The sequence below is a fragment of the Idiotropiscis lumnitzeri genome, chromosome 16 (genome assembly GCF_059441095.1).
Source record: "Idiotropiscis lumnitzeri isolate Australia: NSW breed Sydney's pygmy pipehorse chromosome 16, RoL_Ilum_1.0, whole genome shotgun sequence".
Lineage (NCBI taxonomy): Eukaryota > Metazoa > Chordata > Actinopteri > Syngnathiformes > Syngnathidae > Idiotropiscis > Idiotropiscis lumnitzeri.
The window spans coordinates 5402854-5547032 of record NC_142406.1 but is presented as its reverse complement, the minus strand read 5'-3'; the positions used below and the strand labels follow the sequence as shown (position 1 = coordinate 5547032).

Here is a 144179-nt window from a genome sequence, read left to right as displayed (position 1 = left end):
CTTATGCTGATGTAGTTATTGTTTTGGTCGTTTTGCATTTATTCCTTGTTCATGCTCTCTTGTTTCAATAAAGTTATGTATTTGCTCACAATTATTTTTGGCGTTTGAAATTCTGTGCACATGATCATGACAGTTGGTATTTTTTATTTATTTTTTTAAGTAGGGCTGATTCAGACAGGACTGTGTGTCTGACGTGCTCCTCTGCAGCACGGGAGCACCGCAGGGAACTGTTCTGGCTCCCTTCCTGTTCACCCTCTACACCTCGGACTACAAATACAATTCCTTCACATGTCACCTGCAGAAGTTCTCTGATGACTCTGCGATTGTCGGCCTCATCACTGATGGAGACGATCGGGAGTACAGAGAGTTAACTCAGGGTTTTGTGGACAGGTGTCAGCAGAACCGCCTCCAAATCAACGCTGGAAATCCAAACAGCTGTTGTTGGATTTCTGCAAGCGACGGGACACCTGTGCCAGTGAATATCCAGGGAACAGACGTTGAGAGGGTCTCAACTTACAAGTACCTGGCTGTTCATCTGAACAATAAACTGGACTGGAGCGACAACATAGACGCTCTCCAATGGAAGGGTCAGAGCAGACTCTCCCAACTCAGGAGGCTGTGGTCCTTTGGCGTTCGGGGGACACTCCTCAGGAACTTCTATGACTCTGTGGTTTCACCAGTCATTTTCTATGGAATGGTCTTGCTTACTTGCTTATGGTAATCCGTCGACACGACGACGACGCGCCTCATCACATCTTTGGTGGGCCCTCAGATGGCTGAGGAGGCCTGGTCTGGTCCGGAATCTGCGGTCGCACTGATCGCAGTTGAGTGGGCCGCCTATAGGCGGCCTGTCTCTGAGCTCGTGGCGTCTACGACGCTGCTCTTCTCTTCGATGTACTCCGCTTTGTTCCAGAATGTCAATTCCCCTAGCCACAGCATTTTGCCATTCGCTTCTGTCTCTGGCTGTCTGTTCAAATAGCCCCGGATTTATCTGACAGCACTTCATGGCATACTTCAGGTAATCTTTGTATCTTTTCTTCTGTCCTCCGACAGATCTTGCCCCGTCAGACAGCTCGCTGTAGAACACTACCTTTGGCAGGCGGTCCTCTGTCATGCGTACCAAGTGGCCAGCCCACCTGAGTGTGCGGCGCACAGCGTAAGCCTCAATGCTGCAGCATCCTGACCTTGACAAAACTTCATTATTGGTGATGCGGTCCCTCCACGTTATGCCAAGGATTCTTCTCAAGGATGTCAAATGGAAACTCTGCAGAGTGCTCATGTGCTTCCTGTACACGGTCCACGTCTCACAGCCATATAGGAGCGTTGACACGCACACCGCCACATACACAGACACCTTCGTCTCCACCCTCAGACTTCTGTTCTCAAAAACCCTCACCCGTAGTCATCCAAAGGCAGCACTTGCGAGCTGAATCCTCTTAGTTATCTCCTTGTCAATATTCCCTGTGTCAGATATAATGTTACCCAGGTATTTAAAGCTGTCCGTGTTTTTGAGGTCTTCGCCGTTGATCTGGAAGACTGTTTCATCAGGTGCACCCACACGGCGCAGCACCTCGGTTTTTCCCGCATTTATCTTCAGTCCGACTCTTCCATAGGATTCCTCGTAGGTTGCTAACAGCGACTGCAGTGCCTGCGGAGTGTGTGCTACCACGGCAACATCGTCAGCATATTGAAGGTCGCATATTGTTACATTGTGAGTCAGTGTTTTCGCTCTGAGTCTACTTAGGCGAAAAGCCCCACCGTCTGTGCGGTATCGGATTTTTACACCATGCTCATCCCTGGTTCTCTGGGTCAGCATTGTTACAGCAACCAAGTAGGAGTTGAAAAGTATTGGCGCTAAAACACATCCCTGTTTTACGCCGAAAGAGACCTGAAACGGTTCAGAAATATTCCCCCCGTGTATGACGCTTGTAGAGGTCTCTGTATGCAGCAACCTCACCATGTTAACAAATGTGGGCGGACAGCCGAAGCGGCTCAATACCACATACAGCAAATCACGGGGCACTGTATCAAAGGCTTTCTCCAGATCAATGAATGCTGCGTAGAAGTCCTTGTGCTGCTCTCAGCACTTTTCAAGGAGTTGCCTGCACACAAAGATCATGTCCAGGGTGCTCCGATCAGCTCTAAATCCACACTGCGTCTCTGGCAGGACACGCTCCGTGAAGTGGTACATCAATCTGGAGAGCAGGATTCTTCCAAACATCTTCCCTGCTACATCAAGCAGTGATGTACCGCGGCTGTTGCTGCATACAGACTTATCTCCTTTTCTCTTGTAGATAGTGACAATATGGGCAAGCCTCCATTTGTCTGGTATTCTCCCTCTGTTCCAGCACAACAGAAAGAACTCGTGTATGAAATGAGTCATTGCCTGCCCACCGTGTTTATAGATCTCAGCTGGGAGACCATCCGGGCCCGGGGACTTCATGTTCTTAAGACCTTCTATTGCTTCTTGCACCTCCTCAATCGTTGGTGCTTCATCCATTTCTTCTATCGCTGGGTAGACTGGCAGCTCCTCCAGAAAACCAGGGTCTGCTGGGTTTACAGTATTCAGGACCTGGCTAAAGTGCTCCGCCCACCTCTCCAGGATCTCTCCGCTGGACTTCAGCAGCGTTTTACCATCCGCAGTGCGTATGGGAACAGTAGTATTTTTTAGGGGTCCGCACACGCTTCTGACAGATTGATAAAACTCATGCATTTGATTGTTGTCTGCCATGCGCTGAATAGCCTGCGCTCTCTGGATCCACCAGTCATTCTGGATCGTACGTAGTCTGGACTGTGTCTCTTGCCTCAGATATCTCCATCTCTCAAGATGAGCCACTGACGAGGGGTTGGCCAATGCTGCATCATGTGCGTTGTTTTTCCTGTGAAGAAGATCGACTATGACTCTGTCATTTTCGTCAAACCAATCCCTGTGTCGTCTGCGCGCCACCTCGAGATACTGAACCGCGCGATCGTAGATATTGCAACTGAAGGTGTCCCATATGTTGTTTAGGTCACTGTTGACATCCAGGCTCCAGTCTTCTATAGTTCCCACCAGCACAGATACCTCCTGCTGCCATCCATTTCTCCTTTCTTCATTGTTTAAGGCGGCTACATTAATGCGCTTGCAGCCTCGGTCCTGCCTACGCCGCATTGGAGGTCGTATATTCATTCTCATCTTAGAGATTAGCAGTTTGTGGTCTGTCCAGCAATCTGCGCCTCTCATCACTCGAGTGAGTGTGATGTCTCTGCGGTCTCTCTGCCTCACTGCTACATAGTCAATCATGTGCCAGTGTTTTGAACGTGGGTGTTGCCAGGTTCCTTTATATTTGTTCTTGAGTTGAAACGTCGTATTTAATAGGACCATCTCGTGCTCAGCGCAGAACGACAGCAACCTGAGCCCATTGCTGTTCATGTTGCCCAGCCCGTGATTACCAATCGCTCCTGGCCACAGTTCGCTGTCCCTGCCAACTCTTGCGTTGAAGTCCCCCAGTACCACCATTTTATCAGTTGTGGGGGTGCTTCCAACTAGTCTATTTAGATCTTCATAGAACTTTTCCTTTGCTTCATCGGTGTCTCCCAGCGTGGGAGCGTATGCACTGATCACCGTCACAAATGCACCCTTAGCCAGTGGCACTCTTAATGACATCAGTCTTTCACTGTGTCCAATAGGCACATTATCAGTCTTCTCCAGGATATTGTCACGGATGGCAAACCCCACACCATGAATGCGCCTATCGTCCTCTGCCAGTCCCTTCCAAAAGAAGGTGTATTTCTGCCCTACCTCTCTAACAGAGTCTTCACCTGGAAGTCTTGTTTCCTGAAGAGCAGCAATTCCAATGTTGTACCTATTCAGCTCCGATGCAATAAGCGCCGTTCTTCTTTCAGGTCTATCACTGTTGGTGACGTCCATCATGGTCCTAATGTTCCATGTGGCAAAAGTTATTCCTCTAGTTTTCATATTTCGCTCGTTTCGACCGCAATGTGGGGACAGCCCACCGCGCGCGGTTACGCGGCCAGGCTGTGGTTGGGGCAAGCAATGTTTGAGTCACATTTCTTGACTCTTCCCCATGTGGGGTGGGCAGTGCTGCCCTTAAATAAGGCTGCCCAGTCACAGAGGCAGGACCGAATGCCACGTTTGCCCCGAGTCCGTGACAGATGACCATCTAACCCCAGTCGCCCATCGTGCAGAATTTCTCCTAGAGACTTCCAGCCCTGTCTAGCTTGTCCCCGTCAGAGATCTTCCATCGCCGAGGGACTTTTGAGCATCAGTGAAGGACGTGATGAGACGGACCTGCACCAGAATCGATTTAGGTGAAGAAGGGTGTGTGCCGTACCCAACCGCACCAGCTTCAGCTCAGTCGGATGGTTGCTGATGGCGGGAGGAAATCTCCAGATGACCAGCATCCAACTGAGCTTGCAGTGGACTGCCGGAATCAGAGTTTATGACCCGCCTTTAGTAGCCAGTCCACCTGGCATAGCCCTCGCCGTCAGACTGCGTTTCAGGGTCAACATCAGCAAGGGATGTTGCTTTGTCGGGTATTGTTTTTCGTCCCGCGGGGTGCCTGATCACCCTCCCCAAGAGCTGAGAGTTCAAGGGGGTTGCCGGTTTAGTCGCCGATGGCCCGACCATGAGCTGGCAGTACTGGGTTACATGATTACCAGTAGCGAGAAAGCATCTTCCCGGCCAGACAGGCATCTCGGGCCGGGACAAAAAGAGACTGGACAAACTAGTGAGGAGGGCCAGCTCTGTCCTGGGCTGCTCCCTGGACTCTGTGGACTCAGTGGGGGGCAGGAGGATGACGGCAAAACTGTCATCAATGCTGGACAACCCAGCCCACCCACTCAAAGACACTCTTAGAACACTCCACAGCTCCCTCAGTGATAGACTGTTACACCCTCGCTGAACGAAAGAGATATTTCGCCGCTCCTTCCTGCCGGCTGCTGTCAGACTTTTTAACGAGAACATTAGGTCAGGCCTACAAACAGGCGGGCATCCGTGCAATTGTGCAGTCCAAGAATGTAATACTCGTGTGTGCTTTATCCAATGCTGTACTTAAATATTGACCAATGCTGTATTTCGTTTACCATTACAGTATTCTTATTGTTACAGCACTTTTATCATTGCAGTACGTTTACCACTAGAGTACCTTTATCATTGCAGTACTTCTACTATTACAGTACTTTTATCATTGCAGTATTTTCTATCATTGTAGTACTTTTACCACTACAGTACTTTTATCATTGCAGTATTTTTGTCATTGCAGTATTTTCTATCATTGCAGTATTTTTCTATAATTTCAGTACTCTTACCATTACAGTACTTTTATCATTGCTGTATTTTTGTCATTGCAGTATTTTCTATCATTCGGTATATTTTCTTGTATCATTGCAGCATTTTCATTTATTTTCCTTCTGTACCCTGGACAGACATTAGGAGTGTTTCCTTATACTTGTTTATGTTGTGGGATGTAAGTGTGTATATACATGGGGATCTGTGTATATACTGTGTATATTTGCATGCTTTTTATAAATGTCTGCTGCTAATGTTATACATTAACGGCTACATTACGCCGCCGCCTCTGTGTGATCTATATCTTTGCTGCTGTAACACTGCAAATTTCCCCATTGTGGGACTATTAAAGGACATCTTTATCTTATCTTTATCTTTTAAATCGCCGCCCATGCTGGCCCATACGAGGCCACTGGATTGTTTTATACATGTTATTTTGTTGCATTTTATTGTTTTGTTTTGACTTAGTGTGGTGTGGGTTTGTTCTGTTCGTGGTATGAGGGCTGTCTCAATTGTGTGCATCTATTGTTTCTTTTTGGTTGTTTGACAGGCGCTGAGGTTACCGGTGCAGCAGCGGTCCCCTGATGGTGGACCTTTTGCTCACTTATTTTGTTCTGTAGTTCACGGGTGCTGTGTAGGTTTGTATCCCCCACTTTTTGTTGACCGCTGTTGTGGTAAGTCCCCAATCCTATCTGTGTTTTTTTTGTGGCAGGTCTCATACCACTCCTTCTTAGTTAGTTTTTAATGATTTGTATTTTAATAAAAATATTATTTTGTCATCACTTCTGTCCTGTGGGAAATTGAACCACGTGCCTTTAATTTTATTTGCAAGTCCCCAGGTGGCGTTGTCTGTTAGTTTTTTGTTTAAAACATCACATTGCTAACAATCAGTTTGAAGAGTACTCAAACATTTCTTGATCTTAAGTCCAAAACAATCAATAAGCAAAATAAAGTAGGTTGAATTTGTGCAAGTACATGTTTTTAATCCTCCTATAGCACATCTCAATATTCACTATCAAAGATGTTTGAAGGTTTCCTGTTTTTTGGTTGTTGTTAATTTTTTTTAACGGTTTTAAGCCAATCTTTGTGGTGTATGCCAGGAGGGTGTGTGGAGACAGAGTATAATTTTACTTAATTTGAACGTGATTTAACTGTATAAACCTAACATTTTATTTGATTATTTCCCATGAAATTAGGGGATAATTATGTGAGTTTTGAGTTCACTACATTTCAATCATGTGCAGTTCAAAATGAAGTAGTGTACTTTATTTTAAGGTGACAATATAAAGACGGGTTGAAAATGACATCACAACTTCGGGTGGCTCAGGTAATGGCCAATCACAGCTCAGCTGTTTTTATTTTTTTGCGTTTGGTCTAGGGCAAGGCTTCTCAAATAGTGGGGTGATGAGGGGGCGCGTGTTAATCTGGGGAACATGCTTTTTTTCCGCCGTAGTATGGCTGAACGATGTATGGTTTTGGGATCGAAATTGCAATCTCAGACAAGGTGATTTTGAGATCGCCAAAGCTGCTGTTTGTGCCCCTATTTCACGCAGCAGGTCAGGCAGTACTGATTTAAAAAAAAGAAAAAGAAAAGAAAAAGCGTCGCCCTGTCGCTCGTTGTCTCAGCTACTTGAATGCTAGGTGCCAAGCTATCTTGCGCCGCAGCAGTATGAGCTTTATTTGTACTGTATCCAAGTCCGTGCACAGCAGCAGCAACGAGCTGCGTGATGACAAATAAACAACACCTCTAACCAGTAGTGTTCTAAACAAGGAGGCGCAAAGTGTGCTAATCGCTAAAATGAATTACAGAGTAATAGGCGCTTCGATGTACGCTCGACTTTTAAGAGAAGTCTGACTCGAACCGCATTAGGGCGGTGCGCAAGCAGCTATGAACATAAAATCTTGTATTGCAACCATTACGTATCGAAACTTAAAATAAGATGATGGCTACGTGAACAATTTAGCAGACGCTCTCAGACCGGAACACAGAAACGGATGGCGTCATCACAACAAAGAGGTTCAATGTGAAACGTATAGTAAATGTCATGATCCGCGTCGGGCATGGCAGGGTTTTAGTGATTATGTTTACGTTCCATGCTTTTATGTTATTGTTTTGCTTTGTTTTCGGGGCGTTTCCCCTCAGCACTCGTCCGCGCCAGCCACACACCTGCTCCCCGTTAATCATCACACACCTGATCCCCATCTGCTCCCCTGATTACTTGACTATTTAAGTTTCCCAGACCTTCAACCCAGTGTCGGGTCATTACCCCGCTTGGCTCCCTGTTGCTGCTCTGTTTTGGACTGTTACGACTGCTCCCCGATCTCGCTCACGCTCAGGTTCCCGCCCCCGCCCTCGCCCCCGCCCTCGCCCCCGCCCTCGCCCCCGCCCTCGCTCCCGCTCTGGCTCCCGCTCTTGTCCCTAGTTTTGTCACGGTCTTCTTTCCTCGGTTTTGGTTCTGTATAGTCACGTTAGTTCGACGAGTACCTTGTTTGCCTTTTTGGTTTTGATTTGTCAAATAAATTCCCTTTAAGCTACCCTTATCCCTGCTTCCTCGCATCTTGGGTCCATTCCCCCTCCTCGCCGACCGGATCACCTGACAGTAAATATTTATCATCTAATCAATATTTGCACCACTGAGTACTGGGTTTTGAGATCCTCACAATAATAGTTCTCAAAATTATATTTCTTACCAATTTAGCTGTGCTAAGGGACATTTTATAGATATTAATCTAACATCAATATAAAAAGAAAATGTACATAGTACGAAATGTAAATAAATTGGTGGCAAGGAGGGGGCGAATTTTTTTCTTCTTGGTGGGGGGGGGCATGACATAAAGTAATTGAGAAGCACTGCATAACGGTAACAGGTCGCCAAAGAGCAGCGAAAGCCCCTGTCGTGTATTTTCACAAGGTCTAACATATACAACTCATTTTATGGCCATGACGAGATTGTTGCTTTGAGGAATACCTAGTCTTGTGTTGGACCTCCCTAGTACATAAGTTACTGTCCTGAGAGGCATCAGGCCTCAACATTGTTTACGACAGGTCAGGGATTCCGACAGGGGTCCTTGACATCCCAAGGTACTTGCATGCAGTAAGGGGATCTGGCGCAGAGGAGTTGCATATGGGAGGGGGTCCGTACCTGGTACCCATAGGAGGCTGTTGAAAAGGTCAGTTTATGGGCTAGCAGAATAAGAATGCATATGCAATAAGGGAGAATATGATATTTATGTCTTTTGTTTGCCTTCCCTATAAGAAGAAGAGGCCGGAGAGAGGGGGGACCTTTTTCCCATTTTCTTTTTGGGGAGACTTCTTTGGACATCAGCATGTGGTGAGAATAAAATCTCTTTCTAACCAAAATGGCTGTGTCAGAGAAGTTTTTTCCATCACCAATTCTGCCATACCGTTCAGAGGGAAGCTGAGCCAGACCCACACATCAACCACAAAATATACCACACCCCCTTCAGAATAAAAACTCACCATTATGCTGAACCGGACTTCAATGCTTCAGGTTAGAAATAATTATATTAAATGTGCTCTCTGTAATAGCGCAGCTAGCCCACTTCTGGGAGAGAGTAGAAAGGTTAATTTGAAAAAAATAAAGATGAAATATTGATAAATGTACGCAAGTATACTTTTTAAAAATCATTATTATTTGGTATTGCAACACCAGACCAGTCCTGAAGGACCACACCAAAATCGGTCCCATCCAAATCTGATGTTGCCTGTCAAAATAAAAGTACCCTGAAATATGCATTTACTGTCATCAGGCCTGACTTAAAAAAATCATTTAAAAAATATCCTTTATCGATTGTGATAAAAGTTCGAGTTCTGGGGGACAGTGAACCAGCCCGGCTGTCAACCAAAAGTGTTCCCATCAAAATCTGATGTGGCATTTCAAAATAAAAGTCACCTGAAATCTGCACATTTCACTGCCATCGCCTCTGATTAAAAAAAATCACCCCTGATTTAAAAGAAATTCATTAAAAAATATCCTATAGCTATCGTGATACCATTCCAGTTTTGGGGGACACAGGACCGCTTTTGGTGGACAGCTCAGAAAGTCCAATCTAAATCTGATGTGGCATTACAAAATAAAAGTAGCCTGAAATTTGCACATTCCACTGTCATCAGGCCTTACTTTAAAAAAAATCAAATATCCTCTAGCTGTCATGATACCAGACCAGTACAAGGGGACACTAGAACACTAGACCACCTCAGCTGTCCACCAAAAGGAGTCCCATAAAAATCTGATATGGCATTTCAAAATAAAATTGGCCTCAAATTTGCTTTTTTTCACTGTCATCACCGCAGATTTAAAAAATAAATTGGGGGACACCAAAATGGTCTCATCAAAATCTGATGTGGCATTTCAAAATAAAAGTCAACTGAAATTTTCACATTTTATTGTCACCAGGCCTTACTTTCATTAAAAAATATAGTCTAGCTAACGTGATACCAGACCTGTTTTAGTGGGAACACTAGCCTACCCCAGCAAAATCTGATGTGGCATTTCAAAATAAAAGTCACCTGAAATATGCTTAGTTTACCAACATCACCACTGATTTTAAAAAAATCATTAAATATCCTCTAGCTATTGTGATACCAGACCAGTTTTGGGGGACACTAGATCTGTCCGCCAAAAGCGGTCCTATCGAAATCTGAAGTGGCATTTCAAAATAAAAGTACCCTGAAATTTTCACATTTTACTGTCATCAGGCCTTACGTTCATTAAAAAATAGTCTCGCTATCATGATATCAGACCAGTTTTGGGACACTAGCCTATCCCAGCTGTCCATCAAAAATGGTCCCGTCAAAATCAGCAGTAAGCGATCAAAGTAATTTTTAGCCGTCTACTACAATGTCGTCAGAGAACGGTAAGTGACACTTTGGTATCTATGAAAATATGTTGTTGTTTATGACATTTAAACTAAGCAAATTATAAAGATGACTGTTTATGATTTTAACTTAGCAAAATTAACTTTCTTTTCCTCTCCGTGAGCTGTCACCTTAGCGTGGTGGAGGAGTTCGTGTGTCCCAATAATCCTAGGAGCTAAATTGTCTGGGGCTTTTTGTCCCCGGTAGGGTCACCCATGGCAAATGGGTCCGAGGTGAGGGTCCAGACAAAGCACCCCATAAGACCCCTTATGATTACTCCGATATATGGACCTTGTTTTCCTTTGCCCGGACGCGGGTCACCAGGGCCCCACTCTGGAGCCAGGGCGGTAGGGCTCTTGGCGAGCGCCTGGTGGCCGGGCCTGCACCCATGGGGCTCAGCAGTGCTCAGCCTGAAAAGGCAACATGGGTCCCCCTTCCCATGGACTCACCACCTGTGGGAGCGGCCAAAGGGGTTTGGTGCAATGCGAGCTGGGCAGCGGCAAGAGGCAGAGACCTTGGCGCTCCCATCCCCAGCTACAGAAACTAGCTCTTGGAACATGGAATGTCATCTCTCTGTCAGGGAAGGAGCCTAAATTGGTGTGTGAGGCAGAGAAGTTCCGATTTGACATAGTTGGACACACCTCCACACACAGCTTGAGCTCTGGTACCAGCCCTCTTGAGAGAGGTGAGACACTTTTCCACTCTGGAGTTGCCCAAGGTGAGAGTCGCCGAGCAGTGTGGGCATACTTATTGCTCCCCGGCTGGGCACCTGTACATTGGGGTTAATCCCGGTGGATGAGATTATATCCACCCTCCGCCTTAAGGTGGGGGAAACGGGTACTGACAGTTGTTTGTGCTTACGAACCAAACAGCAGTTCAGTGTGCCCACCCTTTTAGGAGTCACTGGAGGGTGTGCTGGGGAGCGCTCCCCATGGAGACTCCCTCGTTTTGCTGGGGGACTTCAATGCTCACGTGGGTAATGGCAGTGAGACCTGGAAGGGTGTGATTGTGAGGAACGCCCCCACCCCCTTCCCAATCTGAACCAGAGTGGTGTTCTGTTACTGGACTTCTGTGCTCATCATGGATTGTCCATAACAAAAACCATGTTCAAACATAAGGGTGTACTTAAGTGCACTTGGCACCAGGGCACCCTAGGCCGCAGTTCATGATCGACTTTCTAGTCGTGTCATTGAATTTGCTGCCGCATGTTTTGGACACTCGGGTGAAGAGAGGGGCAGAGCTGTCAACTGATCATCACCTGGTGGTGAGTTGGCTTCGATGGTGGGGGAAGATGTCGGTTCAATCCGGCAGACCCAAATGTATTGTGAGGGTCTGCTGGGAACGTTTGGCAGAATCGCCTGTCAGAAAAAGTTTCAACTCCCACCTCTGGCAGAACTTTGCCCACGTGCAGGGGAGGCAGGGGACATTGAGTCTGAGTGGACCATGATTTGTGCCTCCATTGTTGAGGCAGCCGACCGAAGCTGTGGACGTAAGGTGGTTGGTGCCTGTCGTGGCGGCAACCCAAACCCACTGGTGGACACCGGCGCTAAGGGATGCTGTCAGGCTGAAGAAGGAGTCCTATCAGGCCTTTCTGGCCTGTGGGATCTCCGGAGGCAGATGACAGGTACAGACTGGCCAAGCGGAATACGGCTTCGGTGGTTGCTGAAGCAAAAACACGGGTGTGGGAGGAGTTCTGTGAGGCCATGGAAATCAACTTCCAGACTGCTTTGAGGAAAAATTCTGGTCCACCATCCGGCGTCTCAGGAGAGGGAAGCAGTGCACCATTTATACTGTTTATATTGGAGATGGGGTGCTGCTGACCTCGACTCGGGATGTTGTGAGTCGGTGACAAGAATACTTTGAAGACCTCCTCAATTGCATTGACACGCCTTCCATTGAGGAAGCAGAGCCTGAAGACTCAGTGGTGGACTCGCCTATTTCTGGGGCTGAAGTAGCCGAGATGGCTAACAACCTCCTCGGTGGCGAGGCCCCAGGGGTGGATGAGAACCGCCCGGAGTTCCTAAAGGTTCTGGATGTTGTGGGGTTGGCCGGGGTGGTCGTCCCCCTCTTCAAGAAGGGGGACTGAAGCGTGTGTTCCAATTACAGAGGAATTACACTCCTGGATTTTGGGGAAACATAAAAAAACATTCAGTGATGGGGAAGTTGTGAAGGAGTGCTTAAATACGGTTGCACAAACATTATCTAAAGGAAAACACAAAGGCCAGATGTGTGAAATAATCTACCAAATCCCAATGGCCCTGACTCCGTTCCAACCGAGAATTAAGTCACTGGCAGGGCAGTCACAAACTCATTTTTCTCATTAAGAGAAGTTAAAATATTCAAAAGAAAAGTTGTTGTCAAAGCTCATTTTGAATTAGTTTTTCATGAGGACAGCCATTTTTATTGATTATGTACTGAACATGTTGACCTGTTTTACTTGGATAATTAGGCTTTCCGTTTTTTTAGGCTGATAACTCTTTGATTTGAGAAAAAAAGGTAAAAGATGTGAACTCAATGCTTCGCACTTGATATATTTCTGCAGGAGATATTTTACGTTTTTTTTCTGGAAGTGGCAAACTTAAGTTCCTGGAGCCACATTTTCTTGAATGTGAAATAAACGCCTTATATTTGTTTGACTGGCAAAGGTGTTTCATGGGAACATTGCTAAATATTTAATATATAAGTGCGCTCTGTTGAAAATGACTAAATACTGAAACTAAAAATGTAAACATAGGCTAGACATTAAGGGAAGTTGGACTTTGGTTCGGACCTTTTAATTGGAAGACATTTTAGTCGTGGACCTCTGTGACTTTTAATTGGGTCCTCGAGGGTGCATGGGAGTTCATCCAACCAGTTTACATGTGTTTTGTGGACTTAGAGAAGGCGTTCGACCTTGACCCTCTGGGATTTCTGTGGAGCGTGCATTGGGAGTACAGGGTACCAAGCCCACTAATACGGGCTGTTCGGTCCGAGAGTGTGGTCCGCATTGCCGGCAGTAAGTCGGATTTGTTTCCAGTGAGGGTTGGACTCCGCCAAGGCTGCCCTTTGTCACCGATTCTGTTCATAATTTTTATGGACAGAATTTCTAGGCGCAGTTGAGGCAGTGAGGGGGTCCGGTTTGGAGGCCTCAGTATTGCATCTCTGCTTTTTGCAGATGCTGTGGTACTGTTGGCATCTTCAAGCCGCAATCTCCAACTCTCATTGGAGCGGTTCGCAGCTAAGTGTGAAGCGGTCGGAATGATTATCAGCACTTACAAATCTGAGACCATGGTCCTCTGTCGGAAAAGGGTGGAGTGCCCACTCCGGGTCGGGGACGAGATCCTTCCCCAAGTGGAGGATTTCAAATATCTTGGGTCTTGTTCAGAAGTGAGGGGAAGATGGAGCCCGAGATCGACAGGCGGATCGGTGCAGCGTCTGCTGTGATGCGGACACTGTATCGGTCTGTCGTGGTGAAGAGGGATCTGAGCCAAAAGGTGAAGCTTTCGTTTTACCGGTAGATTCTTTGTTCCTACCCTCACCTATGGTCACGGGCTATGTGTTGTGACCGAAAGAACAAGATCTCGGCTACAAGCGGCCAAAATGAGTTTCCTCTACAGGGTATCCGGGCTCTCCCTCCGAGATAGGGTGAGAAACTCGGCCATCCGGGAGGGACTCAGAATCGAGCCGCTGTTCCTCCACGTTGAGAGGAGCCAGATGAGGTGGCTCGGGCATATCCGCCTCCTGGACGCCTCACTGGTGAGGTGTTTCGGGCATGTCCCACCGGCAGGAGGCCCAGAGGATGACCCAGGACATGCTGGAGAGACTATGTCTCCCGGCTGGCCTGGGTACGCCTGGGGATCCCTCCGGAAGAGCTGGAAGACGTGGCTGGGGAGAGGAAAGTCTGGGTTTCTCTGCTGAAGCTGCTGCCTCCGCAACCCGACCCCGGATGAGCGGCAGAAAATGGATGGATGGATATATTATGATCTATGGTGTCAAAGGTTTTTTTTAAGTCAATAAAAATCCCAAGAGTAAATTCTTTTTTATCTATACTAATATCAAAGTCTTCCACAATTTCCATTACTGCCGTAGAGGTGGATCTTTTTTCTCTGAATCCACATTGATTCTCACTTAAAAGATTATGCTTTTAAATACATTTGTAGAGACTGCTTGAGAAGGTTTTTTTTTAGAATTTTTGAGAACTGTGGCAGCAGTGATATTGGTCTGTAGTTTGTGAGTATGATGTTTATCTCCACTTTTATATATATCAGTGTAAATTTTGCGTTTTTCATTTTTGATGGGAATACACCCCTTTTGTTGCAAACGTGGCGGCACGGTGGCCCGACTGGTTAGCACGATGGCCTCCCAGTGAGAGACAGCATCGGGCGTGGGTTCAATCCCGCCTCTGGCCATCCTGTGTGGAGTTTGCATGTTCTCACCGTGCTTGCGTGGGTTTCCTCCGGGTACTCCGGTTTCCTCCACATTCCAAAAACATGCATGGCAGGCCGATTGAACACTGTTATAGTTTCTAACAGTTTTCATACATCCAGACATTAAAAAAACATCAGAGTCTTCTCGTGTACATCGAAGATAAACAATAGAGCCTCTTGTGTGACAGCAACTTGTAAGCGAATTTGAAAAAAAACAAAAAGCAGATGGGGTTTCTCCCGTGCGAAGCTCCAGCAGTTAGACGTAGCCCATCTCTCGTATCGCCAATTTGCGAGCAGCAGCAATTAGAGACAGCCTTGTTTCCGTTTTGTTTTTTCATTTTTTGTATTTTGTCCGGATCCGCAAGGAGTGGATTTGCAAGATCTGTACCTTTGTTGCCCCAGAATCCACTGCACTTTTTAGGCATTACAGGTTGAGGCATAATCACAGTGAATGTCTCCCCTGTTTATATGCCAATTGCCCCTGCTCCTTCAAAACCTGGACTACCCTCAAAACACATTTGTCAAGAAAACATCCAGCTAATAAGTCAACACCAGAATTGATTTCTTTCAATTGCGAACTTTGCAGTTCCTGCTTCACCACAGAAAAGGATTACTTCCAACATCTTGGAGTTCATCTTAATATAAGACTGTACTGTATCTTTAAAGATTGTGATTTCTACACAAATGTTTATGGAACATTTGCTTCACATAGATCCTGAAAACACACAGGACATTCTTCAAGTCATTTCCGACCGGAAATAATTATTGCGCATCATAATATTGCTCAGACAAATATTACAGATAATGCTGAACTGCATTGTTCTAAGGCCTGTTCAGAAACTTGTTATCATACTGGAGGGTATGACACTGAAGATTTGAAAGAAGATTAAATTGAACTGAACTTAGGCCACCTTTTATTGAAATTAGAAAGTATTTATAATGTGCCAAGCAAGTGCATTTCTGAGGTAGTCGCAGCGCTCCAGTTTATGTCCTCCTCTGTGTCAGCTCCTGGCATAAGAAAGACTGTAAACTTCTGTTTAAAGAAACATAACTGTTTGCTTGATGACCTAGTCGTCTCTGATTTAGTCAAACAGCTGAGTGGATCAAACCCAATTACTACAGCTTTAAGAGCTGATGGTTCTCTCTCAACATCTTACAAAAGAAAGGAGTTTTATCAGAAGACTTTTAATGTTGTTGAGCCAGTTGATTACATTCTTCAGTCATTGTCTCAGATATTAAGCCTGAAGGAAATACAGGAGACAGCTTTCAACACTTCAAACGCTACTCAAGAGGGTAGATATGAGTCATTTCGTGATGGGACACATTTTAAAGAAAATCCATTGTTATCCACTGAAAGCATAAATGGTTCTCTCTTTCTCTACATTTATGATCTTGAGATCTGCAATCCGCTTGGGACATCCCGTAAAAAACACAAGATTACTGCAGTGTATTGGTTATTGGCAAACGTTCCACCAAAGTTTTGTTCTACACTAACGTCAATTTATTTGGCTGTACTTTGTAAGGCTGTGGATGTAAAGAAGTACGGGCATGAGGCAGTGCTCCAGCCACTGATAAACGACCTAGTCCCGTTGGAAGAGGAAGGGGTCTTTATCCCTGCATATGAAAAGAGAATCAAAGGCACAGTAGTTAGTGTAATAGCTGATAATTTAGGTGCCCATTCAATCGGTGGCTTTTTGGAAAGCTTTTCTGGATCTCATGTCTGCAGGTTTTGTTTGGGACAGCTCTCCGAATTTCAGGAAAAAGAAGTAAGAACTGGATCCTTCCAAGCAAGAACAAAACAGGAACCTTCACGTCATCTACAAACCGCTACAGAAAGCCACTCTCACTGCTTCGGGGTGAAGAGCCAGTGTCCATTGACAAATAAATTGAAATATTTCCATGTTGTGTCAGGGTATCCACCAGATCTGCTACATGACTTGTTCGAGGGAATAGTACCTCTGGAGTTGGCTATGTGCCTTACTGTTCTGATAAAGAAAAAATACTTTAATTTATCTGAACTCAATGACTTAACCAGACGGTTCCCCTACAAGTATGCTGATCAAATGGACAGCCCGCAGCCTCTGCCATTGAACTTTGCCAGCCGGAACAGCATCGGTGGAAATGCTCATGAAAATTGGAGCATCTTGCGTTTTCTCCCTCTTATCATTGGTTCCAAAGTACCAGAGAGTGAACCAGCATGGCATCTTCTTATGGATCTGAAAGACATTGTGGAGCTAGTGGTTTCTTCGTTACAGACAGACGACACAATCAGATTTTTGGACACAAAGATTTCTGAACACAGGCATAGATACCTGCAAGTTTTCCCAGAGGCAAAGCTTCGGCCGAAGCATCATTTGGACCCCTTGTAGCACTATGGACCATGCGGTTTGAAGCGAAACATAGATTCTTTAAGCGAGTTGTTCGACATACTGGCTGTTTTCGCAACATTTTACTATCACTTGTTTTCAAGCATCAGTTGATGCTGGCTTACCATCTGCATGGCACAGAGATACTCAAAGCTGCCCTCAATGTGTCACATTTATCCACAATACCTTTGGATGTACTCAAGGGAAACCTACAGGAAGTAATCCAAAATCTTTTTCCAGGAGAGACCTGTCTTCAGGTGGCAAATACAGTGACCTGTTATGGCACCACTTACTCAGTGGAAATGATCTTGCCCTATGGATCCACTGGAGGGCTTCCAGATTTTGTAGAACTAAGTATGATCATCATTGTGCAAGCCCAACCCACATTTGTTGTCAAGTGTTTACAGTCATGGTACAGCGAGCACCTTAGGTCTTTTGAGCTGGAATCCACAACCCAAGTGACAATCCCCCAGCTGCAGCAATTAGCAGACTCTTATCCTCTTGTAGCATACACTGTTGGACAAAAGCGATATGTCACCTTGAAGCGTCACATTCCTCTGCAAGACTTAGTAATTAAATAGGGTATACATGTTTACAATTGCTCCTGATTCCTCAATTCTATTAGTGTTTCACATTTCCCAGGATGTGAGGAAATTTACAAAAAAAATAAAAAATGTCACTCAGACATTTGAACAGTTTACTACATGGTCAAACTTAAAAAATGCAGCTCATTTTTCCTTTTATGGCTTTTAAAACTTTTGTTTAGTTCCATCAATTTTTTGATGATTTAAATTCAATTAATTTTAAACAGTCCAGATATTTTAGTTTCATCCCAATTGTGGTCAGATTATGCACCAAACTGTTATTGGCTTGTACGAGATGAAACTGAAAAGCATAATTTCAGCAACACACTAACACAATTTATGATTTTAATGAGATAGAAAATAGGATATAAAACATCTTTAAAAAATATTGAGATATTGTTGTTGAACCATGTGCTGTGAATTGTATTTGTATTAACTTTTACTCGCATTGAAATACTACTCCCGTTGCATACGCAGGACAACCACAACGCTAAAATCACGTTTGATTTTAATTACTTACATGAAAAATTCTCATGTTTTTAAAATATTGTCCTTAACCTAACTATTTAATGGGATTTATCTGTGTGCATGGCAAAATTCTATTTAACTAAAATAGCTTGTCTTTTTTCCTACTACAGAATGAACATGACTGCCACACTAAGAGTCCTACTACGTGATGACATCTGCAAGCTTTCCTTGCCCTCAGGAATCCCTCAGACAGTGGGGGAATTGAAGAACATCATAAAAGTGACATTTGCACTTGATCAAGATTTTAATATTCACTTTCAGGACCAAGATTTTGGTGGTCAGTTTTTTTCCCTTTTTGAAACCAAAGAAATTAAAGACAAAGACACTATCAAGGTGGTTCTTCCTGAACCCGTCATAACACTTACACTTGAGGACTCTTTGAATGCCAAAGGACTCCAAGAGAGCATGCATGATTGCAGTTATACTGAGTCATTGGAAGACGCTTGTTCCACAGCATCCACCATACCTCTGTCTTCTTCTGAAAGCACCTCCTCCTCTCTTCGTTCTGAGTCCTGGCCAACTCAGTTTGAGATACCAACCTTCTCATTTGACACGGAACTCATTCTAAAAGCTACAAATGAAGCTTATAGTAAAGAGGGGACCTTACTCTACCCTTCAGTCAAGTCCAACATTCTGGAAAAGCTAGCAAGTTGCATCTTTGTTTACACTATCCCTCAAAAGCCCAAAGGGAGCAAGTTGCTGAGGTCCTAGTTGCTGTCATGACCCGTGTCGGTCATGTCAGGTGTTTTTGTTATTGTTTTTGTCACGTTCCTTTTCCCATGCCATGTGTGTTTGTTTTGTCAGCTGAGTGGGGCGTTTCCCCTCAGCACTCGTTCCTCACCAGCCACGCACCTGTTCCCCGTTACCGTCACACACCTGATCCCCATCTGCTCACTTAATGACTGGACTATTTGAACACCTCATCCTGACAGCTCTGCGTCGGAACATTACTCCATACCAGGACTGTCACGGCCCCCCCCCGATCTCGTTTTCGCTCCCGCTACTCCGTTTCGGACTGTCACGACCGCTCTCTGATCTCGTTCATGCTCTTGTTCGCGCCCCCGCTCTCGCTCCCGCTCTCGTCCCCTAGCATTTGTCCCTGTCCTTGTTCCTCACTCTTTCCATCCGGTTTAGCCACGTTAAGTTTGCCTTTGTTATTTTGCACCCTGCCACGTTGTTTGTCATTATTTTGGTTCCTTAATAAATTCCCTTAAGTTACACCTTTTCCTGCTTCCTCGCATTTTGGGTCCTCCTCCTCCTCGCCGACCGCCGACCCTGACAGAATGTTCCGACCAACTACGGACCCTGCGGGAAGCTCTCGGCGACGTCATCGCCGATCAGACAATTGCCCTCATCAGCCTGCCGTCCAATCCCGCGTCCATCACGTTGGTGCATTTTTTCGTTCCCCGTCTATTTCCTCCCCTGCGTTTCATGATAGTGTTAAGGATTACCCACTTGTCATACCCACTCACCGGATTATAGACTCTGATTACGAAGAAGATTTTGAGCACAATGCTATTACACCCCCTCACATTTTTGTAGACTCAGAAAATGAGGATGATTTTGAATACATTTACGACCTGTTGTATGCTCAGCATGACACAGATGCAGTTAGGACCCGTCACTTTCATCCCCCCGAACAATTTCCGTCACCTTTTTCTTTTGACCGCTCTGAGACCACCTCCCACGTTACCTCGCGTCATCCACCTCGTCCCAAGTCACGTAAATCACGGCCACGTCGTTCACCACGTCCACCGTCTGTTTCCGCACCTAGTCACGTTCCCCTTGCGTTTCATAGCTCACGTTCACCAGCAACAGTAGTCACGGTCCCTCATGTCTCCCGTTCCCCTGACTCCCTATGGCGGCAGGCTGATAGGGGTCAGGCCCGCCCGTCTCGGCTGCGCCCGGCTCGACTGCTGTGCTCGGCCCGCAGCCGCCTCCCCGTCAGCGGCTGAGCCCCGTTTCGCTTCCGCGTCAGCTGCACAGACCATCCCGCCTCCACATCAGCTGCAGCCTCCGGAGCTGGTCCCTCGCGAGCTGCAGCCTCCCGTCCCGGCTCCTCGCCAGCTGCAGCGTCCCGTCCCGGCTCCCCGCCAGCTGCTGAGCCCCGTCCCGGGTCCCCGCGAGCTGCTGAGCCCCGTCACGGCTCTCCGCCAGCTGCTGAGCCCCGTCACGGCTCCCCGCCAGCTGCTGAGCCCCGTCCCGGCTCCCCGCCAGCTGCTGAGTCCCGTCCCGGCTCCCCGCCAGCTGCTGAGCCCCGTCCCGGCTCCCCGCCAGCTGCTGAGCCCCGTCCCGGCTCCCCGCCAGCTGCTGAGCCCCGTCCCGGCTCCCCGCCAGCTGCTGAGCCCCGTCCCGGCTCCCCGCCAGCTGCTGAGCCCCGTCCCGGCTCCCCGCCAGCTGCTGAGCCCCGTCCCGGCTCCCCGCCAGCTGCTGAGTCCCGTTCCGGCTCCTCGCCAGCTGGTGAGCCCCGTTCCGGCGCTTCAAGTCCCTGTTCCGGCGGCGCACGTCCCGCGTCCGTCCCAAGTTCACGTTCCGGCGGCGCACGCCCTGCGTCCGCCTCAAGCTCTTGTCCCGGCGGAGCACGCCCTGCGTCCGCCCCAAGTTCACGTCCCGGCGGAGCACGTCCTGCGTCCGTCTCAAGCTCATGTCCCGGCGGAGCACGTCCTGCGGCCACCTCAAGTCCATGTTCAGGCGGGGCACGTCGTGCGTTCGCCCCAAGTCCAGGTTCCGGTGGTGCACGTCCTGCGTCCGCCCCAAGTCCATGTTGCGGCGGAGCACGTCCCGCGTCCGCCCAAGTCCATGTTCCGGCGGAGCACGCCCCGCGTCCGCCCCAAGTCCACGTTCCGGCGGAGCACGCCCCGCGTCCGTTCCAAGTTCACGTTCAGGCGGAGCACGCCCTGCGTCCGTCCCAAGTTCACGATCAGGTGGAGCACATCCTGCGTCCGTCCCAAGTTCACGTTCAGACGGAGCACATCCTGCGTCCGTCCCAAGTTCACGTTCAGGCGGAGCACGCCCTGCGTCCGTCCCAAGTTGTCGATCCAGCGGAGCACGTTCTGCGTCCGTCCCAAGTTCACGTTCCAGCGGAGCACGTCTTGCGTCCGCCCCAAGTTCACGTTCCAGCGGAGCACGTCTTCCGTCCACCCCAAGTTGTCGATCCAGCGGAGCACGTTCTGCGTCCGTCCCAAGTTCACGTTCCAGCGGAGCACGTCTTGCGTCCACCCCAAGTTGTCGATCCAGCGGAGCACGTTCTGCGTCCGTCCCAAGTTCACGTTCCAGCGGAGCACGTCTTGCATCCGCCCCAAGTTCACGTTCCAGCGGAGCACGCCCTGCGTCCGTCCCAAGTTCACGATCAGGCGGAGCACGTCGTGTGTCCGCCCCAAGTCCATGTTGCGGCGAAGCAAGCCCTGCGGTCCATGACCTGACGACGCCTGTCCTGCGCCCGTCGCAAGTTCCTGCCTCGACGGCGGATGACAATTCCCCGCCGTCCCAAGCCACGTTCGCGACGGCGTCCGACGAAGCACCGCCGCCCCCGGTTCCGGTGCCCGCGATGGACGACGGTCCGCCGCAGCGTCACGCCTCAGCCTCTGCGACGCACGACGACCCAACATCGCGCCCCGCTCTTGCCTCGGCAGCATCCGACGACCCGTCGCCACGGCTCGCCTTGGTCCCGGTAGCGCACGACGACCCACCATCGCGCCCCGCTCTTGCCTCGGCAGCATCCGACGACCCGTCGCCACTGCTCGCCTTGGTCCCGGCAGCGCTCGACGACCCACGGTCGCTCCTGGTTCCTGCCTCGGCGGGGGACGACGACCAGCCGCCGCTCCACGTTCCTGTCTCGGCGGGGTTCGACGGCCAGCCGCCGCTCCACGTTCCTGTCTCGGCGGGGTTCGACGACCAGCCGCCGCTCCACGTTCCTGTCTCGGCGGGGTTCGACGACCAGCCGCCGCTCCGCGTTCCTGTATCGGCGGGGTTCGACGACCAGCCGCCGCTCCGCGTCCCTGTCTTGGCGGGGTTTGACGACTAGCCGCCGCTCCACGTTCCTGTCTCGGCGGGGCTCGACGACCAGCCGCCGCTCCACGTTCCTGTCTCGGGTGCGCCCGGACGTCCGTCTGAATGGCCACGGGTGGACTTACTGATCTGGCCTCCCGGACGTCCGCCCGAATGGCCCCGACGGGACTGGCTGGTCTGGCCTCCCAGACATCCGCCAGACCGGTCTTGTTCGCGGGCCTTGGTCCCACCTCCCTACCCCTTTCCGCCCACCCTCGTTCTTGGACTTTGTTTTCGCCTTTTTTTTTGGGGACGTCTGGAGTCCGTCCCTTAAGGGGGGGGGGGGGGGGGGGTACTGTCATGACCCGTGTCGGTCATGTCAGGTGTTTTTGTTATTGTTTTTGTCACGTTCCTTTTCCCATGCCATGTGTGTTGCGAAGCATCCATGTTTGAAGGACCCAGTATCCTTCAATGGTTTATATAGTTGGCACTACAGCTTAAAATATAAAATTGGAAATTACAAGGCTAAAGTGAGGCACTTGGGACTTCCAGAGCTAAATATAAACTCCCGAAAGAGAAAATTGACTGCAGATTCCAGCACTCCATGTGGATACTTGAAGAAGGCGAAGAAATCTGAGGTCAATTACCTTACACCTCATCCTACAGGTGAAACTGATGGAACACTTGAAAAGGAGCGAGTGGAGCTTCTCTCTGAGTGTAAAAAGAGAGATAATAACAAACTCATAAATGAGAAGATGGCAAAAACCTTCTCATTGTGTCAAAATGAAATAATCCTCAACAAACCACTTGTGATTGACTTCAAAGCTCGATGGCCTGCATTGTTTGAGTTTTCCCAGGTATGTTGGACATTTTAATCAGATGTTCTCCAATACAGGGTGTTAGTAATTAAGTTTTTAAATCCTTCTATTTTGAATTCACATTTCCTTGTTTGTGATCCTTAGTTTGTATCACTATTATCATTATTGTGTAACCTTTGTGAGACTTTCTGAAGTGAAAATTGCACATCTTCCTTTTTTGTTCTTTATAAATCAAGATTGTTTTGGATGTGCATTTTCATTCGCAAGTGAATTACTATTACTATGCAAGTGTCATTGCTGTAGGAAATGACTTTGTTTTAGCATATACCAGACTGAATAGTGAAGGCTCCTTCCATACAATTCAATCCATCTTGATTTATGTAGCGCATTTCACAACAGCTGGAGCTGTAACAAAGCGCTTTCCACACGCTGTCCTAGAAATTAGCGTGAAATTAGAACACAAATTAACACACAAACACATAAAATAGATACCAGAAGAACAGCAGAACAGCAACAGTCTCATGTTGAGTCGGAAGCTAAAGAATAAAACTGTCTTCAAATGTTTTTTGTAAGTGGACATAGTGGGGGCTTGCCTTTCATTTAAGAGGAGGACATTCGATAGGGAAGGAGAGCCATGTCAGAGAGAGCACTCGAATGCCAAAATTATGCCACAAACAAAAACTTAACTGACTCCATGATCTGTGATAATAAAGGAGCACAATGTTTAGCTCGCAAAACTCTGACGATTAAAGATGAATTTAACTGATTAACTGTGGAATGAGCAAAAATAATTGCCTGATTAGGCTGTCAGAATAAAAGCTAGTCTTACCCGATTACCTGTGTGGAAAAGAATAGCAGTATCGTTCCATGTCTGTTGAAGCATACCTTGCCACTTATGTAAATTTTGATTTTAGTATACTTTTAGGATTCTTTTATTTCTTATGCTGTTTCTTTTGCCCATGTGTCTTGACATATTTTTTTCTGGATTTCATTAAGTTTTTCCATTATGTTTCTTTCACTCTCTGATTGAGGACGAATTCCTGAGAATCACATTGAAGCCACTGCAGTCCACATTCTTGGGCAAGTTGGACCAATACACACCCAAGCTTTTGGCCCTGTACAGGAGGAAGGGTGGAGCCACTGGAAAAAAAACTTAATGAGACCATGTTGAATGAGGCATGTATTCATGTTGTAGTCAGTTTTAGTAGATGTTGCGTTCTGATGATGTCTGTAATCTAATTTGCATATTAATATCACATTTCTCAAGTTACTGAGTGTTTATTTCTTATTTTATATTGTTGTTTTTTTAAAATATTTTTATATACCCTATTCAGTATTATTTTCCATTGCACTAACTATTCTCTTATTTATCTAATTTATATATTTATCTGAATTATTGTTGTATTGCACTGGAGAGGGGAGCCCAGTAATCTCGTTGCACACTTGAGTACAATGACAATAAAGGGATTTCTGATTCTGATTCTGATTGTAGGACAGCAACATTGAGTCCAGAAGAGAAGCTGCAATCAGAGGACTCATTCTCTCTCATTCTTTGGCAGACCTACTTTCAAAATTAAGTTGACTTCACTGCTGTCACTCTTACAAGAGCGTCTCTTAGTAGATTTTGCAGCGCCGTGGGTTTTTTGTTGTAACTTTATTTTTACACGTAATGCTAAAGTTGTTTAATGGATTATTTGCATGCCTAAGAGCTCTCATTTATGTTCATTGTTTTATGCTGTAGCTCTTACGGTGAGCAACATTGGAAACAAGGCAACTAAAGGAATACAATCTTTTGTGAAACATGAGTACGCTTCACCGTTGTCTGACTGGGTTCGCTACAACTCTACATCACATTTTCCGATGATTGGCCCACGAGGCAACGTGCAATTGTATGTGTATACAAGGGCACCAAGCAAAATTAAAATAGTATTTCCACTGGGTGTGTAAAACGAACGAAAAAAAAAGAAAAAGCGAAGACGACAAACACCAATCTCGAGGGAAGTACGGAGGATGTTTAAATTGAGAATAGCAATTTATGTTAAAAGGCCAAGTTTGTTTGTATTATGCTGCCGTAGCACCCTCTGGTGGTTAGCCTGTTAATACAATTGAATTCTAGTTCGGCATGTTTTTAGCCACCTATTTTAGGACCCACGATAACTACCAGAGGGAAGTCATCGTAACAGTTACTTTCTCTCGGAAGTCAATCCAACCGCAAGGTGTGCGTGCATTAGCATGTAAGTGACTCAATACAAAATATCCTTTTGTGGGATCGCGATTTGTTTGTGGACATTACAGATAATAGATAATGTTGTTCGTGCTGTTTTTCAATTTTGATATGGTTAAGATCACAGCATATTTATGTTGCTGTGACGGGGCATTTCATTGCATCTGCTCATGGTTTCTTTTTTATTTGTGTTCGACCAAACTGGTCCGGCGGGGGAGCCGGAACGGAGCTCAGCAGCCGGCGGGGAGCCGGAGCGGGGCTCAGCAGCTGGCGAGGAGCCGGTACGGGGCTCAGCAGCTGGCAGGGAGCCGGAACGGAGCTCAGCAGCCGGCGGGGAGCCGGAACGGAGCTCAGCAGCCGGCGGGGAGCCGGAGCGGGGCTCAGCAGCTGGCGAGGAGCCGGAACGGGGCTCAGCAGCGGGCGAAGAGCCGGGACGGGGCTCAGCAGCGGGCGGGGAGCCGGAACGGGGCTCAGCAGCGGGCGAGGAGCCGGAACAGGGCTCAGCAGCGGGCGGGGAGCCGGAACGGGGCTCGGCAGCGGGCGAGGAGCCGGAACAGGGCTCAGCAGCGGGCGAGGAGCCGGAACGGGGCTCAGCAGCTGGCGAGGAGCCGTAACGGGGCTCAGCAGCTGGCGGGGAGCCGGGACGGGGCTCAGCAGCTGGCGAGGAGCCGGAACGGGGCTCAGCAGCTGGCGAGGAGCCGGAACGGGGCTCAGCAGCTGGCGAGGAGCCGGAACGGGACTCAGCAGCTGGCGGAGAGCCGGGACGGGGCTCAGCAGCTGGCGGGGAGCCAGAACGGGACTCAGCAGCTGGCGAGGAGCCGGAACGGGACTCAGCAGCTGGCGAGGAGCCGGAACGGGGCTCAGCAGCGGGCGAGGAGCCGGAACGGGGCTCAGCAGCTGGCGAGGAGCCGGAATGGGGCTCAGCAGCTGGCGGGGAGCCGGAACGGGGCTCAGCAGCTGGCGGGGAGCCAGAACGGGACTCAGCAGCTGGCGAGGAGCCGGAACTGAGCTCAGCTGCTAGCGGGGAGCCGGAGCGGGACTCAGCAGCTGGCGGGGAGCCGGCGGCGGAACGGGACTCAGCAGCTGGCGGGGAGCCGGCGGCGGACCGGGCGCAGCTGGCGGGGAGCCGGCGGCAGCCGAGACGGGGGGCCTGATCCCTATCAACCTGCCGCCATGGGGATTCAGGGGAACGGGAGACACGAGGAACCGGGACTACGGGTGCTGGTAAGCATGGACTATCGAACGCCGGGGGAACGTGACCAGGTGCAGAAACCGACGGTGGACGAGGTGAACGAGGTGACCGTGATTTACGTGACGTGGAGCGTGAAGCGCGTGTGGTAGAGTGGGAGGTGGTCTAAAAAAACTCAAACGAAAAAGGTGTCAGGAATTGTTCGGGGGGAGGAAGGTGACTGGTCCTGAATGAGTCCGGGTTGCGCTGGGCGTCTAACAGGTTGTATATGTACTCGAAGTCGTCCTCGTGATCCGAGTCGACCAAAACGTGCGGGGTAGAGTGCTAAAAATTATGTGCTGCATTGGGGACTACCAAAACGTGAGGGGGTGCATGGGCATGGTGCTCAAAATCGTTGTCGTAATCAGAGTCTATAATAATGTGAGGGGGTATGACAGGTGGGTAGTCGTTAACATTACCATGAGATGAAGGGGAAGAAACACATGAGGTACGAAGGGCTGACCCTACGGGAAGGGCACGGGGTTGGTCGGCAGGCTGGTGAGGGTGGTAGTCCGAGGACGCCGCCGTGAGTTTCTCGGCGGGTCCTTTTTTGGTCGGTGCATTCTGTCAGGGTTCGCTGGAAGGCGAGGTGGAGGAGGACCCAAAGGTTGCGGAGAAGCCGGAGAGGGTAGATTGTAAGGGGAATTTATTGAACACAATCAACTAAAAAGCAAACGAGGCAACGGACAAACAAAACGTGGCAGGGTGCGAAAATATCACGGAGAACAGAACGTGACTTAACCTAAACGTGACGGGGAACAAACACAGCGACAAACTAACATGAACGCGAACAGGAACGAGCAATCGGGACAAGCGCATATAGAGGGTGTATAGGGAGCAATGCACCGACGCTCAGCAGTCGGCACGGGGTGCTTAAATAGTCAGTTCGTTAGGGGAGCAAATGGGAGTCAGGTGTGAAGGCTAATGGGGAACCGGTGTGTGGCTGGTGGGGAACGAGCGCAGAAGGAAACGCCCCACTCAGCTGACAAAAACAAACAAAAACAAGGACATGGCATGGAATGTGAAAAATAATAACAAAAAACCCTGACATGACCGACACGGGTCATGACATATCTGCCGGGAGGATTGTGATGTCTTTATTTTTTCTTATTGTGTTTTAATGGCTATTGCTTCCTGTTTGGTAATATTGCTGGGTGGTTTGGCCGTTTTTTAATATACCTGCTACTTCGTTGCATAGTGCTGCTTTTTGCACAGGGTTTTGTATTTTTTCACATGCTATTTCTGTTGCTAAAATGAAATTCTCATGTGGTATTTTTCTGGGTGTGATCACGAAGTTGAGTCCCCTTTTGTCTGTATGCTGCGTTCTGCTTGCATGAGGTTGTGGCGTGACATGTTGTGCACCCATTTTTTATTTACGTGTAAGTGGTTCGATTCTGTCTTCTTTTCCTGTGAAATGAGTCGGTCTAATTTCCGGCTGTGTAGGCTTTTGGTGGCGGTGAATTCCTGTGCTTGAATGTTGTCTAAGTGTCTGTGAAGCGTTGTTACCGTGTTCTCCAGGGGAAACCGGAGTTTGAACTGCTCCGTTTCCCGCTGTAGCTCACTGCTGATGTTGTTGAGTTTATTCGCTGTGCACCTTATTTGCCCATTGACCAGGGTCATCCGCACCTTTCTGATAATCCGTTCCGCGTTCCTGGTTGGGATCGAGTTCTTGATTTTCAGACTGGCCGGCATAACTTCTTCATCCCAGCAACGCAGATTGAACCTCAGGTGGTTTCGGTAGCGAGCCTGTTTCTTTGACAGCTTTTCCAGGAGGCAAAACTCCTTGATGCATAGGGAGACAGCAATAAGACAAACAAGAGCAATAAAAGAACAAGCACAACAGTAACATCACAAATCAGCCTATCATTTTTTGACAGGTAAGTCACGCCCTCATGGAACATCAGCTGATAAAGACAAGTCACAAGACACCATTATGTGACTCTCTGAAGAAGGCGAAGGACTCGCAGAAACATGTAATAAAACAACCTAAAACGATATTGTCTGCTCTAAATAAATCAGTGAAAATATAAATAATAACAAGACAAAATGAACTTAATGCAAATAGAACATAATGGGTTTACGATGGGTGGGTGGGGGGAGGCGTGCGTGGCGTGTCATGCATTCACGTGTAGAAAACGTGGCATGATATAAAGTCAGTGGCTGTGTCCGTTTGTGTCTAATAAGAACCAGCACATTTGAACAAGGTTCTGCCGGGGGGGTGGGCTTTTATGTCTGCATACCCCCGGAAAGTAGGTAGTTGCGCCCCTGTAGCTGAGTCTGTGTGCGTGTGTGCGTGCGCGGCGCGCAGGAGGGGGGGGGCAGTCACGGAGCTGAGGGGCGCCTATCAGCGACGTGCCTTTTTTGGGGATCCTGCTCAATTAGGGATGAAGAGAGGGTGCTCTTCAAGTGTCAAAGGGTGATAATTCCACGATCAATGCGGCCAGAAATGCCCAAACGCATTCACATAACCCACACTGGGGGCGAGGCATGCTACAAACAGGCGAAGGAAACTTTGTACTGGCCCAACATGCAGGGTTAGATAAAATACTTTGTCAATAAGTGTTCGGCATGCAATGAATATTCGCACAATTACCCACACGAAACGATGTTTCTGCAGGAAAGTGTAAGAGCGCAACTGCAAAGGATGCTGGGAAGTGCGCTACTTTCCGGAGTGACAGTTTGTTCAAATGGAGTTGCCGTAGTTATTACGCTGAGCTTTCTTTATTTTTACCGAAACGCACGGAGCTCTCAATTTTTCCCCTAATCTGTATCACATGTGGGCAAGAGATTGAACGCAGACCTCCATCGCTACTTTTGTAGACTTCGACATCTTATGTTTAACATTCTTCCTCGCTTTAAGTCGTCTTGATGCACGTTGGAGCTTCTGGGCCAAGCTTATTTTAGCTTGCTAGCCACTAACAAAGAGACGCGTTACACATCGCTCAGCAGAGCTCAAGTGTGAGCGGCAAGTGTTGTGATTTTCTTGTGAAAATGTGCGCAAGAAATACAACAGAATACGAAGAGCAACTTGATGGAGCAAAAGAGCACAACGACGCTGTTTTCAAGAAGTCGGCTATTTGCTCACGCGGAGAAGGTTTGTTGTTCACCTCTTGTTCTAACTCTCTATTATAATCTCTATTGTCGCGCATCCACATACTATCGACTATCTTTGATCGCTATCAACAGTAACCACAGTCGGGCCCATACCCAATGCCCACGCTACACTTAACAGTGCAATGTACACTTTGTAGAAGTGTAGGTAGTGTTCGAGAGCGCAGGTTCCAAACGTCTAAAAATTGCATAATTACGACCGTGAGTTTGACGTCATCAATTTGCGCTACTGTTTTGGGACTGCGTCGTCAAACACAACAATACAACACGGTGTTGTTTTGGCAGTTTTGTTGCTTGGAATGATTTGTAAATATTGAATTAGTTTTAAAGTTAACTTTTAAAAGCTTTATTTCGATGGCAACTTTTGGCTCCATTATTCGTACGATTTGCGGCGCATACCCAGAAAGTCACTAAGTTTTTTTTTTTATTTTGATTTCAGCAAAGAAAAAGGGCTCAACAGAATATGGTTTCTAAACTCCCATATTCGAAATATGAGACAACAGTATATTAGTGTAAAATAGAGAGGAAAAAATAATGCCAGGGGTTTCTCGTACAGTCAAATAAATCAAAGGTTTTACAATTATTTATAGTTTTCAGAGCCTTTAGGTTACCAGTCATTTAACAGCGTAATATGTAAGGACTGTATAAATGTGCAAGTGTGAAAAGGTCGGTTTCTGATTGCCATACTTTTATGGTAAAAAATATTTAACCCTAAGTATTAGCAGATCAGTTATGAAAAAAACATCTTCAACAACACACTTCCAATTAAAACAGAAAACAATATTTCCCCACTTTAAAGAAAAGTCTTTATAAAGAAACAAACTGACATATTTACTGAAATCCTTCCAAAATGTCAGAGAGTATGAGCAGATCCAAAAAAGGTGTTGAACTGTCTCTGAATGGGTTTCACAAAAAGAGAAACTCGCATCAATATCCCTTTTAAATTTAGTCATGCAATGGTTGGCCGGATAATATTTATGCAGTATTTTAATACAATACAACTTTAGGGCATTTCACAACAGCTGTAGCTGTAACAAAGCGCTTTCCATGTGGTGAAATCATTTCCTTCACCTTATTAGTGAGCAGATATATTTATTTGGGATGGACCAGACCCTTTTCTGACTGATATAAATAACAAAGGGGTTCCAATATGACACAACATGCAAAATGAAGCCTTTTTTTTTTAATTGAGCGTTTAAAACCGTGACTGTAAGGTGTGTGGAGACTAGTGATATCCCCCTGACATTGTTGTTACAAAAGCATGCATAGCTAGTGATGGTGATATGAAGCTTCTCAACCAATTGCATTGAGGCTTTCCATGCAGTTGGTTTCATGGACTCATGTGTCTAAGTCACAATACAATACAACTTTATTTATATTGCGCATTTCATAACAGCTGGAGCTGTAACAAGGTGCTTTCCATATGGTGTAATATAAATTAGCGGGACCAATGACCACTTGTACGGTGTACTTGGTGTATTTGATGGAACTATCTTTGTATTTCAACAATACAATACAATGCAACTTTATTTAAGTAGCATATTTCACAACAGCTAGAGCTGTAACAAACAAACAAAAACTTTACACCTTCAAGTGCTGATGGATTTGATACTTACAAAAGCTTTTTGGGAAGTCCATTAGGTTAGCTACGTCTCTGGGGGTAAAATAACGAAGCTTCAGTCTCAGAAAGTTTTCCTTTTTCACAGAATTGGTCCAGATTTTTAAACACACTTTCAATCTGCAGTGCACTACCAAGTGATCATAAAGTATATCGACATGCAAGGAAGAGGTTTCTTGTGCAAAGTTTTGATCGGGATTGCACTCATTATGACATGAAATTGACATGGAAAGGGTAGAGGAAAATGCAGTAATTGAGTTTTTGTTGTTGTGGATAAGAAATGTACTCACAAAAAGTTTTATCTCGTTTATTTTTATTCCAGAACTGTGGCTCAGTCTTTCTTTTTTTTTCATATCCATACATACACTCCTGTCTGGTAGGGAGAATATAGGTAGTGTTCAAAGTAGGAGTGTGACAATATCTCAATATGGTGATACAATAATTTGTTTTATTTCAGTGTAACACATTGTATTTTTTAAACGCATGACACCACCAAAGCAAGGAGGGACAATTAAGTCATCATCTTTAACAGGCAAGTTTATAAAATCTCAATTGGGCTAATACAATATAATACAACTTCATTTATATCGCGCATTTCACAACAACTGTCAGCACAAATAACATTTTACATCCAGGATTCGAGGACAACCCCTAAACACTGCACAACTTTCATGTAGTAACCGCCAATCAACTTCGGGTCACTACTTGTTGTATAATACATTATTGTCATAAAAAAAACATCAATAGCCCAATTGATGCAAAGTCCAAAGTAGCTTTTCATCGCATTTTTTTTTCATGTTTAAGTAGCTTTTCATCGCATTTTTTTTTCGTGTTTTGTTTGTTGCAGCTTTACGTACTTGGCCAATAAAGATGTGTCTGATTGAAGGTTGCCTATTAACTAATAAAATTCGGCGCTTTAGAGAAGTAGCTTTGTCATCTCTGACGTTTTGCCTGCCTTAAGGACACTCCTCTCGGGTCCAACTCTTTCAGTACCAGACAAACATCCGAAGTCCATGTTTTCTGCATTTACTGTACATCCATCGGTACCCGTGTAACTGTCCGGAGTGCTGTGATTGACCACTAATAAAGTCAACCAGGACTGCCAAATCAGTGAACGTTTTACGATGAAATAGTCTTTTTTGTTTAGCACTTGCTTCATATGTCTTTCACGGATTTGAAAACCGTGCTTACCTCATTCACTGCCATTGACGGAAATATAAGCCAAAAAGTTCATTAATCTCACCTGGGTTGGCAGTGAAAAACTGCTTCTATGTCTTTGTATTTCAAGCCAATTTCAAAGAAATTCAATTAAACTCGCCCAAAGGTGAACACGATCCATCTTTGTTGCTTTTGTTTACACTGAAGATGACCCAGAAGTACATAAACGCACATTAATAAAACAAATCCCTTAAAAAAAACTATTTTGCGTTATCTCGCAATCTTTGCGAGGGAACCCCCCCCCCCTTTGAATGGATTTGCATGTTTGTTTTATTTAAAACCTTGCATTCCTTCAAGTTCCCCCATTTGAGAACCGCTGCTCTAGATGACCTAATACTTTCTAATAACTGAAATATAGTAGCTGGACACTTTTGCAGACCAAATGAACGGTAATTTGCGGTTCACGTTAATTTTGCGTAGGGAGGTCAGGGGGTCGATGGTGATGTCCCTATAAATTAAAAAAGTATAATATCTCTAAAACCGTAGTGCAACTCACATTGCTGTCTTTTTAGACTGATTACTCGTGGTTATGTCAGGATGAAGACAATAAATACAAAATAACTAAAACTCACTGCATTATTGACCAGTTTCAATGTTTGCAAACAATGGTAATGTCATTGAGATGTGCACGCATCACGGAGGCAAAAGCGCCCCTCCACTCTGTTTAGAATGGCCGCGGCACGCTTACGGACAAAACCTTTAAAAACTCGATACAGAAGCTTATTCAAATATATTAATACTTACAACCGGAGTTCAGCTACCTGATCCTTACTTCCTTACCCAGTGAGTGGCTGAATGATACGTCGCGCTGGCCTAATTTGGAGTTTCATTAGTCACTAGTTGGCAGTATTGCCTGATATGTGTTTGGTTATCAGACGAACAAGAATGCGAGTCAGTAAATAAATAGACACAAGCTTGCAGCATCACTGTACCTGCGTGACTTCTTGTAGAAGGCAGAACATTACACCCATGGGTCTTAAAAACGCCCCTCCAACATTTCAGAGGCTGATGGAACTTGTTCTGAGAGGACTTCACTAGACGACGTCTCATTTATCTACACGACGTTATTTATATGGGGAAGAGTTTTGACGATCATTTACATAATCTGACAGCCATCCTTGGCCGTTTTAGAGAAGCAGCTTTGAAACTTAAGCCGAAGAAGTGTGATTTTTGCGAGACGACTGTGAAGTATATGGGACACGTCCCGTGACGGACTGACGTTGGACCCAGTTAACAGCGAACGCATTCGTGACTGGCCTGTTCCACGCTCACCGACAGACGTACGCACATTTATGGGTCTGTGCTCCTACTATAGACGTTTCTTACATAAATATGACTTTGTAGCACAGCCTCTTCACAGACTTACGCAAAAACAAGTACCTTTTGAGTGGACAGATGACTGTTTTTTGGCTTTTCAGACACTAAAAGATGCACTGACTTCATCACCCATCATGGCCTTCCCTGATTTCAAATTACCCTTTAGACAAACGTTCTCTTATTTTGCTGGATATCATAGTTGTACCTCGTGAGCTTTGCATGTCCACTTGTAGCAGCTGCTGTATATGAAAATTACGAAACAAAGTCTGGATTCTCATGTTCCAGTGATGCTTTTCCTATTGAAAGTAAAATAAAGGATCTTGTAAGGGGGGGTATTTTTTTAATCATTGTTTGCGATTGTTTTAAATGTGCAGGGAGAGTGCCGACTGCACGCACAAAACACTTTTGACTGTATATATTAATTGCTTCACTCATGCTATATCTACCATTTTCAGTTGTTTATTTCACGAATTGAACATCATGCTGGTCTTTTTTCACAGAATGTTACACGGTGGATTCTCAAGCACTTAGCAGATAGGAAGTGAGCACCGCAAAGGCGAGCATTTTTTAGTTCCTCCTCAGTCCAATTCTCATGTAACGCTTGCAGACATAAATTGCGCCGTTTTTGTCTGAAAGGGGTGTTTTCCAGCAGCAATCCTACAAAACTTTAATTTTCTGTCTGTACTCTTTCTGTTCTGACAACTCATGGCACAACATGAGGATGGCATTGTTTCGTAATAGCGTAGCCTTCTGCCTCTGCGCTGCGCACACAGTCTCATGGCTACGTCACCCTGAAACTGGTCTATGCCATGAATGTAAGAGGCCAGTACCGCTTTGGACTGGGCCCCCATTCTAAAGGTACAACAGGTCTGACCATGTGCAAGTCTTTCCACAACTAACTAAGAATAGGCTCCCCTCAAAAATGTATCAGTGAGTGCATTTGCTGATGCGAAATATTAAGTAGTAATCTTAACTAATCTGGCTCTCCTCATATCCTTCATTATAAATATAATCACTAACATGTGTTTGTCTTCTTGTGTCTTCCAGACATGAGTGAATATGTTCGTCCTCACATTAAAGAGGAAGAGGAGGACAAAGAGATCACCCACTTTAAAGAGGAAGAGGAGCAGCAGTCCAATTATGTTAAAAAAGAGGAGGTGCAAGAGCACCCCTGCATGAAAGAGGAGGGAGAAGATCCCTCCTACATCAAAGTTGAGGTGGAACAGGATATCTACAAGTTGCCATCAACTATTTTGTATTGTAAAGATGGTCAAAGTGAGGCGAACAGCGGGGAGGAGCCTCCAAGCAGCAGCTCATGTCAACACATGACAACAGGTGATAGTGACCACGGGAGGGGATCACAAGGAGGCTGCCTCCTACCTCCACTATCAGATAGTGATGACACGTTATCACATGCTGCTGCTGCTGATGATGATGATGATGATGATGAGGAGGAGGAGGAGTCTGAAGGTGATGGTGGCCAAAGATTCTTTCAGAAGGTAGACTTAATATGTCACACAAGAACACACACTGGTGAGAAACCTTTTACATGCTCAGTTTGTGGCCAAAGGTTCTCTTTTAAGGGAAACTTAAAAAAACACAACAGAACACACACTGGTGAGAAACCTTTTACCTGTTCCTATTGCGGCAAAAGATTCTCTTGTACGAAAGGCTTAAAAATACACACAAGAACACACACTGGTGAGAAACCTTTTGCCTGTTCACATTGTGGCCAAAGATTTTCCCAGAAGGCAAACTTAAATTATCACAGAAAAACTCACACGGGTGAGAAACCTTTTGGCTGTTCCGATTGTGGCCAAAGGTTCTCTAAAAAGGAACACTTAATATGTCACACCCGAACCCACACTGGTGAGAAACCCTTTGCCTGTTTGTATTGCGGCCGAAGGTTTTCTAAAAAGGAACACTTAGTTCGTCACACCAGAACCCACACTGGTGAGAAACCCTTTGCCTGTTCAGTTTGTGGCCAAAGGTTCTCTAAAAAGGAACACTTAATTCGTCACACCAGAAAACATACTGCTGAGAAATCTTTTGCCTGTTCCTATTGTGGCCACAGGTTCTCTTGTAAGAACATCCTAACGATACACATGAAAACACACACTGGTGAGAAACCTTTTGCCTGCTCGGTTTGTGGACAAATGTTCTCTTGTAAGAAAAACTTAACAATACACACAAGAACACACACTGGTGAGAAACCTTTTGCCTGTTCAGATTGTGGCCAAAGATTCTCTCAGAAGGGAAGCTTAACAAGACACACCAGAACACACACTGGTGAGAAACCTTTTCCCTGCTCAGTCTGTGGCCAACGCTTCTCACGTAAGGAAATGGTCAAGAGACACAAGTGTGGTCGTGAGAATTGCAATAATCAAGATGCATGAAAATGATCATGTTTAACAGCTCAGGTGTTTAGCATGAGAATTAATTACAAAATGTGCATTCTTTTATTCTATGGAACATATTTTATTTTAACTTCTTGGATTTGTATCTAAAATCCTCCTGTGTACAAGTGTTGAGAAGTAGCACAGGTCCTGAATTTTTTCAGCACCATAAGCCCCTTGTACACTGTTTTTGTGAAGTCCATATGAATTAAGTTCATGATTGATTAGATGGACTGTGAAGAAACTTTGGCTTTTAATGTGAAGGTAGGAAAGTGTCCATGTGATTTTGAATAAAATACTAATCATCAAACAATGTGTCTTCTTTGTCCATGAAATAGCCTGATTATGTTGACTTTGGAGGTTTGTTTAAGCCAAGGGTGCCCACTCTTTTTCAACATGCGAGTGCTCTTTATTACTTTTTATTTACGTTTGCTCGGTCTTATTAACACCAACTGCGGCACAGTATCGATATACCCGTCAGGACATCGTGGACGTTGGATATCGATACAAACTTACCATCTCAGAGGAATTTTGCTCTGATAGCAAAATTCCCGACGAACTAGTGAGACCGCCCGGCTCACCGTGGATTGTCATCGGGACCGGGAGGCGACGCAGACGACGGAGAGAGAGGAAGCAGAAGCGGGGCTGCAGGTCCGGTGTCCTACTAAAGCTACGACAGCAGCCCCACAAGCAACCACTGCCGAGTCTCGACCTCACCAACGCCAGATCCGTAGTCCATAAAACAGACTATCTGGAATTACAAATCCTGGGAAACCGCTATGTGCGAGACAGCTGTGTGATCATCATCACGGAATCCTGGCTGCACGCCAACGTTCCTGACGCTAGCATCCAGCTATCTGGGCGATCGAACGAGAGACACCGGTAAGAGCAGGGGTGGGGGGCTCTGTGTTTACGTGCATGAGAACTGGTGCAAACAGCATGATCGTTGAGAAGCACTCTTCCCCCGACATCGAGTACATGTCCGTTAATTGCCGGCCTTATTTCCTCCCGAGGGAGCTAACAGTAGTGCTCGTCACTGCTGTTTACATTCCCCCTGATGCTAACACTAGCACGGCGCTCTTACTACTCGCGTGAGTCATCGATAAACAACAGCGGGCCCACCCTGATGGCGTTCACTTAGTAGCGGGTGAGTTTAATCAGGCCAATTTAAAGACTGTACTCCCAAAGTTCCACCAGCATGTCAAATGCCCAACGAGGGGAGGCAACACTCTTGACCATGTGTACTCAAACATCAAGCACGGATACAGAGCCTTCCCACTCGCCCCCCTTGGCCAGTCAGACCACCTGTCCTTGCTGCTCACACCTGCGTACACCCCTCTCAGACTCAGATCCAGGCCCACTACAAAGACTGTGAAAACCTGGCAGGGGACCGCCATGAGTGAATTACAGGACTGCTTTTCAAGACACCATCAGGACCTTGATGTTTACACACAGTGTGTACTGGACTACATCAAGTTCTGCATGAAAACTGTGTCCCTGAACAAGACCATACGGACCTTCCCAAACGCGAAACCTTGCATGTCCAGCCAGGTTCGCTCACTCCTCAAGGCCTGCGACACTGCCTTCAGGTCAGGTGACAGAGCCCTGTACCGTGGGGCTCATGCTGACATGAAAAAAGGCATTGAACTAGCCAAGACGGACTACAAGAGGAGGCTGGAGTCCCACCTTGCCAGCAACAGACCACGTGAGGCTTGGAAGGGTCTAACAGAGCATCACCAACTACTGAGGCGGCAGCATGACATCTGTAGAACCGAGTGCGGCGCTAGCAAAGGAGCTAAACTGCTTCTTTGCTCGCTTTGACTCACCCCAACCGTCACACCCCCGCACTCCATGCTTCAACTCCTCCTCACTCACCATAGAGGAACACGATGTGAGGGGTGTGCTCCTCGCTATTAAGCCCAGGAAAGCTACTGGACCCGACGGAATACCAGGCAAGGTCCTCAGAGCATGTGCCCACCAACTATCACATGTTTTTTGCAGAATCTTCAACCGCTCCCTGGCTCAAGCAGTCATCCCCTCCCGCTTGAAGACTTCCACCATTATTCCTGTCCCCAAGAAGTCACCCGCAGTCCTCCTGAACGACTACCATCCTGTTGCTCTAACGCCAGTCATCATGAAGTGCTTCGAGAGGCTGGTTCTCCAGCACATCAGGGACTGCCTTCCTCCCACTCTGGACCCCTACCAGTTTGCATACCGGGCTAACAGATGCACTGAGGACGCCATCGACACTGCTCTGCATGTTGTGCTGGGCCATCTGGAACAACAGCAGAGCTATGCCAGGATGCTCTTTGTGGACTACAGCTCGGCATTCAACACAATCATACCAGACATCCTCATCTCCAAACTAGACATTCTCGGCCTCCCTGCCCTCGCACGCATCTGAATTAAGGACTTTGTGACCAACAGACCCCAGACTGTGTTGCTCGGCCCCTACACGCCCTCCACCCGAAGGCTGAGCACCGGTTCCCCTCAAGGATGCGTGCTGAGCCCTCTCCTATACGCCCTCTACACCTATGACTGCAGCCCGGCCCACGGTAACAACACCGTCATCAAATTTGCAGACGACACGACAGTGGTTGGTCTGATCTCAAAAGGTGACGAGGCAGCCTACAGGGAGGAGGTCCAGAGACTAACGGCTTGGTGTGAGGACAACAGACTGCAACTCAACATTGCAAAAACAAAGGAAATCGTCATCGACTTTAGGAGGAACAAGACTGTGCCACCTCCCCTCTACATCAGAGGTGAATGTGTGGAAAGGGTCCACACATTCAGGTTCCTGGGAGTACAGATCTCCGATGACCTCACCTGGACACACAACACCACAGCAGTGGTAAAGATGGTCCACCAGCGTCTGCACTTCCTGAGGGTCCTCAGGAAATTCAACCTGGACAAGAAGCTGCTGCTGGCCTTCTACCACTCGTCCATCGAGAGCCTGCTGACCTACTGTGTCTCCACCTGGTACATCAGCTGCACTGAGGCAGACCGAGTGAGGCTCCAGAGGACAGTCAAAACGGCGCAGAGGATTATAGGCTGCCCTCTCCCCTCCCTGTCGGACATCTACACCACCCTCAGCAGAGCTCTCGATATCCGCAAAGACAATACTCACCCGAACTCACACCTGTTTGACCTGTTGCCCTCTGGCAGGCGCTACAGGTGCATCAAATCAAAGACTAATAGACTGAAAAACAGTTTCTTTCCGAGAGCCATCACCATTCTGAACTCTCACACACACACACACACACGACCATCCTAACCTTGCAGAACAGCGACATAATGTGTTTTATTTATTTATCCATCTCATTATTTATTCTCTTATTTATCTAATTTATATATTTGATTAACTTATTGTTGTATTGCACTGGAGAGGGGAGCTCTCTAATCTCGTTGCACACTGTACAATGACAATAAAGGGATTTCTGATTTCTGAGCTACAAATCCAAGTTATCTACTTTATTTCCATATTTATTTGAAAATAGACTCAAAATTCTTTAAAGGTACAGTATTTATTGATGTGCCTTGCATAACTGCATGAAACCATATCACACAATACAACTAGTGCACATTTTCTGTTCATTACATTACTGTAGACTTGCGCTGAATGGAATGAGTCAAGCATCGAGTCCGGACAGGAGCTGCTGATAGCGAGCCTTGTGCACACCTCCCAATAAATATTGTAACCCTCTAGTTCCTGGGGTGGTGAGTGCTATTCCGAAATCAGAGTTTGTGGGCGAAAGAACAGCATACGGAGAGGGAATAGCTCCACATAAGACTTTTTATTCGGCAGTCGGCTCACTCTCTGATGCGCTCCTCGCGTCCCACTCTCTCGCTCGTTCGTCTTTACACTCCATATCCCTCCACCAATGCAACACAACAATAGTTCCCCTAAATAAGAAATAAAATAGATCTATCCAAATATAGAAATCCTCGTGAAAACAAATCATCTTACATACCTTCCTTCCTTCAAATGAAATGTCCCCATTTCAACTTAACCAATTAGATACATTTGTCCAGAAAAATTAGTAATCAGTGGCGAAAACATGCAACCCATAACAAAGGATCTGTGGTAAATTTCAAGTCATACATAGAAACACATAAGCGAAACAAAGGCATGTGTTGCCCATTGACGTTTTTTTCTCTTAACGTTACAGAACAGCCTGGCCCTTTACACAAGAAGCCGCTGAGGCTTGCGAACAACACGACCACTCCTAGTCGTAGTGGGCAGTGAAGGGTAACTGTGGGTGTGCAAAGATGGCTTATGGGAGACTCGTCCCGTTGGCCCCCTCTGTAAAGGCACAGAAGGCCTAATAGGCTCTGATATCTGAGTCGACCCACTGCCACCAAAACCACAAGGAAGACAACCAGATAACGCTGTGTACCGAAAACTAGCGTCTGACTGAGGCAAAATCCTAGTTGCCGGAAATACTATTTCAGTGCCACTGTACGGTTTCAAACGATCAAAGTGAATGACTTTTTGTGCAGCTTGAGGATCCCTAACATCCAACAGTTTTAAACAAGTCCGTCATCATTCACAGAAACCACCCTAAAAGGTCCAGTCCAGTTTGGACAAAGTTTTTGTCGTTGTGTGGTAGCGGTGGGAAAAAAAATCGATATTGCAATAAATTGATGCTAACTCTGTCGCAATAAATAATCGAAAGCCTGGCGCCAAGTATCGATATTTTAAAACAAATAATGGATTTACCGCATCGTCACTGTCCGTATTTAATCTCTCCTGTCTGTCTGTGAGGGCGTTAATGCCGCAAACAGTTCTAAACTTGCCGGGATCAGCAGCCGGTGAAGAGTGTGAAGAATTTACCATAGAAGAAGAACTAATGCAAGAATGGCGGAAAACCCCCCAAAAAAAATCAGAGACCCACAGGCAAGTTTCCACTCGAAAGTGTGGAGATGCTTCGGCTTTTTACGGGACAGGTGACGGGCGAACACTAGATAAAGAGTATGCAATCTGCAAGAACTGCTTTGCAAAAGTAAAATATAACATCAACACGACGAATCTGCAAAGCCACCTCGTTCACTATAACGAACTACTCGCAGGTGATAAAAAAGGTGAACCATGACAGCGGGCAATCACGACTGCTTTTAAAGCAAAGTTTCCCTTCAGTGTGCTCTTACGTCTGAGCATGTTGATCAGTTAGTGTTCCTCAAGAAGAATATGCCTTGATGTGTCCTCTGTGCAGTTTAACATAAAGCACTTTATTGACAGTTGCTACTGACATTTTAGGTTCAGAAAGCAGTGCAGTGTCTTGGTTTACATAAAACATGTTATTAATGTTTGTGCACTTTAATGTGTTCAGCTGTACAGGGAACTGTTATTAATGTCCATGCACTTTACTTTGTCCAGACGTAGCTACAAGTGTTAAGACACGTATTAGCATTGAATAAATGCATAATTAAAGATGTTTTCATTTTTATGGGCATTTTTTTCTTTTTCAGTCACATATCTCGTGATATATTGTTGAAGAATTTTCCAACAATATATTGAATATCATAGACATTGTGTATTGTGATATGATCGTTATCGTGGGCCACATATTGTCACAGTATCAAATCGTGAGTTACCCGTATTGTGCCACCCCCACTATGAATAGACATGAACTGCAACAAATGATTAATCAATTAATTGGTAACAAATTATCAACTATTTTTATAAAGTATTTTTCATCGCGAAACATGCCAAGTTATCTGATTTTAATATTTTCTGGTTTGAAATTGTGGACTGTTGATCAAGACAAACAAACGATCATTGGTTGCAGCCCCAACACTGAACATATTAACAACACCTTTGTCATGATCCGTGTCTGTCATGCCATGTGTCTTTTGTTTTGACAGCTGTGTGGGCGTTCCTCCAGCGATCGTCTCGGGCCGGGCCATCAGCAGCTGCGAGACACGCCACCAGCTCCACACCGGACTCCTATTCACTCACTGATTGCACGCACTATTTAAGACACTTACACTGACTCCCCAGCGTCGGATCGTTATCCCACATAGCTCATGTTCATGTTCCACGTTCTAGTTCGCTCTATAGTTAATGTGTATCTTGTTACTGCGTTTTTGTGTTTTCGTCTCCGCCAGCTATTGCTCGGTGCGCTTTCTGTTTATCACTTACCTGATTGGATTCCTCTTACCCTTGTGCGGTAAGCTATTTGAGTTGTTTCTTTCTCTTGCCTTTTGCAAGCGCTTTTCGTTCCTCCGTATTGCCTTTTGCGTCCTGGTGTGAATCCCCACCAGCGCTTTCTGTTTTCCCTCGTCGATAGTTATTTTTCATAGTTGCTATAGCCGATAGCCCCGGCTAGTTCACGATTGTATATTGGAGATTGCCTATTCTAATTATTAATAAATATCTTTGTATCACCTATTTTCTCGTGTCTGCGCTTGGAGAGTCCTGCTCCATCCACCAGCGTTGCTGGTGGATCATAACAACCTTGCACATGTGTCAAATAATGTATAATTATGTAGCTTAATCCAACACAAGACTTGGAAATTCTTCAGTTCAAATAAGCGTATTTATTTGACAATAGAAGATTTTTAGTCATGAACACTGAATGTAAGACATGCTATCAGAACTCCAGTCTTTCCTGCAAAGTTTAAGCAAGTGAACACTGAAAGGATATGCAATTCCAGCTGTCAAAATGGCAAAGGTATAATCAACTGCGGCGGCACGGTGGCCCAACTGTTTAGCACGATGGCCTCACAGTGAGAAACACCATCGGTCGTGGGTTCAATGCCGGCTCCGGCCCTCCTGTGTGGAGGTTGCATGTTCTCCCCGTGCCTGCGTGGGTTTCCTCCCACATTCCAAAAGCATGCATGGCAGGTTGATTGAACATTCCAAATTGCCCCAAGGTATGAGTGTGAGTGCGAATGGTTGTTCATCTCCGTGTGCCCTGCAATTAGCTGGCAACCAGTTCAGGGTGTACCCCGCCTACTGCCCGAAGATAGCTGGGATAGGCTCCAGCACCCCCCGCGACCCTAATGAGGAGAAGCGGAACGGAAAACGGATGGATGGATAATCAACTTCATTTCAAGGTCATGTTCAGTCATAATCAATGTTTGTCTCAAAAATTAACTCACCGAATATCAGTTCATCTAACACCATCCAAATATCCAGCCTCAGCACGTGGACGTTTTTATTCAATTCTGTTAAAAAAACTGATCATTTTGTCAATGTTAACATATAGGCACCAAACATTTTAAATGATCCTGTTGTTGACGGTTTTATAATGCAGTCCTTCATTTTTATATGAAAACTTTAAACGAATTTGAATGTGCCACCTTCCGCATTTCCCAGATTCGGCAGGGGAGAGATGTGTCACTGCAAATGCTCATTCCTGTAATAAAACAAGAAACAGGCTGTAAATTGCCATCTATTGTTGTTACAGTACAACCTGGAACAAAGATAGAGAATCTAATGTTGCCCCATATTTTGTTCGACAATTAAGTGTCTGTACCGACCAACCGACCGACCTACCTACCTTCCTACCGACCTACCTACCTTAATTCATCATAGACATGTACTCACCTGGAGAAAAAAATTCAAAGTGAGTAATCCACCCTGGCAAATACACGAATCTACACTATATTTTAAAAACAGTCGAAATGCATAAAATCTAGCTACTCAACTTTTCAAGTTGAATCAAACTTCTTTAATTTCCATTGTGCACATTATCATGTATCTAATACCCATTTTAGCGCTTCTTTTTGACGGATTTATTTTAATGTTGCATTGCATTTACATCTTGTCTGATGCACATTGTACATTTATTGAGCTGTTTCTTCACCAGTAGTTGTCAAAATAAATATGCTTTATAATGGGAGAAAAATGTCAGCAGTTATAAAAAAAAAAAAAAAACACATTTAAAAGGAAACAAAAGACCAATCCTCAAGTTTTAAACATTTATGAACTTGAATGTGATGGTTGAATGTTACTTACTGAACATTAGTCTATGAAATCTGCTACAAAATACTAAAAAAAAAAAAAAACAAGAAGAAAAAAAAGTAAAAAGAAAAGAGAAGACGGGCTCTATCGCAAACTGGTGTCACACTCAGACGGACTCCGTCTAACACTTTTGGACGTTCGCACGAGAAAAAAACATCTGTTTTGTTTTTTTAAATTCGCTTACAAGTTATCGTCACACAAGAGGCTTCGAATACAGCCACTTGCAAATGTTTATCTTCGATGAACACTAAAAGACTCTGGTTATTTTTTTTTATATATTTATGAAAACTGTTAGAAACTAGCATAGTGGCGCCGTCTAATTTCTGGCGGTCCTGTAGTCGCTCCGAGCCAGTGTTGAAAAACAGGTACAGTTTGTATATAGTGAAGCCAGTATAGTAGAAACAAAAACCAATAAAACTCTCTTACTATGAGCAAACTTTAGTCTTACCTTAAAGCGCAGTTCACCCGAAATGAGAGTTGGTAGGTGAAGTCCGCTGAAAATGTCAGTTGCCGCTACCCATAATGCAATACGTACATTAAGTTACTGGAAGACCGTAACTGTGACAAGCCTCTTGTTTGTCGCGCGATTGTACTTGAAAAGATGAGTTGGTGCTATTGGATAGTGTTTCTAAAAGAAAAAAGACAGAAAGTTTACAAATTTAACTTATTTAAAGTATACATATTCTTTGAATGACTTTTTTCAATGTGTGCTCCTGAGCCCTTTCTATTTTGCTCCTCCATCTTTACCATCTTCAGACGTTTGAATTGTAAACACTCGCCGCTCGCGTTCTCGAGGGCGCGCGCGGGGCGCAGGAGAGAGGGTGCCGGTGACAGTCACGGAGCAGAGGGGCACCGATCAGTGACATATACCTCTATTAGTATTAGTGATTAGATCAAACCATACCCGTGAACAAACCTCTGTTTAATACATAAAATGCCCATTCAAAAATGATTTTGCGCCCATCGCTTTGGCGCCCCCGCTAGGCGCATACATACTTTTTGCGCCACGGGTGCCCTTGTATGTACATGTGCGGTGAGATCTATGATTGGCTGTTCTGTGTGTCATCGCGATCGACCGACATCCCCTTTGCAAGCTCCACGTCAATAGCAATCGACGCAAATCCGATGACAAGTTATGGATATTGAAAATTTGTTTTAGTTAGCATTTATAACATATAAAATAATATAGTTATTCAATTATTAATATAACCAAGTAAATATTGTCCATTGTTTTATTCCGCTTCAATGGACGTGAGTATAAACTTTCAAATACATTTTTAACAATGACTCCATCCTACATCACATCATTCACTGACTTTTAACGGTTAAAAACTTGAGAGATCCATTTTTTTACTGAGCTGGCTGTGAATAAGTCAGGGCCCCCATTCGGTTTCCTGGAGAGGGGCGGCTTGGCACATTGCATACAGTGTATACAAAAGTCAATGCAAACAAAGGGCAATGTATTTAAGCCTCTCTTCTACCTGCCTTTATATCCATCCATCCATTATTTGAACCGCTTCTCCTCACTAGGTTTGTGGGAGTGCTGGAGCCTATCCCTGCTGTCTTCGGGCAGTAGGCGGGGTACACCCTGAACTGGTTGCCAGCCAATCGCAGGGCACACAAAGATAACCATCCGCGCTCACACTCACACTTCGGAACAATTTCAAGTGTTCAATCAACCTACCATGCATGTTTTTTGGAATGTAGGAGGACACCAGAGTACCTGGAGAAAACCCACGCAGGCACGGGGAGAACAGGCAAAGTGCTAAGCAATTCCACCGTGCCACCTGACGCATCACTAAACAATACAAGGGGATCTGGTTGGAGGAGGGGCACTGTCAGGCACGAAGTGGCGGTGGTATAATTTAAAAATAAAAGCAAATACACTGTCTGACCAAATTCCAAGACGCACATTAACGGCGCTTACGAAAGTTTTTTCTTCCCTTTTCATGATGTAAGATAAGCTGAAGACCATAATAACCTCAAGTAACCTTATGTAATCTTTTTGTGTATTTCTTATCATGTTTTCATACACTAACTGTATTAATGATTGCACAATCACACACGCCTACATTTTTGCTCTAGAGTTAAGTTTCTGTTGTGTAATCTTACTTTCGTTATGAGTTAAGTTTCTGTTTCCTCACATACGTTGTAAGCCACGATGAGCTAGTTTCTGTTTCGTTATGAGTCTGCTTCAAGCTTTAATAAAAGCGGAGGCGGCGGGGCGGGAGGCCAGGGAGAGTTCACGGAGCCGAGTTGCGTGCAGGTTAGCTGCTTGCTCTCTGTCCATCTCTCTCCCTGCCGCGGCCGGAAAAATGAACAACCTTGCCTGATTCTTTCTGGCCTCAGCCACCTTGAGTAACGGCTCTCCCACGAAGCGTCAGGGCACTTAAACCTGACATTTATTTGGTGCCGAAACCCGGTAGTCACATCCGAGCGGACGCGACCTTCGCGGGACCTTGGACACCACAGAATCTGGCGCCAGCGTTTCCCCGTTTAGGAAGCGGGTCTCCGAACTCCTGCTTCGGCCGCCCGCCCGGAGACGATATAAATGGAGAAACAGGGTTTCTCAGGAATTTGGTCATAACTCGTTTAGGAACAGGGTTTCTCAGGTGCGGATAACACGGTAGAGTAAATCAAACGTTTCTCGTTACGTCGAAAACTTGGAGGAGAGAAACAAGGGTTTCTCAGGAGAAACAGGGTTTCTCAGGAAGTCTACTCACATTCTCACATTAAATTAAGGAAATAAGAAAATAATAATTTTTGGTGGTTTTTATTATTTTTATTTGCATTGTGAATTTCTTTGGTAAACAAACTGCACGTTTGACTGAGAAGTGATCTGAAATTAACGCCTTGTGTGTGTGTGTGTGTGTGTGCGAACGGTGCGCCTGCGCAGCTGCGATTGTGTGATCAGTGTGTGAGAGAATAAAAGTTAGTGGATGAGTGTGAGTGTGAAAGATTGTGGGTGTGTAAGTAAAAATAATGGACTTCAGAAAACAACGGAAAATGGGTCAGAACGTGGCCAAAGAGCTGAAAGCAAATCCAGACGTGAAGTTTATGAACGGGTATGATCCGGATTGTTGAAGGGCATTGGCGGAAAAAAGAAAGATGAAGATAAGAAGGGGGAAAAACACAACATCAGTGGGCGTGCAATTGAGGGCTATCATGAAGTGGGTAGAGCAGAGTAAAAAGAGAGTGGAAGATATTAAAACAACAGTTTATAAGATGAGAGTAAAAAGAGACGAGGAGACTGGAGTCAGAGGCAAGAGAGGAAGTGCACAGTTCGACAAGCGAACTCACACTGCCGTACAAGCTGGAAGACAGGCGGCGACAGCCCCAGGGGCGGAGCCAAGTGACGATGAGATGCCTCCCCCGGAGAGCGAGGAAAAGAATGACACTCCCTACTCCTCACAAATGGCCCCTCCTGCCTCATTCGATTCCACACATCGACCCCCTGCGGCTGGAACAAGGGAACTAAAGAAGAAGAGAGCTCAAGCACAGCCAATGGAAAGATCATTCAATCCTGAAAGAGCACAAGTCCTTCAAGCCACGAACCTCTACCCACCACTACCCAGTGTAGAGACCTACCCGATGGTGGCCGTGGCTAACCCAGCTTTTGGGACTTATGATGCAAACGGCGACCCGCACGACCCTACCATCATGGTCTACAGGCCCTGGACCCAAGTAGTTACGCTCTGGACCCAAACGCAATTCCCACTCCATTGCACAATTAAATACTCCAGAATGCCACCACCGAAAGACTTCCTGAATGCCTGGAAAAAGCTAAAACCAATGAAGATGCACCTGGATAAACTGTACTGGAGCAATGAATCCCAATGGATGGTTGCAACAGCAACAACACCTTGAGAGCTAAAAGACGCCAACATAAAACACACCCGTCCAGACCCACCGCTGCACGTCTCCCTGGCAAAGCCGGATAACATCCGCTCAAAAACGGTAGGAGAACACGTACGCACGATTGTGTATGAGGACTGGCAACCGCATTCCCTGTGAGAACCTCTATCAGGAGGAGTGTCAAGAAAACAAACATGGGGTTTAGTTATGGTGTATCGGAAAACACTGAATTGGGTGACTCAAGTCACACCCGAAACCCACCTCAGTGCATGATGTCGCGACGAAGAAGACAGCAAAACCACTATCTTCTATGAAGCAACAGACTTTCCAGACATTCCAACCTCTCTATGGGAAAGTTCAAAAACAGATGTGGGGAAAATGACCACTGCTACAGAAGTCATGATTGAACCAAAAAGCAATTACCGACCGATCGTCAGACAGTATCCTCTAAAACCAGATGCCAAAGAAGGCATAGCGCCAGAAATTGAAATTATGTTCCGAGCTGCCATCTTGATAGAAGCCCCAACGGTACGATGTAACAGACCAATATTTTCAGTAAAAAAAGCGGACTCAACCAGCTGGAGAATGGTCCACGATCTCAGAGCCGTAAATGCCACAGTAAATCAAAGAGCACTGTGTGTCCCAGACCCACCTCCTCCTCCTGGTGCCATGGCTGAAACAGCCCTTGACGACTCATGATGAAAAAACTTTCAGTCTTCGGTTTCTTGCGGCGTCCCAGATAGCTCGCGAGTTTCTGAGCCCGGTGTAGTCCTTGATCTGATTTAGGTACATGAGCCTCTGTCCGCCTCTAGCTCTTTTCCCAGGTACTTTTCCGGCTAGGCATAGTTCTTCAATTTCGCCTTTACGGATGATGTGGCCGGTGAAGTTGACCTGTCTTCTTTTGATGTCTTGGAGGAGTTGGCGTTCTTTCCCAACTCGTTGGAGCACCGAGATATTGGTCTCGTGTGCGGTGTACGGGATGCGCAGCATCCGACGATAAAACCACATCTCTGCGGCTTCGATGTTCTTTGTCGTTGCTGAGGATAGGGTCCAAGATTCGCATCCGTACAGCAGAACCGCCCACACGAAACATTTCAGAATTCTGACCTTGAGAGGAATAGGGATTTTGCGATCCTTTAGAATGGGCGACATTTGGTTGAAACTTGTCTTGGCCATTCCTATGCGCCTTCTAATTTCTTCCTCGCATCGACCATCTGATGTAATCTTTGACCCTAGGTAATCAAAGGAGTCGACTTGTTCAATTGCGGGTCCGTTGCACGACAGGTTACACGTTGGGGGCCGGCTTTCCTTGGAGATCACCATGCAGAAAGTTTTCTTGCTGTTAATCTCCAGCCCTTCGTTTGTTGAAGCCTCCACTACGAGATCCAGTAGCCTTTGTAGGCCTTCCTCACTGTCAGCGATGAGGGCAGTGTCATCTGCGTATCTGATGTTGTTGATACGGATACCGTTGATGAGAACTCCGTCGTTTGAGTCTTCAAGCCGGCGGAGGATTTGTTCGCTGTACAAGTTGAAAAAGTCTGGACTCATTCCGCACCCCTGTCGAACTCCGCGGTTGATTTCGGTCCACTCCGTGAGGCCACCCGGAAGTCTGATGGCTCCTTTTTGAAGCGAGTAGAGGTTGTAGATGACCCTAAGATCTTTGTCATCAATTCCGATGTTCTTGAGCATTTTGAATAGCCTTTTATGACGGACCCGATCGAATGCTTTTTGGTAGTCAATGAAGCAGACGTAGATATCCTGTTGGTGTTGTATGGCCCGTTCGCTGAGCATTCGGATGGTAAATATGGCGTTTCTCGTTCCCCGGTCTGGCATAAATCCGTACTGGCATCGAGCGATCTCCGGACGAATCTTCGATCGGCAGCGCTCCAGTATGATTTTTAGCAGCAATTTCAGGGTGTGACTCATGAGACTGATTGTCCTGTGCTGGTCGCAGTCCAATGTGTTGGGTTTTTTGGGGAGGGCAACGAAGACAGATTTGAGCATGTCGTCGGGTATCTCGCCTGACTCATAGATGTTATTAAGAAGGCTGTGGATGGTGTTGATAGACTCCTCGCCCAGTGCTTGTAGCATTTCTGTGACGACCTCGTCTGGGCCAGCCGCTTTGTGTGCTTTCATCCTGCGCAGCGCCCATTTGACTTCTTCCTTCATAATTGGTGGGCCAGAGAGGTCCGAGAGCGGAGTGACTTCCTCCCCGTCAGTGCGAACATCTTCGAACAGCTGACCAAGGTATTCTGACCACCGCCGCGCAACATCTTCTGGCTCATCGAGGACTTCTCCCGTAGACGACTTGATACACGCCGATGGGCGTGACGGCATTTTTCCTGTGACTTCTCGAATTCGCTTGAACATCTCCCTGCTGTTTTGGTCTTTCATCTGCTCGATTTCTTGGCACTTCCCTTCCAGCCACTGCTCCTTAGCTTCTTTGCATTTTTGGAGGACTGTGCTGTGTAGATGATTGTATTTCTCCTGGTCACCCTTGGTCAGTCTTCTTTCTTCCATGAGGTCTTTGATTTCTTGGGTAATCCAATGTTTAGTTGCTCCCTTAGGTTCGTCTTTGGGTATGTGCTTGTTTGCTGCATCGAGAATGGCGGATTTGATGTTGCTCCAATGAGATTCTGGAGGTTCGGACGATTCTGTCTCTTCCAGACCTTCCATCACAGCCTTGCAGAATTTTCCGCGGACGTCAGACTCCTTGAGAGCGCTAAGGATGAATTTCGATTTGCGTTGTTTTTTTTTTAGCGTTTTAAGGTGAAGTTTAAACGTCGCTACGACAGGAACATGATCGCTGTTAATATCTGCTCCGGGGTAAGTTTTGACTTTGGAGATCGCAGATCGGTACCGTTTATTGATCAGAATATAGTCGATCTGGTTCCGCGTGCGGTCCCCTGGACTGACCCATGTGTATCTGTGTCGAAGGTGGACGTCAAACCACGTGTTCATGACCGCCAAACCCTTCTCTTCACACCAGTGAATAAGTCTTTCACCTCGATCATTCCTGTCTCCCAGGCCGAACGATCCGACTGTATTGCCACTTGATTCACAGCCAACTTTTGCGTTGAAATCCCCCATAACAACATTCACCTCGTTGGTCTTACACTGCCTGTAAGTTACCTCCAAGTCGTCGTAGAACTTGTCTATTTCGGCGTCCTCAGATTCCGCTGTGGGCGCGTAGGCCACAATGAGGTTTATGTTGAACGGGCTAGCTTTGAAACTGACTAGAAGAATACGATCCGAACGTGGCCAGATGGCCAGGACGGATTTCGAAAAATGCTTGTTCAGAACGAGAGCCACACGGGGATGCTGCTCGCCTCCGGAGTATATCACAGTTCTATCCCCTTTCCTGAATTGCCCTGCACCTTTCCATCGAACTTCACACAAGCCCAGCAAGCTTAGTCTGAGCCTGTCCATCTCTTGACACACATTGTCGAGTTTTCCTTGCTGGTTCAGAGTTCTTGCGTTCCATGTAGCGATTCTGTGTTGTTTACTTCTTGCTTGCCTGAGATTTTGTGGATTACGATTTATCACAGTCATGGGATGACGGTCGCCGCGGGCCTGTGACGCAACACAACGGCTACCGGACGAGGTCCTCCGAACTACAGTTCTGCGCGTACCATTGACGTCGTTGTCCATCGAATCATGTCTATTTGTCATCATGGTAACGTGGCCTTGATAATGGAGTAGGGTGGCCGGTTCCTTTCTCCATGAGGAATGTCAGTTGGAAGAGCGATCGTACTGGCGGTATGACCCCTCCTCACTAGCAGCGGCGCCCCCAGACCCACACACTCTGATGAATGAAATCAAGCCCGGACAAAAATTTTTTTTACCGTGATTGACCTCAGCAATGCATTCTTCTCAATACCTTTACACCTTTCAGCAAGAAACTGGTTTGGATTCACCTACGAGGGAAGAAAATACACGTAAACAAGATTCCCTCAAGGATATGCAGAAAGCCCAACAATCTTCTCCCAAGAAATATCCAACTGCCTCAGTACATTTGAACTCAAAGAAACGTCACAACTATTGAGCTGTGTGGACGACATCCTGCTGGCACGTCCAACAAAAGAAGAAAATCAAGACAAAGCCACAAAACTGTGTCATCATCTAGCCAAAACTGGCGACAGAGCTTCATTGAACAAACTGCAATGGGCGCAGGAAGAAGTGGTGTTTCTGGGCCACCTGGTGACAGGACAAGGAAGGAGACTGACTGCTGACCGGACATCAGCTATCCTGAATGCGCCAAAACCGACTACAAAAAGACAAATGATGGCATTCTTAGGATTAGCCAACTACTGCAGGCTATGGATCCAAGATTATGCTGAAACAACGCAACCCCTACTGGACCTAATCTATACTGAAGATCTACCACTTTCAGCAACATTGACGTGGTCCGCAGCAGCCGAAGGAAGTTTGATCGAAACAAAAGAACTGATTGCATCATCGGGAGTGATTGGGTACCCCAATTATGAGAAACCCTTTACCCAAACTGTGGACTGCAAAAACGGATTCATGACATCCGTCCTGCTACAGCAACATGGGACACATTTGGAACCAGTGGCGTTCTACTCCAAGAAGTTAGACCAGGTAGCACAAGATCTTCCCCAATGTGTACAATCAGTCTGTGCAGCAGCAATGGCAGTCCAAGCGTCAGCCGAAGTGGTGTTATTCCACCCATTAACACGACTGGTCAGCCACTCAGTGGACATTCTACTCACTCCAGACCAAGATGTCTTTTTTTGTCACCAGCCAGACATCTATCATTAACTGCAGTCCTATTATCTCAACCCCACCTGACCATAAAAAGATGCAACGTATTAAATCCAGCAACTATGTTTCCAACAGAAGGTGATGGGGAACAACACAGCTGTGAACAGAAATCAGAAGAAATCTGTAAACCAGGCATCACCAAATGGCGGAACGCGGTCCGGATGGTTCGGACCGAATCCCTTGGCCAATCTATGATGAATTTTTTTCAGGGCGCATTCGCAAACGTTGGCGCTGCAATTCTAGTAAATACGGAAAAGGCGTCACTGATTTGAGCCAATCAAATCTTTTGTTTACGATCCACTGCCAATTGCGCAGCAGACCGGAAGAGAGTGCTGCTGACAGTATGCCTTGCTAAAAAGTTAGCGAGGTCGATGCGTCTTCTTTTAAATGGATGGACGGAGAAATTTAGTTTTGATCTGGCTGCAGCCAATTTAAAACCAATGTGCATCATATGCTCCGAAACTGTTCTGAAGGTTTGCATGTTTATAGAATCATCCCTTTGAGTTGTGATTAAGAGGGGGATATTTTCTGAATGAATGTTATTTTGTTATGGCTTTATGATATACACAGTTATATGGTTAATAATTGTGCATCGTTTGACATTCTGCTGTATTGTTACTACTGTTTGCCATTGATATTGGTGTGGCGCATATAATGGACAATGTGCTTATTTTGTCGGTCGCGGGATGTCTCGCGCGATCCCGATTGATGACGTGAGAGAGTGTGCACTTGAACAAAAGGAGAGATTGTGCACTTGACCAGAAGAGAAGGGGAGTGTGCGAGTCGCGGAAAGGAGTCAGTTGGAAGTATACTGTTCTCATCACCAAGAAGGATCACTAACTCGAACGACAGCAAAGTGGATTGGTGACGTTAACCCACGTCGTCCATCGAACGAAGTGTCGCCTCGAAAAGGGAGGTTTTGGCGCGGTGGATTGTGCTGCCTTGTGTGTGGCGTCTCTGTCGGAGATCAAGCTAGCGAGCATCCAGGCGAGTTAGCTTCAGTGGGCTAAGTGCGGCCATTCTCCCTCGCGGCAGAGCCCCGTTGTCCTCGGACAGTTCACCCAAACTTTCCCTCGCCAGTGAGGATTGACCTTCCCCCCCTCTCGGATTAAGATAATTCTCCGCTCCCACCTCCTGATATTGTGGTTCCACCAGATGGGCCCAACCCCCTAAGCTTCCAACCAGGAGAGTTCTTCACCAACTCCAATTCCCAAGGCAAACCTAGGAAATCTCGTTCATCCACAGCCGACAGGGCAGCGTGCATAGCATCCGAACAGGTAGTTATCGTAGTCACCGATCAGAACGATCAAGCATTGCAAGTGCACTCTCAGAGAAGCTAATCCAACAGATGATTGACACCCAGGAGCCTCTCACCAGAGAGGAGCGCCTGCGACAAGAAGCCCGCGCCGACAAGGAGCGCTTAGAGAGACAAGCACAGGTCACGGCGGAGGCACTACAAAGGGCGACTGCCCAGAATCTGAAACTCGCCAGGCTCGCGTTTGTCCGCCGATCAGAGCCCGAGCCCCCCGAACAGATATTAAGAACGCGCCCTAGGCCTGGCTCCCCGCATGACAGTGAGAAGAATAGGGAAGGGTTATGTACCACATGCCAAAACCCCCAGCGCGCCCCTGAGAATGAGCAACAGGAGCTCAACCAACGCCTAGGCTCCTTGCTGGATTGTCCAGTGCAATACACTCATCCGCTTTCTCCCTCCACACCCTCGCAAGCAACCCGTCACAGTGCCCGGCAATACGACCCGCTCCCTCTTCATCCGCCCGGCTCAATTGTCCCTTTCTTCACCTGAGACGACAGGGAGAACTACAGGGAGATGCGTCTGAGCCTAGAGTACCTGTTAGGAGAACCACAGGCATATCACAGTGAGCAGCAGAAGTGGCTAACGCTCCATCTACACTGCAAACTACCATTAGATAAGAGATTGTGTTTCTCCCACGCCAAGTGCCTCACCCCCTACACCGACAGCATTCGTGAACTGGACCGTCGCTGGGGATGTCCATGGGACCACATCCTTGATGAGGTTGAGGCACTTGGAGAGTTAGCTGACATCAGAAGTGATGCAGCCCTGGATGACTATGCCCTCCGCATCCGTTCCCTTGTTACAATGCTGAAGCTACAAGGATCGACTGGAGCCAGGGAACTGAACACAGGCTCCACTGTTGAGCGCTTCATAAGGAAGCTTCCCCAACATAGAGAGGAGCGATTCAGACGGCGCCATGACCAGCTATATCCCGATCAGCCAGCAGCCAGCCTAGAGGAGCTGTCTGACTTTCTCCGAGGCGAGGTGAAGCACATCCGTCTCCCTAAGAAAGATGAGCAGAAGAACAGCAGGAACGAACGGTCTGCGCGAGCCTTCAAGAAGAGGGAAGGATCCGCCCGAGTGTTGACGACCATCCCAGAGGCTGAGACCAAAGAGGAGGACGTGCCCCAAAGGAAACCGGGTGGCTCCCTGCAGGGCGATAAGAGACCTCCACCGCCTTGCCGGTGTTGTTCGGAGTTGCACTGGCTTGACCGTTGTCCTGAGTTCAAGAAGAAGAACACTGATGAAAGGAAACAGTGGATCAAAGACAACAAGCGGTGTTGGAGATGCGCACGTGAACACATGCCCAAGCAGTGCACACTGAAGAAGCCTTGCCGCATAAAGGAGTGTGGCAGGACACACCTCACAGTCCTTCACGACATCAACACAAGAGAAGCTAAGCCAGAGACTGAGGAGTCCCCCCAAGACCCATCCATTGAGATTGAGGAGGGTCGCACCTACTACGTAGGCCCAGCGCGTGGCCACAACCCCCGAGTGTTACTCAAGATGGTGCCTGTTGTCCTACGCCATGACAGTAAAGAGATGTCAACCTATGCAATCATCAACGATGGTGCAGAGCACACCCTTCTCCTGAAGGAAGCAGCCATCGCTCTGGGACTTAAGGGTCTTCCTTATCAGATGAAGATACTTACCGTCAGTCCTAAGCCCACCCAAGTCGCGGGTGAGAAAGTATCCCTGGAAATCATGGCGAGGGGACGACCAGGAGAGGCGCACCCCTTGCGCAATGTCTTCACGGCGGCCGGATTGAGTCTTTCGAAATACGGATATCCTATGAAGGCGCTCAAGGCGAGGTACCCCCATCTGTCGGAGTTGTGTCTTGATCAAGAAGAGGAAGTAGCACCAACTAACCTACTTGAGTCTGATTATGCGAAGCTGACCCTCCCAAGGCGCATTCTCCCAGGCCTGAATGGCTGTCCCTTTGACCTGGACACCCCACTTGGCTGGACTCTTCAAGGCCCCATCCACCTCAAGAGCCACGAGACCAGCCACACCCGGACTCACTACCTCGAAGTTGAACACGACGATGGTGTCCTTCTGGAGAACGTTCGTAAGTTATGGCAACTGGATGTTACTCCGTTTAAGAATGCGAAGCTGCACATGCGCTCCAAAGAAGATGAGATGGCCATAGCACTTCTGAATGAGAAGACCCGTCGTGTAGAGATGCGTGGCGCCCTTCGCTATGCCACACCGCTACTGCGGAAGGAACCTATGCCAACCTTCCGCGTCTCACGTGAAGTGGCCATGCCCTGCTTGCGAAGCACAGAGAAGAGGCTGAGTAAGGACCCAGAATCAGCAGCTGCTTACGCCGAAGAAATGAGGAAGCTAATTGAGTCTGGATTGGTCAAGAAATTGGAACCTGCGGAGGAGGAAGCTACTGCTGAGTCTTGGTACCTCCCACATCATAACGTGAATCACAATGGCAAGAATCGAGTTGTATTCAACTGTAGCTTCCAGGTTCGCGAACAAAACCTAAACAAGCACCTTCTCCCTGGTCCGACGCTGACTCCTTCCCTGCTCGGAGTCATGATGCGCTTTCGCCGGAAGCAGACGGCGATCAGCGGTGACAGACGCATGTTCCACCAGGTCCTGTTGCTGGATGAGGATAAGCCACTCATGAGGTTTGTGGGGCGAGAGAACCCCAGCGAGACTCCCTCGACCTACCAGTGGGAAGTGCTTCCATTCGGGACCACCTGCAGCCCATGTTGCGCCACATATGCTCTGCAGGCCCATGTGAAGGAGAGAGCTGTACCTGAAGGAGTAGCTGATGGGGTCCTGAACAGTTTTTACGTGGATAACTGCCTCCACAGCACTGAGACCCCAGAAGAGGCACGTCGCCTGATTTCCGATCTGCGTGCCCACCTGGCCACCGCTGGCTTCGATGTTTGCCAGTGGGCAAACAATGACCCTGAAGTCTTGAGAGACCTCCCCGCCGAAGCAAAGTCTAACAGGAGCAAGACTTGGGTCACTCATTCAAGTGACGATGTACATGAGATGACATTGGGCCTTCAGTGGAACTTAAAATCAGATAGACTGTGCTATCGGTGTAAGGAGATTGAGCCCCACCGTTATGTCACAATGCCTGCAATCTACCGAAACATGGCCAGCCAATACGACCCCCTTGGCTACATCAATCTATTCACCACCCGAGCAAAGATGCTAGTGAGGGAGCTGTGGACTGAGAAGAGGGGCTGGGATGACCCCCTCCCGGAGTCACTCGGAGCCAGGTGGTCCGAGTGGAAAGAGGAGCTCCTTGCTCTCCGAGAAATCAACTTCCCCAGACGCTACTTTCCCCCCGGTGTGTGTTGGAAGGATAGCCAAGTCTCCCTGCACATCTTCTGCGATGCCTCTGAGCTAGCCTATGGGGCAGTAGCGTACCTACGTGCGGTCGAGCCCAACGGCACAATCCATGTGTCATTCGCCCTCGCTTGGAGCCGAGTCGCGCCAAAGAAGCTACAATCAATTCCCCGTCTGGAACTATGCGCCGCGGTCTGTGGAGCACAGATGGGACGCCTGTTGCAGGAGGAGCTACACCTCAAGGAACACGAGGTGTCAATGTGGTCGTACTCTACCACAGTCATTCAGTGGATCCAGTCGACCTCATGCAAGTACAAGATCTTTGTGGAAACACGGGTCAGCAAAATTCAGGACCTAGTTGGATTTACCTGCTGGCGGTACGTGGCGACAGATGTCAACCCAGCTGACGTTATCACCAGGGGTACGACTCTATCACAACTTGCTCTCCCCAATCTCTTCCACCAAGGACCCAAGTATCTCACCAAGCCTGAGTCGGAGTGGCCCGGCCATCCCGACCTAAAGCCCACAGAAGTGGATGTGGAACTTAAGAAATCTATAGTTTGTCATCTCACGGGCCTCCGAGAACCAGCAGTTCCTGGCGGGCCAGACATTGATGACTGTAGAACAATCGAGGAACTCCAAGAGTGGACCTTCCGCTATCAGAGTCCAAACAAAGACGACAAGACCCCCCTTACAGCGGATGACTATGCCGCTGCAGAGGTCATTGTGCTGCAGAAGGTGCAGCGAGAGGTCTTCCCCCAAGAAATGGCATGTTTGGAACGGAAGGTGGAGTTACCTCACGACAGCCGATTGAGACAGTTAGCCCCTGAGATGGATGAGAAAGGTCTCCTACGAGTTGGAGGTCGCTTACGCAAGGCCCAGGGTCTAACCGAGGATACTAAGCACCCCATCTTGCTGGCACAGAAGCACCCCGTAACTGACCTGGTGATCCGTCAACACGACACTCGATTGCATCACCCTGGATCGGAGAGACTGTTTGCTGAATTGAGAAGGCGGTATTGGATCCTCCGTGGCCGGGAGGCGGTACGTCGTTACCAGGGCAGGTGCACAGACTGCCGCAAGTTAAGAGCCAGGCCAGTTGTACCTATGATGTCTGACCTCCCTGTGGACCGTCTCCAGATCAACAAAGCACCCTTCCATCACACAGGGGTGGATTGCTTCGGGCCCTTCTCTGTCCGGGCTGAAGTCGGACGAGCGACAACCAAACGATGGGGCATCGTCTTCAAATGCCTCACCTCAAATGCAATCCATCTGGAAGTGTTGGCGGACCTCTCAGCCGCCAGTTTTCTGATGTCCTTCCGCCGTTTCACCGGGAGGAGAGGGCGTCCCCGCGTCCTCCTGTCTGACAACGGGACCAACTTCCATGGTGGGGAAGTTGAGCTGAAGAGGAATTATAAAGACATGACAGAGGAGCTGAAGAAACAACTTGCCCCCCTCCAAGTCGATTTTCGGTACAACCCACCGAACGCCCCCCATTTCGGTGGAGTCTGGGAAAGAAAGGTCAAGTCAGTGAAAGCGGCTCTCAACTTCGCACTTGGAGGACAGGTTCCCAAAGCTGAAGTTTTCGCTACAGCATTGGTCAAAGTTGAAGTGATGCTGAACTCTAAACCGTTGGGGTACACGAGTAGTGACCTGGCTGACCTGGATCCCATCACACCAAACTCCCTCCTCATGGGGCGGCCAGACACAGCTCTTCCCCTGGCCACATATGGATCAACAGATGACATCAGTGATCGTACATGGAGGTACAGTCAGGCCATAGCTGACCAGTTCTGGAAGAGGTACACCTCCGAGTATCTTCCCAATATGCAATGCCGTCGCAAGTTGCAAAGAGAACGCAGTAACTTGGAGATTGGCACTCCCGTCATGATAGTGGATCCAGCGCTACCCAAAGTGCATTGGCTCCTGGGCAGAGTGAAGACAGTCATCAGGGGAAGGGATGGAAGAGTCCGCTCAGCTATGGTAGACACTGGCCATAGAACCTACCACCGACCAGTGGCCCGCCTAATCGAGCTCCCCCCGCACTCTGACCCTGCTCCCACTTGATAGCAAACCTTCATTTAAAAACTGATTTCCTTCCCGTAAATCAGGAGGCGGCTGTTCTGAAGGTTTGCATGTTTATAGAACATCCCTTTGAGTTGTGATTAAGAGGGGGATATTTTCTGAATGAATGTTATTTTGTTATGGCTTTATGATATACACAGTTATATGGTTAATAATTGTGCATCGTTTGACATTCTGCTGTATTGTTAATAGTTTGCCTTTGATATTGGTGTGGCGCATATAATGGGCAATGTGCTTATTTTGTCGGTCGCGGGATGTCTCGCGCGATCCCGATTGATGACGTGAGAGAGTGTGCACTTGAACAAAAGGAGATTGTGCACTTGACCAGAAGAGAAGGGGAGTGTGCGAGTCGCGGAAAGGAGTCAGTTGGAAATATACGTTCTCATCACCAAGAAGGATCACTAACTCGAACGCCAGCAAAGTGGATTGGTGACATTAACCCACGTCGTCCATCGAACAAAGTGTCGCCTCGAAAAGGGAGGTTTCCGCGCGGTGGATTGTGCTGCCTTGTGTGTGGCGTCTCTGTCGGAGATCAAGCTAGCGAGCATCCAGGCGAGTTAGCTTCAGTGGACTAAGTGCGGCCATTCTCCCTCGCGGCAGAGCCCCGTTGTCCTCGGACAGTTCACCCAGCCTTTCCCTCGCCAGTGAGGATCGACCTTCTTCCCCCCCCTCTCGGATTAAGATAATTCTCCGCTCCCACCGGCGCTTCCTAGCCCCCCCCCCCCCCCTCGAGAATTGCGCACTTGGATCCACCTGCTTCGCCGCTCATAGCTCGGATACATCAAGAAAGAGGATTTCCCCAACGTCAGCCTCCATTCACGAGCTCCACCAACCCGGGCATCAAATTGGTACCATTTAATGTTATACAAGCACATTGAGTTTGATTGCATTGATATAAGGGTGAATTAGATATTGTAATTTGGCTGAATAATTATTTCTAAGAATATTAAATGTCTATTCTTGCTAATTGAATATTCATGGTGTTATTGTGCCAAAGTGATTGCCATTATTGCATGTTAATTTCCCTCAATTATTATAGTGATAAGCGAAGAGTAAAATTATTTGATTGTTAATTTGGTAAATAGGTCATCCCCTCAGGTAAATATACAGTCCTCTATAGGTTCAGGCACAGAAACCGTCGCAACATTGCAAAGCGCCACAACGAAACAAAGCACCGCCCTTTTGTGCACAGTTATCTGCAAAAACATTGAACTTCGAGTGCAGTACAACAGATTTTTACTTTTTCGTTTACATCCCAGCGGCATGCAAACGAATATTCAGTAAAAGTATCATGGATTATGGGGAAACATAAAAAAACGTTCAAGTGATGGGGAAGTTGTGAAGGAGTGCTTAAATGTGGTTGCACAAACATTATTTAAAGGAAAACACAAAGCCCAGATGTGTGAAATAATCTACCAAATCCCAATGGCCCTGACTTTGTTCCAACACAGATTTAAGTCACTGGCAGGGCAGTCACAAACTCATTTTTCTCATTAAGAGAAGTTAAAAAAATATTAAAGAAAAAGTGGTGTCAAAGCTCATTTTGAATTAGTTTTTCATGAGGACAGCCATTTTTATTGATTGTGTACTGAACATGTTGACCTGTTTTACTCAGATAATTAGGCTTTCCGTGTTTTTTAGGCTGATAACTCTTTGATTTTTAAAAAAAAAAAAAAAGGTAAAAGATGTTAACTTAATGCTTAGCACTTGATATATTTCTGCAGGAGATATTTTACAGTTTCTTTCTGGAAGTGGCTCCCTTAAATTCCTGGAGCCACATTTTCTTGAATGTGAAATAAACGCCTTATATTTGATTGACTGGCAAAGGTGTTTAATGGAAACATTGTGAAGGATTCCATTACGATTACTAGCATTATTTTAAACACATGTGGGACAGAATGTCGATAATTAAAGTTAGCAGGTTCATATTTACTGAATGTTTTAAACATTGATGAAACAAGAAGCATTTATCAAATGAAACTAGAAGCACGGGTCACAAGAATGACTGGGATTGTAGGCCTGATGTTTACTGATTTATTAGATTATTCTCATATGCTAAATTTATATTACTTAGTTTAAATGTGTGAACTTTATTGAAATCTTCGAGACGGAGGGACGGCCCGCCGTAGAAGGCCAGCCTTGGCGTGCCAGTCTACGGGACCAGACGGGAATCGACCATCATCAACTATCCAGACGATGACTAACCTGGGGAATACCTTCCCTTGGACGTGGACCCGTGCCGTGGGAGGGAGCGAGGACGACCGATTCAACCTACATTACCCTTGACATAAAAAAACTCTTATAAAAACTGAAGCTGGGCTGAAAGATGGCGCGCATTTTTCGACTGTGCTCGCCCGAGTGCAGTTTTCTCGTGAGATTAGGAAAAAGCTGCCCAGATATCTCTCTTTGTACTATTTCCCGAACTCCAGAAATTGAAGAAACTAAATATCGGAACTCTAGTCAGTTGTTGAGTCTTTATTTGACCCTTTTCTTCTTGAGCACAAAAAAACGAACACGCATTGGAGTAAGTTTGGCTTTTAAAGGTTGATTTACTAACTACTTCTCATTTCCACGGTGACTCGACTCCAACAATTGCTAAATATTGAGTATATAAGTGCGCTCTGTTGAAAATGACTAAATATTGAAACTATATAAAAATGTGAACATAGGCTAGACATTTCGGGAAGTTGGACTTTGGTTCGGACCTTTTAATTGGAAGAAATTTTCGTCGTGGACCTCTGTGAATTTTAATTGAATACCTCTGCTATATACCAACTTCTCATCTTTTTCTGATGTCTTTTCAAAACCCTCAGGTTGCTCTAAGAAGATTTCTTCAACTATTGGCGCATGCAAATACGCTGTTTTTACATCCATTTGATGGACAATGAGATGGTTTTGGACTGCTATCTGCATCAAAGCCCGTACAGATGTGATGTTTGCTGCTGGAGCAAACGTCTCATGGTAGTCTATGCCTTCTGTTTGACTGTAGCCCTTAGCAACGTATCTAGCTTTATATACTTTTCTTCTTTCTGAGTTTTCTTTAAAGGCATATACCCATTTCCCCCCCTATTATTTTTCTGCCTTTGGGTAAAGAAACCAGTTCAAATATTTCATTTTCTTGGAGTGATTGAATTTCTTCCTTCATTGCTTGTATCCATCCGGGTGCTTCGGCTGACATCCGGGCTTCACTATACGTTTGTGGAACGTCACATATGGCTCTGTAACAATGATCAACATTTGTGTTAACAATATCGTTGTCATTGAGGTCTGTCAGATAATCATTTAAGTATTTTTGAGGATTCTTTTCTCTTTTTGGATAGCGGTGGTTTATACCGTAATTAGGACCTGCATTTTCCGTATTGTCACCTAGTGTTTCTGAAGCCTCATTATACTGTGAGACATCTGTATTTATCATGCCCTCATTCTCATGAAAGTCATGACTTTTCTTTGCCAACTTCAAAACCCTCAGTGCTAGAAAATGTACTCCTGCTTCCCATGATTTCTGAATCTAATTCATCTGTTTGTGTCTGTCTTTCCATGCAGTTATTTTTGATGAATTTTACCAGTCTGTGTTTCGATACTTTTTCAGTTTGTGGGTTATATACCAGATATGCAGAGCTGTTTTTACTGTACCCCACAAAAATCCCCTTCTCACCTCTTGCATCTAATTTCTTGTGATCATGCTTGTATACATAACATTCTGATCCAAACACCCACATTTTGGAAAGATCTGGCTTTCTTCCTGTCGTCATGAAATGTGGAGTCTTTTTAATCCTGTCATTGTAACATCTGTTCCGGATATGAGCAGCATTTTGGACAGCATAAGGCCACAGCACTTTTGGTAACCCCTTTTCTAATAACAGCCACCGTCCCATTTCAAAGAGCATTTTCCACTGTCTTTCGGCTGTACCATTTTGGTGTGGATAGTATAGGGATGAAGTTTCATGTCTATTACCTTTATCCCTCAAGAGTGACTGAAAGGCATTGTTGGTGTATTCTGTACCATTATCCGATCTAATGCATTTGACCCTACCGTATGGGGCACCGTCTGCAAGGAATTTTTCTGTTGCTAATAGTGTGTCACTTTTGCTTTTGAGAAAAGAAACAGACACTGCCCCCGGAAAATCGTCTATGAATGAGTCTGCATACTTGTAACCATCTTGACTAGTTGGCTCAATGGGACCTGCCAAGTCAGTGTGCACCATCTCAAGAGGTGCATTAGCTTTTGCATTCAATTTTGCATTCAATGTCGTATTTCTACTGTTGATGAATTTTCCCTCTGTGCACATATATATATATATATATATATATATATATATATATATATATATTTATATATATGTACACACACATATATATATATATATATATATATATGTACACACACATATATATATATATATATATGTACACACACATATATATATATATATATATGTACACACACATATATATATATATGTACACATATATATATATATATATATATATGTATATACAGTAATACCCCGGTTATCGCGGTTAATGGGGACCGAGACCACCCGCGAAAACTGAAAATCCGCGAAGTAGCGGCGCACCTCCAAAAATGCTTAAAAAAAAAAAAATATATATATATATATATATATATATATGGGTAGAGAGAGAGAGAGTGAAATTCATGTTATAACAAAAAAAAAAAAAATTATTATTAAAACTTATTTTTTTATTCCCCAGCCATTATTTTCATATTTATTCAATTACTTATTTTTGTATTTATTTAATTACTTCGACTTTTACCTGCTGGTACGCCGTCCGGTGTGCCCTGTGAATGTTATGATCCTCCAGCAGAGCTGGAGGATTGAGCAGGATTCTCCAAACGCAGACACGGGAAAAAAGGTGGTGATACAAAGATATTTATTATAATCACAATATAGTCAGTGTAATCAGCGCGTCTCGCAGCAGCTGACGGCATGGCGCGAGACGATCTCTGGAGGAACGCCCACACAGCTGAAAAAACAAAAACACACGCGGCATGACAGGCACGGATCATGACAGTGAAATGAAAGGAGGCATTCTTTATTTATTTATTTATTCATTCATAACTGACAGCCTCACGCTCCGCTCGTGCCCGGGCGGAAGAGGTGCTCCTATTCGGCTTAACCGTGACGCGAGCATGCCCTCCTCCTCCGGAGCTTCCATTCGGTTAAACTTAGGGGCCGCTTGGAACCGCCCGTGCCCGGGGAAGGTGCTCCTCTTCGGCTTACTGTGACGCGAGCATGCCCTCCTCCTCCGGAGCTTCCATTCGGTTAAACTTAGGGGCCGCTTGGAACCGCCCGTACCCGGGGAAGGTGCTCCTCTACGGCTTAACTGCCACGCACGCCGGCCGGAGCTCTGGTACGGTCCGAACCGCGCGAAACGTCGCCACAAATCGTGCCCGGGGGAACGTGCTCTTCTTCGTCCACTCTCTTCTTTGTCCACTCTCCTCTTCAGCGCACGCCGGCCGTCTAACCGCTCCAGCGCCCCCTCGTGCCGCTCGGCGAAAATACAATGCCCCCGAATATTTTTTAGACCCGCGAAGCACTGAACCCGTGAAAGGTGAACCGCGAAGTAGCGGGGTATTACTGTAAATATATATATATATATACATATGTATATATATATATATATATTTATGTATATATATATATATATATATATATTTATGTATATATATATTTATGTATATATATATATATATATATTTATGTATATATATATATATATATATATGTATATATATATTTATGTATATATATATATATATATATATATATATATATACATATTTATGTATATATATATTTATGTATATATATATGTATATATATATATGTATATATATATATATATACATATATGTATATATATATATATATATATATACATATATGTATATATATATATATATATATATGTATGTCCTCCAAACAATGCAATACTATGTATATAATTAAATGCAAATACTAATATGGAAATTACTTAACTGCATACATTAACTATACATATAATTAATTATAAATAACTAACAAGGAACAAATAAATTAAATCCATGCCCAATTATGGCTACATTTACACTCCCATCAAATTACACAAACAAAATATTGTGGAATTTCTTCTGAATGTGCTATAATACAGCATGTTGAGCTGTTTTTCAAAGGTAGGTTCTTAACTGTTAAGTTTTATAGTGACTCATGAAATTGTTCTAGTCTGCTTCTATCAAAGTGACCACCTTGTGTATGGGTCTCTCCAGATATACTGTACAAGTGGTTGTTTTCCCTTTACTATCATATGAGGTGTGACAAACCAGTAGCTTTAGCTTTCTGACCCTACCATCTTGCCCTGGCTAGACTTCAGTGACTTGCTAGTTTCCATTCATTGCGTGGTGTCTGTTCATCTTGAAGAAGGACTATGTCACTTTAGAGTTCCTTCTGGTTTTACACCACTTCTGTCTTTGTTGTCGGTTGAGAAGATATTCTTTTCGCCATCTTTTCCAAAACTCATTAGCCAAAATACTGTACTCGGCGCCACCTCTTTTGAAGGTAGAGATCTTGCTTGGCGAATTCTCCAGGTGGGGGTAGAATAATTGTTGACTTCATCGTTAGAATGTGGTTTGGGGTTAATGGTTCAGGGCCAGATGGATCATTCAGATGTTCAGCGGTGAGTGGCCGGCTGTTAATGATGGCCATGACTTCGTAAAGGTAAGTCCTGAGGGAGGTGCTGTCAAGCCTTTGTGCGGACTGGTCCAGAATACTAGTCAGGATGCTCCTTATCGTTCTTATCTGCCTCTCCCACATGCCACCCATGTGACTAGCCGCTGGAGGATTCATGAGAAACTCACATCCGAGAGCCTTCAATCTTTCTTCATTAATACCTTTCACAAGTCCTGCGAACTCTCTCCTTGCACCAACAAAATTGGTTCCTTGGTCGCATCTGAGTTGGCGAACGTTTCCTCTGATGGCAATGAATGATCTGAGTGCATTAATGAATGCATCCGTTGTCATATCGTCTATCACTTCTATATGGACGGATCGTGAACAAAGACAGGTAAGTATGAGTCCATATCTTTTGATAACCTTTCTTCCTTCTTTAACGCAGATTGGGCCAAAGCAATCCATTCCAGTGTAGGTGAAAGGTTGAGTTGCTTCCATACGATCTTGAGGTAGGTCGCCCATTCTTTGTTCTTCAGTGCTTCGTCTGTACATTCGGCACTTGACACATTTATAAATGTGTGAAGAAACAGCAGTACTGCGTCCCTGGATCCACCATCCGTTAGCTCTGAGTGCATTAGTTGTCATTCCACGTCCTTGGTGTTGAATGCTTTCATGATGCTGCTTGATGAGTAGTGATGATATATGACTCTTCTGTGGAAGTATTGTTGGATGTTTTATGTGAGGGTGCAACGTAGCTTTACCTAGCCTTCCTCCCACCCTGAGTATCCCATCTTCATCCAGGAAAAGGCTTAACTTCATCATCTTACTTCCTTTGGTTTGAGTAAGCTCCTGCCCTTGAAGGAGTTTTCCAATCTCAGATGGGAATGCTTCTTTTTGAACAAGCTTAATGATGGCAAGCTCCGCTTCTTTCCTTTCTTCGATACTCGTATTTTCATTGGTGCGTTGCTTCAGACCTTTGTGCTCTTTGACCTTTCGTTGTAATCTTGCGATTGCCTTTACAGCTCTTGTCCAGTCTGAAAACTTCTTTAGGTTGTCTAACAATGACTTCTCTTCCTTTGTTTCAGTGTGGCCCACAAAAACTTTGCGAAGTTCAGGGTCATCTTCGCCAAATTCTCCCATCTTGCACTCAATCGGAAGTGAACCTCTTTGCCAAAGAAACTTGGGGCCTGTATACCAATTTGAAGACTTCAGTTGGTTTGCAGTCAACCCTCGTGAGGCATGATCTGCCGGATAGTCATCAGAGGCAACATAGAACCACTGTTCTGGCTTTGTGCTTGCCTTGATTCTCTCAATTCGATTGGCAACAAAGACTTGAAATCTTCTAGCATCGTTGTTTATGTAGCCAAGAACTACGTTGGAATCTGTCCAGAAGAATTCTTGCAAGTCTTGGATTTCAAGCTCATTACGGAGCATGTCGCTGGTTCGAACTGCGACAACTGCTGCAGCCAGTTCGAGTCTTGGTATTGTTAAGACTTTCGTTGGAGTAACTCTTGCTTTTCCAATGACAAAGCAGCAGTAAACTTCATCCACCTCATTAATGGATCGCAGGTAAGTACATTCGCCATATCCTGAGACACTTGCATCTGTGAAATGGTGAAGCTCACGCACTTTGACGTTGCCAAAATTTGAAGGTAGGTAGCATCTCTTTAGATGTGTCCCAGACAGATTAGGTAAGTCTCTCAGCCATGACTCCCACTGTGGTCTTAGAGTTTCTGGTAGTTCTTCATCCCAGTCAACTTTCTCTCTGCACATCTGCTGGAGAACTTGCTTCCCGATGAGTACAAAGGGTGCAACAAACCCAAGTGGATCATAAACAGAGGTTACCGTTGAGAGCACACCTCGTCTTGTCAGAGGATGGGGTTTAACTTGGACTCTGAACTGAAAAGTGTCGGATGTAACACACCACTCTACTCCAAGAGCTCTCTCCACGTGTAGTACATCAAAGTCCATGTCTTGTTCTTTGACTACTGCACATTCCTTTTCTGGGATACTCGCCATGACTTGTTTGCTGTTTGAGACAAACTTGTGCAGTCTCAACTTCCCAGTGGAGCAAAGTTCTCGTGACTCTTTGACAAGTTGTATGGCTTTGTCTTCACTTTCCACACTTGCCAAACCATCATCCACGTAAAAATCTCTTAAGATGAAACGTCTGGTTTCTTTGCTGAACTGACCTTTTCCATGCGTCGCCAGGTGTTTGAGGCCAAAGTTGGCACAGCCTGGGGATGAGGCTGCGCCAAAGAGGTGAACCTTCATCCTGTAGACTGATGGTGTTGCATCCATATAGCCATTATTCCACCACAGAAATCGTAGATAGTCTCGATCTTCTTTTCTAACTTGAAACTGGTGGAACATTCTTTCGACGTCGCACATAACTGTGACATGGCCTTTACGAAAGCGACAAAGGACACCAATCAGTGCGTTTGTCAGGTCTGGACCAGTCAGCAGATGGTCGTTCAGTGACGTTTCTTGGTACCGGGCAGAACAGTCAAATACAACACGTATTTTTCCTGGCTTCTGTGGATGATATATTCCGTGATGAGGTATGTACCAAGCCGGACTGTTGTCGAGTTCTTCCTCGGGGACCTTTTCAGCGTCACCACGAGAGATAATATCCTCCATAAAGGTACAGTAATCCTTGTAGTAGTTCTCATCTTTCTTGAGTCTTCTTCCAAGACACTTCAGGCGGTGTATCGCGCTGATCTTATTGTTTGGTAGCTCTGGTCGTTCCTCCCTGAAAGGTAAGGGCATCTCGTAGTGACCATTCTTTTTCTGTGTAATGTTCTCTTTTAGCTTTGACAAGAACTTTAGGTCATCTTGAGAGATGGGATTATCTTCCTTTGCCCTTTCTGAGAAGTCAGACTCGAGGACTTTGATCATTTCTGTAGCTGTCACTTCTTTAACTTTAAGTCTGTTGACATAGTGCACTTCTGTGCGGAAGCTGGTAGAAGACTCCACATTTGGTGTCACTTGTCTCACTTCCATATGATGACTTGTTCCAATGGCATCTCCGTAGTCCACATAGGGACTTCCACATCCCACAATGCTCCATCCTAAATCTGTACGTTGTGCATATGGCTGGTTTACTTTGCCAGATACAACTTCTTGTTGGAATTTAATTTTAAACTTAATTTTAAATCAACGCAAACTCAAATTAGCAATCTGACTCCAATTTGTGACCTTACCCGACTCTCACTCATCCAACAATATGCGCGCTCGTTCTGCAATAGAAAGGTATCAGGAAGCCGGCATTTTCACGCACGAGTGGATTTATTCCTAATACACAGATTATTATTGATTACATGTGCACCTGGGTCTCGGGTCCCTCTCAATACAACTCTGTACGCCACTCTTGCCACCAGCAGACGTACTCTACATCCGAGTTGCCCAGTAACGATTCATACTATACAATATGCAAATGTTACAGCAACAAAGGCATCCTGGCATGATTCTATTGGCTATGTGTATCCTGCAGTTAACTTTAGCTTGCTCTTATTGGTCTTTCTTCCCCTGAAGAATAACGTGGTGGCTCCTCCTGGTTGTGGCTTGAGTTATCTCGTCTCCGCCCCCTGCTTGCGGTTATCACCGTCTGTCCTAAAACATTCCATTCTTGCACATTCTTGCACCACATACCCTGTTCCGCTCCACCAGTCACACGCTCAGCACTTTACAGTCTCACACTTTCATACACAGGATGCAGCTACATCTAATGAACTACGTTAAGCTCAAACTCTTATATTCCTTTAACATGTATATACAATCATGTTGTAACATTTTCTCTCCTGTAGACAACAGGTTTCAGACTTATTTGTCTCCTTACATCATGTGTAACATATTTAAGAGTAACATGTCCACAGGCTATTTTCATACACAAAGCAGTTTCAAAGCATTGGCTACCGTAGCACAAAAGCTATTCGAATACAAACAGATTAGTTTTTCAGTAATTCCGTGTAGTTGTTTCAACATTCAAAATGAAATAAAAGCAATAATCAGACTTTAAATCAAAGTCATTTGTAATACTGTATATTCCAACTGTGGGGTTTATTTTTATTATCTAGTGTCCAATTCAAGATGTGCCTTCTAAGTCTGATTTTGCTGAATTTACTTACTAGGGCTTATCCCAATATATATCCTATCTTATCTTGCTTTATTAATTTGTGTCATACAAAAAAACAAACAAAAAAAATAATCAATGCTGATTTCACAGGATGCACTGAAGAAATAATCTGAAAGTCAAATGACATGGCTGTCCGCGCAATCCATCCAGCAGACACCATTGACGACTTCACTTCCATACTCACCTGGTATAACGTCGCCACGCATAATTTCTAGAACAGGTGGGTAGGTTGGTCTCGAACCCATTGGTGAAGGTCAACATGCTGCGGTCCGACCACACAATTTGCCACGCTCTACCAGGTCGTTCAGTCCGGTCCACATGTTGCTGGTGGCTGCAGAGGACGGATAGGAACAAGAGCTCGCTTTCGGTTCAATCTAGTAGTTGTGATGAGGACCGTTCAATGTTGAGAAGAGCACTTAAATTCATGACTTGTTCCAGCCACGCCTGCTCCACCTCTGAGAGGATGGACACGAGTTCAGCACTGAGACTCATGCAGGTGGTTTGAGCATTGTTCCACGTCCTTTTGTCTTCGAAACGTTTGTAGCAGACGTCTGCAAACTCCTCCCAGTCACGCCCCAAGCATCTCGGGCTCTGCACATTGAGATTAGTTGATGTAGAAACATGACAAAATACTTTCTATTCATGACATTCCTACTCACCTCTGTCCACAAAAGTGAAAGACAAAGACATTTTGCTGCTATATCTGCAGAGAGAAAAGTGAGAATGAGTTGGGCCTCTTAATTGGACTTGCCAGTGAAATGTGACAGCGCACTGCATCGAGGTGAGCCTGTTGCTGTTGTTGTTGTTGTTGTTGGGCTGGCGCCTGGGCGGAACCTCCCAAGGTTCGCCCAGCTAGCGCAATCACCCTCTGCGGCTCGGTGGAGAGGCCGTTGTGAGGGGGAGGTGCGTCGCCGAAAATCCCCTGCCGGAGGGGAATGAGTCGGGGGCACCGCAGGAGCCATAGCCAAAAGGTGGCAGGAGATAGTGGCGGCGCCCTCTCCCTGACCGGTCCTCCGGACCGAGTCGCGGGGTGATATGGGTGCCGGCAGGATACATTCGTCGTCGACGGGGGACCGCCGACTCGTCCGGGAGACCACGTAGAGGTTGTATCCTTCCTCCCGGCCTGTTGCTGGTGGAGCCAGCGTAGACGTTCTGAGGCGGCGCCTTCAGCAAAGTCACATCTCCTCCAAGTTTGTTCAGAATGACGCCCGAGTGAATAGCGGCCGCGGAGATGTGTGAGTCCCGCACTCGCAGAAAGTCAGTGTCAAAGACGGGAACATAACCGGCATACAATTGCCTACCTGATCGTAGACCGCAGTTCCATAGACACTATGTTTGGATTTGACGCTGCCTGGTGGGCAATGGACCCTGCAAAAGATGCGGGTGTTACGATGTTAAAGAAATTTAAGTTTGTCATGTTATCAAGTTTCAAACCTATGAAGGTCACAAGTGAACATGTTCCTCTTTGTGGTTTAGAATTAGCAGAAGTGTCTGCGCTGGCAGCAGAACAGGAAACCGGTCAGCTCAAACTTAGCAGAAGTGTGAACCAAAAGATGTCTTGTAAACTGAAACTGGTAGAATAAGCAGGAAGAGCGTGGGCGAGTGTGATAAAATCAATGTTCAAGTTTTCCATTCTGTATGAGTTGCATATTCAAATTGCTTATGCTGTGATGCAAATAAAAACCACACGCGAGCAGGACGTTTCAGCATTCCCTTCTGGGCCTCCTCACACTGAGGGCCTCCGGAGGATTGCTCCTCGCGAGTGACAAAGACAATCTTGGCTGGTTGATTCATTTGTTCAGCTTGTTTTGACAGAAACATACCTGACATACGAGTTAGGGCTGGGCGATAAACCGAAAATTTACCGTTACCGAAATGTATTACAGTGACCGACATAATTTTGCCCTAAATTCGGTGTCTAAAAAAAAAAAAAGAAAAAGAAAAGTCTTTTCTGTCTGCGGCGATGTTCATGCCTCTTTAAGACGTCTACAGAGCATGTAGTCACGTGACTCATGCGCTGTAGAAGAATGTAAACAGAAGACGCGTTCGTTGCTGGCGATTCAAATCCTAAAGCGGCTGACACGGCTGCATACGAAGTAACGTTAGTTGAAATTGTTCCTGTTGCGCTTGTCCCAAAAAGAAATTCGACATCTGTCGTTTGGAAATGTTTTGGGTTCCATCAAGACAATGTTTGAGCAAAAGAACATGAACTACAAAGTGCGTCGTAAGCACCTGAAACAGCGCGTCCAACCTTTTCTTTTTCACCACCCACAACACAACCATGCTGTTGACTTGGAGCTTGTGCTAAAAGTTCAAAGTGAGAAGCAAGGTTCGACAAGTGACAACAGCCCATTACGGAGGCGACACCATACCAGAGAACGTCTCAGTGGTGGACGCGATAGCCTAGCACATAGCTAAAGATTTAGCTCCTCTAGTTACAGTGGAGCGCACAGGATTTAAACGCCTCGTGAACGTAGCCGACAAGAGGTACAAAAATATTTGTCACAAACCGCACTTCCCGATATGGACAACATCGGGACGGGAGATGAGAGGGACCATTGGTTCCCAGCACCACAACCTCCTTTGAAGTGAAGCTGTTGAATGATATTCTGCAATAGTATCAGTATCAGGTGTCAAATCAAGAGTACAAGGCAATTTCAGAATGTCGGGGAAGTGGTCATCAGTGTGCCATTTGGTGGACAAAATAAATCACAACAGTTACTTTGATTGAGACAACAATGTGAACGTGTTCGATGTCCTCACAGGCCAGATTGCACCTAGGATTGACAGGCCTGGGTTAAATTAAGGCACATGTTTAACAATGTTTCTTCTCACAGCAGTGGCCTGTCTTGCTCACCGTCTAGCGCGCATCCTAAGACATCAAAGCGAAGGCCGAAGTTCTCGCGATCCTCCAGTGGCAGGATGCGGATGTGCCGAGCAGAAATGGGCGTGTCAAGCAGGTAAGTGACTCCAGTCTTCAACTAGAACCAAAACTCCTCCATGTTTGCATTTAATGCCTACAGCCTGGACGGTAAGGGTAGAGTCGGATTGGTTGGCTGGCTGCCCGCCGGCTCACCATCCCATCGGTGTGGCTAGTCCAGGTGGCCCCGTCAGGACTAAACTGCATCTGAAGTTTGCTGAACCACTCAGAGTGGTCATCGTACTCACACCCCTGGGTCACGATTCCTGTCACCATTCTCAATTGCGGGAAGTCCACCTGGATCCAGCTGTCGGTAGCTGAAGAGAAAAACGTTTGATGGATCAGGACACAGAGCTGCGAACGACGGAATCCAGTAGTGCTGTCCATTCAGACGAGCTTTGTTGGCTTCAGATTGCTTGAGAGAGGAGGAGGCTGAAAACGACCCGTCTGTAATTCTTCCAGTCATGATGACCAGACTGTCAAGACACACTGAAGAAAGCCAAAATCAGGTAGCTCAGTGCTCTTATTAAATGTCTGGCCACTCGCCCTTAGCGAGGGTCCTTGTGTCAGATCTGGATTTTGTTGAGACTCGTTCATTGCATTCTTTCTTGGGTATTTCTCCAAGATGACATCAATTAACGAGATGGAAATCTTACCTTTCTGATCTCTCGCTGATCCCGGCAATTTTAGAACCGTTTGCGGCATTAGCGCCCCCACACCCAGGACAGGAGAGATTAAATACAGACGGTGATGACGAGGTAAATCCATTATGTGCGTTGTTTTGAAATATCGATATTGCCGCCAGGCTATCGATTATTTATTGCGCCAGAGTTAGCAACAATTTATTGCAATATCGATTTATTTCCCCACCCCTAATAATGAAGTCGTCATGAAAATAGAATGAGTATCTTGTGTGCTGTTTATATTGAATTCATACTGAGAACTTTGCTGCAGTAACAACATAAAAAAAGCCTTTTCCCAACATTTGTTGATGGAAAAGCATCTAGACAACGTATTAACTGTATGCCCGTGGTTACTAAGTTCAGCGAAAGGCCAGCACTAGTCTTCTTAATTGCTACCACGTAAGCTTTTTGTTTGCAGATTTTTATAGCACTGGCCTATTGGGAGTTGCACACACCTGTCACCGCACAGCCTCAATTGTGAATGCACATACAAGTTGCCACGTAGCCGGACATGAGTCCAATCGTAAAAAAGGTTTTACTGTAGCAAATAGTGGCATTTTATTTCTCTGGATCATAAGCTGTGGAGAAATAAACTTGAAAAGAAAAAAAAAACTGACTGAAATTGTCGAATCAACATGCCAATTTCAGCTTTCATCAGCATAAAAATCTAACTCAACAGAATTTTTTTTTTCTAAATTTTCCCCTAGTTTTATCAAGTAGTTGTCAATCGGTTCCTTCTGACACCTCCTACTTTTATTTGCATAAGCCCCAGCAGTATCTATGCATCCTCGTGCACGACCGTCACTCATGAATGAAAAGAAGACAGCAGGTGCGTTTGCCCTGGAGAGAATTAGAATTAGAATTAGAAATCCCTTTATTGTCATTGTACTCAAGTGTGCAACGAGATCCCCATCTGAACTCTCACACACACACGAGAACACCCTTACCTTGCAGAACAGCATTGTGATGTGTTTTTATATACCCTATTCAGTACTAAATTCCATTGCACTCTCTTATTTATTTATCTAATTTATATATTTGTCTGTATTATTGTTGTATTGCACTGGAGAGGGGAGCCCTCTAATCTCGTTGCACACTTGAGCATAAAAAACAAGACTTATGAACTTGCAATTATTAACCCGTAGATGCATAAGTGGGGTCAAAATTACCCCATTATTCTTCAAAATCTCAGAATATTTTCATATTCCAGGTATTCCTCATGAAACATGTTTATGACAGGAGGCCATATTTTTATTTTTTCATTAATTTTAAGAAATTGCAGTTTTCGTATCACTACCTCACTTTGCCATGAGTGGGGACAAAAATGACCCCATGCATTTCCAATGGAATCTTCATAGAACTTTTGATTCTAAGTAACTCTGGCGGTCATTCGATATTTACTGCCTCACTTACACGTCAGATGTCAGAAGTCCTGCCACCCAGGATTTCTTTTTACACAGCAACATACATGTGAATATTATCTTTCTTTATGAACTTATTTTTTATTGCCAGAATATAATGTGTCCTTACATGAGCCGCTTTGTTATTAGCTGACAGTATTGTTGGATAACATACACATCAGGTACAAAGTATCCCCTTGCTTAGCTAACTTCAAAGGAGGCTGTTAAATTAGCTAGTTTTCTGAGATAGCCAACATTACTGCATTTGTTTTGTAGAGACAGAGACTCTTACTATATTTCAAACTTCGTTGTAAATAAAAGCTAACCTGTTAGGTTGCCTGTCATACAATCAATGATTGTGCATGCATTTCTCTTTGTGTGATAGTGTCTGCATGTGTCTGTGCATATAAATGCATGTACATTTACTTACAAAGCAATGTATGATTTATAAATTTGTGTTGCATTCAAACATTTTCCTTTTTAATTTTTTTTCTAGTAACCTGGCTAGAACAAGATCAGTCAGACACAGAGGAGTCCGCTGACGAGTCCTCCAAAGAGGAAATGAATATGGCTCTTACTGGGCTGAGTTAGCTCCCAGCCAGGCTAAAACACCAAGTCATAATATTCTATAAAGTCAGTGAAGGCCTACACCCGGATTTAGGACAGTCTCCCCATAGATGCATGGAAGCAAGTAGCTTTGTGACAGCTGCACATACACAGTGAGAAGATGGAAGACGTTTGTTTGTCTACATGTGTGTGGACAGTGTTATGGTGTCCTGACTTATTGAATGTTTGCTTTTGTCCTTCATATAGTCAAACAAAGAGAACGACACACAAACTTAAATTCATCTTGTCTTCATGTTTGTTGATTTTTTTCATTTGTTCAGACAAACGGAGGTTCTTTCCTACGTCAAAAAAAAGAACCTCCGTTTGTCTGAACAAATGAAAAAAATCAACTGACACTCAAACGTGTTTTGATACCTGATTGGTTGATTATTATATGGTAAAATGTGAATAAAAAGTGAAAAAATATGTCATAATTGAAATTACAATTTTTTGGAACAAAATATATAATCTCTAACCAAAATGAAAGACTTGTCTTAAGTTTATTGCAAAAACACATTGATTTTAATTGGGGTAATTTCTGACCCCACTCATGGAAGAGTGTATGTATTGGGAGGGCATGCAACCAAGGGTTAACGACGCAACCACTGTGCAAATGATGCAAAGAATCTTTCCGCAATTCAATTTTGCCAGAGATGGCAATCTTACCGTGTACGAAGCTCTGCTCGTGCGAGTCGGTGATGCTGAGCAGGTTTCCTCCGAGGCGTTGGCAGTCGTCATGGGCCTGCATCCAGGTCTTGGTGGACTTGGAGTTGATCAAGAAGCAGATGTCGTCGGAGGGGCCGTCCAGCCACAAGCCGCATTTGCCAGTCCAGCCTGCAAGCGAGACGGCGCTTGAGATCAAAGTCCCACGTGCGACAGGCGACCACATGTTGACCGCAGTGTGCAACCCCCACCTGGCAGTGGTTGAGGTCCTTGGCGCTTGGCTGCAGGGATGCGAGAGGGAAGATGACGTGCAAAGTGAGCACTCTGAACATTTGGACCCTTTTGGCAGAAGAATGGCTCAGTGGAAGTGCAGGAGCTGCCATAGAGTTGTCCAGAAGATGAAAGTAGCGCACAGTCCCCTGAAGGATTGCGGGGTGCCCATGGAAGGTAGTTCTGTGGACGGCATCAGGTCGGCTTACCGCTGCGTTTCCTCCACAAGCACTCAAATGATTCTGGCGTCAGGCGGAATGGCTCTCACTTCCAAAATTATTTTTCAGGAAGCCCCCAAAACAGCCATTGTTCAAACATGAACATTGCATCATCGTCACAGACAGCGAGGCATTTTCAACACTAAAATGGTCAATTGATTGTCAAGGTACCTATTTGTGACAAAATGTGGTTATGGATCAACGCAAGCGTCAGTTAATTACTTGCCTTGCCGCCAATATTTTAGTAAAACGATTTCCTCAACTCTTATCACGTATCTATGGAGCCCCTAATGTGACTTGGGGGAACAAAAAAAAGGAATTTGTTTCTTGTCCGTAACGATAAACTTTCTCGTCCTAAGGAGAAACTTTCGGGTCCTGACCAGAAACATTCTCGTCTCAAGGGGAAACATTCTCGTCCTGACATGATAATCTTCTCATTAAGTTGAGAAAGTTTCTGTTGAGGGCAGGAAAGTAGGATAAGAGCATGGGAGACACTGTAGCTTAATTTTGGTTTGTGTTTCTGTGTGTAAATGTGCAGGACGTATCCATCCATCCATTATCCGCCGCTTATCCGGGGTCGGGTCGCGGGGCAGCAGCTTCAGCAGGGAAGCCCAGACTTCCCGCTCCCCAGCCACATCTTCCAGCTCTGCCGGAGGGATGCCGAGGCGTTCCCAGGCCAGCTGGGAGACGTAGTCTCTCCAGCGTGCCCTGGGTCGTCCTCTGGGCCTCCTGCCGGTGGGACATGCCTGGAACACCTCGCCAGGGAGGCGTCCAGGAGGCATCCTAAACAGATGCCCGAGCCACCTCATCTGGCTCCTCTCTAAGTGGAGGAGCAGCGGCTCGACACTGAGTCCCTCCCGGATGGCCGAGCTTCTCACCCTATCTCTAAGGGAGAGCCCAGACACCCTGCAGAGGAAACTCATTTCGGCCGCTTGTATCCGAGATCTTGTTCTTTCGGTCACGACCCACAGCTCGTGACCATAGGTTAGGGCTGGGCGATAAACCGAAAATTTACCGTTACCGAAATTTAATACACTGTCCGACATCATTTTGCCCATGTCGATAAATTTGGTGTTAAAAAAAAATGAAGTGTTGTCTGTCTGCGGCTATGTTGATGCCCCTTTAAGACGGCTACAGCGGCTGTAGTCACGTGACTCCACCCAGCTGAACAAGAATGTAAACAAGACGCGTTCGTAGCTGGCGATTCAAATTCAGAAGCGGCTGACACGGCTGAAGACGAAGTAACGTTAGTTGAAATTGTTCCTGTCGCGCTTGTCCCGAAAAGAAATTCGACATCTGTCGTTTGGAAATGTTTTGGGTTCCATGAAGACGATGTTTAAGCAAAAGAACATGAACTACAAAGTGCATCGTAAGCACCAAAACAGCGCGTCCAACCTTTTTGTTTTCACCACCCACAACACAACCATGCTGTTGACTTGGAGCTTGTGCTGAAAGTTCAAAGGGAGAAGCAAGGTTCGACAAGTGACAACAGCCCATAACGGAGGCGAAACCACACGAGAGAACGTCTAAGAGGTGGGCGCGATAGCCTAGCACATAGCTAAAGATTTAGCTCCTCTAGTTACAGTGGAGCGCACAGGATTTAAACGCCTCATGAAAGTAGCCGACAAGAGGTATTTGTCGCAAACCGTACTTCCCAATATGGACAACATCGGGACGGGAGCGTAGACATGTCAAGCATTTTGCATCCACATCCGACTTGTGGTCGAGTCGCAGCATGGATCCCAGTTTGAGCCTGACTGTGCATTACATAGACAACAAGTGGCGACTGCGCACCAGAGTACTCGAAGACGGCACATTTTCCGGATGATGCACACTTGTTTATTTGCATTGACTTTTTTTCCCATTTTATTTAGCATTTTATTTGTCGACCACACAAGCTCCTTTGCAAATGGCATTATTTATATTGTTTACAAGAGACCTTCACACAAATCTAGGCCTTTGCACATGGCATTACAGCACCTTGGCGCAATCTATTTGCAGAAAAGATTTTGCGAGAGGTACTCCTTTTCCTTTTTATTCTTTTTTTGGGGGGTCAGAAAAAAGGACAGGAATTTTTTGAGATTCTTATGGTTCCGTGTCAATGATTTCAACACAGACATAGTGGGCTACCGCATGACAGTCCACGTCTTCGGGAACAGCCCCTCACCTGCGGTGGCCATTCATGGTCTACACCAATCTGTCAAAAGCAAGGAGTTCTATATTGACCCTGAAGTAGAACACTTTGTGATGAAAGACTTCTACGTGGATGATGTATTGAAGTCTCTGTCTACTGTTGAAGCTGCTATACTTAATTCAAACCTGAGACTACACAAGATCGCAGCAAACCGCAAAGAGGTCATGGAAGCCTTCCCATCAAAGGACCACGCAAGCAACTTAAAAGACCTTGACTTCAGCACGGATACAATGCCAATGCAATGCAGTCTTGGACTCAATTGGGATCTACAAACAGACTGCTTTATCTTCATCGTCTCTGATGTGATAAAGCCTTACACTCGTCGAGATGTTTTATCCACCATCAACAGCCTCTATGATCCTCTAGGATTTTGCAACTCACTGCCGAGAAGGTGACTGGGATGCACCAATGCCTTGTGAAATGGAGCAGTCCTGGACATCGTGGAGGACATCTTTAATAGAATTGACAAATCTGGTAATTCCACTGGCCTACACTAAACTTTCACCATTGGCAGCTGGCGCAGAGAGTTATGTGTCTTCTCTGATGCCTCAACAAAAGCAATTGCTGCGGTAGCCTACCTCAAAATCACAGATAGTGCTGAAAATAATCATTTTGGCTTCATTATGGGAAAGGCCATGCTGTCACCCCACCCAGAACACACAATTCCTAGACTAGAACTCTGTGCAGCAGTACTTGCTGTAGAGTTAGCAGAGTTGGTCGCAGCCGAACTTGATCTTGAACTTGATACCACAAAATTTTACACCGATAGCAAAGTAGTTTTAGGCTACATTTGCAACGCAACGCTTCCATGTGTATGTGAATAACAGGGTCTTGCGCATTGAAAATCCTCTAGTCCATGTCAATGGCGCTACGTACCAACAACCCAGAACCCGGCAGATCATGCAGCACGCTCAGTTGCTGCTGACCATTTAAATGACACTGGCTGAGTGGGCTGAACTTTCTGTCCAAACCGGAACAAGAGGTTTATTAGAATTAGAATTAGAATTAGAAATCCCTTTATTGTCATTGTACTCAAGTGTGCAACGAGATTAGAGGGCTCCCCTCTCCAGTGCAATACAACAATAATACAGACAAATATATAAATTATGAAGGTGCCTTTGATCTTGTGGACCAATGTTCAGATCCAGACTTTCGTCCTTCAGTGTCGACCTTAGTCACTGCTGCCACATCTAAGAAACTTGGCTCACAGAGGTTTTCCAAGTTTTCTTCATGGAAGTCGCTGATTCGTGCCATTATGAACTTAAAACACATAATCCGCTGTTTCAATTCCTTCACAACAAACAACTCATGCAAGGGCTGGCATTTGTGCAAGACAGAGTTCACTGTTGCTGAATTCAACCAAGTGTTAGTGGTGATCATTCAAACAGTGCAAGAAGAAGTCTACAGTGAAGAAATAAGATTTGTCAAAAAGCATAAAGGCATTTCCAAAACCAGCCCTCTCAAGAATCTAGATCCGTTTCTCAAATCAAATGGCCTGCTCAGAGTTGGAGGACGTCTTCATCATTCAAGTCTGGACGAAAGAAAGAAGACTCCATTGATCATTCAAGGTAATCACCACATCGCAACCTTGATCATCAAAAAATACCATGAACAAGTTCACCATCAGGGTTGTCACTTTACGGAAGGAGCTGTCCGTTCAGCTGACTTTTGGATAATTGGTGGCAAGAGAAAAGTGAGCAGTATCATCTACTACTGCGTGCCATGCAGACATCTCAGGGCTCCAACTAGTTGGCAAAAAATGTCCAATCTCCCAGCAGATTGTCTTTCCACAGACCCGCCCTTCACAATCGTCGGACTGGATGTTTTTGGCCCCAGGAGTGTCTATTCTCGCCAGACAAGAGGAGGCATTCGACAAAGCAAACGTTGGGCTGTGATTTTTACGTGTATGAGCATGAGCGCCGTCCATATTGAAGTCATTGAGTCCCTCGACACATGCAGTTTTATTCATGCTTTAAGAAGTTTACTGGCTGCAAGAGGACCGGTCAAGAGTATTCGCTCTGATAGAGGGACTAATTTTGTGAGTGCATGTAAGGACCTAAAGATACCTACAAACATTGACCACAACAGGGTTAAGTCCTACTTTTCAGACCCAGCATGTTCTTGGACTTTCAACCCTCCACATGCTTCCCATTTCAGAGGAGCATGGGAAAGAAAGTTCCTTCAGTTGAAAGAAAAACTTACCCATGAAGTGTTGGTAACCTTTATGGCAGAAGTATCAGCTATCATTAATGCACGGCCGCTTGTTACCTTGAAAACTGACCCAGAAGAGTCGTTCATACTTACCTCTTATAACTCAAAAGGGGTCCCCTTCTCCAGCTCCTGCAGGAGAATTCGGGCCTGCTGACCTCGACAAGCATCATTGGAGGCATGTCCAGCATTTGTCCAACACCATCTGGGACAGGTGGCGGAAACAGTTTCTTCCAACCCTGCAAGAACGAAGAAAGTGGCAAAGTCCACGCAAGAACATTGAGCCTAAGTCCATTGTCCTTCTTAAGGACCCCCAAGTACAAAGGAACGAATGGCCACTTGGTCTGGTAACAAAGACTTTTCCAAGCAAAGATGGTTGGGTTCGTCAAGTCGAGGTGAAGGTGAGGTGATCAAGCCTGGAGGAGAGACATTGTTTGTGTGGACCAGTCACAGAACCGGTGTTGCTTGTTCCTCCAGATGTGTAGGTAATGGACAAGTGGGTGGCATGGAATCATGCCAGGCGAGGAGTGTTCTGTTTGCAATTTGTCGTTAATTTAAATCCAGTTGTTGCATTCAAGTTACTGTGAAGTGTAGCGTTAAATAGGTTTATAAATGTTTTTTGAACAACGTAGCATTAATTTTGTTATCAATCAGCGTAGTTTGTAACCGGAAATGACGTCATCTAATTGGACGTCGCGTACGCGGAAGCAGGAAGTAAAATAACAGATCGTCAATGAGAGAGAAATGTGATGATATTCAAGTCCAATCGAGCACAACCCGCATACATCGTACGCCTTTGGTAGCGTCGTGGGTACGTGCAAGTTTGTGTTGTTAATGTACAATTCTGTGGCACTTTGATGTTAAAAGATGTTAATTCGGCAACATGTATAAAAGCGCGAAGATTCCTGATCGCACTCGCTAATTGCGTTAGCACAAGGTCTCGTTACTATGGCAATTGAGGTAATGTTAACTCATTTAGTTAATTTATTTGTGAATGTAAAGTAATTCATATTGACGAATTTAGTTTGTTTTATTCTGACTTGAAGATAATATTGCCTCATACTGTATGTTACAGTTTCACATTTTTTGTGCACTATTAAAACTGTGGACTCAAGAGTAACGTCTTCAGAATGGTGATGTAGAAGATGAGTTTAGCTGACTGTCCAAACAAGGCTGAGACAGTACATCCTTTTTTTTCTGGTAAGAAACATTGTTGTGTTAAAATAACGCTTTTGTTCTCGGTTTGAACTTTTCCAGCTTTGCGAAATGACTTGTTGACACTGCCGTAAACGTTTCACTTACTGCGTTGGTTTTGTCACACCACTTAAATTCGTTGCCCATCTTCTTAAATCCCAGATGAGGCATCGATGTTGACTGCCTGTGATCTTGAGGAAAGGACAACAAGAGCTTTACTGCAAGAGCGGCCAACCTTGTTGGATGTTGATAAGCACTGTGGTACGCTTGCTGCCGTCGTCAGTTCGTCTTGGTGCTCACCAGCCAAGAATTTGCCCTCGTGCCATGAGTGGATGCTGGCCAGGTGACCGTTCCGTGCGAGACAGAACTCCTCAGTCTCCTGCCAAGCTCTCTCTGTCTCCTCGTTACCATAGCAAAACTCGCTGTACAGGAAGTGGCCAGGGTCGCAGTCAGAAGCTGAAGCCCCAAAGAAACATTTGTTAGTAAACCACGACGGACGCTGATGGTGGAACAAAAATCGTTGCTGCAACTCATTCTCCATTGGTATGAAAACGTAACCGTCGCCTTTACACGGCCGTCCATGCGGGCTGCCTGCATGAACACGATGTGATTGCATTTTTCTGCTTTCAACGTCAACATGACAACGGACGTGCAGGCTTACCGCTCAGCGGACGTTTGCAAATGTACGCCAGAGAAGAAGCGCACAGGCCAGACCTCCACTTGCCAGGCTCTGTCCATCCCCCTTGGTTGACGCATGCGCAGGACTCAACGTTGGAGCTGTCGGGAGAAGTCATGAAGCAAGACACGCGAGGACTAATGGCCCTCCTTTCTGATCAAACGTCAGCAAAAGCTTTTCTCTTCGGGCAGTAGGCAGGGGACACCCTGAACTGGCTGCCAGCCAATTGCTGGTTATTACATTTGAAAACAAATTTTAAAAATAGAAAAACGACTGGTTATTTGATTTTCATTTCAATATTAATTAGAATTAGAATTAGAAATCCCTTTATTGTCATTGTACTCAAGTGTGCAACGAGATTAGAGAACCAGCAAAATTGAAATACAGCTTTATATTCTAGTTTGTTGTCGGGAACGAGAAGGGAAAAGTCAAAAAACAGTTTGATTTGCAATTTTTAAACAAAAATGCAAAATAGCACGATACATTTCTCCTCCTGACCAGGAGATGGAGACAGCGTAGCGCGTGGGTGGCGGGGGTCGACCAACGTCTGGGAAATCACATACATTTTGGACACATTCAAATACATACTTCAATGAATACTTTGTGTGTATGTAATATGTGTTTTTGCATCCCGTTATTAAATTGCAGTCCACATACCAGTGATGATTTATTTATTTATTTATCAGAAGGGCATCAACCATTTTCCCCAAGCTTAATTAGCATTCGTGAAATAGGCTTGAGCATTCCAGTACATATCGCCACCTCCTGGTCAGTAGAAGAAATATAAAACTGTATATCAATTTAGTTGTTTCGAGATGAAAATGAAAATCAAATAACCAGTCGTTTTTCTATTTTTAAAATTTGTTTCCAAACGTAATAACCAAGGACCAAAAGAGACACAGACCTCGGTTGGTCCACCTTTTGACCGAAGTGGGTTTTTGTTATTGTTTGTTTGTTTTTGTTACCCAACAGTCTAAAATGTGTAGCATCATTCAATGCCTTTGTCATGGTTCAATGTCTTCTTGAAGTTGGAGACTCGTTTCAAGTGGTGACCACAGGGTGGCGCTACAGGACAACAAAGTCCGCAACAAACGCAGGCCGTTGCGCTCCCCTTCAACAAACAGGGCAATATGGAATCATGCCATATCGAGTAACGAGTAACACAACGTTGACAAGTGTCAGTTAAGGATTCGGTCTCTCCTCTCTCTGTCTTCTAAGACACTAAGACAATAGAAGTCAAACTGAGCACTTTTCTTGCGTTCCATCCGGAGACATTTGGAACATGCTAATGTGTGGCAATTAATGTTTCCACTTCCAGCATGGGCAGGTTCCGAGTCTCATTGTTCCCAAATGCTGATGACTGATTTCATGTTCCAAGTCTTTTGGCTATTTTGGAACTGCTTTGCTCCACTTTATTACATTGTGCTATGTGGTGACAAGAACAGAATGTCTGCACAGGAACTAAGCGTTCCTCCCAACTATGCATGTGGAGGAGTATAGGCAGGAGAGTTTTTGAGAGACATCGTGAACATGAGCACCGACAAAGACAAAGACTTGGACAAACTAATTGGAAAACATACACGCACGCGCACGCACGTACAAAGAAAAAAAGTGTGCCACAGAGGTTTTGCAAGGTCAAAAGTGTGTGTGCGTGTGTGCGTGGGGGTGTGTGTGAGCAGAGGCGCACAACTACAAGCGTGTCTTGTTGTGTTAGTGTGTAAAACGGTGTGCGTGGCGCATGCGCCCTGCTTGTCGTCCCGGTGGTGGGCGTGCCCAAACGAAAGATAGGTTGCACTAGCATTGCATTTTTGAAAGACAGACGATATGTACAATAGGAAGGGATGCCATACATTTTGAACGTCTGACGAACCACACGCTAACAATTTCGTCCCGCCCCGTCTCGTCAACGAGAAATTCACGTCATGTTTCGTCATCAAAGAACCTGGTTTAGCTCGTCATGTCTCGTTATCGTCGTGAAAGTGGCGTTAACGGAATATTATTCGTCATTGTCATCATTGACGAAAACAATACTGGTGGTATATATAGCACGCAACATTCTCACTCCAGAATCAGAGAAAGGAACAATAAAAAGACAAATAAACAATTAATACTCCTGTCTTAAGATAATTAATGATCATATATGAGATTTTTATTTTATCCAAATTACAGGAAAAAAAGTACTTTTACCGTATGGGAATCACAGAGGTTCAATCTCAGCTGGTACATAGTGATTGGAGTTCCCTCTTAACACAGAGTGACAATCACACTCCGGACTAAAAAAAAAAGAGCAAAGAAATGACAAATTAAGGTAAAACTACAATCTCGGGGTAACGCTGGACAGTTTTGCCCTGGTTGATGCTAATGGCCTGGAGAAGATTAGTTCCCTGCTAAAAAATAACAACTTGCCCATTTGATCCTATTCGGGCACAGCTTTTTAAAATCAGCTTTTGAATATTTAACTATAGATGTTCTTAATAGTTTGCGTAAATTATTCTCTTCAGGCAGGAGTTTTTCCAAACTCTTTTAAGACAGCTATTGTTAAACCTGTTCTGAAGGGAAGCAATCTGGACACTGAAGTTCGTAACAAGGATAGACCAGTATCCAATCTGCCGTTTTTAAGCAAGATTTTAGAGAAAGTAGTTTCCATTGAATGATTTTATGAGAACACATGATATATATGAAAGATATCAATCCGGTGTTCTTATGAATCACAGTACAGATCAACCCTGATCAAGGGTTTGAATGATATTCGAATAAATGTAGATCAGAGCATGCCGTCTGTCCTGGTCTTTCTGCATCCAAGTGCAGCATTTGACACGGTAGAGTACCAGATTGTTTTCAAAAGACGCAATACGTTCAGCCTGTCAGGCACTGTTTTAAACTGGTTTAAAGCTTACTTGACCTGTAGAGAATTTCTTTTCACGCTGGGTGAGCACTCCTCGTCAGTTAGACACAGCATGGCCTGTGGTGTTCCCCAGGGCTCAATTTCCGGGCCATCACTTTTTAATCTGTATGTGCTGCCTCTAGGAAACTTCATCAGATGACACGGAATTAGTTTTCATAGTTACGCTGATGATACTCAGCTTTACATTGCCGTGTCTCCTCATGATCCAGGATCACTTCATATCCTTTTTAACTGTATTTTAGACATTAAGTCCTGGAAAGCAGCAAATTTCCTGCAGCTCAACAAGGACAAAACAGATTTTTTAGTTATCAGACCTAAAACTTGGAGGTCCCAAAGCATTATGTTTTAATCCTTCAAGTTAAAAAATTGGGTGTTGTTTTCGACTCTGTGCTTAGTTTTATTCCACTTCTTAAGAATATTATATAAAACGGGATTTGGAGTGGTCTAGTTTTATTGCTACCGTTAAGAACCTTGTTATAATTTGTGCTATAAGGTGCTATGCACATAAACTTTAGTTGAATCAAATAACCGTAATACCATGTGTGTTTGTCTTGTGTCTTGCAGATAACGGTGAAGGTCGTATTGAGCGACAGGAGCAAATGCTCCCTCACCTTAAAGAGGAACAGAAGGATGAAGATGTCCCCCACTTGAAAGAGGGAGAGTTGGAGCAGTCCCTTTACATTAAAAAAGAGGAGTCACAGAACCCTTGCGTGAAACAGGAGGGGGATCAGCCCCCCTACATCAAAAAGGAAGAGGAGGGGGAGGATATCTGCAAGTTGCCGACCACTGGTGTCCGTTTGATAAGTTAAGGAGGTCAAAGTGAAACGAGCAGAAGGGTGAAGCCTTCAAACAGCAGCTCATGTGGACGCATGACAACAGAAGGTGACCAATGTGAAGGTTCACTAGCAGACAGCCTCTTAGTTCGACTATCGGATTGTGACGACTCGTCACACGCTCGTCACGCTGCTCCAACTGCTGCTGTTAATTGTTGTTGTTGTTGAGCAACGAGATAATTCGGGCCAATTGTATCTCCTTGTTGCCAGGAACTCTTCGTTGGGCCCAACACCTCGTGAAGGTGGTTCCTGTAGTTGGGCTGCTGCTGTTGATGATATGACATGTCACACTGACAACAAACCCTGGAAATGTTCTCAGTGTGGTAAAGTATTTACTTGTAAGAGAGGTTTAAAACAACACATGCGGATACATACTGGTGAGAAAGATTTTGCGTGCTCAGTTTGTGGTCAAAGCTTCTCTTGCAGGGGATAAAAAGACATGCAACAACACATGCTGAGGAGAAACGTTTTGCCTGCGCAGACTGTGGCAAAAGTTTCTCTCACAAGGCCCAGTTAAAAAGACACAACATAATACACACTGGTGTGAAACCCTTTTCCTGCTCAATCTGTAGAAAAACCTTCACAGAGAAAAAAGGCTTACAAGGACACATGCGGAGACACTCTGGAGAGAAACCTTATGCGTGCTCAGTTTGCGATCGAAGATTCACTCCGAAGAAAACTTTAAAATGTCACACAACTACCCTCACGGGAGAAAAACCTTTTTCCTGCACATATTGTCGTAAAATATTCCCTGATAGCGGATATAAAGTTGCAATCTACTACCAATTGAAAGTGTGTAAATGCGTTTAAATCCAGGTTAAAACTTTGCTTTTTTTCCCCCTCAAACCTTTGATTAAGGTGTGGTATATTTTGCTGTTGATGTGCGGGTCTGGCTCAGCTTCCCTCCGGACGGGTCGCAAAGCAAGGCTGGATTGGCGATGTAAAAAACTTCTGGGACACACCGATGGTTGGAAAAAGATTTTATTTATCAAAGCAACTGAGGCCAGAAGTTCCCCAAAAGAAAGGTGGCCCCCTCTCGAGCCTTCCCTTCTTATATAAATATCCAGTTCTCCCTTGTTGCATATGCATTCTCATCCTAGTTACCCTTACGTGGCCATCCAAAACCCTCAAGACGAGAACAAGTGTGGACTCCCCTCTTGGCGCTCCTTGGCTAAACTGGGACCTAGTCCTGTATCTTCATCCCTTGCGATGTCAGGGACCCCTGTCAAAATCCCTGACCTGACATAAACTATGTTGAGGCCCGGTACATATCAGGGCCGTAACTCATTGTATTTGGGGCTCAACATAAGAGTAACCATTCACCCAACCAACAGTTGGAACTAACAGCTCCGCCATGGTAGAAGTAAAAGAAAAAATAGTAGCTTCCATATGTTAGAGTGTATGAAAATACACTACAAAGGTCCTCCAAACAATTTGAAGTATTTTTTTATTCTTTAAGATATTTTAGTGAACCACTTTTATTTTTTACTTTACTCTTAAATGTTTAAGTTTTCTGTTACTGTGTTTAAATGTCAACATACATTTTAATAATTTTTGTAAGCTACTTTTGTTTTCTCAGCTTTGCTTTTGAATGTTGTTAACTGCTGTGTTTGCAATTGCTTCTAGGTGTTGTCTTTTGTGTAAAGCACGATGAGTTGTTTTGCCTTGCCTCGCCATGCCTTACTTCCCATGCATTTCTCATGTGCTTTGTTTTTTGCTTTTCATTTATTTAGCTTGCCATAGCACAAGAATCTTGTAGTATTGTATATTTCAATAGTTGTTGTAGCATGCCCTCCGAACCAAGGATGAGACTTTACTGATGATTTTGTGGTTTATTTTTGAGCAAGATGTATCCATAACCGTGTAACCTTAAAACCGAATCACCGAAAGAGCTGAAACACAGTTCAAAACATATGCTTACAATTAGCTGCCATATTTCACATTCAACACTTAATATTTACAAACACAAAATACTTATATCCATCGTTTACACACCTTTTGCCTCTTCGGAGGGGGTGCTAGAAAAATAAACGTCCGTTTTCTGAGGCTTAATATGAAACTTTTTGCCGTACTCTTCGTCAATTTACCTTAAGTGTGAACAATACTAAACAGGAAGTTCACATTCAAAATAAAAGCACATAGCTTAAACCGGAAGTAGAACCTTTCAATGCAAATTTTAAATGAAAATAAAATACAATAAACAAAATCACCACTGCTGTCCACAAAATATGAATATGGTTAGTTACAGTTGTAGTTAATAAACATTGTCCACATACATTGTCCAGTGTGAATTTTGCGTGTGTCTAGGTCAAAGTTTTAACCTCTATTTTGGTGAAGGACCTCACTACTTATTTTATTGTGGCCCCCTTCATATTTCAAGACTGATTTATCGAGGTTTGTGCCCCTAGAGGTGAGTAGGAGTAATGCAGGCATTCCTCCCCATCACTATTAAATACACTCTTACTCCCTTTCGCACCTACACATTTAATAATAATGAAAAAATAATAAACTACATTTCGATGGCACTGCCACACCATCACAAATTTCAGCCAGTTCTGCCCACACGTTTTGTAATAACTGCCCCATTATAACCCAAATACCACCCCCAACAGGCATGTCTCACTCCCCATTTCAATGGCTGATATTGAAGAAGACTGCTGAAACAAGCTTTTTGAACAAAGAGAACGTTATTGGCCAGCAAGCAATATAACAGTTTCTATAAACAACAGTGGAAATTGAGAGACCTGTTCAATATTGGTGGCTCAGAATCTGGAGGGACGCCATAAGCTTGTATAACTTCCTGGCTCCTAATTCGAGCATCTGTATTGTCATCATCTTTGACGCACCTTCCTTGATTTAAAAGTTACCATCCCAATTTTAAAAAGCTCTACACTGAAAATTTTATAGTGTTTTCCTCACTTTCATGTAACTTTTATTTGTCCAGGAAAGGCCATTGAGTACATATCCTCGTTTTTAATGCCAATTCGGCAGCATGCAGCAGAGAAAAAAAAATGCTAAATAAAAACTAACAGAAATACATTTACTCACGTAGCGGGTTGAGTAGTGATGGGTAGATGAGGCATCCTGTATCGTTTCGACACAGTGACACAATGTATTGACACTGTGTTGACACTGTGTTGCTGAATCCTGACACCTGGTGGACTTGCAGGAAACATTTGACAGGGTCATCTGACACTGATCTGTCAAACTAATTTTATCCAATTCCATTGATTAGCGACGTGATGTGTTTTTATATATTCTATTTCGTATTATCGCACTAATTATTCTCTTATTCATCTAATCTAACTGAATTATTGTTGTATTGCACTGGAGAGGGGTGCTCTCTAATCTCGTTGCACACTTGAGTACAATGACAAAGGGATTTCTGGTTCTGATTAGGCATTTGCTTTCACATTATTTTTAAATACACGCAATTTCATAAAAAAATCTTTGATATTCGAGACGCAGTTGATAAATTAAGAGAACATCTGTCTGAATGCCCAAGTAAAAGTGTTGTGAATGACAATGGACTCATTGTAATTAAAGATTTTTATTCAAAAGAAATTAGTTTCTCCAGCGTTTTGTTATTCAGTCTATTTCTTTTTTTGAGGCAATTTCCCCCGCCTTTGAGAAAATCCTCTCACAAGGCACTGAAGAGGCCGGTGTGCACAACGCCTGTGTGGCTAATATAAATAGGTGAGGGAACGTTGCCTCCATGGACGTCCAGTATAAGAGCGGGTCTTCCGTACGTGCAACGTGTCCTGCTGACATATAGCGCTGCACCTCTGAGTGCGCATCAACAGTGACGTCTTCCATCTTGCGGATCTTTAACGCAATGTAACGCGCCAATAACTCGATGCTTGTTTTGAGCGTCCATCCTGTTGACAGATGCGCTTCCTTATGAACACAGTTTGGCGCGCGACCGCTGTGTCGGTCGACACGATTCTGGTAGTGGTCACGTGACTTTCTTAAAGCGGTACGTGCACCGACACGGGGTTAGCCCTGGAAACTCGGCGCGCGCATCGACGCCTCAGTGTCGCTGGACCCATCACTAGGGTTGAGGTTGAGGAGGACCCAAACGCAGGGAAGTGAGGAGTGGGTAACGAAAAGGGTATTTATTAAACAAAAACAAAAGGCAAACAAGGAACTCGGAAAAACTAAAATATCAAAAAGTGCACAACAAGAGACTCGAACAAAACACGACTGACTAAACTAAACTTGGTGAGACAGGCAGGAAGGACGCGGACCTGGACACTGACAGCAACAGGAAATATTGAACCAACAAGAAATGAAAGCAACCAGGGTACTAAATACAAACACAGTAATGAGACAACGAGGAGCACCTGGACAAGACACAAAGGGTGTAGTGAGCTGATTGGTTCACACTCGGGAGTGAGACGACAAGCACAGGTGAACACAATCAGAGCACAAGACAAACACTAAACAAGGAAACACGTAAAACTAAATAACTCAAAAACAACAAATACAAATCATGACACCATCCATCCATTATCTGTACCGCTTCTCCTCACAAGGGTCCTTGTTTTAGATAAAAACGAACTTGCATTGAGTCAGTTTTGTTAATTAAGGGATTATTCCCTGGTAATTTGCATTTGGTTGGTGACAAATTCCAAGACTTGCTCATACAATCTAGTTGCAAAAGTATTGTACTTCGGAAAAAATCTTTTCGCACGAATCAAGTCAGGATCCAAACGTTGTCCCTTTATAAAATTAAATACATATTTACATTATGTTGCCCAATCTGTAGTCAGATTTGAATGAAACCAGAAACATTACAACCCCATATGATACAGGGTTTTAAAAACAAAAGTGCACTTTTTTGAATTTGTCATCCTCTTCCAAACAAGGATATCATTTTCACATGACATCCCGATTGAAATTTAAAGTAATGCAATATCATTATTTCATGAAATCACAATGTACATAATAGGTCCATTTGTTGTTCAGTATTTTAGTTCGATAACCAAACATTCAACCTTTTGGAAGTAGCCTAACAATGTGTACCTTGTCACATGCTTAGTGCAAAGGTATGTGTGCTAGTGTTGACACATCAGTATTTGTAGAGGCTAACCAAAGTTTTTCAGGAGGCAAAAGTTTAGTGAGGGCAGTATACCTTTAGAAAAGGACGAATCTGCACAAAGTGAACTGTGTTAAAGGGTGCAAGAAAGAGTGCATTTCATACAACATAGTAACGGACTACCTTCTAGATGCTCTGTCTGTGCGATATTTGTAAATCAGAGCGTGTAAAAGAAGATACAAAGTGCATACATATGTACATTGTATTTAGGTAACTAACATTTTTAGTGTATGTGGTGTGTTTGTTTATTTTGGCCCGTGACTCCCAGTTTAGACTCCTCTCCCACTGACCTGCTTGTGTTATGGGTGGGAGTTTGGGTTGCCATCGCTCCTTTTCCAAAGACCCCACCGATTTCAGCAATGAGAAGCACAAATTCATCCCCGTGTGTAACTTTTGAACCATTCTGGTCAACCAGGAGCTTCTGAACATCAATACGTCATCTGAGGAGGCACTCATGACTCTTCCAGGAGTTAACCGCACTGTTGCACAGAATATTGCACAGAATCTAGTAGAATACCTAAACTGCATTGGTGGCTCTAAAAAAAGTGGAAGATCTGGGACTGGTTAACCCAGTGCTTCTCAAATAGTGGGGCAAACCCCCCCTGGGGGGGTGCTGCGCAATGCTGAGGGGGGCGCGTGTGAGCCTAGGGAACATGCTTTTTTTCCGCCGTAGTACAATAAAGTGCTGGCAGTGACGCTCTCCTTGCCCATTGTGCGCCGCAATTAGTAACTCTATGGTGTAGGTTCATTTTGCAATGAAAATGCTATAGTTTATAATTGTGACAGAGGAGGGGTGGTGTGGTGGGTGAGTGAATTGTTCTCATCTTGCAAAGGGGGGGCGGGGCGTAAAACAAAATAATTGAGAAGCACTGTTAACAGAATAGGTGGTGTAGGTTTGGAATTAGTAAAGCCTTACGCTTGACGCTCCAAGCTCCGTCCCCTGGTTGTCCACTTTCTTGTCCGTGAAAAGACATTCCACACGCTCCTGTTGGTTTTGGCTGAGTTGTATGAACACAGTGCAATTTAGGGCAGTTAAGTTGTTCCTGGATGTGTCCCCTCTGTAAGAAGTTCGTAACACTATTAGTGTTGAATATATCAATATTTTAGGACAGGGGTCTTCAATCCTGTTCCTCGAGGTCTGCTGTCCTGCCTGTTTTCCATCACTTGTTTGCTACAACATACCTGATTCAAATAATCAAGATTGGGATCCAGCTTCCGCAGACTTTGCTGATTCTCTTATCATTTGAATCAGATGTGTTGCAGACGAGGCAGAGAGATTTGCGTTTGAATTCGGTGAACATATTGTAACAAATGTAAGGGATATAGGTTCTTTGTTTAGGTGTGTTGCTGACAAATGATGTCATAGGTGCCTATGTATTGGTTGCCACCCTGACTTCCCACCAATTAGTGGTCAGACTTGGCATGAGAAGGACATACGTAGCTGTCTCTCCGACATCCTGGTCTACACCACTCGGTTTGTAGCGTGAGGTGAGGTGCCGGTGATTCCCTGCTACCAGGCTTGTCATCTTTTTTTTTTTGTGAGTCTGAATAAACGACAGGCATTTTTGACATCACAGCACTGACATGGATGTGGATTCTTGCCTAGCATCTTTTTTTTTTTCACCCTTTGCCGCGTTCGCCCGAAATGTTATAATATAATCAGATGAATACGCTGTTATGAGTTATGTTCCAATTAGGGAAATAAAATAGAAAATATTTTCATTATTATGATAATCAGTTCTCGTATGTTCTACTTTTGGAGAATCATCAACAGGTATGAGTCAGGATTACTTCTGCAATGACAAAAAGGTTTTAGGCAACACCAGACAAAAAAGGTAGTGGGCAAAAAAAAAATTGAAATCCAAAACAACAAAGATCAAAGAAACTTAACAAACATGAGGAAAAGATATTTGAACTATAGACTCACCAACAGCAACTTGACTTGGGTAAAGGACAATGAACTGAAAGGAAACAGGGAACAAAATACAAACAATGGACAAAACGAGGGATGGAAGGAGCTGATTGGCTAACACAAGGGACCAGGATGACAAGCACAGGTTGACCCAAGAATCTAACTAGACAGACACACAGCAACCATCTTCTTATAAATTACACAACTTGTTAAAACAATATAGCTTGAGTTTGACACCTGTTGCGTAGTAAATTATTTTCACATTATAAGTCAAATCATCAAATCAGAATTCAAATGTTATCAATTTATACAATGCAATACAATACACAATACAAATGTGTTTATTTAAAAAATGAAACACGTTTAAATTAAGCAGCATATTTTCTTATTCTCACAAAAACATATAACTACACATGCTAAGTGCAAAGGTCCCACTGCTGTTGTCATATCAGTATTTGTAGAGGCAAACATCTGGCATGTGTAACCAAACTTTGTCAAGGGGGCAAAGTTTAGTGAGGGCAGTATATCTTTAGAAAAGGATGAGTCTTTGCAAAGGGTGCTAGAGAGTGCAACTCATATAGCCAAGTTAGGGATTAGCGTCTGTCTGCTCTGTTGGTGCAGTATTTGTAATTAAAATCAGATAGTATTACAGAAAATAGAAGATATGATTGCATGGTTATTGTGTTTGCTGTGTTTGTTTGTTTTTTTATTCTGTCCCATGGCTCTCTGCCTTGTCTCCTCTCCCGCTGACCTGCTTGTGTGATGGGTGGGAGTTTGGGTTGCCATCGCTCCATCCCCAAAGACCCCACCGATTTCAGCAACGGGAAGGATAAATTCAGCACTGTGTGTAACTTTGGAACCATTCTGGTCAACCAGGAGCGTCTGAACATCAATACATCTACTGAGGAGGAACTCATGACACTTCCAGGGGTTAACCGCATTGTTGCACAGAATATAGTCCAATACCGGAACTGCATTGGTGGATATAAAAAAGTGGAAGATCTGGCATTGGTTAACGGAATTGGTGGCACCAAACTGGAGGTGATCAGACTGGAAATATGCGTCTCCAATAGAACAAGTTCATCTCGCTCCAGTCCTTGCTGCGCCAAGACCTGGAACAGTTGTGTTCTGGAATGAACATTAACACAGCCATCCTGGCTCAGGTCATGAGTAATCGAGGTTTCACTAAAAAAAAAAAAGAAGAAGAGCATCAGCGCTGATCGTGCCAAATAGGACCCATTCAAAAGCATTGAGGGCCTGGTGAGAGTGAGTCACATCAATGGCTCTCTTTGGAACTTAAATCTTTTTCCACTAATTCATGAAGCAATCCAAGTCCTATCCTCACCTCACTTTAATCAGCCTGAGGTGTGACAGATCAAATCTGTCCCCCGGTGGACTGACCCAGATCAACCCTACCCTTGCAAATAGCGGGAGGCTTGTGGTTTGGTTTGCGACATGGAACCTGCTGAACTGCTCTGGTCCAACAACCCAGGGGTCAAAGCGATGTTGTGCCTCACCCGACTGGAGAACAAGTGAGTCTTAAAAAACATGTGATCAATATTTGACATTACCTTTAAGCTCATACTATGTGACCTAAAATAGAAAATATGCTAATGCCAATATATGCCGAACAGTTCATCGGGTCATTAGTTGTTCATCTGATGGTTGAAGCACATTTTGTTGTAGTTATTGTCTGTTCTTGTAAAACTCTCCACACAAATAAGAAAATCTTTCGCTGAAATGGCAAAACATCATGCAAACGCGAACATGTCTTAGCTCTTCAAACCTTCGTAAAAACTGAATTTTTGCATCAAACAATTAACACAAGCCATCATCATCATCATATTAGTTAGCATACAGAATGCCAACTCCACACTGATGAAGAATGAAAAATGCATCAGGCTTTAGCGTTCTCTGAGCACAAGGCAGGCTGTCAGTTTGAGGTCATACTTTTGTTCTGTGAACACTCAGGGCTCGAAATATCAAGTTTTTTTTTTTAGTCAAGATATTTACTTATCAGAGAGTGAGAGAGTTAGAGAGAGCGAGAGAGAGAGCGAGAGAGAGAGACAGAGTGAGCAAGAGGGCGAGAGTCAGAGAGAGAGTAAGAGAGAGAGAGTCAGGGAGAGAGTAAGAGAGAGAGAGAGAGCCAGAGAGAGAGAGCCAGAGAGAGAGAGAGAGAAAGCGAGAGAGCAGAGAGAGAGAGACAGAGATAGAGAGACAGAAGAGAGAGAGAGCAGAGTGTGTTTCAGAGAGAGTCAGAGGGAGAGTAAGAGAGAGATGTGAGAGAGTAAAGAGAGAGAGAGTCAGAGAGCGAGAGACAGAGAGAGAGAGTCACAGAGAGAGAAAGAGAGTTCAGAGAGAGAAAGTCAGAGAGAGAGAGAGAGAGAGAGAGAGAGACAGATAGAGAGAGCCAGAGAGAGAGAGTCAGAGAGAAAGAGAGAGATTCAGAGAGAGAGAGTTAGAGAGCGAGAGAGAGAGAGAGAGCCAGAGAGAGAGATAGAGAGTTAGAGAGAGAGAGAGAGAGAGAGTTCGAGAGAGTCAGAGAGAGAGTAAGATGGAGAGAGAGTAACAGAGAGAGAGAGAGAGTCAGAGAGAGAGAGAGTCAGAGAGCGAGACAGAGAGAGAGAGCCAGTGAGAGAGAGAGAGAGGCAGAGAGAGAGAGCCAGAGAGGGAAAGAGAGAGAATGACAGAGAGAGTCAGAGGGAGAGTAAGAGAGAGAGAGAGTCAGAGAGTGAGAGAGAGAGACAGAGAGACTGAGACAGAGAGAGATAGATAGAGAGAGGGAGCCAGAGAGAGAGAGAGAGACAGAGAGTCAGAGAGAGAAAGAGAGAGAGAGACAGAGAGAGAGAGAGAGTCATAGGGAGATCAGAGAGAATCAGAGAGAGAGAGGCAGAGAGAGAGAGGGAGAAAGAAAGTCATAGAGAGAGATTCCAAGTGACAGAGAGAGAGAGAGAGAGAGAACAGAGAGAGAGACTCAGAGAGAGAGAGAGTCAGACAGAGAGAGAGGGAATAAGAAATTAGACCCCGTGGTCTAAACCTCATCCATAGCAAGCCCCACGCTGTCCATCCATCCATCTTCTGTACTGCTTCCCCTCACTAGAGCCGCGGAGGGTGTGGAGCCTATCCCAGCTATCTTCGGGCAGTAGGCGGGGGACACCCTGAACTGGTTGCCAGCCACTTGCAGGACACACATAGACAAACAACCATTCACGCTCACACTCATACCTAGGGGCAATTTTAGAGTGTTCAATCGACCTGCCATGAATGTTTTTGGAATGTGGGAGGAAACCGGAGTAGCCGGAGGAAACCCATGCAGACACAGGGAAAACATGCAAACTCCACACAGGATGGCCGGAGCCGGGTTTGAACCCATACCCGATGCTGTCTCTCATTGTGAGGCCATCGTGCTAACCAGTCGGGGCACCATGCCGCCCCAATACAACAATAATTTCATTAAATATATAAACTAGATAAATAAAAGAATAATGAGATGGAAAATAATACGAAATTGGATAAATAAAAACACATAATGTCGCTGTTCTGCAAGGTAAGGGTGGTTGTGTGTGTGTGAGAGTTCAGAATGGAGATGGCTCTCGGAAGAAACTGTTTTTCAGTCCATTAGTCTTTGATTTGATCCACCTGTAGCGCCTCCCAGAGGGCAACAGTTCGAACAGGTGTGAGTTCGGGTGAGTATTGTCTTTGACGATATTGAGAGCTCTGCTGAGGCACCGGGTGGTGTAGATGTCCGACAGGGAGGGGAGAGGGCAGCCTATAATCATCTGCGCCGTTTTGACTGTCCTCTGGAGCCTCACTCTGTCTGCCTCAGTGCAGCGGCTGTACCAGGTGGAGACACAGTAGGTGAGCAGGCTCTCGATGGATAGAAGAAGGCCAGCAGCAGCTTCCTGTCCAGGTTGAATTTCCTGAGGACCCTCAGGAAGTCCAGACGCTGGTGGACCTTCTTTACCACTGCTGTGGTGTTGTGAGTCCAGGAGAGGTCATCGGAGATCTGTACTCCCAGGAACATGAATGTGTGGACCTCTCCACACACACGCCTTTGATGTAGAGGGGGGAGTGGCACAGTCTTGTTGTTCCTAAAGTCGAGATCAGACCGACCACTGTCGGATCGTCAGGGAGAGAGTCAGAGAGAGCGAGAGCGAGAGAGAGAGACAGAGAGAATCAGAATCAGAATCAGAAATCCCTTTATTGTCATCGTACTCAAGTGTGCAACGAGATTAGAAAGCTCCCCTCTCCAGTGCAATACAACAATAATTTAATTAAATATATAAATTAGATAAATAAGAGAATGAATAGTGAGATGGAAAATAATACGAAATAGGATATGTAAAAACACATCACGTCGCTGTTCTGCAAGGTAAGGGTGGTCGTGTGTGTGTGTGTGAGAGTTTAGAATGGAGATGGCTCTTAGTCTATTAGTCCTTGATTTGATGCACCTGTAGCGCCTGCCAGAGGGCATCAGGTCGAACAGAGAGAGCGAAACCTCAGTTGTCGTCCTTCTGGGTCATTTAATGGTCCACTATTGTAGCTCAGACATAAGGAATTCTATTTCTTACTCTCCTCCCTTCTTCATTTTCTTGTCCCCCCTCTCCATCTTGCTTCTTCACCTCCACGTCTTTTTTCTCAGCCTCCTCTAATTGTCCCTCTCTTCCTGCTCCCTCCATTGCACTCGACACCGACGTCTTGCCTGTATATAACACTTTTGAAAAGTGTGTGTTGCAAAATTACAAATTTAGTACAAAGCAGTGTTTTTGCTTTGGTTGTGCAAAGAGTGAGTGGTTTTGTGATAGATATTAATGGTTTTAGAAGCTGTGCTAATATTAGAGTTTCAGATACACACCACTTTCTTATTTATTAATTATTTATATTTCACAACACAATATACCAGGGGCCTTGTGACTCGTTTTGCCACCAATCCAGAAGGTCTACTCTGCCTCTTGACGGAAGTCAGCTGGGATAGGCTCCAGCACCAGTGGCGTAGATCAGTGGTTCTCAAATGGGGATACTATTACCCCGGGGGTACTTGAAGGAACTCCAGGGGGTACGCAAGATTAAAAAAAAAAAAAAAAATCCTTAAAAAAATAATTACAGAATTAAAATATATCCATGTTAAGGTTCCAAAATTTGGCGTTACCAGACTTAGTTACTGTAATATTCCAAAAAAATGACAGTAACCCGTTCTATTACTTGGTTACTGCACAAATGTAATATTTTAACACGCGTAACCCCCAACACTGAAAAATATGTATCGGGCATCAACCAAAACATTGTACCTCCAAAATAGTCACTTTTCATTAGACCCCAAAAATGGCAAGTTTGTTCAACTATTACCATTGCATCGTGAAAGAAAGAGACTTTTCAATTCTTTGGATCGGTCCATAATTTGTCCAAATGTAACACCCACAACTGTGGACTGACCAATAGTATCGTTTATATTTAAAAAAAAACATGAAATTCACTAAAATGTGTCTAATTCTACTGGTGCAAAGTTTTGCAAAATACCAATTGAAAGAAAAGTTCTATGCACACTGTTAGACTGCTTGGGAAGAAAATAGGGCCCTTTGTGCCTGCCGTGTTTGCTAAGGGAGCCCTTTGTTCATTGTGGAAGACTTATGAGCAGTGATTCTCAAATAGTGGGGCGTGCCCCCCTGGGGGGGGGGGGCGGTGCGATGCTGAGGGGGGCATGTGGGACCCTGGGGAACATGTTTTCTTGCATAGTTCTGGGACCGGCGATCTCAGACAACGCGAGTTTGAGCTCGTCAAAGCTGTTTGTGCCCCTAGTTCACACAGTACTGGTTTAAAAAAAAGTGTCGCCATGTCACGCAGTACTAATTAAAAAAAAGCGTTGCCCTGTCGCTCGTTGACCCGGAAGTGATTTATTTCGCCGCTACTTATCTTGCGGCGCAGCAGAACGGATTTTATTTGAACTCTATGTAAGTGAGCGCACAGCAGAAGCAACGAGCTACGTGATGGCAAATAAACAACTCAGAAAACAAGTAGCGTGCTAAACGAGGAGGCGAGCAAGGCGCGCTAATCGCTAAAATGAATTGCTTCGATGTATGCTCGACTTTTAACAGAAGTCTGACTCGAACCGGGTTTGGGTGGAGAGCCAGCAGCTATGAACAGAAATGTTGTAATGCAACCATTACGTATCTAAACATAAAATAAGACGACGGCTACGTGAGCAATTTAGCAGACGCTCTCAGGCTGGAAAACAGAAGTGGCTGACGTCATCACAACGAAGAGGTTTGACGTCAAACGTATTGTAAACATAAAAAAAAACATACAGTAAACATATTAAAACTGTTGCTTTATGTTATTTGTATATAATTTTTGTTTAAAATGCCCCTGGCTCTTTTTGTCTTTTCTATATTAAGTACGTATTAATAACTGTTTGGTTTGTTCATGTTAATAAAGTTAAAAAAAAAAAAAACATACAGTAAATATTCATCATCTCAGCGATATTTGTACAACAGTACTGAGATTCCAGATCCTCACAATAGTCGTTCTCAAAATTATATTTTTTTATCAATTTAGCTTTGCCAAGGGATATTTTATTGACAATCTAACATTAATATACAAAGAACATGTACAATAGTACAAAATGTAAAAAGAATTGGTGGTGGGGGGGCGCGAATTGTTTTCTTCTTGATGGGGGGGGGGGGCGTGACGGGAAATAATTGAGAACCACTGGTGTAGAGGTTGACGGGGCACTGTGCAACTTAAGAACTTTTTTCTCTTTTTTTAACCAGTGGATGCAGCAAGACCGCTCACCCAGGAGATGGCTTCTCTGTTGGGCGTATGATCTGTCAGGCTGGTTGCGAGTAGTCTGGAATTCTGGAGAAGAAATCTATCCGCATCAGAGATGAACTTGTAGCATATGAACTCCAGGACTACACTGAGAGGGGAGCTCAACCCGACACCACGGATGACTTTCCTGATCTCTGCCTGACTTCAAAGGTCTCAGTGGTTCCCGCTTCTAAACAGTCAGACATTAACAGTACAAACATCCAAAATGGACAGTGCCCATTAACTGTGTGAAAACTATGAATCGTGGTAACCCGTTCAACATAATTGACAGTAGGGGTGGAAGGAAAAAAAAAACATACAAATTTTATTCAGAAACTTTACTTTAATTTAAAAGCTGCAAGTGCATCGAATCTAACTGAATCAAAAATGTCCTTTTCTAGGTATGTATCAAATTGTCTTTTAATGTAGTGATAAAGTTTATATCATTGAAAGAAATGCCACATTTGCAGTGGTTCATTTATGTAAAATTACAAGAATAACAAAATGAACTAATTGCATTATAACTTCTAAAACCGAATTATACTGTATCAAAATAATAGATTTAATCTATAAATCACTTTACATTTGGGCAACAAATCTCAAAGTGCACTGTGGAGGCAACAGTGAAAAGTAATACAATCAAACAACAGATAAAAGAAAGGGGGGGGGGGTTAATCAATAAAATAGTCAATAGATAAAATTGCTTATAAGAGGTAGTCAGGAAGGTCAGTCCACCGACGGGGAGCAGCATCCTCGAAAGCTCTGTTGGGCAATGGCCTGATCGGTGTGGGAGTGGATAAATTCAGTGTGGTAGGTTGGGGCAACACCATGCAGACAATGAGGAGTGTGAAGGAGGATTTGGTATTGGATACGGAGGGAGGGAAGCCAGCGCAGAGCGTGCAATTGGGTGATAGAGACGGAGGGAGTGGAGGTGGGGGTGACTTTGAGGTAAAAATGTGTGTCGTTAACATAGCAATGGGATTGCATTGCATGCCTGCTGATGACACGAGTGAATCGATTTTTTTTTTTTTTTTGGACAGCCCAGACAGACAGACAGATAGATCGATAGATAGATACATTTGATTATAATACTCTTGTATCACAGTTCCATGTATTTTTTTAAACAAAAAATGTTAACTTTTTTTTTAATTGCAAAATGTTTGAGCCTTTTTCTTGGGGGGGGGGGGGGATTAAGTTTTAAACTCAGCACAGAGTGTTTGCAGATGATTCTGAAACCACTACAATTTGAGCATTTTCAGACAAAAGAAGAAATACATGGGTTCAGAAATGGTGAAAAGGCAAAAAAGATGACAGAAACCCGTAGCGCAGCACCCCCAACCTATACACTTCTATAATAATATGTCTTAATTTCTTTTTTCTAATTAAATAAAAAACAAAAACAAATGTGCTGCACGGTGAACGACTGGTTTGCACGATGGCCTCACAGTGCATAGGTCGTGGGTTCAATTCCAGCTCCTGCGTTCCTGTGAGGAGCTTGCAAGTTCTCCGCATGCCTGCATGGGTTTTCTGCGGGTACTCTGGTTTCCTCCCACATTCCAAAAACACGCATGGTAGGTTGTTTGCACACTAAATTGGCCCTGTAGGTGTGATCATGTGAGTGCGAGTGGTTGTTCGTCTATGTGTGCCCTGCAATTGGCTGGCAACCAGTTCAGGGTGTACCCTGCCTACTACTTGAAGACAGCTGGGATAGGCTCCAGCACGCCCACAATCCTTGCGAGGAAAAAGCAGCTCAGATGGATGGACAAAATCCAACAAAATTGGCTGTCGCTATCGAATATTTTTGGATTAGATTATTCAATCAATTATTCCATCGAATAATCTGATTAAAAAAAACTTTGTATTAGTGTATTACAAAACAATCTTCACCCGAATAACTGCCCATCCTAATAACCAGTTATTGTTGTTTTCGTAGGCCATCACCAAAATTCCATTGATCTTGGTTTAACATTTCCAATTCAATTCCATTGATGCTTTGTTAACGTTTTTTTAAAAATCACTCAATGAACTAGTAATAAATAATTGATGCATTTCTGGAGCCAATGGTGAGTTCAAAGTTTCATGAGTTCTTATGCATTTTAGAACTTCAAAATTATTGTTTGAATGTAGCTTGGCGAACAGTGTTTTGCAAAAGCAACAGAGTGTCACAAAAACTTGCCAACATCGTATTTTAACATCATGGAGGCCAAAACACTCAAGCAATTATGAGGTAGATATGATTAACCCGCAAGGTGAAAAACATGAAAGAATAAAACATGTATTATCTTAAAGCAGTCTGTAGCAATACCACAACGATGAAAAATAAGATCATAGGACATCATCAAATGTGTGAAATTTTGAGAAGATGGCATCATCTCGGTCAGGTAACAGCAATCACCAGACTTTGCGGCAACGTAATGGCCACACCCTTTGCCGAAGACTCACAATATTCGGCATGATCACATGCTTGATGCCGAATATTGTGATTGTCTTTTTCTGGCAAATTTTCAGTTGGATTCATTGACCAGGCACGGTCCAGTAAAATAAAATTAAAAAAAAATGAGACTGACACGACATGGCGCACTACAATAAAATAATCTTATTGAAGGATTGTATTATGTTAATAGTATTAGCTTTAGCAATTATGTGACAGAATGTCAATCATTAATATTAGCAGGTTTCTTATTTGCAACAGGCGTTTAAGCATTTATTAAACAAAAAGCATTGATCAAATGAAACTAGAAGTACAGTGCACAGTAAAGACAAGTGATTGTGTTGACTGGTTTTAAATCTTCTACACATTATATTCATATATTGTGGAGATTAAATGTCTTGAATTCCATAGATTTCATGAATTGCACCGGAGGGATCACTAGGGCACCGCCGTTGAAAAACACATGATACAACACACGACAATTTGGGATCAGATCATAGAGCACACACAAACTTGCACACAGACCACATTGCAGAAGAAGGTCGAGGCTTGGGATAAGCCATGGAACCAAATGTTGATCAACTTCCAGATGAAAACCAACCTCGTGATGAACTGCCTTCGGACTTTGGCCCCATGCGAGGGGAGGGAGTGAGGAAGACTGATTTCAACCTACATGACCTTTGGCAGAAAAACATGTCTAGTGAAAAGGCTGTATATGTATGGACGGCATTTTTAGACAGCACAATTTTTCCAACTGTACTCATTTGAGTACAGTTCCTCGTGAGTTTCAGAAAAAGCCGCCCAGATATCTGACTTGTACTATTTCCTGAACTCCAGAGAATTTAAGAAACTATAGGAACAAAACTTGGATCTTTATTTGACATCTTCTTTCTTGAATGTAAAAAACGAATACGCATTGAGAACGTATTGATTACATTTAGTCAATTAAGGGTTTATTACCAAGTAATTTGCATCTATTTAGCGACTAATTCCAACATTATATAGATGTTAAAGAGCCAACTATCAATATATACTTGTGAAGTGTGTGTGTGGGTTTCTCTCTTTTAAGGCAAAGGAAATATGAAATGCACAATTTGTTTACCCCCACGCGTCATATATTATTTAGAAAGTTGTAAATGTTTTCCCCTGTTTCTGTCCCAGGCCTTGAGATGGTACAGCCCATGTGTGAAGTCAATCGGAGGGACTTTCTAGTACAACGGTACAAATGAGCAAAAATGGAACAGAATTGGACTTGCAAAAATCACATTCACTTAATGTTCATTTTAGCATACGGCTAGACATTTTTGCCCAGATTTTATTTTGCACATGGGCCTGCCAGTTTTCAAACTACTGGGATTGATTTTTGTTTTTCGAATCCAACCTTTGGTACATCTTGTGAAACGTTCAACAGGCTGTTTTGTTAAAAAAAAATATAGAGTGCAAATAAGCCGCATTTTTTTTAACCATACAATAAATTAAGAAAATAATGAAGTGTGATTTGTGCGCATGTTTTCACTAATGTTTTTCTTAACGGCACGTCGCCACGGCAACAGTTGGACATGAGAAAAAGCTTTGTTTTTAATTGTATGCATGTGTAAAGAATTCAAATATTTACACTCAGAGTACAATGAAATCGTATATTATGTTGTTTTGTGTACTGACCCTTTAACAGAGTTTAGCTCTACCCACTGTGGAAGACACCTAGCCTATGCGTGGGACAAGTGCACCCATGTGGTCATCAAACCGTTAACCCACTTTGGTTTAACGAAACTCTTACCGCCATAATAAGCCCATAATAAGGTAAGCAGAGTTAAATAAAATAAGCCAGCCAATGATCTTTTCAATAAACCTCTGGCATGAGCATCTGTCCCACAGCGGCGTCATGCACGGACGCTTTTTTTTTTCTAGGAAGCGGAATGGGGTCAGGGGCGACAATTTTTAGGGATAAGGCGGGAGAGTCAAGACCAGGAGTGTACCCAGGTCGCGGCCGGAGGACGGGGGACTGACTGGTAAAAAAGGGCCAAGTGCCCGACTCTTCTCACCACGTGAGTTCTCCTCCTTCGTACTCGCAGGTGTGCACATCCCACCGAATGCTAATGCTAACACAGCGCTACAAACGATGTCTGACCAATTAACAAAGCTGAAGCACCCAGAATCCCCTTTCATCATCCTGGGTGATTTTAATAGAGGACACACACACACACACACCTCCATATACATGAACACCGGCAGGATTACAGGGGAATGCCAGCCGGAGAGACGGAGAGACTGCCCGCCGGAGAAGGCCAGCCTTGGCATGCCAGTCTTGGGGACAAGACGGGAATCACCATCCAGACGATAACGAACCTGGAGAGGACCTTCCCTTGGACGTGGAACAGTGTCGTGGGAGGGAGCGAGGATGACCGATTCACCTACATGAATCAAATTTCCCCATTGTGGGACTAATAAAGGACATCTTATCTGACCCTTGACATACAAAACCCAGCTCAAGAAATCCTATATAAAGTGAGGCTGGGCTAAGATACTGCGCGACTCTTTTCGACTGTGCTTGCAGTTTATCATGAGATTAAGAAAAAGCCGCCCAGATATCTGTCTTTGTACTATTTCCTGAACTCCAGAAATCGAAGAAACTAAATATCGGAACGCTAATCAGTTGTTGAGTCTTTATTTGACCCTTTTCTTCTTGAGTACAAAAAAACGAACACGCATTGGAGTAAGTTTGGCTTCTAAGGTTCATTGACTAAATACTTCTCATTTCCTCTGTGACTCAACTCCTACAAAGGTGATAGAGTTAATTAATTTAATGGCTAACTGGAAATAAGACTGAAATGTGCAAAACCTGCTTTAAAAATTACAGGAATGTTTAGACTACACTTACTGGGGTGTCTTTAAAACTTCAACTGGCAAACTGGATGAATACACCAACACTGGAACATAAGATATCAGTTTCTGCAAGGACGTGTGTCCCAACAAAGACTTTCCGCTCATTCAGCAATAACAAGCCATGGCTCACAGCCAAATTCAGTCAATTCAGAAAAGTAAAAGAGGCCACCTTTTACGCTGTACAAACGGGCCTGAAACCAACTGACAAATGAAATTAACATAGCAAAGAGACTCTATGCAGAACATGAGACAACTTTTCAAGCAGAAGAAAATCAAGAAGGCTGCGGGGCCTCAGACAACGCGGGGCCTCAGACAACAATTGAGAACCACTGGTGTAGAGGTTGACGGGGCACTTTCTTCAATTCTCTGGAGTTCAGGAAATAGTACAAGTCACATATCTGGGCTACTTTTCTTATCCTCGTGAGGACCCGCACCCAAATGAATGCAGTCGAAAAATGGCCGTTCTAAAAAGCAGCCCTCATATTTTTATATGGTCCCCCTTTACATATTTCTCATAATTCAAATGATGTTCGAAATTGTCTCCCGGGCCTAAGGCCACCATCTGCTCCCGTGCCTCATCCCAGGGCCCAGGTCGATCTTATTCGGCAGGGAGTTCAGATTTCCCATGATGACGGTGGGAATTAATGTTTTATAGCACCTCGGACTTTAGCTTAGCCCCAGCCTTGCACAGCACCTAGGTCGCCTCCTCACTCCGTCGAGTCGGGATGAGAGCCAGCATTGCCTCCTGTGAATTAGTGAGGCGACTGGGTCTTGGATGCATATTAAAGTTGAAAATATCCATAGGATAAATAAAACACACAATTTCTCTGTGGGAAGAGTGAAAGAAAGTATCGTTAAAGGAAAAACAAAGGTTAAAAAGAGATAAAAACTGGAGAGGTACTACTGGACAGGCAGCTGTCTACACAGTGCCACTCTTACCAAATCTCCTTAACTTACGGATTTTGCGTTCACCACTGATGAGACGCAGCATGCACACGTTTTTTGTAAGTAACATTTCAGACTATTTTTGCTGTATTGTTTGTTTTTGTTAACATTCACTCAATTGTATTTAGGGAGGTCTGCGCAAGTGGAATTATTTTGACTTCATTGGGGAGGAGATTAAAGGGATCACAAAAATGCCCTTAAAACCGAACACGCACAGAAAAAAAAAAAGAGGAATATGATCACACCCCCTCTCCACCATCTTGTTCGGTGGGAGTAACAGGAGGGACCACTCGGAATTTACGATTAGCCTTTCCATGTCTGAGTAAACAAAAATGAGGAAATGAGCATCTTACGTGCAGTTTCTGACGCCTTGTCTGTAAGTTAACAAGAAAGGCAAACACAATGCTTTCCGAGAGGCTTTGCATAAGGTTAATTGTTCATAGGCCGTTATATATTGCAATTTCATCCATAAGCGTTACCGTAAGTTACTTTATTTACATTTTTGCCTTCTGGCAAACGGTTGCCTTTTGCCTCCTGAGACTTAATAAAACTGGAGTGTAGCTAAAGGTCCGAAACATATAATCAATTGCCATCGGGGTACCTGTGCAAATGTTTTTTTTTTTGTGGTGCTGCTCACCATTGTCGCTTATATGAGCTCATGTTTGAGCCTAAATATTACGCAGAACGTTTTTATATTTTCGCCAGTAGAAGTGACCAGTGACGAGTAATGTGCATTTGAATTTTGGCGGCGATCAGTCGCCGTTTCAGACAACATGTGACAAACAGGGCAATATTACAATACTTGCCTCCCTGATTTGAAGTAGACAGCTGAGATGAAAATTACAAGTCGACCTCCAAAAGAGGGTGTTCCAATTTTTCACAAATTTCATCCCAAAAAAGCACTTGAATAACTACAAGGTGAATTTTAAGACTCATTTATTTTTTACATGTGTACCTATTATATAAGTACCAATGTTTAGTGAATTAAGTGTTCCTTTAAAAAGAACACTGCAAAAGTATGAAAAAGAATGAAAAAGCCATCTACATCAAACTAAAAAGGTGGTCTCTGTCATCATCTTACAACACAATCCTGACATCGCGCCCCCAAAAGAATGTCTCACATCCGCAGAAAAATGGCGAATAATGAGAAGTTGCTACGAGGGATGTGAACGATCAGTGATTGAGTAAGATGGCTTGATGCAGTAGAAAACGTTCAGAGAAACATGTTAGAAATGATAATAAAACTACAAATAGTAAAAGTTGCACTGACTGCTTCATTTGTTCCATTTCAACTATGAAAAGAATGGCCTCAATTATGGTGCATTCATATTTAATTTAGTTGAAAAAGTTGCAATTTAAGGGGTAACAATTTAGATCTCCAAGTTATATTTTAAGTCTAACTAAGTCAAATCAAAACAAAATAAGAATAACATGTATGAATAGTGCAGTGTCTTTTTAATCTTAGGAGACTTTTATGCTTAAAAACTCTGGTTGCAGTAAATTAGACACTTAAACAGGTTTACATTTTTAGATGTTAGCAATACACAGCGTGGCATTTGTTCCTCCAAAGCCAAATGAGTTGGAAAGGGCCACCCTTCTGCCCACAGTCTGCCATGGCTGCGCGATGCAGGGAACATAATTCAGGTTAAATTCTGACTCAGTCTGGTCTAGATTGAGAGTCGGAGGCAAGATACCGTGGTAGCAAGCCAGAGCAGTGATTGCTGTCTCCAGAGCTCCTGCAGCCCCAAGCAGATGTCCAGTGGCTCCTTTAGTGGAGGACACAGCCAGGATTCCTGCACTTTGGTGAAAGAGCCTCTTGATGGCAGAATTTTCCGCTGCATCACCCAAAAGCGTGGAGGTGGCGTGGGCATTCACATAAGAGACATCTTCTGGTGAGATGCGAGCATCTTTGATGGCAGCTGACATGCATCTGTGAAGTTAGAATGATTCCAGTTTTGTTTTAACCAATATGAAAATTCAAGAATTGCACAAAAGCGTATTGCATTCACGTGAGAAAAAATAAATACATCTTGTTTTTCAGAGTAATTTTTTGGGGGCGGCCTTAGTTTTTCTAAAAAAAAATTTCTTATGTTTTTCTGAGTAATTCTTTTCACTTTTTCTGAGTAATTTTTACCCCCTGTTTTTCAGAGTAATTTTATTTCTCTGTTTTTCGAAGTAATTTTTTTCTGAGTACCGTATTTTCGCTACCATAAGGCGCACTTTAAAGTCCCAAATTCCCCCCAAAACAAACGAAGCGCCTTGTCATGCGACCCGCCTACAGTATCGACTGAGCAACTCTCTCAACAATTGAGCCTGATCCCTTTGGGGCATTGCAGAGTGCACGTTAGCACACCCTGCTGGCCAAAGTCTGTGACATCTATGCTTCGAATTGACTATGACAAATACATTATGTGAATACGTTTTTTGGTGATGGTGCAGGAGAAAGCTGGACAAAAGGGCAGCTGTCCACAATGTCATAGTTTTTCTTATCATTCATGTTATTGCAAGCAAGAAACATTGCAGGTTTAGACAACAGACTGCAAAAAAAAAAAAAAAACCCTGCCCAAAGCACACCACTCACATCTCTCTAACCAGCCATCTGATTGGCTGAGGCTCATAAGCTCCCAGAATGCCTCAGTACTGTTGTTGTGTTATTTTTATTTCTTTTGGTGATATGAATGGCATGAGAGATGCATGTTTTGTGTTCATTTTATTTCTTTGTTTCATTGTTTGCTTGTATGCTATTCAGAGATATTTATGTTTTTGATTTGAAACCATGACTCTAAAGAGTGCGGTGACCAGTGACATCCCTCCCCTGACGTTGTCAGTAGATGGCAGCAATCCATTATGCGCATCAGTGCTGGCATGTGCGAGCGTGTCGTAGTGTGGTGCGCCCAGTCTAAGTATCATATACAGAAATAGCACCCTCAACTGGTGCTGCGCCCTTTGACACAGCGTGTCGGTAATTTTTTTTTCTGTGTTCTGGAGTATATTTTTTATTTATTTATTTTTTAAAGGTGATTAAAGACCTACCTCGCCATTCGAGTATGTCACTCAAAGATAGCCATTTTCAAGTTCTGAAGGCGTTGCATCACGGTGCAATTGAGGCTGGTAGGGCTATTTTTTTGTGTTAAAATCATAAGTAAAATTAAAAAATACATTTTAAATGCATTCAGTTATACTTATGTTAACAGTAGTAATTTAAAGAGAAATAGCACATATACAAGCTCAAAGCACACGGCGTCGCACCATCAGCTTTCACATCTTTTTTTGCAACGTCCAGTGGGGGGGGGGTAGTAAAACAGATTTCACACTTTCTTAAACGTCTGCAAAGATTGGTCAAAATGTGCATTTGTCACCAAAATCACAACTAAAAAACTGTTTAAATTAATTCAACTGAACTATTTTTTTCTTGTTTCTATTTGAAATGCCACGTAGCAAAAAGGGGAAAGTGCTATCTTGTGTGAGGGAGAAAAAGATTGGTTACAGCATTTAGTTTTTTTTTCATAAACATCTCAACTTCAATAGTGAATTAGGGTTTTTACATTGACCATTAATTGGAATACAAATATTTGCTCTTAACGATTTGTTGTAGAATTTTGGCATGCTAGCATGTAGATCTTCCTTTTCTCTTTTTTTTACTCCTCCATTTATCAAATTTACTCCATGGAAACATTTATGATGGATGCTAGTTGATTTTTATGTATTTGATATACTGTATTGTATTACAAACCATGTTGTCCAAACCTTGCCAGGTTGACTTAACAACTAATTGTTCAGACATTGTTTAAAAATAATTTTTTGTTGATTATTTGTTTAAAAATATTACATTTCACAAATACTCCAATTTTATTTATCCGCTGGTCATTAAATGTTCTCAAAATTCAGTTTAGTCATCTATGAAAGATGACTTGATTATTTTTGGTTTTAATCAAAAGTTGATTGCAAACATCCATTCCAAACCAAAAGCAGAATTTGGAAAACAATAATCAACAACTTTGCCAATTTTCATTGCATAATGTAAAAAAAAAATAATTCATTAATAATAAAAAACATCAGATTAATGAATACAATAATTGTTAGTTGCAGCCTTCCTCACATGTAAAATGAGTAAAATATTGGATGAAATGTTCTTGAGTGTAATCATTTAGTAATAGATTTTAGTGGTGTCAGAAAAACGCGTTATTAATGGGATTAATTGATGAAAGCAAATTTATTTGTGTGTATTGCCATCGTAAAATGAATTCCCATCGCAGCACATCCAGTTTAAAACACCATTTGATGGCCAAGCACACCGCTGATGCCAATTCTCCAGCCCTCTTGTCAAACCCAGGCATACATGGATAATTTGCGACAGAAACCGATGGATGGATCAACTAAAAAGAGACTCGCCGAAGCCATAGCTAAGTGGGTGGCCACTGCGTGTTCGCATCGTGGAGGACGAAGGTCTGGCTAAAATACTTTGCATCGCGTCCAACGACTGCACTTACAATTTGTCCCAGAGACGCACAATTACAACCCGCATTCAAGACTTGCAAGAAGCGGAGAAGGCGGAAGCAGTCGCACTCGGTACCCTCGGTATGACAGCCCATTATTTTGACCCATTTCATTTGCACTTTGTTGGCATTTTATATTTCTTATATGACTCCAATTTGATCCCTTAGAAAGACTATTGATATGTTGTTTTGTGTGACTTTGTTTGTGTGAGTCGAATCCAATGCTTTGTTTTTTCAATTAAAAAAAAAAGTAGTTGCATAAAAACAAAAAATCAATTCTCATATATTAAAGGTATTACAATTCAATAAAATATAGAATTATATACATAATATACAAAGAAATGTGAGGGATTTTTTACAATGAATAAAATTTGCGATTACAAATTAACTACGAAAAGATTTGATTAATCCTGATTAAATATTTTAATCGCTTGACAGCTCTATTTAATGTTTACAGGTATAAATAGTAACTCCAAAAGATTTTTCCCGAAATGACAGCGTGGGGGCGGCACGGTGGCCCGACTGGTTAGCACGATGGCCTCACAGTGAGAGACAGCATCAGGCGTGGGTTCAATCCCGGCTGCGGCCATCCTGTGTGGAGTTTGCATGTTCTCTCCGTGCTTGCGTGGGTTTCCTCCGGGTACTCAGGTTTCCACCCACATTCCAAAAACATGCATGGCAGGCCGATTGAACACTCTAAATTGCCCCTCGGTATGAGTGTGAGCGCGGATGGTTGTTCATCTATGTGTGCCCTGCGATTGGCTGGCAACCAGTTCAAGGTGTCCCCCGCCTACTGCCCGAAGATAGCTGGGATAGGCTCCACACCCGCCGCGACCCTAGTGAGGAGAAGCAGTACAGAAGATGGATGGATGGACAGCGTGGGGCTTGCTATGGATGAGGTTTAGACCACGGGGTCTAGAAAAGTGGGATTAATAATTCATTCAATAATTGTAATTAATTTTATTTAAGACCAATTTTGGGGTAACATTTGATTACCTTCAACCCATTTTAGGATAAACTATCCCAACCCAATACACCTGGTTACGCCCTTGACCCAGCCCGGCTGATCCAAAATAACCACTGGTTGGGTCGGTCCATATTTAGGAACGTGTTGGGTTACCTAAATAAAACAATATGGGTTATTTTTAACCCATCAGTTTTATGGGTGTATGAGTTTAATTTATTTTTATTTTTGTGCATTTTGGGTTTGATATAAAATATCTATTTTATACGCGAAAGCGAAAAAGATTATTTAATTTCACGTAATTTTCACGATTGGAAACCAAAACAGAAATTACACTATTCCTAATTTTTTTTTAACTAATCAACCGATTAATATGTAATCACTTTTTTTCCCTGCCAAATATCTTTCCACATTGGCCTAAAAAATAAATGGCCGGGCCCAAGAATATTTGCAAAAAACAGTAGGTAAAATTAAACATAGTTTCTTTGTGACATATTAAATTGAACACTTTACACAACACCCCGACTTGAATGGAATCGGGATTTGCAGTTGAGAGTTGCAAGTCAAGCGGTGTCACGCAACAACATGCGTTTGATTTTAAGATCCTATTGAAACAACTTCCACCACTGTGAATCAAAACAGAATTTGTTCTTACAGTTCGTAGATTATGCAAAAGAGATGTTGTGGCCGGCCTGAGGATAATTTGTCTGTGCTTCTTTTTGTGATGTTATGAAATGAAGATTGGTAAATTGCAGTTATTTTCTGAAACACATATGGTACAAATGCTTCCATCCACTTACCTAAATGCCCCATCTCCATCTGCAGCGGGTGTGGTAATGTGGCTGGCATCTCCTGAGAGACCGTACCCAAGCACCTCTGCATACATTCTGGCTCCGCGCTTGGCTGCGTGCTCCAGTTCTTCCAGCAGGAGCACAGCGGATCCCTCACCCATCACAAAGCCATCTCTCTCTGGATGAAAAGGTCTTGAAGCTAGTTTGGGATATTCATTCCATTTGGTGGCAAGAGCACGTGCTCTTGCAAACCCTGCTACTGACAGAGGTCCAACACAGGATTCTGTCCCCCCTGTAACCATAGCAACAGCATCACCATGGGCAATAAACCTTGCAGCATCCCCAATTGCATGCGCACCGGTGGTGCATGCTGTGGAGACAGCATGGTTAGGGCCTTTTAGATTGTGCTTGATACTTATATGTCCAGCAGCCATGTTCACAAGAATACGAGGCACAAAGAAAGGGCTAATCTTCTTGTAGCCCTTTTTCTGGAAGGCTTCAGAGGTAGACACTATTTCATCCAACGACACCATACCCATGCCAACAGCTACACCAGTGGTAAGTTGTTCCTCTGCGGTTGTAGGGTACCACCCCGAGTCCTCCAGGGCAAGTTTAGCAGCTCCAAGTGCCATCACAGTGGCTGGTGACATGCTATTGAGTTCTCCGCGAGATGCAAACATTGCCTCATTAAATTGACCTTCTGCATTTCCTCTGGGTACCAACGCCGCTACTTTGCAGGGAATAGTTTTGTAATCCTCCGAGCTAAGAGCCACAATTCCACTCTGACCCTGAATAAGGTTGTTCCAGGGTACAGTCGTCCCTGTGCCCAGAGGACATACTAGACCTATGCCAGTAATAACAACCCTTCGTCTTTCAGTGCTGTGACACCGGAAAGTCTGGCTTGGACAAACAGACGTATTCATTTGAAGAAGGGGCCTCCCAATCAGTCCAAATTGAAGTTTAGCCCAAAACGATAGTGATAAAGACATCATCATCACCAAAATGGTGTCTTTCCGTCCCTTAAGTAAATCCGTACTCGGTGACAAAGTAAGATAGTAGTGAGATGCGTTTGTAAATGTATACACCAAATGACGTTAGCTATGGCTGTCATCAATACGGCTGTAAGTACCAGATCGATTCGGGACTGCCAGATCAGCTTGGGGGGCCTGCGCCTGTCTATGACGTATTTCTACGGCAACTCCAATCGAACAAACTACGTCATGCCCCATAGAATTAGGTACAATCTCACTATTTATACTTGACCGTTGTGCCCCTCTATTGCACGGTACTGCGGAGCGTGTAGGGTGTCCCAATTCTCACAAGTCGTACGTCGTCCCGCCCCTTTTGCGTCCTAGATCCACTCTTCGGCTAAGCCCAATAGGGTATGCGCAGCACGTGGTTACCTCGACGCGCACGCGGATCTCGGTGAGCGGAAGCTTGATTAGAGGAAGTATCTCTTGGCATCTTTTAGCTTTCAAAATAAAGGTTCCGTCAAAAGTTACAAGTTGGTCGTTTTTTTAATAGCAAAATCAGGTTAAATATAATTATATTTCAAATTTATTGCTAATCTGTACCCACAGTTTACTAATCTGTACCCACAGTTTAGCAAATGAGCTAGCGTTCCGTCGTATACACGGTCGTATATCTGTCGAGGTAAATTCAATTTGGTTTTATATTGATAGTACTGGAGTGTAGTGCAGTGTTCTGTCGAATCGGCATGGTGTGATTTACTTTCACTTTCGTTCCCTCATATTATATGATGGTAATATTACTCAAGTTCCATTCATATAGCAGTATTAGCAGCGAACTGCTACAATTAGCCAGCGCGTTTCTTTTCATTTTTCGTGCATCATGTTTTGAACATTCGCTGCGTTTTTAAGCAATCGCCAGACGCAAGCAATCACCCAGTGCTCGCTGGAGAAGTAGACGCTCAATCGGCCCCATTACAAGAGGATACAACTACGTCTTTGACGTTTCAAACACTGTAAGTACCTTTTCTGAATTTATTTTTGTCACAATTTGTGGTTATACTGCCGTTTTCTCCCGTGTTTCCCTAGCTAAAAGTATTGGTAGCTGCCACGCTATGAGGTTTATGTTCAAATATTCTTAAAACTATTGTTTTCAACGTATGCAAATATATTTATAGTAATTCATATTTTAATGAATAATTATTGTAATTTGATCACATATTCTATCTATTCCACAATGTAATCAGAATTCTATTTAGCTCCACCTACAGAACGTGAGTGTCAGATCATGGATCAACATCAGCTCATAGAGCTCTATTTTGCTAGTATTTTCCTTCACTTTCACCGCTTCCACATGAGTACATCTGTGTTTGTGCACTGAACTGAGATTTGACTTTGAAAAAGGTTTACATTTTAAATTCATTCGTTCTTTAACTGATTTATGTCAATTGTTTTTGTAACACCTGTAGGATGAGTTGGATGCAGTCAAGGAGGTATGGAACAACCATCTGAATCGTCCGTCCATGAATGAGCGTGTCCCACACAGTCGGCCTGATGTCATGTTCTTGGTCGCCTGAGCTGTATGGCACCGAGCACTTTTTGTGCCAAGTGATTGAGGAGAATTTTTGAGGCATGAAGGTGACTGCATCCACCGCAATGATGTTGCTTGTGATGTTGATGTGTTCACTCTGTGTACATACATAATGTCAGAGAACAACCTCCAAGTCCCAGTGGATGAATATAATGCCATGGACAACAACCTCAACTTGAGAGAGGCACGCATAACGTTTTTAGATATTTAGTAGATGCTGTCCTTATGTAAAAGGTTTCAAATTCCTTTTACAATTTATTACATATCACACTATTAATTGATGTGCCTCGTCATAGCTCCTAATGACGTGTGTGCCCCTTGCACACCTCTCAACTGAAGTTTATATGGAGGGTGGAATACCTGGTTTGTCTCTCTCACTAAGCAACAGGAAAGTAAAACCCCTGTCGCTTCAGATTCACCTGAGCATTAAACCAAAAGGCAGGTAGACATCCCTGATCCAGAAAGTAAAAATAGAACTATATATTAAACTATGTGACACTAATTGACAACTCCTAAACAGGGTTGATGAGGTGATACTGAAATGATCCAAAATGTGGGGTTTTATTTTCTTAAGATGGATTCTACAACTCTGTCTCCACCACTGAGCCTGCTCATTATGTATTTTATCAAGTATGTTTACCCCATGTGTAATTTTACTTATAATTTTCTGTACACTTGCTGTGTCTGTGCACTCATTCTTGGACATGCGTGGGGAAATGTACAGAAAATTATTAAAAAGAATTAGATATATACTGCACATATATTGTGTATTTTGCTTGATGGTTCTACCCAGATAAACTGTTGCTTTTTTATGGTTTGTAAAATAAGTAATTTGCTGTAAATTCCACCACGTATTAGCATGCATTGAGCAAACATGTTAAGATCCTTGATTGCTATTAAAAAAGCCAAATACAACTTTGCTAAAATAAATGTGATTCAAACAAATTCTAAGAAAACAATTGATTGTCTTCTACATTGTCAGGTAGCCAAAGTATCTTGTTTTAAAACTGGTATTCAATCCATAAATGTCTTTGTGGAAACAGCAATGACTATTTATGTGAAGCGGAGTGGTCAAATTTACACCAAAGCACAATGCCAAATCAGACAGCAACAAGGTGAGAACTTAAGGACTGCAGACTTGAGATTTTGGTAATCAACTCAGCAAACAACGTCAATACACAGTCTGTCTGTGAACTGAGTGAATTTCACAGTCGTAACGTGGGGAAAAAAATCAGATAGGAACATTTTTACACTTAATTTTTATACAATTAGTGTAAAAGAAGACATCATAGTCGACTCCGGCGACACAAGAACCTGCTTGCAATACAAGCAGTAGAGCTGTTTTATAAAAACTAATAAAAAAAACATGACTCAAAGCTGTTGCATAACAACGGTGGTCAACAAAATTGCGTATTACCACAACTAAAGTGCTTCCTAATTTTGCAAAGAATAAACTAGGCAAACAATGACTCACTCAAGAGTCACGAAATGTAAACAGCCTGACTTTCAGTCCAAGAGTATGAGATATAGCAGTATAAAAATATAAATATGGCCCCTATGAATCAGACCATACAACTTTAGATTATAAAATACCATTACAAACACATTCCAGACAAACCAGCTGCCAAACTCTGTAAGAGTATATGGGATAAGATTTAAGTAGAACAAGTTAAAAAGAACATTTGCTATCTGGCTACACTTGCGCTCAGTAGGTGGGTAAAAGTGTTGGGTTTCAATCAAAACTAAATTATGTCCATCACCCAAATTGTCAGGATCGGGGGTCGGCGAGGAGGGGGAGGACCCAAAATGTGAGGAAGCAGGAAAAGGTGTAACTTAAGGGAATTTATTAAGGAACCAAAATAATGACAAACAACGTGGCAGGGTGCAAAATAACAAAGGCAAACTTAACGTGGCTAAACCGGGTGGAAAGAGTGAGGAACAAGGCCAGGGACAAATGCTAGGGGACGAGAGCGGGAGCGAGAACAAGAGCATGAACGAGATCAGAGAGCGGTCGTGACAGTCCGTAACGGAGCAATGCACCGACAATGAGTTGTTGGAGTGAGGTGTTCATATAGTCCAGTAATTAGGGGAGCAGATGGGCATCAGGTGTGTGAGGCTAACGGGGAACAGCTGCGTGGCTGGTGGGGAACGAGTGCTGAAGGGAACGCCCCACTCAGCTGACAAAATAAACAGAATGAAGACATGGCAGGAAGGTGAAGAAGAAGAATAACAAAAACATTGACATGACCGACACGGGGCATGACACAAATCAAGTACATTTTCAAATTCCTCTTACAACTCAGGTACGACCCATAGTTGTTGGCCACCTCCAGAACATAGCCACATGCATGCAACATTGGTCTTCTTGTAAATGGGTTCACTGCCTCGAACAATCGCACATCGACCTTCCCAGCCACTAAAAGATCTGCACCTTTGGAAAACAAAAATAAAATATTAGTTTTACATCACATACCGCCAACAACTCTATACTAGATCACTCATGTGTCTGTTACCTCAAATGAATGCTCTCATCATTGCCTTCAATAGTTGCGCATGCATCAATTGACAAAATGTGCATCGACCTACATTAAAACATGTTTAAAGGAGTTGTACCATGCCATTTTAAACCTTTTAAAGTCAACTATGGGCACATTTCAGCTCATATGTTTCTTTTGGCAATACAGGGGACTCATTGAATGTCAATTTTCCAACCCAGAAATAAAACACTTGATTTTGTGAAATTCAGGGCCTCTTTAGAAAGTCAAATCTCCTGCCACATTTCCTAAATTCGGTTAGAATATGTCACGGCAACAAGGAGAGACGGAAGGGTGCTTGCTTTGGAACATAGATAAGGACATCACTGTTTTACTCGCTGATCTACACAATACATAGATATGTGGATACAGTATCTTCTTTGGCCAGTAGATGTCATTTGTCCACCACACTTTTTGTTGTCAGAAAAAATATTGAATTGTAGCATAAAAATCTGGGACATCACGAAATTTGATTCTTAACATACTACCGTAATCACTTTGGAACTTTGGAGAAAAATATGAGCCAATTCAATGCAATACTTTTTGTGTATTTTTTTACGAAAGCGTATTGCTGCCACACCTTTCCGCCAAAAAAATTCATCACCTCATATGATAAATTTCATGTTTTGACGTGAAATATTTTACTTACGTTTTACGTATTCTCATGTATGAACGTGACTGGAGGTACAAAATTAAATGATTAAATGACTATGAATCGATTATCAAATTAATCAACACATATTTAAAAAAATAAAGCAATCGTTTAAAGCCAATCTTTGTTGTCCGAATCCTCTGATTTCATCCTCTGAATAGTAATTATTCTCCGATTCTTGTAGTCCTTCAAAAAAGCAAGCTAATTATCTTTTGTGTTTAATCAAAATAAGACATTTCCAAATACCTACTTTTACTTTGGAAAACAATGATCAAACAAGTAACCGAATCAGTTTCAAAATGATTAATGAGTACAACATTAATCCCTCTTGTGTGAAGTTGTATTTTAGTTGTGTAATATATTGGAATTTCTTTTTGCACTTTGAAAGCACCCTTCAAATGTAAAACAACTGGCGCAGTTTGTTTATGAAGACAGGGACATAATGAGAGGTGCACACATCTCACTGAAATTTTATTCCTAAAAATTTGATTGTAGTGATTTTCTCATAAGATTGTGCTCCGAAATATGAAGTTTTGTACCATAGTTTTTGTCCAGGCTTGTTTCACATGTTTTTTCACAATTCCAATGAACCACAATACAAAATCAAAGTCTGATTATAAATTATTTTTCTTTTTCCTTTTTATTTACGATTATTGTTCTATATGTTTTCCCTCCTTCCATTAACAGACAACACTTTTGTCATTGTGTGTGTACTTCATTTACGCTTACATGTTTGTACTAGAGTACAACCTGCCAAAAAAAAATCTTTGTGAATGCAAATCAATTAAACTTGATTATTGAGATTGATATTAAAAGTATAAAAATTCTAAACATTACAATTTTCTTTTTATGATCTACCATGTCTCACAACATATAATATGCTCAAAGCAGTTGTTCTTAAACACCCACATTGGTTAAATGAAACGTTATTGCCTGTTGTACATCCCTTCTCCTCGATAAAGGTGGCAATGACTTTATCATCTAACTTTGGCTGGTCTTGAGAAGAAATTTTTGAAAATTCGAGTCCATCTTCTGAAACAGAGGAGTAAAATGGCACTACTGCTGCATTACACATCGTCTCAAGGCAATTAAAGAGACAAGATGCAAAGTAAAACTACAGTATTGTACTCTGAAAATATGATTCTGCACGTTTACAAAAATGTAATGTCACCCTGACAAAATGAATCAATAAGAATACATGATTGTTTCCATCGTTTCAATGTTTCATTATACAGCCATATTTAGCAACCCAACATAGCCCAGAAGTGAGTTATGAAGCAATTTACAACCAGCACGGCAGTAAACACAACAAATTGTTGTCGTGAAATAAAAGTAACTTTAGACAATGTACTTACAGTGCATGTCACAAGCGTACTTGTCTCCTCTTGTGGTGATTAGTGAGTGACTGTCCACTTCTCCGACGAGGGCTCGACTAAAACCACTGATGCCCGCTGATACGCCAAAAAGACGACAATAAAATCAAACCGTGGCTCGGGTGACAGGTGCCATGATAGGGTGACTTGTGGCGAGCGAAAAAATGCTAGAAAAATGTTTAAAACGTGACGCACGAATAAAAAACACGGAGGCTAGATTTAGCCGTTCGCTGCTAATACTGCTCTATCAAGCAACACCCACGAACTAGAGCAATATTCACTTTATTTACGTTTGACGTCATGGCATGGGCGTGAACGCTAGCTCATTTGCTAAACTGTGGGTACAGATTAGTAAACTGTGGGTACAGATTAATAAACTGTGGGAACAGATTACTAAACTGTGGGTACAGATTAGTAAACTTTGGGTACAGATTAGTAAACTGTGGGTACAGATTACTAAACTGTGGGTACAGATTATCAAAAAATATTTTTTTCTCATACGCTGGCACCAGAGGGGCTCCGTACATTTTATGTCAGCCAAAGTGAGTCTGTTAAAATAAGATTAACCTTTTATTTAGCAGGCTGTTCTGTTAACTTGTTAGATTTTTAGTGCTGTCAAGTGATTCAACTTTTTTGACTAATCACAAAAAAAAAAAATCCATGATTGATTGCGATTAATCACATTTTTCAACTACTATTTTTTGTGAAGCTTGTAACAGATATTTACTTGAATAATATCTTGTAATAAATGCAAAATCACCTCAAAGACTGTTCTAATAGCTTGATTTGATTCTTGAAAACGATCGAAACGGCGACATCTTTGCAGGCATTTTTCGACAAACATTTCTCAAAACTGCCCACAAGCACCCTACTACAGCAGTGTTGGTTTGCAAAGCCCAGTGGTAACTTGAACAGGGTGTTTTGTTCCGAGATGATGTCCTACAGATCAACAGCTAATATGGTACAATATTTGCAAAGTATGCAGATTATTTTTGAAGGAGATTAAACTGAGTTAAAAAAAAATTTATTAATCTCCAAAGTTAACGCTTTAATTTTGACAGCCCTAGATTTTATACATTTTTATTCAACTCAGGAGAATTCAACTGATCTGGCAAGGTTAAATGAACATAAAGGACAATATGAACCACATAAAGGTTTGTAGACTTTTTTTTCTAGATGTATTTGTGACCATTTGGAGTTCCCTTAAATTATGTCATTTTGCCCTAAAAATTGTGACAGTGCACGTAAAAATGTCCTCTACTAATCCATGTGCAAATGGTAAATTTGTTGTTTTGTTAATTATTTATCATTGTTGATTATTCATTGCTGCACTGCTTTCTAACTTCTGCAAACTTCTGTATTTTACGATTAATGTGAATGTAAATGTGAATATCGCTGAGATCGGGCAGAAATGTTGTGGCTCCAAATTTCTAGGAGATAAAAAGTCCTTTACGCTGCATCCACAGAGAGAGCAAGCTTTGGACCTCTGGAGGTTTTTGACGCAAGTCCAGCGACATTTACTTTGCGACTTGATTTACAGTCCAGGCTCCTAAATTTTGGACTACGTTGCAATTTCTTGAACAACATTGATGCACATAAGTACAGTACCTTTATTACTGCCTAAAACAGGCCCACGTGTAGAGAACATCAGTGGCCTTTTAATTAATTAATGACAATTATAATTAAACATTTCATGGCGTATTTATTTTACTTAATTTTGGCACTCTCAGTCCTCCATACACACACAAAGGCCTGCATATACAAGTGACAACACTTCACATTTTGCAACACCGATAAAGCACATCTGCCATATACACAGTAAAGCCAAAGAAACAACAAATTGGACACAAGACTTACACGACGGGGATCACTCGCGCCCAATGGCGGCAACCACACATTAAGACACGACAATTTGAGATCTGGATACATACACACCCACACCTAAAACAAGATTACGGAATGCTGGAAGACACCACGCCCTCGGATAAGCCATGGGACCAGATTGGGATCAATCGTGGGACCTGACCTTGGACCCATGAGACTGAAGGAGAGAGGAAGAATGATTTCAATCGATAGTATATAGTATATTAAATGTATATAGATATATAGTGAAGGCACAATTTTAGTGGCGCTTCTTTCTTGACTGCATTCATCTTGGGCGCGGGTCCTCGGGAGGATAAGAAAAGTAGCCCAGATATCTGACTTGTGCAATTTCCTCAAGTCCAGAGAATTGAAGAGACTATCGGAACAAATTTGGATCAGTTGTTGAGTCTTTATTTGAACATTTTCCTTTTTAAATATATAAACGAACACGCATTGAGTTTATTTTTGTTAATTAAGGGTTTACTCCTTAGTAATTCACATTTGCTTGGGAACAAAATTCCAAGTGTTATAAGGTACAAGTGTGGTGATCTGCTGTTTCCCCTGACCAAATCCCCAAATGGGTTTAAAAGTTGACTCCTTTGTTAAAGTTTAAAATAAATAAACCGTTGCGGTCTGAACAACAACAAAAAGGTGTTTGTTTTCCACTTGAGATATTATTTTTTAATTTGGTTGTTTTATTCAATTAAAAAAATCTCTTATTTTTGTCGTTGTTATTGAAGATATGTATTATGTTCATTCGCTGGACAGTTGCATTTGATTGTAAAGACTGCTATTTTTGTAGGACGTGCAAATTTTAAATTAAAAAAGAAAAAAGTAGTGGGATTTTGACGGGGCCTAATATTTGCTTGCAGCTCGCTTTAGACACAGTTTCCAAATGCCCGATTCAGGCATCACCTAAATGATCATTTAATCATTCTAAAATATAATAAAATGTACAAATTAATTTATGTAAGCGTTGGAATATATTTTCCCTGCTTTACATAAAACAACAACCGTAAAAATTATTATTTGGGATTGAACACATTTCAGGCGCCAAAAGGGACTGCTCTATTGAAGACCCCAAATCGATTGTTGTTAAGCAAGGAAGAGACTGTCTGCAGACGGTTTTTGGAAACAAAAACAACAGCTATAATGGCGTTGACACCAGCGGTTACAGTATTATGTGAGAACTCAAATGAAGTCTTCTTTGATGTATGCAAGTTGTTACTTTCATACGCCGACAATATTTTAAGGTAAAGTATGGTTGTGAGTGGAACGCCGCTTCGTCATGTAAATTTAGGGTTAGGTTAGATTTTAACTACATGGTTGAAGTGAAGCGATTATAATTCATTTATTTATCGCAGTGGTTATTTTGAATGTCCACTGGCTTCCAGATTAACTAGCATAAAGGCTGAGAGTGGTATTTGAACCCATGAGCAAGGGTTCCATCCACTACGCCGGCACACTTGCATTGGCGCAGAATTTATACTTGGTGATGAAAACAAGTTCCCTGGCACGGGCACAAGATGATCTGGTGTACAACGTCGTATAAAATCATGGCAATTGACTTCTAGGAGTTAACTTGACATGGTTGCGATTGCGATTTTCGCCTTAATTCAGGGTGAGTTCATACCTGACACTCCCAAGGACTCGTATGTACCGTAATCGACTATGATAGACAGAGGTGGGTAGAGTAGCCAAACATTCTACTCGAGTAAAATATGACTCAAGTAGAAGTAAAATATGGTCATCCAAATAATTACTTGAGTAAAAGTAAAAAAGTACTTGATGAAAAAACTCCTTGAGGACTGAGGGACTGTTGCAAGGGCTGATTTATTTTTGTTTATTTTTAAACAACCATTCAATGAGACAAAAATACAAAATCATCTTCAGGTCCATCCAATCAATAGAATAAATTAAATGAATGAAAAATATCTTAAAATAAATCTTAAGCTAAGTTCAAGTACTATAATAATAGAAAAATAATAGAAGTAATTTAATAATAGAAAAATAATAGTATAAATAACAAAGTAGCTCAAAATTTCAAGCCCATGTACTTTTATTTCAACTAATGTAATCTGAAAGGCAAACATTTGCCTGTCAAAAGGGAGGAAGAAGAAAAAAAACGAATTTAGGCAATTTACCGCTACATGTTTCCTCAAGTTTGATATTGAGTTCTTGAACGCTGAAATCTCTGTTTAGGCAAACTAAGTAGACACTGCATAGTGTTGCTGGTTTTTCGTACCCTTTTTAATGGGAACATGCTTTTGATGTGAGGCCAGGGGCGTTCCTCCTCTTCTGTGTCCGCAGAGTCAGCATTTCTGAGTGACATTTTCGATCTCTTCGTTCCGAAAAGTCTTTCCCACTGCTGAAGTTATGATCACGTGATGACTCACGAGACTGCAGGGCTACGGCTACATTTGATTGGTGGAACACAGTCACTTGGAAGAGCCTGGCAGAGGTCTCTCTCTGACAAAATAAATGTGCCTTTCTCTGAGAGAGGGGGGATTTAAGGAACGAGTTCTATGTAGCCTAATGTAGCGGAGTAAGGGTACAATTTCTTCTTCACAAATCTACTCATCAAAAGTAAAAACGTATCGTGATTTAAAATTACTCCTCAAAGTACTTTTTCCAAAATTTACTCAAGTAAATGTAACTACCTACCCACCTCTGCATACAGGTATGCATAGATTCAAAAAGAAGTGATGTAAAAAAATAAGCATTAATGTGATTGAAGCAATATTGCAATTGGCTCCATGCTCCGGTCTGAAAAGGAAGATACGCATAACTGCTGTTTGTCTGTCTGATGGCATTATTTTCAACTTTTTCAATTACACGGGGAGGTCACTGACGGTGTAGTGGTACACTCGCCTGAGGTGTTTGCGGGCAGCGTGGGTTCAGTTCCCACTCAGTGACGGTGTCTATGTCTGCTCTGTGACTGGCTGGCGACCAGTTCAGGGTGTAGTGTGCCTTTCGCCCGTAGTCAGCTGGGATAGGCTCCAGCACCCTCCCATGACCCTGTACAGGATAAGCGGTGTGGATAATAACATGACATGACAATCACACGGAACAGCATGTGGACTAGTCAACTTAGGCAACATCACTTCATTAACATGTCAACTTTGTTAAGTTGCTTGCAAGAAGCCAGTTGACATGCATTAGACTTCAGGCGTTTAACTGATTTACAAGATATATAATAATGTGAAGATAAGGGTATGATAATGAAACATAAAGTTACTGTACTGACATTGTCCTAACGGCCACAGCTGGATTCAGGAGCCAGTTTATGTGGAAGCCAGTTGAACTTTAACAACGCACCCTAAACATCTCGCTAAAATAACCTACTCATGGTCAACATACTGTAATCACAGTAAAATAGCCTATTCATGGCAGGCCCAGATTTCCTAGCTCCGGCGATTGATCAATCAGAGCCGTTATTGGCAAAATTGCACCAGCCGGACAGTGGATAGTCATGGCTCAATAACCACTGACTTCATTCATTTCTTCTTCCTCTTCTTCTTCTTCTTTTTGCTTTCAAACGGCACAATATAAAGATGGTTAAAGATACATTTGAATCCAGTATCATTTTCTCCGACTGCATATTTGCTTTTGGTAATCAGTTGATCCTGTTATACATGACAAATGTTGATGTATTTTGTTGTCAAATGTCAAAGATTTGTTTAACTGTAACACATTTTGTAGACCGGGCGGCACGGTGGCCGACTGGTTAGTACGATGGCCTCACAGTGAGAGACAGCATCAGGCGTGGATTCGATCCCGGCTCCGGCCATCCTGTGTGGAGTTTGCATGTTCTCCCCGTCCTTGCGTGGGTTTCCTCCGGGTACTCTGGTTTCCTCCCACATTCCAAAAACATGCATGGCAGGCTGATTGAACACTCTAAATTGCCCCTAGGTATGAGTGTGAGCACGGATGGTTGTTCGTCTCTGTGTGCCCTGCGATTGGCTGGCAACCAAATCAGGGTGTGTCATGGTCCGTTCCGTCATGTCATGTTTTTGTTTATGTTTTGCTCAACGGGCGTGGGGGCGTTCCCTTCCATCGCGTGTCATGTTGGCTGGTGAGACGCGCCCACCAGCCACGCACCTGTCACACGTTGACTCCTTGATCACCTCGCAGCTGGAGAGACGTGCCACCTGCCCCCGCACCTGTTACTCGTTTACTCATTTATTATTCACTACTTAAACGCCTGGCGCTGACTATTCGGCGTCGGTGCATTGCCCTTACTTTGCCCTATTTCCGGACATCACTGCCCTTACTTTGCCCTTTCTTTATGCCACCGTGTTTTGAAACAATTTCTGATACTGCTTATGATCAATTACAGCATCAATAAGAGTGACTAGTAGCGAGACTGATACCCAATCGTCAGGCTACAATGGGTTATGTCCAATCAGACAAGCGTGAGCCCTTGAGTAGACACTGCTTACAATCAATTACAGTATCAAATAATATAATAGTCACAACTCATGATCAATTGCTATGACTTATTATTAACTTCAGGATCGCGGATCGTCTGCGACTTACATGGACAACAAACACTTCACTGCGTTAAACAAGCGGCACATTTTATTTAACCCACAGTATAAAGTGTACAAGCAAGCAAGCAAGCAACAATTGTATTTCAGCTCATAGATTACATGCAAGACATAAATCTCATTACCGTGTGCTGGAAGGACGGAGAGCCCCGGCGTCCTCAGTAATGCGAGCAAAAAATACGATGCTGGGCGTCCGCGCGTAAAACCCTCAGCCGACTCTACTTTCGTTTTGCCTTCGTCACATTCTTATAGCCAATATTTCACCCCAACCCCTCCCGTTCGAGTGCGCTTTGATGGTTCGCATGGCCCTTCGCACAACTTTGGCCTCTGCCAATCCTCACTCCCTTTTCGTTATCGACTGTACCTTTTCACATGAGTCAGACATTCCTGGTGCTTAGGCCCTGTACGAATCCTTTCCAATTATTCCCGTTCTCATAACACATAGATACAACCTGTGCAAATTCTCATAACACATAGATGTAGCCTGTGCAAATTCTCATAACACATAGATGTAGCCTGTGCAAATTCTCATAACACATTGACACAGCCTGCGCAAATTCTCATAACACATAAACACAGACATCTACTAACGCGTGCATATAGGTATAAAATGGTTATTATGCAGCATTTATGTGGTAAAACAACATTAATAAACCATATTTCACTTCACACCGTTACTCTTTGCTCTCGTTCATGCTCATAGCTTACAGCTCACAACTCAGGTTATTTGTCACTGTCCCTGTTTCATAGTCCAGTTTAGTTCTGTCCCGTCGCGTTTTGTTTGTCCTCGTTGTTTCGTTTATTTGTTCCAAGTGCCTTGTTTGCCTTTTTGTTTGTTTTGTTAATTAAACTCCCTTTAAGTTACCCTTGTGTGCCCTGCAATTGGCTGGCGACCAGTTCAGGGTGTCCTCCGCCTACTGCCCGAAGATAGCTGGCATAGGCTCCAGCACCCCCCGCGATTCTAGTGAGGAGAAGCGGTACAGAAGATGGATGGATGACATTTTGTAGACAAATGAATTCTGTAATATGTTTAGGATTATTAAAGGGTGAGAATCTCAACTTCTGTCTAAAGGTGTGACATAAAATACGATCTTTCTCACCAGGGATCCCAATGTGGAAAAATATAGATCAATCCGTTTAGGCAATCCTACTTTTTCTAGTAAGCTGCTGCCAATCAGCGGTGCTGTGGAATGCCTCTTCGAGATGGGCTTTGAGGAGGTAAACTGTTTTACTTCTTGTTCTCAAGTTACTCTTGGTAAACTGTATTGTTGGTGTTGCTGGCTATTGTTTTGCCTATTTTTGATGATTAGATTCTAATTATTCCTACTTGTACCCCATAAAAAAAATAGGGTAACTTTTTTTTCCATGTCCCATACATTTTAAAGTAAAGCATTGAATAAGCCAGCATCAAAGGAGGCGTTTGCAGTTAAAAAAAAAACTCATATATGTTAAAACTATTAGGCTTTACACAATCACGATATTTGGGCCCAATCACGATTACCGAATTTAAATAAACCATTCACCGATCTGATCACAAGCTGGAGCACCGTGTCTATTTAATTTTTTTTTCCTCAGGCCCTCATAATTAATATCAGTGGAACCACGCGTAAAATAATTCATCATTTTAATTTGTGGATGGATTGCATTGACAATTTAAGACATTACAGCCAATGACAAAATATCAGCAGATCTGATCGAGCTGATCTGATCGGTGGAAAGCGTAGTCTTTGTATGGGACTGTCTAATATTATTAAAATTATCTTTTGAATAATCATTCGTCTCTCGCTCCATCTTATGCTTCTAATTTTAATTAAATTATTATTTTAAAACCAACTCGGCCGGAAGAGATCTGACTTAAGAGACTTTAGAGACAGAAGGTGTGATCAAAGGGTTGTGTCATTCAATGGCGGGTACCCACTCAGCCTTGCCTTGGCTAAGATTGGCTTGTTTACGAATCTGCACGCCTCATGCACGTCCACATCATTGGCTTTAGTCAAAGTCATGGGGGAAATGGAGTGAGATCACTTTAAAATGTTGTTAGCAATTTTAAAGCTGAAAACTCACCCTTCAAAATAGCGTTCCAAAAATGTTAGTTAATATAAGTGAAAAAACTCACTTATATTAACAGTAACATGTTTTCGAACATGATGAATCTGATACTTCTGTCATAATCACTTTTCAGATTTTACTTTTTTAATTCTAGGCTGACACACACTTGGTGTTCCCAAAGTCTGCATCATTGGACCAATTGAAGGTAATCAGGGAGTCCATAGCTGCTCAAAGAGACCAGAGACTCGATGGAGGGCACGGTCACCTTTTAGCTGAGACTACTGCAGAAAGCCCAGCTTCTTCAAGCCAAGCAGTCTCATCAATTCCTGTACAACCAGCATCACGGGTAATGTGTTAACACCTTTTGAACGTGACGAGAAATTACAGAAATCGAATGAAAATATACTGGACAGAGACTTTACACGCCCCACTTCAAGAGATGGTGGAATAGAGTAAACGTTACCCACGACAACTTAAATGCGCCGAAAACAAACTTCGGATTTTGGGTCTCGACAATGCCTAAAATAAAGCCAAGAAAGTTTTCACAGAAACTTAGCTTTGTCTTCTTGACTTGGAGAAGCTCGTCTTGCTGCTTCCTCCATTGCGAACCATGGATTTCCTGATTCTTGAATTCTCTCGTGGCTGCTTGATTATCTTGTCCCTCCACGGAACTGATAGCTTGCGGTTTAAACTCTGCTTTGTAGGCATCTCTTCGGAGATTCCATTTTAGGTGGTTGTTCGCCAAAGCAATGTTTTGAACAATGCATATACCGGCTCCATATATCAACACCTACTGGGGGCGTGCCTTTCGCATTGTCTTTCACGCCCACCCTTCACCCCTTAACATCCACATGTTGACGTCAGTAACGTCCTCCATTCCTCTATATACGCAGCATGTCTGCAGGAAATGCTCCAAGTCAGTCCAGCGGAGCGCTCATGAAAGTCACACAATTACAGATTTTGTAACTCGGTCCACACAAAAGGTGCTCTGCATTGTAAGGCGCCCCATCCATTTTGGAGAAAATTTAACTCTTTTTTGTGCGGTTTATGGTTGTGAAAATATGGTACATACCTTAAATTTCTGAATAATGTGCAGCTGCATTCACATGAACATCAGTCTGCTTGAAGATGCTCTTGTAGCCTATATCTTGAATATGTTTGTCCATAATTTTCATTTTTTTAATTATTTGTCTGGCAGGTGAGCAGCATGAATTTGTTTGCGACGCTTCAGTCTAATTTCCAACATGTGCTGCTCTATGAGAACCCGGAGCTTCAGCAGAAAGCCAGAAGCTCCATTCCTTACAAGAAGCTATCAGATGCTGCTGAGCAAAAACTGAAGTTAGCAAAAGAGGCTGAGACAGGTACACATTCAAAGTGGTCATTTATGCAACTAAAAATACATACAGTATCACTTCCACTTTTGTGAAATACTGGAACGTAATGGACTTGTCATGGTATTTTTTTAGAATGTAAATTAGGAAAAGAGGACTTCCTGGTGCTGGAGTTGCTTGGGTGGTTCAAAAATGACTTCTTCTCCTGGGTTGACTGTTTGCCCTGCAGCAGCTGTGGAGGCTCAACCCAGAATACTGGCTCACTCACTCCTACCGCTGATGATCTACGCTGGGGAGCCCAGCGAGTGGAGAACCACTTCTGTCAAAGCTGCCAGTTAAGCACCAGATTCCCTCGGTTTGTTCTGCTTGTTTTTACCACAGTACTGGTGCATGTTTTGCTTTTGGTGACGTTTACCTGAATTTTCTCTTAATATAACACAAGCTATAACAACCCTGAGAAGCTTCTCAAAACCAGGAGGGGACGCTGTGGGGAGTGGGCCAACTGTTTTACCATGTGTTGCAGAGCTCTCTCCCTTGAAGCCAGGTACATCTGGGACAGCACAGGTATGATCATTTGACATATGTGCCAATCCCAAGATTGGAGTTATCTTATCATATGTTTAACAGAGGGTGACAGGGGGAGTGGATATTCCCATCCAACTCCCACAGAAAAAAACCCGCCCCATTCCCGACCCAGTCATGGACCACAGTTAAAAAAAAAAGTCACGTCCCTTCCTGGTGAAAACAACTCCCATCCAGACCATTCAGCATGACTCCCACTCCCGTACTGCTCCCATTTTGGAGGTTAGCAACATTAAAAAAAAAAAGAAAGCCATAAAAACAACTGAAGTTGCATTTTGCTTATTTATTAAACAGTTTCTCCTTATTTCAACATCACCGGATTTGTTTGCACCCATTTTTGGTGCGGTACAGCATGACCATATTTGCTGATGTATAGATTGACAGTGACTCAAGATATATTTGCAAAATATTTTTCTGTGAAACTTTTGTTTTCAACATGCATTTGCGAGAACTTAAAAAGAAGACAAAAGAAGGAAACTGTAGCATGGCAAAAAAAAATCAAAATCAAACCATTTTTACTTTGATTTCAATTGAATTTTTTTAACAAATATTCTCTCATGTCATGTGTGTCATGAGTCGGTATAAAGGAGCATCCCCAAAAGGCTCAATTATTCTCAAGCAGGGGTGAGGTGATGTTTGCCACTTTGTGAAACACTGTGTGAGCAAATAGTCCAACAGTTTAAGAACTACTGACATTATTTATACTCTCCACCCCAGAAGTCTGACCTCATGATAGAGCAGGCGTGTGCAAACTACGCCCATATATACATAGACATATATGCTGTTATAATGCTTTTGTTCACTTTCGTTTAAAATTAAATATATATATATTTTTTTCAGATGAGGTGAGCTTACCAAAACACTCCATTGATCTGCTCCTGGTCCAGCCCCTTTGTAAAATTTTAGAACCCATTGTGGCCCGCCAATCAAAAAGTTTGCCCACCCCTGCGATAGGATATCGTACAATATGCCGTTTTCTACTGCATTACAATGCACTGGTATATCAAAAAAATTGCACAGCACTCATTGTAGCTGTTATCACCAGGAAATTTTCTGTCATACTGTCAGTAAAAATCCATGTGTTACGCCTTAGTCTAGTCTGTCTTTTTTCAGATCATGTATGGACAGAGGTTTACTCTGAGTCTCAGCGCCGTTGGCTGCACTGTGACTCATGTGAGAACATCTGTGATAAACCTTTACTGTATGAGGTTGGCTGGGGGAAGAAGCTCTCCTATGTTCTGGCTTTCTCACACGACCAGGTATGTTGCATTGTTGGCATGATATGCATTGCTGCTGTTACGTGCACATTAATTTCATTTGGTATCAGTAAAGAGACAACCTAATTTAACATGTGTTGGATGAATGGATGTGTTGCGTGCATATTTGATAATGTGCATTGTATTTTATATTTTCTGATGCAGTTTTTTGCGTTTTCCATCCATTATCCGCCGCTTATCCGGGGTCGAGTCCCGGAGGCAGCAGCTTCAACAGGGAAGCCCAGACTTCCCGCTCCCCAGCCACATCTTCCAGCTTTGCCGGAGGAATCCCCAAGCGCTCCCATGCCAGCCGGGAGACATAGTCTCTCCAGCGTGTCCTGGGTCGTCCTCTGGGCCTCCTGCCGGTGGGACATGCCTGGAACACCTCACCAGGGAGGCGTCCAGGAGGCATCCTAATCAGATGTCCGAGCCACCTCATCTGGCTCCTCTCTACGTGGAGGAGCAGCGGCTCGACACCGAGTCCCTCCCGGATGGCCGAGCTTCTCACCCTATCTCTAAGGAAGAGCCCAGACACCCTGCGGAGGAAACTCATTTTGGCCGCTTGTATCAGAGATCTTGTTCTTTCGGTCACGACCCACAGCTCGTGACCATAGGTGAGGGTAGGAACGTAGATCGACCGCCTTTTGGCTCAGCTCCGTCTTCTCCACGACAGACCAATACAGCGTCCGCATCACAGCGGACGCTGCACCAATCCGCCTGTCGATATCTCGCGCCATCCTCCCCTCACTCATAAACAAGACCCCAAGATACTTAAACTCCTCAACTTGGGGCAGGGTCTCCTCCCCGACCTGGAGAGGGCACTCCACCCTTTTCCGACTGAGAACCGTGGTCTCAGATTTGGAAGTGCTGATTTTCATCCCAACCGCTTCACACTCGGCTGCGAACCACTCCAGTGAGAGTTGGAGATCACGGCTTGAGGAAGTCAACAGTACCACATCATCTACAAAAAGCAGAGATGAAATACTGAGGTCACCAAACCGGATCCCCTCATCACCTCGACTGCGCCTAGAAATTCTGTCCATGAAAGTTATGAACAGAATCGGTGACAAAGGGCAGCCTTGGCAGAGTCCAACCCTCACTAAAACAAATCCATGACAGCCCCAGAACATCCAGAGCCTTTAGGAACTCCGGGCGGATCTCATCCACCCCCGGGCCCTTGCCACAGAGGAGCTTGTGAACCACCTCGGTTACTTCAGCCCCTGAGATAGGTGAGTCCACCACGGAGTCTTCAGGCTCTGCTTCCTTAATGGAAGGCGTGTCGATAGAATTGAGGAGGTCTTCGAAGTATTTTCCCCACCGACTCACAACGTCCCGAGTCGAGGTCGGCAGCACCCCATCTCCACTATAAATAGTGTTAATGGTGCACTGCTTCCCTCTCCTGAGACGACGGATGGTGGACCAGAATTTCTTCGAAGCCGTCTGGAAGTTGTTTTCCATGGCCTCACCGAACTCCTCTCACGCCCGAATTTTTGCTTCGGCAACCACCGAAGCCGTATTCCGCTTGGCCAGTCGGTACCTGTCCGCTGCCTCCGGAGTCCCACAGGCCAGAAAGGCCCGATAAGACTCCTTCTTCAGCCTGACAGCATCCCTTACCGCTGGTGTCCACCAGCGGGTTCGGGTGTTGCCGCCACGACGGGGACCGACCACCATACATCCACAGCTTCGAGCGGCAGCCTCAACAATGGAGGCACGAAACATGGTCCACTCAGACTCAATGTCCCCCGCCTCCCCCGGTACGTGGGTGAAGTTCTGCCGGAGGTGGGAGTTAAAACTCTTTCTGACAGGGGATTCTGCCAAGCGTTCCCAGCAGACCCTCACAATACGTTTGGGTCTGCCAGGTCGGACCGGCATCTTCCCCCACCATCGGAGCCAACTCACCACCAGGTGGTGATCAGTTGACAGCTCCGCCCCTCTCTTCACCCGAGTGTCCAAAGCATGTGGCCGCAAATCCGATGACACGACTACAAAGTCGATCATCGAACTGCGGCCTAGGGTGTCCTGGTGCCAAGTGCACATATGGACACCCTTATGTTTGAACATGGTGTTCGTTATCGACAAGACAGAAGTCTAGTAACAGAACACCGCTCGGGTTCAGATTGGGGGGGCCATTCCTCCCAATCACGCCCTTCCAGGTCTCACTGTCATTACCCACGTAAGCATTGAAGTCTACCAGCAGAACGAGGGAGTCTCCAGAGGGAACGCTCTCCAGCACACCCTCCAAAGACTCCAAAAAGGGTGGGTACTCTGAGCTGCTGTTTGGTGCATAAGCACAAACAACAGTCAGTACCCGTCCCCCCACCTTGAGGCGGAGGGAGGCTTACCCTCTCGTCCACCGGGGGTGAACCCCAATGTACAGGCTCCAAGCCGGGGGATAATAAGTATGCCCACACCTGCTCGGCGTCTCTCACCTTGGGCAACTCCAGAGTGGAAGAGTGTCCAACCCTTCTCAAGAGGACTGGTACCAGAGCCCAAGCTGTGTGTGGAGGTGAGCCTGACTATATCTAGTCGGAATTTCTCTGCTTCGCACACCAGCTCAGGCTCCTTCCCCACCAGAGAGGTGACATTCCATGTCCCAAGAGCTAGTTTCTGGAGCCGGGGATCAGAGCGCCAAGGTCCCTGCCTCTTGCCGCTGCCTGACTCACATGGCACCCAACCCCTTTGGCCCCTCCCACAAGTGTTGAGCCCATGGCCCATTTTGCGGTTTGATCTGTCATGAAATGGAGCATGTAGATAATACATTTTATTGTTTTTTTTTTAAACCCAAAAATAAAGTGTGATCACAATTATGGATAGTAAATAATTATGCGAAATATTTTTTTCCACATTGGAATATGAAGCCTTTTTTATTTTTTAAACCATTAATCTACCGTCAGTCTTGTGCTCTCATGTTGTCATGCCATTTGCTATTAATTAGAGCTCAGCTTCTTTTACCATTTAAAGCAGTGAATACTGAATACATTTGAATGGGTTACTTTTGGTACTTTTAATGAAAACCACGTCATAGTCCAGAATATAAAAAGTCCAATTTGATCAGAATTGTAAACAGTGTTGGGGGTAACTCGTTACAAAAGTAATGTGGTATAGTAATTAAAAAAAAAAAGTATTTTTTTGTCAAAAACATGCCGTGGCGGATAAATACCTGAACGTACTGAATTATTGTGTATTTTTTTTCATGAAAAAGAAAAATAGTCAGTTTTGTATCAGTACATACCGTATTTTTGCTTTTTTCGCACATGCCCTTTTGATCAATCTGTCTATATCTGTTTTGTAAGAATCATCAATTATACGTTATCCATCACTATTTTTTGCGTGTAAATTAATTTGAGTATGTTGATAACTTCATTTATGATTTACTGTAATATTTTAATTTTTTTTGTTTGAACTTATACTATATACTTTCACATGCACGTAACATGTAATACATTTTGGAAGTAACTTGCCAACACTGACTGTAAATGGAATGCACTTACATTTACACCATATGTTGTTAATAATGCTTTACCAAACCTCATATTTACTTTTACTTTTTTCAAAACATACATGTACCAAGACACTATATATCTGACGTGCTAAAGCAGCCGCGTCAATTTACAGAAAGGTTTTCCTTTGCTGTTGAAAATAACTTACCGTATTTTTACGACCAAAAGACGCGCTGTATAAAAGAGGGCAGCACCGGTTGAGGGTGCTATTTCTGTATTTAATACTTACACTGGGCATGCATGCTAGCGCTCATGCAAATGAGGGTTCGCTGTCAGTCGCCGCACCTCAGTCTGATGAGAGATGTCATGGCAACACATCTAATAGACAACGTCAGGGGAGGGATGTCACTGGTCACCACACTCCTTAGAGTCACGGTTTCAAATCAAAAACAAAAATATCTCCGAACAGCATACAAGCAAACAATGAAATAAAGAACTAAAATTAACACAAAACACATCTCTCTCATGCCATTCATATCCCCAAAAGAAATAAATGCTGGGTACTACAGGCCCAAATTGGTCCATACCCCAAAAAGTACCTTCTTCTGTACCCATCCCTAGTTGGCATTGGTATAGGTTGCCCATGACACTAATTATAATGAGGAAAGCAAACGAGAGGACGGATAAAATATTTATGTGGTAAATAAATAGTCCTCGAAATAAGGGGAATAATATTGACACTAAAATGTTGTGTGTGTTGCAGGTGGTTGACGTGACGTGGAGATATTCCTGCAAACATCCAGAGGTTTTATCAAGAAGGACCAATGTTCAGGAGACCTGGCTGCTGCACACCATTTTTGGGCTCAATGCTTTGGTAGGTTTTAACCTTTTTTGCAATTCCTGTAAGAATTACTGCTTGTAAAAATGTCTTGAATCTGAATTTCACACCACAGAGACAGCAATCCCTCAGTGATAACAGGAAATTAGAATTGACAGAACGGTTACTTGTCGAACTTGTAGAGTTCATTTCCCCCAAAACACCAAAACAAGGCGAGCTGGGAGGACGCATCTCTGGGTCTCTGGGTTGGAGGATAGCAAGAGGAGAGACGGAAGATGTCGATTCAGACGCGACTAAGCAGGTACTACATAATGAAGCAAATCTGAGTTGTAATGTGGTGTAAAAAGGCCTCAGACTTGGGTAAAGTTTTGATGTGTGACCTTTTTTATTTTCTTTGAGTTGTTAAATGGGATATATTATTCGGGGTCTATAGTCGTACCCATTGGTGGTACTAAAGTGCAATGCACACGCTCTAAGGTGGATTTTTCCAACCATCAATATTTTGCCCTGTAATTGTTGGCAGTCAATCACAACACACACTCAGTCTTAAAACAAGTTGGAATTACTGAATTACCTTAATAGGGCAGAAACAGGTTCTCAAGAAATGTGAGTTTTGAAATTTGTTAAAAAAAATAAATAATGCGCAACAGATTTTTTACTACCTTTTTTTTTATACAGAATTAACGTCAACTTCAAAATAAACTTCAGTTACCAAATAACATATGGACATCAATACCAAGGTACGCTTTTATCTTAAAGTTGTAACACTGGCTGCGTGTCACGACGTAATGGCTAACTTGACTCTCTTCCAGACTGTATTTGTGGCATCGATTAAAACGTAGCAAGTGTGTTGTTTTTGAAATCTTATGGGGAAAACCTGATTGTTCGCTGCAATTTTCAGTCAGATATTCAAATACCAAAAGTTTTTATACCTGTAGCCCTAAACCTTAATATCATTGTTTTAGTAATGTGAGAGGAAGCTGGAGTACCTAGACAAACCCTCAAATCTATTTTGACTACTTATGCTTTAATATTTCTGAATATGTTCTGTATTTTTCTGTGCACCAAGGGCGCTGGTTATGTGTTCACGCCCACTGAGAAAGAGAGGAGAGACAAGCTTATTCATGTGTTGTACAATGCTACTAAAGACCAATATTGTCGCATCTCCAATGATTTTGAGGTCATCCACCACTGGGATCAATGTGTGTGGAGTAATGAGTCTGTCTTTAGGAAGGTGGAAAAGGACTGGCAGATGGTATGTTTACTCATTTGGGATCAATAAAGTTGTGTTTTTACATTAGGGTTAGGTTACCTTCCTCCTATTAATATCTCTCTTGCTCTCTCTCTCTCGCTCTCTCTCTGTCTCTCTCTCTGTCTTTCTAAAAATTTTTAGCGCTGTCAAAATCTACTATTTTTTGTGATGCTTGTAACATATATTTAGTTGAATAATATCTTGGAATTAATGTAACATCACCAAACATGACATATATTTTAATTCAAAGACTATTCTAATAGCTTTCTTTGATCCTCAAATATGAAGTATTTGATAAACTATATGATGGGGGCATGGCATAAAATTTGGCCTTATTTATTTCCTTTGCCATACAGCAGAAAATGCTTAATAACGCCCCTGCACATGCTCCCAAAAAAATCTAAACTTCACCTGTAAAAAAAAAAACCCCATATATATATATATATATACATACATACATACATATATACGTGTGTGTGTGTGTGTGTATATATATATATATATTATATATATATATATATATATATATATATATTATATATATATATTATATATATAAATATATATATATATATTATATAAATATATATATATATTATATAAATATATATATTATATAAATATATATATATATATATATTATATATATGTAGATATGTATATATATTATATAATATATATTTATATAATATATATATATATATTTATATATAATATATATATATTTATATATAATATATTTATATATATTATATATATATATATTTATATAATAATATATATATATATACACACACACACGTATATATGTATGTATGTATGTTATACATATATCGCCACCTAGTCACAAGCAAAATCTAATATACGGCGAATATTGAGACTTTTCAGTGAAGGGCGTGGCGATTACTGTGTTGCAAAGTCTGATTATTCACCGCAACAATAAATGCTGTTATGAGTTGACTCAGATCATCCAATCTTTTCATATTTGATGATAGCCAAGGGCTGAAGACATGTACAAACTTTTTTTTTTATCATAGTGGAAGTGCCACATAGTGGCTGAAGTAAATACACCTAATCTTCTCATCCTCAAGTCCACCTCATCTTTGCTCAGAAGATTGTTTCGGCCTTCCTTATATTAAAATACTAAATTTGTGACTTCATCAATATTTTCTTATTTTATTATGCAATTTGTAAAAAAAAAATGGCTCGCTCGCACCCCTTAGGAATATTAAAAAAAAAAGAAAAGCATCCCTAATTGTCCGTATGATCTAGAACTCCGAAAATTTGGTATTACATGCAACAGGCCAAATACTAAAAGTATTTTTTTTTCTCCATACCAGTTGACCAGATTTACCTTATATTTGTTTGAAAGAGATTTTAGGCCTTCATCATAGTGCAACACATAGTTTGTGAAATTTTATGCAAAGCTGTTGCCTTGTTAACTCCTGTTGGCCGAAAGAAGAAAAAAAACACTATTGCCACAACTTCATGCCTGGCAGCAGCATTTATATTTCATTTGGGTTTGTGTGATAACGTCATTGCATTTTTTTGCGAAGCAGCCTGCCCTGGTTATACGTCAACAAGATCTAGCTAAAGTTGGAGGCACATGGAACAGCCCAGGATCTTAAAAAAAAAAGTCTGAAAAAACTCATAGGGAAGTAGACTTTTATAAATTTCCTTTAAATTTTTTTAAATCAAATTTGGGTTTAATCTGATAATTCTACATTTCCAATGTGCCAGTATCCGAACGTGCCAGTATCCCAACATTGCTTGGGCTGCGAGGGGCCTTTATAGCTGCTCTAGTTTAATTTTATATATATATATATATATATATATATAATTAATTATATATGTATATATAATTATATATGTATATATGTGTATATATATATATATATATATATATTTTTTTTTTTTTTTTTTTAAACTAGTTGCTACATTACAGCTTTGTCCTACAATCATTAGAATAAAATAAGACTTACAAAGTAAGGCATAAACCCATTGCAGGCCAAATCTGTTTAGCTGGTAGCAATTCTTTCCCTCCCCAATTTCATGACAATAGCAGTTTGGTTTTAAACCCTACAGACATTTGTTTTCTTATTGTTGTCCATGATCACTCACCTTGTTGTGCTACCATTAAATAATCACCTTTTCCTCACTACCAGTATAATCAACATCACTGTTTTAAAACACATATTAAGGAATCTCACAGCTCTCTATATTTCTTCCCCCAGGTTTATATTGCTCGAATTGAAGGTTCATCTGTCGGACAAATCAGCTGGAAATTTGACTTTGCTCCAGCAAAATTAAGTGTAAAGTCTGTCTCAATCAGAGCCAGCAGCCAAACTTTCAATTTTGGTGAAGTCAGCTGGCTCGTACAATCGGGAATGATTATAACTGAGTTTTCTGGAGGTATGTAAGAGATCCTATTGCACATTGTAACTTGATTTGCTGATTTTATCTCATATTTAAACTTTCAGATGGGAGCATGCAGTCCTTCGAGTGTCTTAACGGTTCCGCTGAGTTGACTGTCACTGCACATCTCAGAGGTGGGGAAGGGAATACGTCATGGCAGCACTCTCAGCTTTTCAGACAGAGTCTGAAGGAGACAGGAGAGTCTCCATTTGAAATTATTATTCACCTACAAAACACACGATGATGATAAAAATTGTTACCTTATTGTCATTTATGACAGTTTATCAGTATATATGTTTCAATTGTTTGGGGATTATTTTAGTCTTATTATGTAGAGCTGCATTTTGTCACTGTCAAGGTTGACAAGGTAAATCTTGCAAGAAAAAAAACCCAATCCATAATGTTGACTACTGGTAATTACGTCATTGCATTTAAGTCATAGATACCATTATTGCACTATTTGTTATGAAATCACTGACGTTTAACCCAGAAAACCACGAACACAGCTGTGGAAGTTACAATCCTCTGAATATATTGTAATAAATGTTTAATAAATATGTTTGGAAAATGGCCTGTGCTTTTTATTAAGTTTCATTTTGCCCTGGTCACGTGCGTTTATTTTGCATGAAAATTTATGCATTTACAGTGTTTTTATATTTTGATAAAATAACCGAATTGAAAGGTTTAACGTTGATAGTGTTGCGGTCCACTCGCCTGGTTTGGGTGCGGGCAACGTGGGATCGGTTCCCACTCGGTGATGGTGTCTGCGTGTGCCCTGCCACTGGCTGGCGACCGGTTCAAGGATGTAGTGCGCTTTTCGCCTCGAGTTAGCTGGAATAGACTCCATCGCCCCTCCGCGACCCTGTCCGGGATAACTGACACTTTGCATGTCCTTCGACGGCATGTTTAACCCTGATCGCAGTCTAGTAACTGTAATGAAACTTTCTATTGGGCAACATCCTGTCACGTCTAAAAAAGAACACGCATGATTGGTTGTTCTCCCTTCACTCTGATTGGTAGTATGTCTCGCGAATGGCGGAACCGGGCGGCCAATGCTTGCATTTAGCAAACAATCGTTTCTGTTTGCAATTCGGAAATCATTAAATATATTGTGTGGACATATTAGTCCGTAAGTCTTCGTTTTATTCGTTCTTTCTTTTGTTCTCCAAACAGTCATAATTTAATATTTTTGTGTTGAAAATAGTATTTTGACAAAAGTGCCCTGGTTAGCATCTTTGTTGGAAGTTTAGGCCTCGAACGTCTGTTTAATGGTTTTTAACAATAGCCGTGACACAATTTTGCATGTTTTGGATAATTGTTTTTCAAACCGAATGAAAAACAACAAGATGGGAGTTAATAACATTTCGATGAGCTGCAACTATTGAGATGTGTTTGTAATATCGCTGTAATTGAAGACATATTACGGGCAGTACCATTAAATTTGAAGATCACAAAGGAAGATGTCCTACGGCGCCGCAGGAAGCGGTGGGATTTCTACTTGGATGGTAAATAAATCGCCCGAATTTTTTTTTCTTCATGAGAATTACATTTAAGTAGCGGTATATGGTGTATATCGGGAATTCGGGTTATAAACATGGTGATCATTGTCGATTGTACCATTTACAATAATGGGCTAGACAACACTAGCCGGTTGTGTTGGCTGAAATCAAGACTATTTAGGATTGAAAATGCATTTCACCTGAAGATCTATCCAACATATTTCACTAGCATCAAATAGATTATATTTTTAAAACCACCATCAATATGCGTGCCATGTCTACTTAATTTAGAGGTAAACGCCAGTGACGTAATTATGCGTTTCTGCAGTGGTTCCCAACCTTTTTTTTGTCTTGCGTACCCCCGAACCTCGAGGTCACACCATGAGTACTCCCTCACTCTTACGCGCGGATAAATCTCGAAATATCCAATTGTCACTCTCCAAATATAGAACGTAACACAACTGATTATCAAATGAAAATCTCCTTAATTTGATGATCATGCAATTCTATGACAATTTCTTTCTGACTCACTTTAATCCTGAAAATATATGATGCCTATATATATATATATATATATATATATATATATATATATATGTGTGTGTGTGTGTTAGGTTAGGTTTTGGGAGTCACCTGTATGTTTTTGAATTTGTCTTTTCAGGAGGCAGCAAATGGCAGGGGTGTAGCTGGTAAGATGGAAGGGGTCAATAAAGATAAGTTGGGCTCCAAGCTGTCTGTGGAAAGAGTGTACCAAAAGAAGACCCAGCTTGAACACATTCTTCTTCGACCTGACACATACATTGGCTCTGTGGAGCCCATCACACAGGTAAGTCAAATTGAGACTGTACAATGATCTAAAAATTAAATAACCTTGCATATACCTCTCCATAAAGCTCTGTGATATGATTTATTTTTTTATTTTTCAAATTATTTTTTTTCATACATCAACCTTTCTTTCCCTCTCAGCTAATGTGGGTATTTGATGAAGAGGTTGGAATGAACCAGAGGGAAATTACCTACGTACCTGGACTATATAAAATATTTGATGAGATTCTTGGTAAGTGAACAATTCAATTTGATTTTGGGATGTCCTTAAGCGATCACATGATTGTAAATTTGGGGGGTGACAATGTGATTTTCAGCCGATTGGTAGAAAAGGATGGGTTTTATTTAGTTTCTGAAATTTTAAAGTTAAATAACAAAAATAATTCACAACATTTAAGCAGGGATGTAGAGATTCATCGAAGATCGATATAATAAAATAGGAATCGATGTAAAAAAATGAAAGAATCAATTCGCAAGGCCATGTTAACAAGAGCTGCTCTCTCATGTCCCTTCTGTAAACAAACTGCATATGCACAATTACTTAATACGATGTAAACTTCCCTTTTACAGCAGCAGAGCAGTGATAAACAAACATCTAAAAAGGAAGCACTTTGCGGCTGATGCCCCAATTAATTTCTGACACAGCGGCAGTCGTGTGATACTAGCTGTACTTAGCACACAAGTCCTGTTGTGGTACACTAACATATTGTTAAGGCACAATTATGATTCTTTTTTTTAAAATTATGATTACTTTAGTAATAATTAAAAATCACAATCATTATTTTTTTCTGGTACAAATTTTTAAAAAATGTGTAAATGGAAACAATATTAAGACAAATCAAATTTATTTATCTTTAAACAAACAGTTGCAATGTATAAATTTGAGTATGCTTTAATTGGATTAAAAAAACAGTGCTTTGGAGTTTACTTGCTAAACACTTAAAAATGCTATACATTAATCCCCCATTTATCGCGGGGGATACGTTCCAAAAATAACCAGTGAATCCGCGAAGTAGTCAGCTTTATTTTTTTACTGTTATTTTACAATGCAATACTGGAGCCTATCCCAGCTATCTTTGGGCAGTAGGCGGGGGACACCCCTGTTACGCTCCGCGGGTGGAGGAGGTAGTTGGAGAGGACCCAAAACGCAGGGAAGCCAAGGCAAGGGTAACTTAAAGGGAGTTTAATTAACAAAACAAACAAAAAGGCAAACAAGGCACTCGGAACAAATAAACCAAACAACGAGGATGAACAAAACGCGACGGGACAGAACTAAACTGGACTATGAAACAGGGACAGTGACAAATAACCTGAGTTGTGAGCTATGAGAATGAACGAGAGCAAAGAGTAACGGTGGCATAAAGAAAGGGCAAAGTAAGGGCAGTGATGTCCGGAAATAGGGCAAAGTAAGGGCAATGCACCGACGCCGAATAGTCAGCGCCAGGCGTTTAAGTAGTGAATAATAAATGAGTAAACGAGTAACAGGTGCGTGGCTGGTGGGCGCGTCTCACCAGCCAACATGACACGCGATGGAAGGGAACGCCCCCCACGCCCGTTGAGCAAAACATAAACAAAAACATGACATGACGGAACGGACCATGACACACCCTGAATTGGTTGCCAGCCAATCGCTGTCTCTCACTGTGAGGCCATCATGCCGCCACAGAAAATACTATAAAATACAATACAACTTTATTGATGTAGCGCATTTCACAACAGCCGAAGCTGTAACAAAGCACTTTCCATATGGTGTCCAGCTAAGAATTCACAAACTAAATTACATGGGGTACATGGTACATGGTGTTTGTAAACTCATAGCAAAGCATTAACTTATTTTAACATCATGAACATAATTCTGGACCAGCCTTTAAAGGTGTCATCTTGACATAAAAATATGATCATTTGTACCTCCAAGTTAACAATTTGCAGACAGAACAGCATGTAGAGTGAAACAGGTAACGACCCTCATT

At 43.6% G+C, this 144179-nt stretch overlaps 6 protein-coding genes and 2 pseudogenes across 11 annotated transcripts in view; 5 read left to right on the top strand and 3 right to left on the bottom strand.

Moving 5' to 3' along the window:
- The first annotated feature begins 13546 nt into the window (after positions 1 to 13546).
- Positions 13547 to 24015, top strand: LOC148321062 (uncharacterized). The gene is made up of 4 exons (XM_088319468.1): positions 13547 to 13574; positions 21452 to 21591; positions 22481 to 22872; positions 23859 to 24015. Exons 1-4 carry the CDS (start codon positions 13547 to 13549, stop codon positions 24013 to 24015), a joined length of 717 nt encoding a protein of 238 aa, XP_088175594.1.
- A 4892-nt stretch (positions 24016 to 28907) lies between these two features.
- On the top strand, positions 28908 to 36413 carry LOC148321061 (uncharacterized; annotated as a pseudogene). Its single transcript, XR_015846791.1, has 2 exons — positions 28908 to 29404; positions 34622 to 36413. The product of XR_015846791.1 is annotated as an uncharacterized LOC148321061 (transcript).
- Positions 36414 to 69260: 32847 nt separating this feature from the next.
- On the bottom strand, positions 69261 to 73722 carry LOC148321060 (uncharacterized; annotated as a pseudogene). The gene is made up of 7 exons (XR_015847014.1): positions 73674 to 73722; positions 73265 to 73506; positions 72933 to 73078; positions 72820 to 72874; positions 70962 to 71426; positions 70514 to 70688; positions 69261 to 70428 (listed from the first exon to the last, which is right to left on the bottom strand). The product of XR_015847014.1 is annotated as an uncharacterized LOC148321060 (transcript).
- On the bottom strand, positions 72929 to 83247 carry LOC148321059 (secretory phospholipase A2 receptor-like). The gene is made up of 6 exons (XM_088319465.1): positions 83115 to 83247; positions 82754 to 82909; positions 82562 to 82644; positions 81356 to 81498; positions 76373 to 76540; positions 72929 to 73334 (listed from the first exon to the last, which is right to left on the bottom strand). Exons 1-5 carry the CDS (start codon positions 83245 to 83247, stop codon positions 76441 to 76443), a joined length of 615 nt encoding a protein of 204 aa, XP_088175591.1. The 3' UTR covers positions 72929 to 73334; positions 76373 to 76440.
- An 11222-nt stretch (positions 83248 to 94469) lies between these two features.
- On the top strand, positions 94470 to 95413 carry eepd1 (endonuclease/exonuclease/phosphatase family domain containing 1). Its single transcript, XM_088319463.1, is given in 5 exon segments — positions 94470 to 94973; positions 94976 to 95067; positions 95069 to 95176; positions 95178 to 95352; positions 95355 to 95413. Coding segments are annotated over 5 exon segments (768 nt in total). The 5' UTR covers positions 94470 to 94639.
- A 12454-nt stretch (positions 95414 to 107867) lies between these two features.
- Positions 107868 to 114616, bottom strand: LOC148321057 (3-oxoacyl-[acyl-carrier-protein] synthase, mitochondrial-like). Its single transcript, XM_088319204.1, has 2 exons — positions 113201 to 114616; positions 107868 to 108870 (listed from the first exon to the last, which is right to left on the bottom strand). The coding sequence occupies exons 1-2, from the start codon at positions 114184 to 114186 to the stop codon at positions 108468 to 108470; spliced, it is 1389 nt and encodes a 462-aa protein (XP_088175330.1). The 5' UTR covers positions 114187 to 114616; the 3' UTR covers positions 107868 to 108467.
- An 8649-nt stretch (positions 114617 to 123265) lies between these two features.
- Positions 123266 to 140455, top strand: LOC148321056 (peptide-N(4)-(N-acetyl-beta-glucosaminyl)asparagine amidase-like). Of its 3 annotated transcripts, XM_088278648.1 has the most exons (12): positions 123266 to 123425; positions 127826 to 127940; positions 128926 to 129117; positions 129970 to 130132; positions 130238 to 130457; positions 130545 to 130666; positions 131798 to 131943; positions 136144 to 136254; positions 136334 to 136519; positions 137288 to 137473; positions 139705 to 139882; positions 139951 to 140455. In XM_088278648.1, the coding sequence occupies exons 1-12, from the start codon at positions 123325 to 123327 to the stop codon at positions 140127 to 140129; spliced, it is 1899 nt and encodes a 632-aa protein (XP_088134774.1). In that variant the 5' UTR covers positions 123266 to 123324; the 3' UTR covers positions 140130 to 140455. The 3 variants fall into 3 exon arrangements, 2 of the variants coding, with proteins under 2 accessions (XP_088134774.1, XP_088134775.1); XR_015839423.1 differs by lacking the exons at positions 139705 to 139882; positions 139951 to 140455 and adding an exon at positions 136897 to 136958 and having other exon boundaries at positions 137288 to 137366; XM_088278649.1 differs by lacking the exons at positions 137288 to 137473; positions 139705 to 139882; positions 139951 to 140455 and adding an exon at positions 136897 to 137278.
- Positions 140456 to 140916: 461 nt separating this feature from the next.
- LOC148321055 (DNA topoisomerase 2-beta-like) overlaps positions 140917 to 144179 on the top strand; it is a 62273-nt gene continuing 59010 nt past the window's right edge. The window contains exons 1-3 of one of the 2 annotated variants that reach the window (XM_088319382.1): positions 140917 to 141390; positions 142046 to 142210; positions 142351 to 142441. In XM_088319382.1, the coding sequence (XP_088175508.1) occupies positions 141346 to 141390; positions 142046 to 142210; positions 142351 to 142441 (301 nt within the window). In that variant the 5' untranslated portion in view covers positions 140917 to 141345. The remainder of the gene's footprint in view (positions 141391 to 142045; positions 142211 to 142350; positions 142442 to 144179) is intronic. The other variant, XM_088319383.1, reaches the window with a different exon arrangement.

Coding starts and splice junctions, on each gene's coding strand:
- LOC148321057 (XM_088319204.1), bottom strand. CDS start 114,186: ATGATGATGTCTTTATCACTATCGTTTTGGGCTAAACTTCAATTTGGA. Junction 108,871..113,200: donor GATGGAGATGGGGCATTTAG/GTAAGTGGATGG, acceptor CTAACTTCACAG/ATGCATGTCAGCTGCCATCA.
- LOC148321062 (XM_088319468.1), top strand. CDS start 13,547: ATGGAGCCCGAGATCGACAGGCGGATCG. Junction 13,575..21,451: donor CGAGATCGACAGGCGGATCG/GTGCAGCGTCTG, acceptor GTTGCGGCGAAG/CAAGCCCTGCGGTCCATGAC. Junction 22,873..23,858: donor ATTGACTTCAAAGCTCGATG/GCCTGCATTGTT, acceptor TCATTAAGTTTT/TCCATTATGTTTCTTTCACT.
- LOC148321056 (XM_088278648.1), top strand. CDS start 123,325: ATGGCGTTGACACCAGCGGTTACAGTATTATGTGAGAACTCAAATGAA. Junction 123,426..127,825: donor TACGCCGACAATATTTTAAG/GTAAAGTATGGT, acceptor CTTTCTCACCAG/GGATCCCAATGTGGAAAAAT. Junction 131,944..136,143: donor TGGCTTTCTCACACGACCAG/GTATGTTGCATT, acceptor TGTGTGTTGCAG/GTGGTTGACGTGACGTGGAG.
- LOC148321059 (XM_088319465.1), bottom strand. CDS start 83,247: ATGACTTCTCCCGACAGCTCCAACGTTGAGTCCTGCGCATGCGTCAAC. Junction 82,910..83,114: donor TTGCAAACGTCCGCTGAGCG/GTAAGCCTGCAC, acceptor TTGGGGCTTCAG/CTTCTGACTGCGACCCTGGC. Junction 81,499..82,561: donor GGTGTGACAAAACCAACGCA/GTAAGTGAAACG, acceptor TCGTTCTTGCAG/GGTTGGAAGAAACTGTTTCC.